Source organism: Leucoraja erinacea, chromosome 32 (genome assembly GCF_028641065.1).
Source record: "Leucoraja erinacea ecotype New England chromosome 32, Leri_hhj_1, whole genome shotgun sequence".
Lineage (NCBI taxonomy): Eukaryota > Metazoa > Chordata > Chondrichthyes > Rajiformes > Rajidae > Leucoraja > Leucoraja erinaceus.
The window spans coordinates 6984484-7106379 of NC_073408.1; the positions used below are offsets into that span (position 1 = coordinate 6984484).

The 121896-nt window shown below is 40.8% G+C and overlaps 1 protein-coding gene across 1 annotated transcript; it reads right to left on the reverse strand.

Annotated features, from left to right (window-relative positions):
• Positions 1-32937: 32937 nt before the first annotated feature.
• Positions 32938-121263, reverse strand: snx19b (sorting nexin 19b). Its single transcript, XM_055660654.1, has 12 exons — positions 119519-121263; positions 116984-117122; positions 115820-115920; positions 114595-114711; positions 113223-113353; positions 112120-112213; positions 107843-108026; positions 104923-105055; positions 52487-52671; positions 45446-45533; positions 37385-37509; positions 32938-36851 (listed from the first exon to the last, which is right to left on the reverse strand). The coding sequence occupies exons 1-11, from the start codon at positions 121187-121189 to the stop codon at positions 37386-37388; spliced, it is 2967 nt and encodes a 988-aa protein (XP_055516629.1). The 5' UTR covers positions 121190-121263; the 3' UTR covers positions 32938-36851; position 37385.
• Positions 121264-121896: the final 633 nt, after the last annotated feature.

Genomic DNA, 121896 nt, shown 5'->3' on the forward strand with positions numbered 1-121896 from the left:
GTGACCACATTGAGGTGTACGATAATATGGGGGACATGGATAAAGTGAACCCTCACAATCTTTTTCCCAGGGAAGAGGATTCCAAAACTAGAGGGTGTGAGGGGAGATATTTAGGACAGACCTCACAGGCAATTTTTTCACGCAGAGGGTCATACATATCTTAAATTAGCTGCCAGACCAAGCTATAGAAGCAGATAAAATTACAACTTTTAAAAGACATTTGGAGAGATTGTTTGCACAGAAACAGGCCCTTCGACCCACCGAGTCCACGCCGACCAGCGATCCCCGCACTAACTATCCTACACACACTAGGAACAATTTTACATTTATACCAAGCCAATCAACCTACAAATCTGTACATCTTTGGAGTGTGGGAGGAAACCGGAGGTCCCGGAGAAAACCCACACAGGTCACTGGGAAAACGTACAAATTCCGTACACACAGTCACCCCTTGTCAAGATCAAACCTGGGTCTCTGGCACTGTAAGGCAATAACTCTACCGCTACGTCACTGCGCTGCCCATGTATGGATTGGAAGGGTTTGGGGGCTTCAGGCCGAATGCAGGCAAATTGGTCCAGCCCAATATGCCACTCGGTCAGCACCAACAAGGTGGGCCTTTACAGATCTATGACTGAATCAATTGGAGTCTGCTTCTAACCTCAGACATGACCCAACATGAGGAAGCTGAGCCAACCTGAAGTAAACCTGCACACAGGCTGGACTCAACATTGCATCCGCAGCTAATCTGTGGCCAGAGGAAGGTAAATGAATGCTGTCCAACTCATTCAGTCAGAAGCCTTGGCAATGTTGTCCCGCTAAATTAAAGATGACATAATAGAATCCAAACAATTGAACCCTTTCAATCGCGCTTGAGTTCTCAACTCACAAATTAATCCCACGTGAACATTTTAGTGTCGATTATTTTAATCAGATCCTGGCAATCGACACACAGCTTATGATCATTTGCGAGTGGCTAATTTACTATGGAAATAAATCCGGATCAGACCTGCAGTGGACATGGGGTCGACGTTTTATGGCTTTTGTTTGAGCAATGTGCCGGTTTTCCAGCGCAGCTGTGCTGACAGGAAGTGGTCCGATGTCCCTGCAGACATGGCACGTACGTTTCTCAGCATCTGTGCATGGGAAGAGAAGGCTAGTGACCTCAGGCATGGATGGGAAGGACATTATTCCACTGAAATAAGCACAGACTGCCATGTCTCCGGCTGACCTTAACGTGATCCATCAAGGGCAGAATTTTCTAAGCAGGCAGAGGAACTCGTATTTGTATACTGTCTTTTGGGCAAATTGCAGGCAAAAGGGACTAGCACAGTATGCAAACTTGGATGATATGGACAAGGTAGGACGAAGGGCCTGTTTCTATGCTGTCTAGCTCTATGACTCTCCGACTCTAACTCTAAATCACACATTTTTGCAAAGCTACCTGTATTTCCACTTTCCAAACAACCAGCTACTAACCCAACATTAGATAATCTTTGTGGTTCTCAGTGAATCCTCAGTCTAATATACAAGAGAGAAACGACATTTGGTGTCAGGGGCAGGTGATAATAGTGTCATTATTTCTGTTCAGCATAATAAGTAAGGAATATTTCCCGAAGTGCCGCGTCCGTGGAACTGGGATCCCGTTGAATGGTGCGACCCGAAGGCTTGGCGGGCCGTGGAACCAAAGATACTAGAGTGGACTAGTATCTTTGGTGGAACCAGGAGGGAGCCACCGGAGAGACGCACGCAAGGAGCAAGGTCCGATAAGAGAGTGAACCGGGATAATGCCTCCAGCGCTTTCAAGGTCAGCTGCAGGAGGCCCCAACCCCGGGACACAAAGATGGCCGGGCGAGGAGAAGGATGGCAGTTCGCAGACCGATCTGGTTGAAGGCTACGGAAGAGGCCCGACATACCATTCACTGCGTAGTTCCTACCCTCATTAGGCTTCCAAAAATGCAAAACTTCCACTTTTTTCTGCATTAAATCCCATCAACCATTCCTCAACCCACCTGGCCAATCGAACAAAATCCTGCCACAATTTTTCACAACCATCTTCACTATTTGCAAAATCACCCACTTTGTATCAGCTGCAAACTTGTTAATCGTGCCGTGTAGTCAAAGTCAAATTTATTCGTCACATGCACCAACTAAAGCAGAGTGAAATGAATTTGCCATGCAGCGACACAATTGATGTTCTCATCCAAACCATTGATATAGTTGACAAACTATAATGGGCCCAGCACTGAACCCTGAGGCACACCACTAGTCGCAGGCCTCCAGTCCAAGAAGCAACCTTCCGCCATCACCCTCTGCTTCCTTCCATGAAGCAATTTTTCTAATCCATTCAGCTATCTCTCCTTTGATCCCATACGATCTAACCTTCCAGAGCAGCCTACCATGATCTTCGGTTTTATCCCACACTCCAAAGGCGAACAGGTTTGTAGGTTAATTGATATAAATGTTAAATTGGTGTAAATGTAAAATTTGTCCATAGTGTGTGTAGGATAGTGTTAATGTGCTGGGATCGCTGGTCGGTGGGGACTCGTTGGCTCTAAGGGCTTGTTTCCGTGCTATATCTCTAAACTAAACCGGTACATGCCTTCTGTCAGGGCCTGTTTGCACTTGCAGACAACTCTTTAATGCAGGATCCGGCACAAAAATTAGTTTCTCAGAATCTGTCAAAGCACTGGACTAATCTCTAATTCTTTCTTCTGGCTATGAAACAGTCTCATTATCCTCAACTTCCCATCAAATCCTGACAATAACAAACACAATGATTAGTACATGAAAATTGCTCTGCTCAGGGTATTTTTTTTATTATTCATTTAGCCAAACATAATATGCCTGTTCCAGCTTTGAATTTTTTTCTCATTTGAAAATTGACAATGTGAAGGGGACCAGATCGCTAACTTTCCTGAGGACTCAAACTTAGGCAGGAAGGTTCGTTCATACAAGATCGAGGTTGATAAAGTGGGTTGACAAATATCTGGCAAATGAAATATATTGTAAAGAAAAGAATGGTGAAATTGTTCTTTTTGACAGAAAAGGGAAAAAAGAAGCATTTCTAAATGGTGGGAGATTTGACTTTTTTTTGAAAACTTCAGCTGAAATTAAAATCTGGTATAACACTTGGCATTGGAATCAATCTTATAAATCCAGAACAAATGGAACAGATTGTGTTAGATTGTAGATGCTGGTTTACACCATAGATAGATACAAAATGCTGGAGTTACTCAGCGTGCCAGGCAGCATCCCTGGAGAAAAGGACCAGGTGACATTTCGGGTTGAGACCCTTCATCAGGCATCAGTCTGTTGAAGGGTTCAAGAAGGAACTGCAGATGCTGGAAGATCGAAGGTACACAAAATTGCTGGAGAAACTCAGCGGGTGCAGTCTGTTGAAGGGTCCTGACCTGAAACATCACCTATTCCTTTTCTCCAGAGATGCTGCCTGACCCGCTGAGTTACTCCAGCATTTTGTGTCTAAATCTTTCCAGTGGGTGCTAGTTTCTCCAATTTGAGAGCCATGAATTTCCAAACAGCAACTCAAAAGACAAACATAACGTTTCAATAGGTGGCAATTTGACTGGCCGTTAATATAATCAGTAGCCATGAATGAATTGCAAAAGGCTGCTTGTTTTAGACAAGGGGTTAACTTTTTCCCACAGTTGGTCACTTGCGATACATTGCTGTTCATCTCGTGATCTCCCTAAGCCTTGGTAAACCTTCCATTCTCCGCAGTTAGCAGATTCTACTCCGAACCTCTGTCCCAAACCGGCCACCTGGCCGCATTCCCCGTCACAGACTCCAGCTGTGGGAGAGATCAAATATGGTTATCAAACGATGACACAAAGTCTTTGCTGTTTCACCAATAATTTGTTCCGAGTCATGGAGTGCGCTCTTTCTTCCTGCTGCCAAGTTTACAATTATTCTTGCACCGACTTCAATGCTCAATCTTTTTGGGAACCATTTGGAATGTAGCCAATCATCACAAATCATCCCATTGCAGTGAATGGTGCTTGAGTTTTTTTTGGTCAAAGTGCATGTTTTAAAGAGCATCTTAGAGAAGGGGGGAGAGCCAGGGAAGGAATTCCAGAGCATAGAACCGTGCCAACTGAAGGTACAGTCGCCAATGTAAAAGCAATTAAAATCAGAGAAGCTAAAGAGAATTGGAAAAGAATAGTTAACTCTGAAGGTAGACACAAAATGCTGGAGTAACTCAGCAGGTCAGACAGCAATTTTATATAAAGATGTTTTGGGTGATGTTTCGGGACAAGAACCCTCGTTAGAAAGGTTGAAACATCGCCTATTGCTTTTTTCCACAGATTCTGCCTGACCTACTGAGTGACGTCAGCATTTTGTGTCTATCTTTGGTAGAAACCAGCATCTGGAGTTACCTTCCTACACGTTTTGTCTGCTAACTCTGAAGAACTGGAGAAAGCGAAAGATTTGCAAATAGGATGAGAATATAAAAACCAAAGTGTTGCCAAACTGAGAGATGGTTAAGGTCACTGATCAGAATGTAGTGATCCTGCACACCATTCTCATGATCTGGGCTGTCATCAGTGCTCATAGACCACTGACCTTCCAACAGACCATTCTTCTTTGCTATTTGGAATTCAGCAGAACATCAAATGAGTTTAGACATAAGGAATTGCTGGGATCATGCATTGAACACACAGTGGTGGAGTAACTCAGCAGGTCAGTCAGCATCTCTGGAGGATATGGATAGGTGACATTTCAAGTCAGCAGCCTTCTCAGATGAGTCACAGTGTGTGAAGGACCTTTTTCTGAGATCTTTATACTGGTTATTTATGTTTAAAAGTTAGTGTGAGGAAATATGCGGGAGGAAACTGGAGCACCCGGTGGAAACCCATGTAGTCACAGGGAGAATGTTCAAACCCCACGCAAAGAGCACCTAAAGTCAGGATCGAACCCGGATCTTTGCCGTTCCGAGGCAGCCACTCTATCAGCTGTGCCATTGTGCCATCAGTTGAGACGTCATGTTACAACTGCACAAGACATTGGTGAGACAACATTTGCAAGTTCTGATCGCCACCTATGCAAAAGTGCAAATAGCAGATAATGGGCCACCAATAATCAGAGTTTTATCTGCTCTTTGCACTTTATCAGTGTATTTGTTTATGTGTGTATACATTTATATTGTGGTATATGGACACACTGATCAGTTTTGTAGTAAATGCCTACTATGTTCTGTGCGTTAAGCAAAGCAAGAATTTCATTGTCCTATCAGGGACACATGACAATAAACTCACTTGAACTTGAACTAGGAAGGGTGTGATTCAGTTGGAAAGGGTGCAGAAAAGACTCATAAGAATATTATTGCCTGAGGTAGGTGGTAGAGGCATGCACAAATAAAATAATTTAAAAACATTTGGATAGAAATGATTTTGAGGGAAATGGGCCAAATGGGAATAGATTAGATAGGAACAGTCGGCATGGTCCAATTGGTCTGAAAGGCCTGTTTCTGTGCTGCATAACCTAATGATTCCGTGACTCTTTATGCTGATTAAGGAATAAGTATCAGCCAAGGCCTCAGAGGCTAATCTCCTTGTCAAAATCTCATTGTGATATTTTTAATATCCACCTGGGATAAAAGACAGGGGCTTGGCACGGAAAGAAAATCCCAAAACAGGAACAGATGACTGATAAAATACACAATTTACAGAAATCAAGAACTAAAAGGCATAGGTTTGTAAGAGCATATGACTATACTGTAATCATATGTTGTCTTTCCTCTAACCAGCTAGCACACAACGAAAGCTTTTCACAGTATCTCGGTATCAATGACAATAAACTAAACTAAGTTTAAGGTGACAGGGAGAAATATATATTTGCTAGGAACCTGAAGGGCAGCATTTACACACAGAGGGTGGTGGGTATATGGAATGAGCTGCTAGAGGAATTAGTTACAGTAAGTGCGATGTCAACATTTAAAATACATTTAGGCAAATACATGGATTGGAAAGGTATGAGGAATATGGGCCAAATACAGACAAATTGGATTAGCTTAGACATGTGTAAGTTGGGCCAAGGGGCTTGTTTTCACAGTATGTCTCCATGACTCCAATTAGATGGATCCAATGAATTATCTTCATTGTCTTCAGGATATATTTATTGAATTTTGTGTTGTTTTATTTCATTGACAATTAATATCAATGACACAGCGGTAGAGTTGCTGCCTTCCAGCGCCAGAGACCCAGGTTCGATTCTGACTACGGGAGCAGTCTGTATGGAGTTTGTACGTTCTTCCTGTGATCACGTGCCTTTTCTCCGGGTGCTTTGGATTCCTTCCACATTCCAAGGACAGGCAGGTTTGTAGATTAATTGGCTTCTGTAAATTGTCCCTAGAGCGTAGGATAGAACTAGTGTTCAGGTGGTCGAAGGCCATCGTTGACTGGATGGGCCGAAGGGCCTGTTTCCACAGTGTATCTCTAAACTAAACTCATCAAATGCAAGATTTAAGATAATATTATAAGAGAGTGAGACAATATATAATTGTTGTGTTACACCACCAGAATATGGCACATTATTACGAGGAAGAAAGGTCCCGACCGAAACATCATCTGTCCGTTCCCTCCACAGATGTTGCCTGGCCTGTTGAGTTCTCCTTGCACATTTTGTTTTACTCAAGATTTCAGCATCTGCAATTCCTTAGTTCTTGAGGCTTCTATATGTTTACCCAATGTAACTGACAGCCAATGGACATTGTGTACAATCTATGCTAACTAATGGAAGTTCTCATTTGTGATTTGGACCCAAGGAAACCTTGCAAAGCTCAGAGTTAAAAGAAACACCAATTTATGTTAATTCAGCACTTTTAATTTAGTAAAAATGTCCAAAGAAGTTCAAGTTCAAGTTTATTGTCATGTGTCCCTGATGGGACAATGAAACTCTTGCTTTGCTTCAGCACACAGAACATAATAGGCATTGACTACAAAACACATGAATAAATAAACTAATAAAGTGCAAAATGACAGATAATCGGTTATTAATGTTCAGAGTTTTGTCCGAGCCAGGTTTAATAGCCTGATGGCTGTGGGGAAGTAGCTATTCCTGAACCTGGTCGTTGCAGTCTTCAGGCTCCTGTACCTTCTACCTGAAGGTAGCAGGGAGATGAGTGTGTGGCCAGGATGGTGTGGGTCTTTGATGATACTGCCAGCCTTTTTGAAGCAGCAACTTCGATAAATCCCCTCGATGGAAGGAAGGAAGGTCAGAGCCGATGATGGACTGGGCAGTGTTTACTACTTTTTGTAGTCTCTTCCTCTCCAGGGCACAATCTTCAAAGATGTTTCATTGCAGCAACTATGTAACATCTTACAATGAGACGCATCAGGAAAACTGGCCAAAATCTTAATCAAAGTGAATTCTAAAGTACTTCTTAAAAAAAAGTAGAGAGGGTTAGAGGGGCAGTGTGTTTGGGAAAGAATTCGAGAGCTTCAGAGCCCAGCAATGAAGAGCAATCATTAAGCGATGAGAATCAGGGATGTGCAAGTGAAGGGGCCAGAATTGGGGAGGAGGACAGAAAGAGATCTGAAAGTCAGCTCATACCATCTCTAATCACATTCTGAAAGAGAAAGTGATTTATTTTATTCCTATCCTAAATACATTTTTTAATGTGCTAAAATGTTGCTTTTATATTACAAAATGCCAGCATTAATAATGTATCTCGGGCAAAGAACCTAGCGTGAAATATGTTCCATCGCACGGCTGGATAGCTGCTGAATTTTAGACCAGGACTGACCACAGTCCGCTTTAAATGAAGACACAAAGATAGGAATTGCAGAGAGTGGATTCTTCAGCAAAATGCAGCATGCTGGAGTAATTCAGAAGGTCAAGCAGCATCTGTGGAGGGAATGGACAGACAAAGTTTTGGGATGGGGACCCTTCTTCAGACCAATAGCAGTAGGGGAGAGAAAGCTGGAAATAGAGAGGTTGGGATGGGACAAAACCTGGCAAGTGGTAGGTAGATATGTGAGTGGAGGATGGCTGGAATAAGTGACAAAGGCTTGATAAAAAGGAAACATAAATGGTATCTGGTAAGGAAAGATAAGGAAAAGTGAAATGTATAGTCGGAGCTGGAAGGCACTGGGGGAGGGGAAATATAGGTGGCTTAAAAGGGACTCAAGGATAGGAGATGAATGTGCAGAGGAGGGGAACAGAGCAGGGTGACTAGAAGAGTGGGAGATAGGTTGGGACACTTGGAGTAGAGGGGAGGGGAGGAAGTGGGTAGAGAGAGGTAGGGGTCCGCTAAAGACTAGCAAGCTCATCAATCTGTAGAAGAGTCTCAACCCAAAACATTGCTTGTCCATTCCCTCCACATTTGTTGCCTGACCCCTCTGGAACTCTCTGCCACAGAGGGTAGTTGAGGCCAGTTCATTGGCTATATTTAAGAGGGAGTTAGATGTGGCCCTTGTGGCCAAGGGGATCAGAGGGTATGGAGAGAAGGCAGGTACGGGATACTGAGTTGGATGATCAGCCATGATCATATTAAATGGCGGTGCAGGCTCGAAGGGCCGAATGGCCTACTCTTGCACCTAATTTCTATGTTTCTATGTTTCTATGACCCGCTGAGGTTCCTTGAGCAGTTTGTGTTTTGCCCACATTATATTTGTTACATCTAAAAGGAGAAATGATCACATTCAATAGCACTGGAAATTACTCTGAGGAGAAGATTGTGAAAATAATAGGATTATCAAGGTTGCTCCCACCAATCTGCAGTCACGCTCCATGTATTTATCAATGTACTAAAATCTATTGTTTAAGAAGGAACTGCAGATGCTGGAGAATCGAAGGTACACAAAAAAGCTGGAGAAACTCAGCGGGTGCAGCAGCATCTATGGAGCGAAGGAAATAGGCAACGATTCGGGCAAATTAATTAGAACAAATTAATGAGATTAACAGTCTGAAGAAGGGTTTCGGCCCGAAACGTTGCCTATTTCCTTCGCTCCATAGATGCTGCTGCACCCGCTGAGTTTCTCCAGATTTTTTGTGTACTAAAATCTATTATTTTATTTCAAAAATACATCTGCTTATTCCTGGCCAACATCATTCCCAACAGGTCACTACTGTTTATTCTGTCCTGAAAATCTTCCACATTTGTCTCTAATCCACACTCCTTGCATTCAATGGTTTTGATATTTACATCAAGTTGTTTACATCATGTGAAACGAGATCTTTGGCACTTAGGCTAAGAAACATTTTAAATTCAATTCTGCTCCAGACTCTGAGAAGGGAGGAAGGTGATAGAGGCAAGGATGATGCCTGTCCCACTGAGTTACTCCAGCATTTTGTGTCTATCTGGGCAAGGATGATGCCTGATCCTTAAAAGTGAAAAAGCAGCAAGTGACTTCCTCACTGTGTGAGAAAGATGACCATTGGCTATGGAAGAAAGGCAATCTGGCACATATCAAAATTAGTAAGATATTCTCAGTTGCATGCACTAAGATATTCTTGAACATAGGACACAGAACAGTGCAAAATATGTGGGAAAGAACTGCAGATGCTGGTTTAAATCAAAGATAGACACAAAATGCTGGAGTAACTCAGCGGGACAGGCAGCATCTCTGGAGAGAAGAATGGGTGACGTTTCGGGTCGAGACCCTTCTTCAGACAGAACAGTACATCACAGGAACATGCCCTTCAGCCCACAAAATCTGTGCCAAATATGATGCAAAGTAAATTGGCAAATTAATATATATCAGCGATCTTCATCATCTCTATTTTACCTCCATCGATCATTGTAATGTATTTATCAATGAGATTAACAATTTATTTTTAATAGTTTACCTATTTATGACCCCAGTGCTACAGTGCATTTATAAGTCACTGTTGCAGACACACTAGACCTTCAGTCAATGGACAGTTTAAAAGGAGGAGGGGGCGATCTTGTTGAAACCTACCAACTAATAAAAGGCCTGGATAGAATGGGTGAGAGATGTTACTCTGCCATTCAGTCATGTTTGACCCACCTTTCCCTCTCAACTCCATTCTCCTGCCTTCTCCCCATCACCCTTGACACTCTTACTAATCAAGAATCGGTCGATCTCTTGCCTTAAAAATACCCTCAGAATTGGCTCCGAACCTTCCTCTGAAATGACCCACCTCAGTTCAAGAGTAACTGGAAATGGGTGAACACTGTTGCTCTTTGCCAGCAAGACACAAACCCTTTGAACAAATAAATAAACTAATGTCACTGGGGCTGGCTCACAGTGCTGACTGTTTAAAAAATCTGACAACGCGTGTCAAATAAAACTGAATGCTCCAATTCCAACTGGTAAACAAGGTATGGATTGCAAATTTATAAAGCGTTACACACAATTTAGTCAAAGCTGGGAGTGATTACAACTCAGTAAACTCATCTCAGGGTTCAGAAGGAATTAGAGAGCAATAGGCAAAAACCTGGACAGTCCACAACTGCTATGTGGATCAGGATGAGCCCACTAAACCTTTTATCTCTCTCACATAAACTATGGAATTTCACAACCCTTTTATTCATTTTTTTGGGGGGGGGAATGTTACATGTTCTTTTTGGCCTTATCTGCCTGCATCATATGAGGTGTCTGATAATAACATTCCACCCCATATAATTCCAGCAGTATATATATGATGCAGTTGCCTTGTGTCTAACCCAAGCAATAAGAGTTAATTTCGGGAAGTAACACATTTGATTTTTATTATTGTGAATAATGGCTTAATTGCAGTTACTCCGAAAAAGAATGTAGAACTGAGTAGCTCTTTCCTGCCACGTTTTAACTGAACACACTGCTCCAAGATACGTAGGGTTTGTATTTTCATGGGATTCCATGCATTTCATGCATTCACTCACGGAAACTAGAATAAAATTCCTTTTTTTGCCCCCAAAAGAATGTATGAAATGTTTATTTGGTAACAAAGTTTGGGATTCTTATATTTCATGAAATATCAAACCATTAGCAATAAAGCATGTTCACGTTTGAACATTTGCAGATTGAGGGGAATGAATTAAGTTGCAGTCTGGCACAGCAAATGCTACTTAAGCAAAGCACACATAAGGAAATGCTTAAATCGTAATTTAATTTAAATGCAGAAATTTACTGTAATCATGGGTCACTAAGTAGACCCACTATTTTGCTTAGTTTGTTTTAGTTTGGAGATACAGCATGGAAAATGTCCCTTCGGCCCACCGAGCATGCCAACCATTGATCACACTAGTTCTGGATTATCCCACTATCTCATCCACTCCCTACACACTAGAGCCAATTTTTACAGAGGCCAATTAACCTACATACCCGCCCGTCTCTGGGATGTGGGAGGAAAATAGAGAATGGCAGTGTTGTAGGGCACAGGAATCTCGGAGTGCAGGTACATAGTTTCTTGAAAGTGGCGTCACAGGTAGATAGGGTGGTCAAGAAGGCTTTCTGCACATTGGCCTTCATCAATCAGAGTATCGAGCATAGAAGTTTGGAGGTTATGTTACCGTTGTACAAGATATTGGTGAGGCCAAGTTTGGAGTATTGTTTTAAAGAAGGAACTGCAGATGCTGGAAAATCGAAGATACACAAAAGTGCTGGAGAAACACAGCGGTTGCAGCAGAATCAATGGAGCGAAGGAGATAGGCAACGTTTCGGCCCTAAACGTTGCCTATCTCCTTCGCTCCATAGATGCTGCTGCACCCGCTGAGTTTCTCCAGCATTTTTGTGTACCTTGTAGTATTGTTTTCAGCTTTGGTATAAGAAAGATGTTGTTTAGCTGAAAAGTGTGTCGAGAAGATTTACATAGAAACATAGAAACATAGAACATTTAATCCATATCCTTCCATTACCTGCTTATCCATTTGCCTATCTAAAAACCTCTTGAACACCACTGTCATATTTGCCTCCACCATGACCCCCAGCAGTGTGTTCCTGGCATCCACGCGCATCTCCTTTAATCTTTGCATCTTTCACCTGAAAACTACGCCCTCTAATATTTGATATTTTCATCCTAATCAAAAGGTTCGGACTGCCTATCCTATCCATGCCTCTTAAGATTTTACATACTTCTATCAGGTTTCCCCTCAACCTCCAGCAATCCTGAGAAAATAAATCCACATTCGTCCAACCTTTCCTGTAATGGGTCGACCAGAACTGTATGCAAAATTGAATGATTGCAGAGAATATTTCCGAGACGATAGAGATCAATTAAATTGGCCTGAGTCTGCAGTTACAGAATGGTCCAGAGCAGTGAGGTTGGCAGATGTCCTTTGCTAAAGAACATTTTTGAAGAAAAATAACTTGTATAACAGTTTGGCATGACTAGTCCATTTATTTTTCATTCCAGATTATTCAATTAATTCAAGTTAAAATTTCCAACTGCAGATCAGTCCAGAAATAAGACAGTTTGATCATCGCAATGTTTAGAAAAAGCAGAAACCTCTTGGCAAATCTACTTTCTTTTTAAGATATAATGGAATTAATTGATAAGGAGAGTTCAAGTTTTTTTTATTTATTATTACTGGCCACACCTAATCAAGCACTGTCAATTTAGTTGAAGCTCAATAAATAAACTGCAGGTTTAATCAGCCTTCAAAGGTAACGGGGAGAAGGTAGGAGAATGGGGTTGAGAGGGAAAGATACTGTGGATCAGTCATGATTGAATGGTGGTGTAGACTCGATGGCCCGAATGGCCTTATGACCCTGTCCCACTTAGGAAACCTGAACGGAAACCTCTGTAGACTTTGCGCCCCACCCAAGGTTTCCGTGCGGTTCCCGGAGGTTTTTGTCAGTCTCCCTACCTGCTTCCACTACCTGCAACCTCCGGCAACCACCTGCAACCTCCGGGAACCGCACGGAAACCATGGGTGGGGCGCAAATTCTCCAGAGGTTTCCATTCAGGTTTCATAAGTGGGGCAGGGGCATTAACTCTGCTCTTGTGACATGAGGGTCTCAAACTTGTTACTATTAAAAGTCTAGTTTATTCAGAAGAGTGGGAAATTCAGAACAGATTTCAGACTGAGATCAATCCTGCATCTCCTGGGTGATCTTTTACATGTAAGCCCATGCTTTCAAGATTCTCGTTCAAATCACAAAGTGCTGGAGGAACTCAGTGGGCCAGGCAGAATCAGTAGAGGGAATGGACAGTCAATGTTTTGGGTCAAGACCCTTCATCAGACTTCTTCATGGTCTAAATGTGAGCATTGCCCACATTTATTCTCATTCAATTCTCACATTACATGGTTACAGTACCAAGTGATTCCTATCCAAATCTTTATCTCCCAGTTTGGGACAATGTAGTTCTGAAAACTATATACATTTTCCAATCCATCCATTCCCTCCACAGATGCTGCCTAAACCACTGAGTTACTCCAGCACTTTGTGTTTTGCTCAAGATTCCAGCATTCCGTGTCTCCTTTCAAGATTCTCTTCCGTTTAACCAATATGACCGCAGAGATGAAGTAGGCAGCTTCAGTGTGAACAGAAATAGACACAAGGTGCTCGAATAACCCAGTGGGTCAGGCACCATCTCTGGAGAAAATGGATAGGTGACTCTTTGGGTCGGGATCGTACTTCAGATTTGACCCGAAACGTCACCAAATTCATTTTCTACAGAGATGCTTCCTGACCCGCTGAGTTGCTCCAGTACTTTGTGCCTATCTTTGGTATAAACCAGCATCTGCAGTTCCCTTTTATCACACACAGGGTGAACAGGCCAGAAGAGATAAAAAATAAATTGGACCTGCTTGTACATTTCATCAAGCATTAGATTAGATCACCTGGATTAGATCCCTTACAGGTAAAATCGCGCACATTAGGAATCAGGCCCATCTTTACTGTACATGATTCATTTTATCATGATGGTGCTCTCCTGACGTTGGTTGGGCACTGAATGAGATCATGGCTCACACTGCAGGTAGTTCCTGCAACATCAGCAGAAATCTAACAGAAGCAGGTTTCCACAAGAGCCTCGTGGTTTCTTGGCTGATGATTAAATAGTTTGTTTCTTAAGGTATTGACTATCCAATTATTATTGTTGGGGAATATAGGTTGGACTAATGACATTGGAGCTACGGCCAAGAAAGCTCACCAATGCCTCTTCTTCCTCAGAAGACTGCGGATGTCCGGCATGTCTCCAACAACTCTTACCATCTTCTACAGATGCAACGTAGTAAGCTTCCTATTGAGATGCATTGGTTTGGCAACAACTCTGCCCAAGACCACAAGAAATTGCAGAGAGTCATGGATGGAGCCCAGACCATAACACAGATCAGACTTCTCACTATTGATTCCATTAACATTTTACAGTGCGCAAGTACCCTGGTCATTCCCTCAAGTACCCTGGTCATTCCCTCTTCTCCCCGCTCCCTTTGAGCAGTAGGTACAAAAGCTTGAAAGCACATACCACCTGATTGAGGAATAACCCTCTGTTATCAGACTACTGCACGGTCCTCCCAGAAGCTAGGGTGTACCAATCTTCCAACCTACCTCATTGTGGATCTGTGACTTTTTCTCTGTAACTGTAACTCTCTAAAACTATATTCTGTACACTGATATTTTTCTCTTCACACTGGATAGCATGCAAACAAAGCTTTTCACTATATTTTGGTACACGTGACAAAAGTAAACCAACAGTAGGACCGTTATATTTCTGGACATGCCTATATCCTTTCACCCCTGTGTCATTCAACCACTTGCTTCCAACTTCAACCTCTACAAACCACCATTCAACCATAAATTACCTTAGTGGATGAGAAAGTGGGATAACATAGCACTCGTGTGAATGTGTGATCCATTGTCAGCATGGACTTGGTGTTCCTGTTTTCATGCAGTATCTCAAAAAATAATACTAAAACTGACTGGAAAAAACTTCAAGGGCTTCATCTGAGATCTCAGCACCTCCATCAGAAAAAAAATAGTGCGGACATCTGCTTTCCTCCTGCAAAAAGTAAAAAACAAATGAGGCAAAGAAACCAAACCTGGAGGCACAAGAAAACCAGTTGCCTAGCAAAACACTGTGGAGGCACAAGGCAATCTGTGAACGAAAGATGCCGGAATGTTACGGATCAGGAAACACTGTGGGGTCTCGATCAGGCACATCGTCTTGGCATCTCCAAGGAAACTGCCTGGACAAATTGAGATGATCCAGAACTGGGGTTTTTTGACCAGTTGTTGGTGGATTTCTGTAATGAATGTGCCATTTGAAAATCAGTCTTTCAGGCTGGGGGGAACGGACCAGGTTGGTGGATTTCTGTTGGAAAACAGTCTTTCAGGGAACGGATGGTGGAATCATCAAGTCATGAAGCCAATGGATAGAGACAGACTGCTGGCTCCACAGACGAGGAAGAGTCAATGTCTCTAACCAAGGTTTGGCCTGACCCTACCTCTCTTTTCCAGCTCTCTCCCCTCTACTCCATCAGTTTGCAGAAGGATGGCCAACCTGCAACATCATCTGTCCATTCCCTCCACAGGTGCTGCCTGATCCGCTCAGTTCCTCCAGCACCTTGTGTTTTGCTCAAGATTCCAGCTTCTGCAGTTCCTTGTATCTCCCTCCAGGTGCTGGACTGCCAGTGGATGAAACATCGGGAGCTACCAATCCTTTTATATTTTCTTCTAAATAGCGTATATCCAGAATTTGGGGGCAGATACAAAACTAGTCTCTTCCCACCTGAACTGTCAGGTAGTGTGATACACATTTAACCTCCCCAGCCTAGGTTTTGTTTAGATTTGTTATTGTCATGAGTCCTGACGTACAGTGAAAATCATCATTTTGCATGCTATCCAATCGGATCAGATAATACTATACATGTCAAAGTCAAAGTCCAATTTATTTGTCACACGCACCAACTAAGGTACAGTGAAATTAATTTGTCAGCAGTGATACAGTTGAAAAAAGAACACACAATACACAATATAATTTAACATAAACATCCACCACAGCATTCTTCACTGTGGTGGAAGGCAACAAAGTTCAGTCAGTCCTCCTCCTTTTAATACAATTAATCCAAACTCAAATACAATAGATAGAGCAAAGGGGAAGGTATGGAGTGCAGAATATAGTTCTCAGTATTGTAGTGCAACAGTGCCAGAGACATGTCCAATGTCTGCAATGGGGTAGAGGTGAATTGGACAGTACCCTGGCTTATGAAAGGAGCATTCAGATGCCTGACAACTGAAGGGAAGAAGCTGTTCCTAAGTCTGGTGGTGTACATTTTCAAGCTTCTGTACGGCTGCCCAACAAGGAGCAGAGAGAAGAAGGAATGACCGGGATGTGACAAATCTTTGATTATGTTGGCTGTTTTTCCGAGGCAGCGTGGTGTGGATGGAGTCAATGGTGGGTAGTCTGGTCTGCGTGATGGAATTGACAGAATTTCTGGAATAAGTTTTTAAAAGGATCTTTCAATTCAGGAAATCAATTTGCTGAATTCAACTTGGCTTCACTAAACCCTCAGGAAGTGCAAACGGAAATGTTTATTGATCCACTGGACCCAGTCAGAGCGTATTATGTTCACGTCCCCACATTAAAACACGCATATTTTTTACAAGTAGAACTTTCAGCAAGGTTTATGAATTCAACACAAGCTTCGGATTCTCCTGCAAACTGAGGCAACAACAAGATTACTGAAGGCTGCAGCAGGTTTGCTGATGTGGTCTTTCACACAGGCCTCTGCATCCAATCATTAGAACACAACGAAAATGTAACATTTTTCATTCCCAAGGCATGACTTTTTATGGACAACAGCCTTAAAAGGAGATTCAAAACCAAGCAAGACAGTGCCAAATAAGATTTCAGCGTTCTCTGATCAACAGTGAATCTCTGTCATTCCACGGAACATTATTTAAAGTTGCTTCACTGCAACCCAATAAACTTTACCCAATTAACCTCCCTCTAAATGCAGTCATAGAGAGCTCGCAGCATTGTGCAGAAAGTGCAGGAATGTGATGGAGCAATCAACGAGCTGAGATCCTCCAGCTGGATGACAGCACAACTTGTGGGTGACAATTTAAGGCGAGAGGGGAAGATTGAGAGGGGGACCTGAGGGGCAGCTTTTGCATTCAGAGGGTGGTGGGTATATGGAACGAGCTGCCAGCGGAGGTAGTTGAGGGAGGTGTAATAACAACATTTAAGCCATTCGGACAGGTACATAGATAAGAAAGATGGATACCTCTAGAGGGATATGGGGACCAAAAACAGACAAAGCTTGGATGGGGCATTCTGGTCGGCATGGATGAGTGGGGCTAAAGGGCCTGTTTCCATGGGTATGAATACACGTCAAGAGTTAAGAGTGTTAACCTTTCTTCGTTCATTTATGTCATTGGTCTAAGTGTGAGAAGCAAGTCAGCAGTAGCATTGCATGGCTACTTTTTTCTCTCAGCCAAAACATCTTACAGCCTTGACATAAAAAACCTTCTCCACACCTAAATTATTAGTTAATATAAGAGCACAGTGAATATTATCAGTGGGACCATGGAGGGAGCTCCAATGTGTAGTTTGTCAAGGCCTTAGTTCAAAGTCATGACATAATCCAGTAATCTTCCATAAATCTGCTGAACATGAGTTAACATGATCTCTCCTCTAGGACCACAGCCTTAAATTAAGTGGTGAGAGGGTGAATGAGGTGTCTGGGGTTGATTTCCTTCTAGCTGTTGGCTGATCCAAGATAACGACCCTGGATGGCTACGAGTTAAGACGAGGTGTCTGCTTGGACAACTTCCTTGCCACATTACTGTTACAGGATTGTTACAGAGATCGCTTAATGCAACTACTTTACACTCATTCATCAGTCACTCGTTGATATGAATGAATGGCTTAGATCATAAGAGTTATCCTTCATCCAAAGATACTCTGTGTTCAACTGAATGTAATGGGAATCTGATGCAATTTATTCAAAGAACGTTCCTTACAGCCCTTCGAGAGACATCGCTCATTGACCAAGTAAAGCAAACACACTGGCTACGGCTAAGACGGCAGGGTAAAATGAAAGGTAATCAGTATTGAGTTACACCAAATATTAATCACTTTAAAACCATCCACACCACTCCACATCAGGAAATAATTTTGTTCTGAGGAGTATAGGATCTTGCCACTCAAAACAATCACATTGGCAGGAGAACCAAGCATCAATTTTCTGGTCATTTTTCACTTCTTGACTGACCCTACTAATCTGTTTTTTAAAAACCCCCTCCTTTTCCAACTGTTTTTCATTTGCGGCTGATGAATTTGATCAGTTTTGAGTAGCTGTCAACTGAGATTTTGAAAATTTGACTTTCTGTAGGCTGAGCAGCAAACTCGGGCTGAATGCTGAAACACGGGCCCTTTCAAATGTTGACAAATTGATCACAGAAAGCCTGGGTCAGCATTAAAGAAAGGATTAATTTAGACTAGAAATGCATTATCCGTGTTTATAAAAGGCCTGCTCTGGATAATATACATCCACAGTCTAAATGCCCAGAAACATCGCTGTGATTATCTGCAGCTAGCATTTGAAGATAATTGAAATGCAGGAGATGAGTTGAGTCAAATAAGATTAATTCATTAGTTACACTATTTTTCAGACCCCCAAGTTCACCCAGTTAGAACATAGAACGGTACCGGGCCCTTTGGCCCACAATGTCTGTGCCAAACATGATGCCAAATTAAATGGATCTCATTTGCCTCCCATGATCCATATCCCTCCATTCCTTGCACATCCATGTGCCTATCTGAAAGCTTCTTAAACATCACTATGGTACCTGCCTCTACCACCATCCCCAGCAATGCATTCCAGGCCCCCAGATACAGCGTGGAAACAGGCCCTTCGGCCCACCGAGCCCCGGCCGACCATAGATCAGCCATACACTAGTTCTATCATAGATACTAGGGACAATTTACAGAAACCAATGAATCTACAAACCTGCATGTCTTTGGAAAACCAGGCCACCCAGAGAAACCCACGCAGTTATAGGAAGAACGTACAAACTCTGTAGAGACAGCACCCATAGTTAGATCAAATCCAGGTCTCTGGCGCTGGAAGGCAACAACTATACTGATGCGGTACTGTGCTGACGTTTTGTTCAAAACGTGCCCATTAAAGTTTCCCCCTCTCACCATGTAGCTATTGTACCCTCTAGTCTTGGACATTCCCACCTAAAGAGACTGTCTACACTATCTGTGCTGTCATAATTTTATGAACACTTTTACGAGAGGAATAGGAGATACGCTGTCTAACAGGAAACACATGAGCACTAGATGTGACGAGTGGTGAGCCAAACTCAACTTTTAACAATTTACATCAATGACTTGGATAGTCACCAATGGTGTGGCTGCTAAATATGCTGATGGCACAACATTAGGTGGGGAAGTAAAATGTGAAGAGAACCTAAGGAGGTTACAACAGATACAGTTAGTGAGTGGACAGGGATTTGGCTAATGGAGAACAACACGTGAATTTATCCATTTTGGTATGAAAAGTGAAGTAGGAAAGGACAGTGGGTATATGGAACGTACTGCCAGAGGAGGTAGTTGAGGTAGAAACCATTAAAATACATTTGGACAGGTACACGGATAAGAAAGGTTTAGAAAGATTTCAATGGTTCAATAATGCTTTAATGTCATGTGCACACTGCACAATGAAATTCTTTTGCATAGAACACACATGTACGTGTCCCATATTTTGGCGTAATTTACAAAAAAGTCCAAAGTCTGGCCCATGCGCCCAATGTACTGGAGCGGCTCCTGATCCAGGTAGGCCTCAGGCTGCTGCTGGTCCTCCTCCATCTCCCTCAACAGGCTTGGCCCGCCAACTGACATCCTTCTCCTCGCCCGACCGCTTTTGTGTCCCGGGGATGCCTCCTGCAGCTGGCCTTGAAGGTGCAGGAGGTAATAGCCCGGTCCCTCTCTTACTCCTCGCATCCATCGTCGCCAGCGGCTCCCTCATCCTCGGCTCTCTAGTCTTCAGTGCCCAGCTCGGCTTCCCCCCTGCAGGTTGGGGCCTGCTGGATCTTTCCACCTTCATGGCGGTGAGCCTTGCCTGCTGCCGCATGTGGCCGCGGAGGGCTCAGTGGCACCCCCTACTGGTCACGGCCCGCTGGGTTTTCCTTCGTCCAGCCACCGGGTTCCAGGAGCCTTTTGCCATCGCGGGGCTTCCCAGGAGCTCTGTGATTCTATGACTCTACCAAGTCAAAATCAGTTGTCTTAGAAACTAGAAACATAGAAATTAGTCAGTGCCCAGCTCGGCTTCCCCCCTGCAAGTTGGGGCCTGCTGGATCTTTCCTCCTTCATGGCGGCGAGCCTTGCCTGTTGCCGCATGTGGCCGCGGAGGGCTCAGCGGCACCCCCTACTGGTCACGGCCGCTGGGTTTTCCTTCGTCCGGCCACCGGGTTCCAGGAGCCTTTTGCCATCGCGGGGCATCCCAGGAGCTCTGTGATTCTATGACTCTACCAAGTCAAAAACAGTTGATAGTGTCCTAAGTCAGGATGTCACCCAGGAGAAGAAGCATTTAGACAGACACATGAACCGGCAGGGAATGGCGGAATATAGACTTATATGTATGACTGCAGGCACAAAATTTCGTTCAGACCGTAAAGTCTGAATAACAATAAAAGAAATTCTAATTCTAGTGTGCAGGCAGACCTACAGTTTAACTTATCTACATGATCAAGCGTCAAGCGTGCTGTTTGTGTGCTGTTCCATCCTACGATCTATCAATCTTCAGACCAAGAAATAAGCCACATCAAAGACCCAAACATAGTTAATAAGATCCAGGCATCTGAAAGCATGCTAACAGACCGAAACTCGAATTCCTCTGGATATGTGTCGAGTGTAGCAAATATTTATGTAAGAATATAAGTAAGCCATATGATTATGTATCACAGCGATATCATCCTACACATGACACAAGCACGTGTGTTATTTTTCATTAGCCCGCAAAACTGTTCTCTATCTCTTGGCGTCTCCTGGACATTATTATCGTTGGAACTTTCCAGAAATGACATGCTGGATTGCAGAACACCTCCAAGCTTCTTTTCATTTATTATATTGTTTACAGAATACTATGTATACATATTCTGTTGTGCTGCTGCAAGTAAGAATTTCATTGTTCTGTTCGGGACACATGACAATAAAACACTGTTGACATGAAAATACCTTCCATCCGCCCAGTGTCCAAACCCTTCGCTGCACTGGGTTCCTGTGGAGAGATGTTGTCTCAGTGAACTGTTGAAATATCCGTTTCAGTAAAAGTTCCCCAATCACGATAAACAGCACCTCATCACATCAGGAGTTCCTTGCAGAACTGTTGTAAGCTATTTTTGGTCCTTGTGTTCCTATGAGCCAATGTGGGAATTGAGTATGTTGATAACAGATATCTGTTATTTATGTTCTGTGAGAGGACATTCGTGAACTGCCTGAACAGCAATCTTTAATTCTGGACAGGCCCATGGTTGGAATTGATCCAACAATTCAAAGTATTCTCTCTGAAATGTGGCAATCCAATTGCACTTCAACTTACATAAAACAAGAAACTGCAGATTTCACCAGCCACCCGCCCCCTTCCTGAACAGTTCAAATAGGCATCATGGTAGACACAAACATTGTGGCTTGAAGAGCCTGTTCTTGGGCGCTACTCTTCTATGTTCGATCTTCAATTCAGACTGATGTTAGCTCCTGAACATAAATAGTTTTCTGCACCCTGCATCAACTGCTCCTTGCATCCAGAGCAGTCGTAGCTTCATTAGGGAATTTCAGTAAGGTATTCAAACATGTTTTCCATTTCACGAAGCTATATTGAAATTGTGTTAGTTAGTTTACAGCTGTACAAAATGTTGGCGAGACTGCACTTGGGAGTGTTGTGTTCAGATTTGATCACCTTGCTGAGGGAAAGATACCATTCAGATGGAAAGAGTGCAGGGAAGATTTACGAGGATTTGCAAGGACTTGCTAGCTATACTTAAAGAGCGTTTGTCAGCACTGGGCCTGTACTCGCTGGAGTTTAGAAGAATGAGGGGGGACCTATTTGAAATGTACAGAATAGTGAAAGGCTTGGATAGAGTGGATGTGGAGAGGATGTTTCCACTAGTGGGAGAGTCTAGGACCTGAGGTCATAACCTCAGAATTATTGGACACTCTTTCAGGAAGGAGATGAAGAAGAATTTCTTTAGTCAGAGGTTGGTGAATCTGTGGAATTCTTTGCCACAGAAGGTTGTAGAGGCCAACTCAGTAGATATATTTAAGGCAGAGATAGATAGATTCTTGATTAGTACAGGTGTCAGAGGTTATGGGGATAAGGCAGGAGAATGGGGTTAACAGGGAGAGATAGATCAGCCGTGATTGAATGGCGGAGTAGACTTGATGGGCCGAATGGTCAAATTCTATTCCTGTCACTTATGATCTTAAAGGGAGAGCTTGGAGTACAGGTGGCTGAAGGGTGATGTCACAGAGGTACATAAAATTATGTGAATGTATAGGATGAATGCATGGAGTGGCAAGTGTCCCAGACTCTGAATCATGAACCAGAGGACATAGGTTTAAGGTGAGGGGGTAATGATTTAATACAAACCTGAGGGGCAACTTTTTTCACACAGATGGTGGTGGATATATGGAATGAGCTACCAGAGAAGGGAGTTGAGACAGGTACAACAACAATATTCAAAGGTCTCTTGGCCAGGTACATGGATAGGAAAGGTTTGGAGAGATATGGACCAAGTGGGGGCAAAAGGGACTAGCTTAGATGGAGCATCTTGGTCGACATGGACGAATTGGACCAAAGGGCCTGTTTCTGTGCTGTATGACTCGATGATTCTGTGACTTGAGGGAATTAAACTTGAAGGGTTACAGACATAAAGGGGGGAAAGGGACTATTGGAATATATGAATAATGATAGGGTGAATACAAAGAGTCTTTTACCCAGGATAGGGAAATCAAGAACTAGAGCACATAGGTTTAAAGTGAGAGGGGGCAACCTTTTCACACAGAGGGTGGTGGGCATATAGAACATGTTGCCTGAGGGAATGGTTGAGGCAGGAATGATAATAACATTTAAAAGACATTTGGGCAGGTACATGGATAGGGAAGGTTTAGAGAGATGGGACAAGCGCGGGCAAATGGGGCTGCCTTGGATGAGGCATATTGGTCAGCATGGATGAATTGAGCTGAAGGACATGTTTCCATTATTGTATGGTCCTATGCATTTGCCTGGTTACCCTGACTATGCTTGAGTGTCCCGCTATAACATATTCCGTAATAGATTCTCACGATTCCCACGGAGAGATGTTTTTCTCAGTCAACTAATTTTGATATTCAAACTCTCCTCGTGGCACCACAAGTGTCTACACCAAAATTACATCAGCAGGGTTATACTGACTCTGTAGTTCTGAAATCTACTTTGTTACTTACCGGATGGTCAATTGACACGATTTCATGGCTGCCTGCTGGTTAGTCTCTGTGCTTTCCATCTTCCTGCTATTCTCTACACAAGCTACAATACCAACATCAAACAGAAAAGTAACATGAATCTTTGAAATTCACCAATAACAAACTGCATCACAATATACATTTAAAAGTGGCATACTAAGACCAGAAAAGCCTCCTTTCTGAAAATCACCTGGTTAAGAGATAAATTTATTATCAGCTTCGAGAAAAATGATTGGATAGGTTTAGAGGGAAATGGGTCAAACACAGGCAGGTGGGACAAGTGTAGATGGGCATGTTGGTCGGCATGGACGGGTTGGGCCAAAGAGCCGGTTTCCACACTGTATGATTCTATGACTTTAATGTCAATGTATCCAGATGGTTAATTGCTCGAAGGAAACTTTGGAGTAACTCAACGGGTCAGGCAGACCAGTGGAGGGAACAGCTAGATGAAGTTTGGGTCAGAACCCTTCTTAAGAAGAGTTCTGACCTAAAAAAATGTGTTTGCCCATTCCTTCCACAGATACTGTATTGCCTTTTTGCTCGAGATTCCAGCATCTGCAGTATCTTGTGTCTCAACAAGTAACCTTTGACAGTTTGGCTGAATTTGAGACTAGACACTTGAGTTCAGCTGGTTTGAAATGGTGGACAAAGCGCTAAGTGCAAAGTGTTGCTCTTCTGTGGCCACGGATCTCAACTGACCTTTCTCCATTGCATGTGTTTGGTTTGTTCCATCGTCTCCTTGGACTGCTGTTGCTTTAGTAAACGTGCAGATGTTAACAGCTGGGAAGAGGGCTGCAGCTGTTGCTGCTGATATCTCCCACCCATTGCTGGACCTTCCTGTGACCGTCAACAGCACTCAGCTGGCTCCAAGCAAAGAATCATCACAACAACTCACTGGAAAGATCTTGTCATCTTGCCACAGACTAATGTGTTCTTGGTGAACAGCCAATAAATTGATTTCTTCTTGCACTATATTCCAGTCATTGGAAACAGAAACTGCCAAACCGGAATCTCATTCTAGCTCCATGGATTTTCTCATCTATCACAATTAACCTTTCTATTTAATCCACACCTCTCATCACCTAAGTCTGAAGAAGGATCCTGAACCGAAACATCATCTGTCCATTCCTTCCATTGTTGTTGCCTGATCTGCTGAGTTCCTCCAGCACTTCGCTTGAGGTTCCACCATCTGTGTCCCTATTTTACTGCTCCACTGTGATAATCCTTCAAAGCAGGGAGGGAGAAGTTTGAAGAAGTTCACCCTCCTCTCTGCTCCCCCTTGGTGATTGCTGTCATAGTTTCACCTTTGCTCCCATGAAACTGAACCATTTCTTGAACTGGTTGAATTGGAGTGCCAGTCCTCCATTCCAGGAATTTACCCGAGATATTTGTCAATCACACCTGTTTTTTTATGTAGTTAATTGAGCCTTTATTGATGAACCCTAATTGATGTAATAGGTCAAGAGGACTGCTCCTCTCCGAACCATGTTCTGCCCTAGACTCATAGTCTAAAGAAATGTCACCTGTCCATTCCCTCCCCCAGATGCTAGACACAACAAGCTGGAGTAACTCAGCGGGACAGGAAGCATCTCTGGGAAGAAGGAATCGTTGACTTTGCCACCTGACCCGGTGAGTTCTTCCAGTACTCTGTGCTTTGCTTAAGATTCCAGCATCTGTAGATTCTTATGCCTCCCTTCCTTTTGTCTTTCTATAAACTAAATTTCCAAATATTTTATTATTTCCTTTTGACCTGTTGCATCAATAAGGACATGCATTGGAAACCATGCAACAGACAAACTTTTCACTGTACCTCAGTACATATGACAATAATAAACTTAACTAGACATTGACTTTGCTGTACATCATCACTAAAAAAGAAGAAATTGCACCTCCGGTCAGTGGTGCTGAAGAGGTGGATAGTGTTTGTGATCAATGAAGTCCGTTTTCAGCTTATTGATGTTGTTGTGCTGTAATGTGGACAGGTACGTCTGGCACCTGATGAGCTGGAGGCCCCTGTGATACCTCTAAATGTTCTGTGCATGGCTACACAGTTGAATTTGAGCTGCCTGCCTGATTCACAAACATCCAACAACACATTCCCCTTGCTCGATAGTAGCAACGTCAATCATCCAAAGAATCCGCGTGAGCCCACTCTGTAGCGCCACCAATAACGTCATGAGGTGCAGGTCTGCATTTGATGCTGCTGTGATATCTGGTCTGTGATCACCAGCCCACTTCATTGATAACGGTATCTCCGTCAGTGAGCTCCACTCCTTACGCAACAAAGCCAAAGAACAATCTTGTTTTACAGGGTCTGAGCTGAAAGATGAGATTTACGTGGCAGCTGTTGTTCTAAAGGGGGCTTGCTGTTAGAATAGATGCATCAGCTGTAATAGTTGGCACTTAGGTTTCAAGAGTGTTTAATTGTCATACGTGCCGACAATGGAACAATACTATTCTTACTTGCTGCAGATCCACAGGCCTGTAAATACAGCAACACAGATAATATATACAAATCAAAAGTACATCAAATTAATAACAGTAATACTAGGTAATGGTAATAGTGTAAACAATTATGTCCATGGTGTGACTAAAGACAAAATCCGTAGAAGATCTATGTTCTCCAGAGAAGCTGCAAGACCTGCTGAGTTACTCCAGCACTTTGTGTCTTTTTTTGTAAACCAGCATCTGCAGTTCCTTGTATCCATGAAAATCATAGTTGCTACACAAGGACACGACCGATACACGGTCAAAGTGAAATTCTTTTCCAGTCGGAGAAGGTGGGAACTGGGTAAGCTGGGTTGTATAAGGTAACTGTGCTGGCTGGATCAAATCTTGGTGTTTGGATTGTGTAGTACAGAACAAGATGAAGCTACTTGACCCTCCGAGTCCATGCCGACATTCCAATAGTCTCTTTCCACCCCCTCCATGTCTTAAACTTTAATTCCCTCATGTCACAGAATTATAGAATTAATCAGCATGGAAACAGGCCCTTCAGCCTAACTCATCCATGTCGATCAAGATGTTCCACCTAAGCTCATCCCATTTGCCCGCATTTGGTCCATATCCTTCTACACCTTTCCTATCCATGTAGCTGTCCAAGAGTTTTTCAAACACTATTGTACCTGAACTCTGAGTGAAAATCATGCCCCTTAGATTCTTATTAGATCTATTCTACCCTGAGTAAAAGACTCTGTCCATTCACCCAAAGAATTACCCTCATGATTTGATACACCTTTTTAAGAGGAATGAATATTATCTTAAGACATACAAAAGGAAAAATATATAAATCAAAATACAAATAATGTCCAGTTGGATTATACAATTAAATTGGCGTGAACAAATTAGGTTGAAGGACTTGTTTCCAAGCTGTACAACTCCATGACTAGGTAGACAAAAGTGCTGGAGAAACTCAGCGGGTGCAGCAGCATCTATGGATCAAAGGAAATAGGCAACGTTTTGGGCAAAAAAACCTTCTTCAGACCATAGATTTTTCCATCGATGCTGCTGCACCCACTGAGTTTCTCCAGCACTTTTGTCTACCTTTGATTTTCAGCATCTGCAGTTCCTTCTTAAACAACTCCATGGCTAGATTATCTTAGATTATTTTAAAGAACTCATTGCAAAGTAATCTTTCTAATTGTGTCCAATTATACTCTAATAGAAATCTAGAAGAAGAACCATGGGTTAATGGATTAATACTGTGGTTGTGGCTCAAGGCCCCACTATTTAGCAAAAGATGTTCTCTTAATCTGAGCTAAAGCCAGATTCTGAGCAATGTGCTTCCACAGACATCCAGTTCAATAAGATACTTTTTATTTGGCAGTAGCAAAGAAAATGACAACATATTTAATTTCTAAAATGTCTGGGGAAGGATGATCGAAATGCAAGGTTGAGACCTGTCTGCAAGTTTAGTACATTTTGTATCAGATTATGTGCGTGCTTCCAAACCTTTGCGTAGCCAAGACACATGCAAGTCATCTGAAATGGGTCATAATTGACCCCAGCATCCCAGTGTGAGCCTGTTATACTCTGTTCGCTCTTCAAGATATGCATTTTCAGCCACCCAGCTATATATTCAGGATAATGAGAAGCAGAGGCAAGTGCAGTCTACTTGCGTAGTGAGATGCATAGATAAAGCACATTATTATGGTGTACCTGGAATAAGCTACTCCAAACTCTTTAGAAGAAGACGGGGGACCTCATTGAAACTTAGTGAATAGTGAGAAGCCTGGAATGAATATGGAGAGGTTGTTTCCACTGGTGGGAGAGTCTAGGACCAGAATCCATAGACTCAGAATAAAAGAACGTAACTTTGGAATGGAGATGAGGAATTTATTTAATCAGGGGGTGGTGATTCTGTGGAATTCATTGCCAAGTCAATGGTTATTTTTAGGGCAGAGATTGACAAATTCTTGATTAGTAAGGATGTCAGGGGTTATGGGGAAAAGGCAGGGGAATGGGGTTGTGAGGGAAAGATAAATTAGCCATGATTAAATGACGGAGTAAACTTGATGTCCGAATGGCCAAACTCTTCTCCTATAACGTATGAAGATCAGGAAGTTAGAGCTCATTTAAATGCTATTTATCAGGAGACACAATAGGCTGCAGATGCTGGAATCTGGAGGAACTCAGTGGGTCAGTCAGTATCTGTAGAAGGAAAGTAATGGTCGTGACCCTGCATCAGAAACCAAAATATCGACTATCTCTGTATACTATCTCTCGAAGTATTGTTTGTGTAGGTTTTTGCACCACCTGAATTCAGAACTCTAGCCAAATCAAGATGATGTCCTAGACGACCAAGTGGATTAAAAAGCAAAATAATGCAGATGCTAGATATCTGAAATAAAGCTGAAAATGCTGGAAATATTCAGACAGTATCTGTTAGCATTATTCAGGTCATTGAAAGTAGCCTCTGTTTCTTTCTCTGTGGACACTTCCTGCAATCCTGATTTACAAATACTATATAGCCACAATTTATGGAATAATTTTACAAGAGTCCAAGATAATCTGCACAATATGTAGCAGCAAGGCCACTGGGTGTGACCCATGTGGGTTAGTTTGGTTTGAGAGAAGTTTTATTCCATCTTTGACACCGATGGATAAAAGGGATGGAAGGTCTTCATTTCTCTTTCTCAGATCTTTATCCACATTAAATATCTTAAATCTCAAAATATTTTTAGCTTGTTTTTCATTTCTCTTTTTCAACTTAGATCTTTAGCCATGTAAAACATCCTGAAGCTAAAAATATTTTCAGATATTATTAGCTTGTTTCCACAGTGAGAAAATAATCTGAAAATACGTCAAATATCCAGGATAAATTTGTATCAATTATTAAATTAAGATCCACACATACTCGTGTTATATTTTTATAGCAAACCAACTTTTATCAAGCAGGGATCTAAAAGAAAGTTGCAAGGTAATTTTGGTTGCAATGTGCTCATGAATGGAATCAGTGGAAAATTGGACTCCTTATCCAAGTAATCTATTCCTGAAGATCACTGTGAGGTGGTGCTTGGGAACTTTTGTTTGTCATTTCATTTTTCTTCCCTGCTTCAACCTCTCAGACCCAGAGGTCAAGAGGACCAAATTTGGGTATTGCAGGTTCTGGATTCAACAATTTTAGCATGATGTTCCCATTTACGCCTCCTCTGGACCCATTTTCTGTTTCTTCACTTGTCCCTTTGCTCCTTTAACCTGCTCCATCACCCCTTTCTTCAATCGGACTCTTTGGCATTCCACCAAATGACAGAACTATTCATTCCTCCCATTCTTCCTTTTCCTGCAACTTATCTCTAACATTCCCCATTTTGGGTGAAAAGTCGTTGACTAGAAACATCACCTATGAATTTCATACTCCATTGTTATTACCCGACCTTTTGAAAATTATAGCTTTTGGTTTTATCATTGTGAAATGTCCCCATCAGGATTTTATAACAGTCATTTTTTGGGGGTCATTATACCAGTGGATAATTGAATTAATCCCTTGAATTAGAATCTTACTATGCTACCTATTGTCGAACAGGTCACATTGGTGGTAAATTGTTTCTGTAACACATGACATGCTTGAGAAACATTGGAATCCAAATGGCAAGGATTTTTAGTTTAGAAACACAGCAAGGAAACAAGCCCTTCAGTCCACCAAATCCATGCCAACCATCTTTACATTAGTTCGACATTATCCCAATTTCGTATCCATGTCACATAACAACACCTAATGTCAGGATCGAGCCTGGGTCTGCGGCAGCTCTACCCACTGCCCTTTTTAATGAGAAAAGTTATACTAGCAAATGCATTTAAACCACTCTCCATCTTACTGCATATCAGGCAGCATTAGCAAACCCGGAGTTTATGTGACCTTTTTCAACCTTTTGTTTACAGTTGAAAGCCTGGCATTTAGGACTTCCATCAATCCCAGTTCTCACATAGAGAGTTTTCAGCCCAGTCCAAAGACAGAACTCAAAAAAAGCTTTACAAGCCAAACCAGGATGAACTTCATTTTACTACAATGCAAAATAGCTAAGTGCACGTTTTTGAAAAATCCCAAATGGAATGTCACACAGTCCTTATTAAGTAAATCACTTCTGAATTGTTTCCTTGGCTCGAGCAGCTTGCTTATATCAGTGCCATTGTAGACGCAGAAAGCTGCAGACTAAAGAGTCCCCTGACAATCGTGAAATCCAACTGACACCTGTGGTCTGAATTAATTGAAGTAAAATGTCCGGTTTATAAGGAGAGGAAAAGACCCGATTTGAAGCATCTGCTAACATTCCTGCATTCCAACTCAGTCAATTTGAGTAAAAAATATGTTCCCTTGCTATTAAATGTCAAAAACTCTGCAAGGACTGGCCTATCTATTTAAATGCTAGCATATGGCAGTAAACACACATTCTTCGCTGGTCATATTTTATACTTGCACTATGTAAAACAAGATCCAATAGTCTAATTTAAAAAATCATGACCATTTTTCTCTCCTCAGACTGAGCTATGTAGAATTTATATGCTTTTTTTTGGTTCATTTTTGGAATGTCAACATCGCTAGAAAGACCATCGTTCATGGTCTATCCCTTATTGCTCCTGGACAGAAGTGGGCCACTGTCAAGGCAAGTCAGGTTCATTGTCAGAGACACAGGTATGGTGAGGGACAGGTATAATGAAAATTGTGCTTGCAGCAGCATCACATGAACACAGTCTTAGACAACACACAAAAACTGAAATTGTGTTTCCCAGAAGAATTTGGTATTAGTATTTAATGAAAAACACAATTAGAAACCCCCATGTAGGGGAAGACATCGTCTGTAGTGTTCCATTGTCATGGTAGGATTAGGGTTGTGCAGGTGAGTTCAACAACCTCATGATTGCAGGAGAATAGCTGTTCCTGAATCTGATGTGGTGGGACTTCAGGCTTCTGTACCTCCTGCCTGATGGTAGCGGTGAGAAGAGGACATGGTCCTGATGGTGGGGATCCCTGATGATAGAAGCTACCTTCTATATGAGGAAGTGCCTCATTTAGATGCGTTAGATGGTGGGGAGGGCTGTGCTCATGATGGGCCAGGCTGAGTCCACCACTGTCTCACAGGTCTGTGAGCTGAAATTTCCATACCAGGTCATGATGCAATCATTCCTGATACTTTCTACAAGTTCATTGGGAGTATCCAGTGACATATCGAATCACTGACAGGATTTCGAGTGTTCTAAATTTCTAGTACTCTTTGTATAAATGTTAACATTTACCCCACATGTCCCTGTGCTAGTTATGACCACTTTATCTGAACTCCCCCAACATTATTTTTATAAATGGCATGAATTAACTATGTCTTTCTTTTTTTTTAACAAGTTTGATAAACTTCATGACTAATATTTTACTAGTTCTGGTTTTATTTTATCTGCTGAATTTTAAATCAATTTCAAATTCACAAAATGCCATGCTGGGATATGAACACACATTCCCAGGTCTATTAGTGCTGGCCTCTGGATTATTCATTTAGTAACATTAGCACTGCACTCCCCTACACTAGTGTGCAGATTCAAACCGCAAGAGTGTTGGCTTTCTTAATGTTTGTAGAGCCAGTAGTCTCATATTTTTTTGTTTCCTTTGGGAGACATTAAAGAGTGTATAACATTACAGAAATATGCTTTTCACTTTTCCTGTGTGTATAAAATGCTTCCCTCTCATGTCCAGTTATAATACAATTGACGTATGTGAAATTAATGTGTACATATACGGTTGCACAAGAGAAAAGGCTAAACAGATTGCCAAACTTTCAAATTTGTGCTAAAACTTTTACTTTTCAATTGGTTATGGAAAGGACAGTATTGTGCGCTAATTTCTGGAGAGTTACAACAGTAAAAATTGTTCAGAGGGAAGAGATTTATATATTTACACGCTAATGGGGATGTATAGAATAACTTCATAGTAATGAAAAAAGCTTAACAATTTAGTTGGCAGCAATGAGTAACCTAAATTGATGTTTAAATATAATTTATCACACCAACGTAAACGATTCTTTTTCAGTGTTCTCTGAGAACGTTCTTTGACTGTCTCCATTGTCATTACATCCTGCAGGTGCTGTTGAGATATGACTTTGCAATATAATTTGCCTCAATCCAATACATCTACTTGGAGACACAAGAAACTATAGATGCTGGTTTACAAAAAAGAAATAACTCAACGGGTCAGGCAGCGTCTGTGGAGGGAATGGACAGACGATATTTCGGGTTGGGACCCTTCTTCAGATTCCCATAGCAACTGTCTCCTCACCCGATCACAGATATTCTCCCTGCCTTTTCACCACTCTCCTTGCCATTTAAATGTAAAACTAACCTATTATCTCTTTTTCTTCTACTTGAAACTTGTTTCAGTTTCTGAAGAGGCTGCCAATCTCCCAAATGTTTGCAGCATTTTCTGTTACCATTGGATTAGCACCGGCATGCATGAAGCTTTTGGTGGTGACCAAAGGAAGTGATTTTGAACAAATTTTAATTCCTCTGTCATTTGTAACTTTGCATTGCCCCTCTTTAGGTCCCGTGCATACATTGATCTGAAGATCTATCCTGGACCTACCACATTGATGCATCATGAAGAAAGCCCATCAACGCTACCACTTTCTTAGAAGATTGAGGAGATTCAGGCTGCCAACAGATATTGTCTTGAACTTAAAAGGTGTACAGTAGGGAGCATATTGACTGGTTGCTTCACGGTTCGGCAACTCGAATGCCCAGGAACGAAGGAGATTGCAAAAAGTGGTGAGTACTGCCGAGTCCATCATGGGTACTGGCATCTTACCACCATCAAAGCGATCTATAGGAGGTGCAGCCTAAAATGTAGCCAGCATCATCAAGGACCTACAGCACCCTGGCCATGCTCTCATTTCACTACTTGCATCGGGAAGAAGGTATAGGTTTCCATGGAGAACATGGATAGGTGATAATTCGGGTCAGGATCCTTCATTTCCTTGGAAGTTGTTTAGAAACATTTTTCAGAGATGGACCATCTCTTTTGTCCAGAAACTCGTTCTGGTGTTGAGTCAGTAAAGCTGTTGGACAACGGTTGTGAATAAAATTGATCAGAGTATCTGACACTCATCTTCAAAGCTTTATTTATAGAACTTTAATGCACAATATACACCATAAACTATAACTCTATTACAAAATCTGACCACATTGTTCTCCATACAGCAATGCATTTTCAGGGTAAGTCATGAAAGTACAGACACATCTCAGCTGATCCTAACTGTTGCCATCTGCATGGTTTTCATCAGCAGTCAGGTAATCACCTGTGTAGCATTCTGCTCCATTTTCCTTTCAATTAACTTCATTGGGTAGAGTGTAAAATGTGTGAGTAACTTACATTGGGGGAATGGTTAAAACTGGCTCCGTCACTCCAAGGCTAGTGGGAGACAATGTTTCATAGTTGACAAGTTCACAATTCTTAGAAGCGGCAGGCTTGAGTTTTACAACTGGGAACTCTGACTAGACACTTAACTTTTGAGACAATTAATAGCTATAATTGAACATGCTCTGCATATTTATGCAAACATACACGATACCCATGGTTACCCAATAATATCCTGATGCAACACAGTAGCATCTAACTGACGTGTCACTTTGGAAAAACAGAAATCTTAAAATAGCAGCTTGCGCATCTGTCAGTGTGGATGTCCATTATGTTCAACCTGCGTCATGCTAGTGGGTTCCACTGTAAAGCACTTCAGCTTCTCATCAACTGCGATGAACTTCAGCATTAGCATCATGCTTTTAAATTCTATTTAAAGCTACTTTGAAGCCTGGTCTATCTTCTTTTCAAGCACGAGTCAATTTCTTCTTTTTATTCCTTTACCCACAAAACTACAATAAGTCTAAGCCTAGTGCATGGATTTCAATGTTCCACAGATAAGATTCAATTGAGTATTCACTCTTCATTTTACAAACACAGCAACCCTTTGCTTCAAGATGGTGGCAGCGGTGAATGGAGGAAAGGGGTGCTGTCGACGAAAGGGCTTAGAGCTCACCTCCCCCGCCCTCAGAAGCGCTCTGGGTGTTCTGAGATCGGTTGCAGGAGACCCCTGAGACACAAAGGCTGGCTGAATGAGACAAGGGACGACGTGCTCGGATCGTTGCGTTGGTGAGGTGGGCCGTTGGAGACCCTGCAGCAGCCTGGGGCTTGATAAAATCGAGTGCTGCTCCAAATGGTCCAATGCATGAACTGGAAACGGCCTGCAAAGGCACGGAGTGGCGGTGGAGGACACCAGCAAAATCGCCGGGCCAGGTCAGGCCAGGTCGACCCTGCAGTGTCGCCACCAGGACATTGGGTCTTTATGGCCAGGTTAAGACTCTATCATTTGTAGCTACTTTGAACTTGAAGGGTGCAAGATGGCTCTGAAAATGTGGTGACTCTTGTGTACTGCCTCAACAAAATCTACTATTCTTACACTCTTGTACTTGAGCATAATTGTGCCTATGTATCATATTATTTTTACTGAATTGTATGCAAAAAAAGAATTTCACTGTACCCACGCACATGTAACAATAAAATACCATTGAACCATTGAATTGAGAATGGGAAAGAGAATGCAACAAGCAATACAGATTATTTGGGCCAAACCTGCCCTTAATCCAATTATGTCTGGCTCCTGCTGCTTTTCACATTAATCATATAAAGCTTATGATTAGCTGCACTGATATATGAAACTACTTCTTGTTGAGATCAACCTTAGGGACTACATATATAAGGAGTAACAACTCTTGTACCACCTTAATAGCTAGAACAGGTTGTTCCCTGAAAGAGGTTTAGACATTTAGTCTTTTATTAATAATTAATCCTCCAGCTCAGAAAATTTACGGCTGTATCTGACTATGCATGAGTGATGAAAAGGTCTGGAAAGGCTAGGAATTAGGAAATGGAGCAGGTGAGAATCTGGGGGAGACAGGGTCAACTTGAATTTCCTGAGTTTGGGTACGTGGATTTATTGTGCATGGGAGTCCCAGTTGTGTCTATTGGGGTATTATTGTGAAAGAGAACTAAATTTCCACAATTTGGAATGTGTGTTTCTTTACAAGCACGAAACCCCTGGATTTAGCACGTGCTTAAGATCCCAGAAGAAGCTTACAGGAATTGGTAGTCTAGCTCCATAACTGTTTGGTTATTCAACATAACACTTAAATTAAGCAAAACTCTCAAAGTCTGCTCTGTTTCTAAAGAAAATGGCAGGCACAGTTAGGTAGAGGAAAATGATGAACAGAGAATTTAATGGAAGGTGCAACTTTGTATTTGTGCTTTGATTCTGTTCCTTATTTCAGTCTATGTCCATAGAAGACAGACCTTCATACAAGCTAAAAAGACAATGTTTAATATCTAATGCAGAATGGGTTGAGGCATCTTTTCTATTTTCAAGATAATTCAGTTTGCATTCAGTAACACCCAACAATTCACCACCACAGCAGATGGACATAGCAGCAGATGGAAGAGAGGGACAAGATCAAATAGTTACAGCACTGTGTTTTATCCTGACAGGAAGCATATCTTGCTCTGTATTAGTTATTATTTACAAATGTGAATCTTGGAATGAGGAAACTACAGCACAGGTTGATAAATAATTAAACTGCATTAGAATAATAATTGAGACGGAAAATACAATTTTTCTTATACACTTTTAAAAGCCGCTAATTAAATATCAAATTCACAGAAACATTGCAAATGCTCAAAACGTATAATAAAAATGTTAACTGCTGTAGACACTCAGCAGTCAGACTGTGGAGAAAGGACACTGAATGGAAACATTAATGGTGCTGCTGAGTATTTCCAGCATTGCCATTTCACATCAGTTACACACCTGCAAGCAGTGGTTCTCATACTACAGCTTCTCTCAATGGCCAAACATGCGCGTTGCTCAAACGATTCAACAAATTAAAAAATATGACAATTAAATAGGTCGCCTCTGAACAACTATATCTGGATTAAAACAAAGCTAAGATTGGTGACTTCTGTTCTATCCGAGGCCAAACTGTGACAGACAACAAGGAATAGCTCTTAGTCACCATGTTGTACTAAGTATGGATTGCAGCTTCACATTTTTTTCTTTTTGCTTCAGTCATAATTTTTAAAATCCTTCAATGAGTTCCCCAGCTAAAGGTGCAGCGGAAACCCATTTAACATGAAAAGAGAATGTCTTCCACATTTGTGTAATCGAAATAAAATAATTCTGAAGAATTTCATGGACTTGGTACCCTAAAAAGTGCTAAACAGTAAGTGCACATTGTGCTAGTATTTCTGTTTTAGGCAGTGCTTTTTGTAGATAAAAAGTTGCCAGTACGCACGATTAACAAACATGTGTGTCACATGACTGGAAAACAAAAATAATGACGTTTGACTTCTTAAGAGATACTTTATACCAGCATGTACCATTGCAGAAAAAGCACTGGTTTTAGGAATGTTTGAATAAATATTTTAAATTAGTGCATTTATGGGGTCTGGTCTTGGCAGCACAACCATAATAAAGCAGCTTAGTCATTTACGTGGATGAAATGTGAGAACGAATGATTAAGAAGACTGCTGTGTACACCTACCTCCGAGGTGTTGGCATCTGATGAATGTAAATCCATTTAAAACTCACCTATTTGAGTCGTGTTAGTTTTAACAGTATTGCACGTTAAACGTTACAATGATCTTGATTTCTCTGTACACATTCTATCCACTGAAGAAGGCCAAATACAGTGTAAAATAACCCTTCCAGATCTTCTCTGATGAACAAAGCTGAGCGCAGTGCCAGATAATTTCTAACATGCATTACATTTTCAATAAATAGCTCATTATTTAGTGCATTCATTTTACTATGAAACTAATGTTGAAATGTAAAGAATTTAGACTCAGAATTGATCTTGCATCCACTTGTGCAAAACAACCTTTATCTGATCTCTTTTCACAACATCCCAGCAATATTCTTGAGATACACTTCCCTTGTATTCAGTTGATGGGTGGAGATGGTTCTTGGCTATATAAGAGAGAAAAAGCTATAAGTCAATCCAGAAAAAAACAACTTTATTCCGTTGTTGATAAATAAATACCACTTTACAATTCTGGACACATTTCACAGGTTTTAAACTTAAATAGCCTTTAAACTGGAGATGTTGGCCAAGAAATTTATTTCAATGATATGCAAGAAAATAATTATTTGATTACAAATTGGAATGTAACCATAACATAGCTTGCAGGTACAACTGTTTTTTCTACTAATGGATTCATGGCTGAAAAATTGTTGATGTGCCTCTTCCAAACTGCTAATGTGAAGTAAAATTAGAATAGACATTTGGAATTTATTATACAATAGGCCTGAAACGTCGTCTGTCCATTCCATCCACAGATGCTACCTAACCTGCTGAGTTCCCCCAGCTATTTTGTGTTTTGCTGAAGATTTCAGCATCTTCAGATTTAGTTTATTCATGATAGTCAAAATGACTGGCATTGACATTAGAACATCAGAGAAGCAAAATGCCAATGAGAATATTTGCTAGATCGGCCACTTACCTCATCCCAGCATTTTCTCTGAGCTTCCTGAAGCCGAGGTCAATAGAGACTTTTGGAACTCCTCGTTGGAAGCTTCTGGGATTAGGAAGTCAAGCAGGAGATCCCACATGCAGTAGACCAGATGTCTATTAATGGAGAATGTGCAATGATTGCAGAGTTACAACAAGAATTAGGCAACATGATCATAAAGGAATAGAGATATTCTCAAAACAGCTTTCTGGATAAGCATTGTGAAGTTGTGCTGCAAATACAGAGCTGCAGGTAACATGACCTTGGGTGTGAAGGCAAGAATGTGGGAAGAAACCGGAGTACCTGGGGTAACCCACATGGCCAGAGGACAAAAGTGCAAACTCTGAACATCTACTACCTGGTCAGAACTGACAGTCTGGTTTTCGCCCAAATTCCAAAGACATGCCATGTGGCAACAGCGCCAACCATTGTGCCACTGCGCTCCTCTGTGTTCCTTCACCTTAGATCTAGAGTCCAGGTTGTGGTTACACATGACATCTAGAAGATGCAAAACGCAATCTAACCCACTGTGGTACATTTTAGTTTCGCAGAATTTGAGATGTCCCTCAGGCACTGAGTTGAAATTTTAAAAATCCAGCAATACCCACAGAGAGTCTCGAAATGTGTTCGTCTTTGAGAACTCTCAAAAAAAAGAAACAATCATTATTTCTGAACGCTGTACACAATGCCCTCAAAGGCTTAGGAACAAAAGGCAGCTTTACACCATATGGTAGTTAGACTGAAGGCAGAGGTGTGTTTGAAATCTTGACAGTTCTTTGAATGTAGCTGAATTTCAATTTTAGTCCAAATAAAAGCTTTAGGTATTTTTGATTAAAATGCAATACGGTGACTGGAATCGTGTGCCAAATACTTGCTGTAAATGACGTCCAACTCCAATTTAATTGGCATTTGGATCGCCTTCCTGGAGGCAGTGGATGCAATCCAATAAAAATGTTAAATGACTTTAAGCATGAACGCAATCTATATACACATATACCATTTATTTATGTGGAAAAACCACTACATCTTCTACTGATTTATTTATACACTGATATCTACCCAGCAATGTGGAACATTGCCCAGGTACATCCTGTTCACAAACATCAAATCTGGTTAATGTCTACCCAATCAATTGACTTTCAGTCATGGGTAAAATGATGGATGATGTTTTCAACCTTCTTTCAGGTAGCACGTATTCACACCAGGCTTCCAAACCTTATGGCCTATTCCAAACCCTGTTATGGAATACCAGACAGACAAATGGAAAGATTCAAGGATGTGTTCAAAACCTCCTTGTGAAAATGACCTCTGTAATTCCCCTGTGCTTGACCACTCAACGTGAAGAAGGATCATGTGTGATAGCATTGAGAACCCTGACACCACAGCAGCCATACATAAATGACAGGAGTGCATCACCTCATAAACCACTCATCCTGCCCAAAGCACCTTCTTCATCATATGTACCAGCTCAGAGTCATTCAGGAATAGCTTCTTCCCCACAGCCATCAGGCTATTAAACTGAACTCAAACAAAGCTCTGATCGTTAAATAGCCCATTGCACTTTATCTGTTTATTTATGTGTGTATATATATATATTCAATGGTATATGGTCACACTGATCTGTTCTGTTCTGTATTTAGTTATGCCTACTATGTTCTGTTGTGCTGAAGCAAAGCAAGAATTTCATTGTCCTATCTGGGACACATGACAATAAACACTTTGAATCTTGAAACCAATGGTAGTGGGCACCTTAAAACACTACCATATGCAGTTCACAACCTCTCCAAGCAGCACACCAACCAGACCTGGAAATATATTGTTGTTCCTTCATCATCGCTGGAACTTCCTATCTGATAGCATTATTAAAATATAGTCACTAGAAGACAACTGACTACTCATCTTCACAAGACAATGAATGATAACCACATCTACTATATTAATTCTTTAAAACGGACCTTCTACCCAGCAGAATATCCTGAAGCACGTCACAGGACCATTATAAATGAATTTGAAACAAACCACAAAGTTTGATCGTGAGGTTTTCATAATAAGTGACGGAGGGAATACCAGAATGTAAGACCTGGTAACTGAAGACATAATTATCAATGGTAATCACATATGGAAATGACAACAGAATAAAGGACTGACAAATATTACAAAATGAGTGAGAGGTAAGAATATATAAAGAGACTTTAAAACAAACATGCAAATTTTAACATTAACATGTTGTTTAACATTGAGTCAAATAAGGTCAGCAAGCACATGGATGGTGATTGAATTGGAGTAGGGCAGAGGCAGCAGTGTCTTAGATTATCTGAAATTTACAGAAAGTGGAACAGGGCATTGGAACAGTCAAACCTTGGCAGGAAAAGCATGGATCAGTCGCAGCTGACCTTTGGTTGAGGCAAAGTCAGGCAGTATTATATTAGTGTCTTTGTGATGGCAAAGATAAATTGATGGCAAAGATAAATAGTTGAGGCTCAAACTAGGGTCAAATATGACCGAGGATTCAATCGATCTGGTTCAATGAAAGGGAGAGAATCAGCGAGGGAGCAGAGCTTGAAAATATGAAATTAATTAGAAGTAAGTAAGCTAGTGTGTCAACATCAGTTATAGTGAAGGCATAACAATCAAAGACTATTTATCTTGCAGTAGATTATCTTTTAAAAAGAAGCATCTTTGACCCTTGGCATCAATATTTATGGAATAACACAATTTGGCTTCATTCTCAATGTCAACCAGGCTGTGGTGGATGAGAAATCAATGGACCCTTACACATTTTGCTTATGGTCTCTGATAGATCAAAACTTCCCTGTCAGAAATCAGGCATTAGCTTTAAAAATAAAAGGTATATTTTATGTTCTTTATGCTCAATAGTATTTTATCCATTACTTACTCTGTAATACAAGTTGAATAAGTGATAAAAACATGCACCACAGGAGAATACTCAAAATTATTTCCATTCACTAGTTGTGGCCAGTGCACTATTATAGCTTTCGGAAACCAACTTTACAACTTCCCATCAAGAAACACTAAAACAACTAATATTTCTATTATTAACACTATAGAACAGCAGAGGAATAGACCTTTCAGTCCACCAGTCATGTTTATTTCAACCATAATGCTAAACTAAACTAATCAAATCCACCTGCACATAATCAGTATCCCTCCTTCCCATGCCTGTTCATGCGCCTGTCCAAATGTCTCATAAATGTCACTTTCGTATCTGCTTTCACTACCCCACCCCCCCCCGGCAGCTTGTTCCAGCGCCTACTGTTTGTGTAAATAAAAATTTACCACGCACAGTCATAAAGCTGTACTGGTCCATTACAGGAAGGATATAGAGGCTTTGGTGAGGGTGCAGAACGGTACCAGAATAGTGTCTGGATTAGAGAGTATTAGCTATAAGGAGAGGTTGGACTAACTTTGATTGTTTTCTCTGGAGCGTTGGAGCCTATGGGGAAATCTGATAGAAGTACATAAAATTATGAGATATAAATAGGGGAGACAGTCAGATCCTTTTTGCCCAGCATGGAAATGTCAAAGACTAGAGGCATAGATTTAAGATGAGAGGTTTTTCCTTTCTTCTCCCCGCCCCCACCCCACCCCACCCCACCCTACGTCAGTCTGAAAAAGGGTTTCGGCTCAAAACATTGCCTATTTCCTTCGCTCCATAGATGCTGCTGCACCCGCCGAGTTTCTCCAGCACTTTTGAACAATGTAGTTCAGAACAAAACAACGTCCGATGTCCCTCGTGCAACCAGAACAGTTCGTAGTTCAGCATTCAATTGAAGTATGTATCGTTCAATAGCCTGGTGGTTGCAGGGAAGCTGCTCCATTTTTCGTAAGCTATGGACCTGAACCACAAAATCTCTCTGTACTTAAGGGGTCCAGCCGTTGACTATATATTTGCCTTCTTAAAGTGCAACACCTCACATTTGTCTGGTTTAAACTCCATCTGCCAATTTTCTTGTCATATCCAAATGATCAATATCCTGCTAAACTCTTTGGCAACCTTCTTCTCTATCCACCATTTTAATATGTCTTACTAATCAGCCCATCTACATTTTTATCCAAGTTTCCATAAATATCGCAAACAGTAGAAGTCCCAGCACTGATCTTTGTGGAACACCAACTCCAATCCTCCAGTCAAAGAAACACTCCTCCACCACCAACCTTGGCCATTATGGCCAAGGAAACTTTGAATATTAATAAAGAGAAACATGGTTTTCAACACTTTTAGTGAAAACATGTGGAAACTGGCTCGCATTGTCTGGAAGTATGAGTCAAACATCAAAAGTTGAGACTGAACAATCATTGTACTGTTACTGATTAGTTATATATGTATACTTTTGAAATCAACATTGGTATAAATCAATGTTGAACATCTTAAAATGTATTATGGTAGCTAAGTCCCCGAGACCCGATCAAGTGTGTCCAAGTACATTGCGAGAAGTTAGGGAAGTAATTGCGGGCACAATTAGAGATAGGCACAGGCAAGATGCCAGAAGATTGAAGGGTGGCGAATGTTGTGCCTTTATTTAGAAAGGCTGTAAGGAAAATCCTGGGCAATGACCCTTATAACTGGTGGGTGAGTTACTGGAGGGGATTCTCAGACACAGGAACTACATGCATTTGATTACATGCAACTACTGATTAGGGATAGTCAGCATCTCATTGTGAGTGGGAAATTGTCTCATCTATTTGAGTTTTTTGAGGAGGCGACAAAAATAAGATTGTCTACATGGACTTTAGCAAGACCTCCAACAAGGTACCTGATGGTAGGCTGGTCTGGAAGGTTAGATTGCATTGGATCCAGGACAAACCACCAACTGGATAGAAAATTGGTTTGAAGGCAGGACACAGCAGATGGTGGGAGAGGATTGTTTTTAAGGCAGGAAACCTGTAACAAATGGTGTGCCGCAAAGAGCAGCACTGGGTCCACTGTTGTCTGTTAGTTATATTAACAATTTGGATATTATGGTAGCATGGTTAGTAAGTTTATGGATGACACAAAAATTGTAAAATCATAAGGTATGGTGAAAACATAATACCTGGAACATGCTCCCATGGGTTGGTGGTGGAGGCAGATACAATAGTGGTGTTTAAGAGGCTTTTAGATAGGCATATGGAATATGCAGGATATGGATTATGTGCTGGCAAAGGAGTTTAGATAAATTGGCCTGTTCCTGTCCTGTGCTGTTCTGTTTTCTATGGTAGGTACTGGTGGGAGACATGTAGTCAGAGGAAGGTAAAGGGAGATAAAAGGTCGGGAGAAGTGCTAGAATTCAAGGTTGTTGGAATCCGCAACCTTTGAGGTCCGAAAGGAAAAGAAAATATAGTCAAGACTAAAGTGCAACTGCAAACCACACTAGATTTATGATAGACTGAGTCAGGATTTATCCTGGGACCTAGTTACCAACAAAGACCAAATTCCTAGACTTAATACTTGTTAATGCTGTTGGGTATGCATAAAGTGGGGAACTTGGGATTTCGATCCAAAATATTAGATCAAATTTGGCAATGAAAGTGTACATTTGGTATGCATTTCCTACCAATTTTTTGACGAAACCCTAAAAATCTGTTGCCTGCAGCCAGAGTCTCCCCAAGAAATGCACTATTTAAAGCAACATAAAATCATTCATGGTTTAGTTGGCTTGCTTAAATGCAATCCAGCATGTGGAAAATGTGTCAACTATACCTAAAGCGATTTCTAATCATTTTTTATAACATAATATATACAAAGGTTTTCCAATAAAAAGGTGACAAGTAAATGGCTCCAGATCTTTTCATTTGTATGAGATTTAAAAAAAGATGTTTTATGAGCTATGGGTCACTTGAAAAATATATCCTGCATTGCTTTCCAAGACTGAGCTACAAAGCAAGGCTTTTTTCCCTCATTTTCTAATCCCGTGAGATGCCACCATTGTGCTGATAGTACCTACTGGGAGCCAAAAAGGCTACAAAAAAATTAAATGCAGATTTCATTTGGTCTCATAAAGATTGGCAAAGTAGACAACATTGCTACCAAACATTTGGTTCAAGTTACGTACAGTAATTTTCAATCAATTTGATATTGACTGAATTCTAATTGCAGCTGAGACTGGGTTTTCTCAAGACTTCTGTACTGAGAGATTCTGCAGTCAATTTTCACCTTAAGCTTTCAGTATAGGAAGCAATATGAACATCCTCCCAATATCGCCAGTGGACATGTAAAGCATTTGATCTGTTACGCCTCAGTACATTCTATTAGAAAGGGATTGTGCATTTCCAAAGCTGTTGGGCAGCTTTGTTGCCTTAGAAAGGTGGAAAATCTGACACTTGCTCAGTTCATATGCTTGAAATCAACTGAGCAAATCTGAAGAAGTCAAGAGCACTTGTTAAAATATGAGGATTACGAGGAAGTAGTAAAAAGTTGATAATCAAACATATAAAACCATAAAACAACAAACACAGTTTTAAATCTTTGATTAATTGATTGATTCTCGCCATAGCGGGAGTACAGAGAAGGTTCACTAGATTGATTCCTGGGATGTCAGGACTTTCATATGAAGAAAGACTGGATAGACTCGGCTTGTACTCACTAGAATTTAGAAGATTGAGGGGGGATCTTATAGAAACTTACAAAATTCTTAAGGGGTTGGACAGGCTAGTTGCAGGATTGTTGGGGAAGTCCAGAACAAGGGGTCACAGTTTAAGGATAAGGGGGAAATCTTTTAGGACCGAGATGATGAAAACATTTTTCACACAGAGTGGTGAATCTGTGGAATTCTCTGCCACAGAAGGTAGTTGAGGCCAGTTCATTGGCTATATTTAAGAGGGAGTTAGATGTGGCCCTTGGGGCTAAAGGGATCAGGGGGTATGGAGAGAAGGCAGATACAGGATACTGAGTTGGATGATCAGCCATGATCATATTGAATGGCGGTGCAGGCTCGAAAGGCCGAATGGCCTACTCCGGCACCTAATTTCTATGTTTCTATGATTGGAAGATACAGCGTGGAAACAGGTCGAACGAACCCCAGGACCAAACCCACATGACCACAAGAACGTGCAAACTCTACATGGCCAGCACCTGATATCAAATTTTTGTCATTGTTAATAATTAATTTGTGCTTCGGGTGGCTGCTGCTTCAGTGAGTAAACAAAGTCACTACTCAATTTGCCCAGCTTACAGCCCAGTGGTACGAATATTGATTTATTTCACTTTAGGTAGCCACGGCATTCCCTCTCTCTCTATCCCTACCCTGCCCGTCGCACTAGCTTCTCGTTTTCACCCTACAAACAGCTAACAATTACCTGTTTTCTTTATCATCGTTACTTTTTTGCATATCTTTCATACATTGTTCCTTATCTCTCCACATCATCATCTATATCTCTCGTTTCACTCCCCATAACCAGTCTGAAGAACTGTCTCGTCCCGAAACGTCACCTATTCCTTTTCTCTAGAGGTGCTGCCTGTCCCGCTGAGTTATTCCAGCTTTTTGTGTCTATCTTCTGTGAGTAATAACCAATTCTGTTTCTTCAAAAGAGCAATGGACAGATTTTAGATGGAACACGAGGAGTTGAATCAGCTTTTAAAATGTTTGCATCACTACCGTTTCCACACTGATAACCTGGGCGATAGAGAAATTGAGAAGCTTCTATTATGTCATACGTTATTAAATGGATGATAAATTATGTGTGTTTACTGGTCATCACATCTGTAATGCACTTTAAATCCCAGTAAGATTGGAGCATACAGTAAGTGAAAAACATTATTTTCTCATTACTAATTATTCAAACATAAAAATACAGTAAAAGTGATCTACAAGGACATTGCCAAGAACAAATCTTGACTATTTCTGATAGATAAGTATTAGAGCAGGATTTGAGTTGTTGAGTGCATTTTTCTTGTTCAGCAATAGTTTTCATTAAACATACTAATCTAAGAATTTTCTTCTTACGAAGGTGAGCTCAACAAGGCATTTCAATTCAGAGTGGATTCTCAGTCTGGCAACTCAACCGAAGTACAAAACTGAACTTAGCAAATCTAAAGGTCTGTCGTGGACCAACCTGTTTATCACAGGATCCTGCAGAGATTCCAGAACTAGTTGCCAACTTTTCTCATAACCTTCTTCACCAAGAACCTCAGGAATCAGAGCTGTCAAAATAGAAGAAAACATGTTTAATCAAAAGGTATAGAACTAGTCATTAGTTAAGGTAACTTGGCTTCAAAAAATGTTCCCAGATACTGTATCTACCTTTCCTCCAATCTGTAAGACTTGGAGATCATTCGCGATGGGCTGTCCCTCAAGTAACATGCGATATCAAGTCCAATCACAGAACTATCCAGTGAAAATCAAGTTGCCTGCTCGACCATTCAACACAGCCCAGAAACGGGCCCTTTAGTCCATCATATTCATGCCAACCACTGCATGTATCTGTACAAATCCCATTTTCCCTTATTAGGTTGGTAGTTTTCCATACCTTGACTATTCTTACCACTCAAATTCCCCACCATCGCATTGATATTTTATTACAATAGAAGAGGCCGTTCTTTGCCCATTGATGACAGCTCTCAAAGTAATCCCATCAATCCTATTTATTCACTTATCTCACATGCCCATTAATTTCCCACACACTTGTGTTGAAAACCAGCAGTACCACTTGCTGCAGTAGAATCATAGAGTCATACAGCATTGAAACAGGCCCTTTGGCCCAATTTGCCCACACCAACCAACACGCCCCATCTACACTCATCCTTCATTTGGCGCATGTTAGTACACCTACCAGGTATCATCCTTTGGGTCACATTAAATAGCCTAGTCGTTTAATCGTATTATCACCAAAAATATGTGAAGCTGGGTACTCTGTGGCACAAAATACATCTCCTGCCTTCCAAAATTCTTCTGACATGTCAAGAATACAATGGAATACCCTCCATTGCCAGGATGAGTGCAGTTCCAACAACACTCAATGTGTTCATATCCAAGACTGCGGTCACTTGGTTGGGATCCAAAGACTACCATTTTCCAAATCCACTGCAACAGCTCAGCAAGGCATTGTTGACAATTTCAAAACCATGACCTCAGATACCCAGAAGGTGAAGGGAGCACTGCAGAGGAAAGCAACCACTTGCAAGCTCTCCATCAAGTTACACATTGTGACCTGCAAATTTATCACTTCTGGGTCAAGATCCTGGGAAGTCCATCCAACAGCATTGTGAGGGCACCTCACTGACCCTCTGCAGTAATTTGAAGGGGCACCACCTCAGTTTATCTGATGATTGGTAATAAACACTGACCTCACCGCTGGGGTGACCCCACCGCCCAAATTGTATAAAAAGTAAATCGCACAAACTACATCAATGTAAAATTCAAGTCTATGCATCAATAATTCAAGGATCATGACTGGAGTAAGGGAATACATTTCTTCATCTTCCCAGCCATCAATCCCAATCCTCAGTGCATAAATGAGTATCCTTCTCTTTCCAAGGTGGAGCAGAAACATTTTATTATTATAAAATCATAGTCATACAGTACAGAAGGAGGCCCTGCAACCTAACTCGTCCACGTAAATCAAAACTGGTATTTAAACTACAGGATTCAATAAAATAAATCAAGGTAGGCACAAAATGCTGGAGTAACTCAGCGAGACAGGCATCATCTCTGGCGAGAAGGAATGGGTGAAGTTTCAGGTCGAGACCCTTCTTCAGACTGATCTCAGGGAAGTGGGCGGGACAGGGATAGAATGTGGTCGGAGACAGTAAGACTGGTGAGAGAACTGGGACGAGGGAGGGGATGGAGAGAGAGGGAAAGCAAGGGCTATTTGAAGTTAGAGAAGTCAATGTTCATACCGCTGGGATGTAAGCTACCCAAGAAAAATATGAGGTGCAGTTCCTCCAATTTGCACTGGGACTCAGATTCAGATTCAATTTTAATTGTCATTATCAGTGTACAGTACAGAGAAAACGAAATGCATTTAGCATCTCCCTGGAAGAGCGACATAGCAAATGATTTGAATAAATAATAATAAGTGTCCGGGGGGGGTGGTGATTGGCAGTCACCGAGGTACGTTGTTGAGTAGAGTGACAGCCGCCGGGAAGAAGCTGTTCCTCGACCTGCTGGTTCGGCAACGGGGAGACCTGTAGCGCCTCCCGGATGGTAGGAGGGTAAACAGTCCATAGTTGGGGTGAGAGCAGTCCTTGGCGATGCTGAGCGCCCTCCGCAGACAACGCTTGCTTTGGACAGACTCAATGGGCAATTTTCACCACCCTCTGCAATGCCTTGAGGTCGGAGACAGAGCAGTTGCCATACCATACTGTGATGCAGTTGGTAAGGATGCTCTCGATGGTGCAGCGGTAGAAGTTCACCAGGATCTGAGGAGCTGAGGACTCACTTTGACAATGGAGGAGGCCCAGGACTGAAAGGCCAGATTGGGAATGGGAGGGGGAGTTAAAGTGCTGAGTAACCAGGAGATCAGGTAAGCTAAATCAGACTGAGCGGAGGTATGCAGCGAAACGATTGCCGAACCTGCACTTGCTCTTGCCGATATACAAAACAAATAAATCAAGGAGCAGCTGTAATAATTAAAATTATATTCCTTTGAGAAAAAGGAAATAATAGCTGTCAGCATTTGTTACTCATTTGATAAGCCACACTAATCAACAATGAGAATTTCCTTGAGAAGCCAATGTCATTCTAATCAGCAAGGTTCTGCCGAACATCGGGATTAAGAGTCGTAGAGTGATATAGTGTGGAAACAAGTCCTTCGGCCCAACTTGCCCACACCGGCCAACATGTCCCAGCTACACTAGTCACACCTGCCTGCGTTTGGTTCATATCCCTCCAAACCTGTCCTATGCATGTACCTATCTAACTGTTTCTTAAATGTTGGGATAGTCTGTGTCTCAATTACCTCCTCTGTCAGCTTGTTCCATATACCCACCACCCTTTTTGTGAAAATGTTACCCCTGAGATTACCATTACATTTTTTCCCCTTCACCTTAAACCTGTGTCCTCTGGTCCTCAATTCACCTGGTCTGGGCAAGAGACTCTGTGCATCTACTTGATCTATTCCTCTCATGATTTCTGACATAGATTCTAAAACGTGGCAGAGCCAGAACCAACACTAACCACAAAAAGGCCACAGAACAGTAAGTCTCTGTTATAGAAAGTGGCTTCATGCTGTGATATACAAAATCTCATTTTTCCCCTTCAGATATAAAAGACATATCTTAAACTGACATTTTTAAAAGGACGCTGAAGATTTTATTTTATTTAAGAAGTTAAAAAAAATTACACAGAATGCCATTGCATACAATTATGCCCCAATGCTAATATTCCCGATCGTCAGTGAAATTGATTACGTCTTGTAGAAATGAATTTGGAGGATTAACCTTTAGAATATGTGTTGCACAAAACAACCAACCCCTCTATTATTTAAGCAAATATTTTCAATTGGTTAGCAAATGTGTGAGACCCAATCAGTTATATAATATAGTAATAGAAAAGGAGGGCAAAGGAAGCTTCTAAATGCAATTATGAAATTTTGTTTTAGTTCAGTTTTAGAGATGTTTATTGCAATTTTTTGTTAGTTTGCCTAAATTCTTTCAAAATATTTTGACTAGAATAACTCCAATTGCAGAAAATAACTGCTGTTCAGAAGGATATGGAATCTATTTTGCAACCATTGTCACAGATGCAAGTCAATGATATTGCTTCATCTGTCACTTAGTCACTTCAGATTGAGCGAGAACCCTGACCTCCCTCGAAGTCCCCTGAATTATTCTCTAAAAGCTATGAATGTAATTCTTACTTGTAGGCACAAGTGCGCAAATTAATGCTACATTTATCAATGCAACAACTTTGATGGGACTTCAAAATAACAATTGCTCTGACACTCCATGAGACATGAAGGAGTGGGACATCAAAATAGCAAAACACAAAGAAGGAGAATGGAGTGAAGGAAAAGGAAAATGAATAATGTGCACTTCCATGTTGTCTTACAACCAAACAATACCTAGCAGTCATTATAGCTGAAAAACATGAACACTAATCAGCACACAGAGTTCCCGAAATGAACAGTAAAAAAAGCAGCCAAGTAACGTTCTAGAGTTATTGGTGAGATTAAAGTTGGGAAAATCACAAGGAAATTACTCTCACTCTTCTTCAAATTGCAGGAGGATCATTATTTTCATGTGAAACAGGACTTTTTTTTAAACATCACTGGGTTTGGTGCTCAGATCTCTGGAGTGCAACATGGACCCATAATTCAGACCCTGAGACTTTACAATTGAGCCAAGACTGCCACCTAAAGGCACTAAGCATGTACACATTTACTGTCTATTGCTTTAGCAAACAAAAATGCATAATTTAAAAGCCAAATTACATTGATAAGTTTGGATAATGGGGCATTGTTGGATAACAAAGAGTGAGCTTTATTATTAACAAGTGAATGCTGGAAGGCTAATACTTACAAGTTCAATCATTTAAGCCCTTCAAATCTTGAAAAAACAAAATAATATCTTAAAAGTGTTACAAAAAGCAGGCACTTTATAAAGTGATTTATAATGTGATTTATTGTATAAGATTAAGAAAAGCAGGCCTTCCAAAACAAATGATAAGCAGTGCTTGGAACTCAAGATATGTTTTGTCTAATTGTAAAAGTCTCTCCACAGCTAAATGAGGCAAATCATATTGCTGATGCTAAAGTATAAATGGTTTACATAACTGGAAACCAGCAGAGAGATATGAACTTAACCATAAAAGTGCATCTTGGCAGTTGTTTTAATAGATGGGATGCAGAATTGATGAAGCAGCCAAAAGTGGAACACTGGGTCAAATATTAATAGAATCTATAACCAAACGACATTTTGAAGATCACAGTACAACTTCTTTACACTGCCTCAACAAGGCAGAATTAATATATTTATTTGACCTGATTTATATTGTGCACAACATGCTAATGTTCTTTAGAAAGGAAGTCTAACAACTAAGCCAATGTCAGCTTAGACAGTTTTATGTACGTGGGGAGATGGTTGCAATGTTCTATTAACAGTGGCAATTGCATTTGAAGCAACATCTTTAATGCCATTCTTAAATAGATTTCCTTTTTTTATTTTTAAAAAGTGCTAATTGCATTGTTTTCTCCATACTTTTGCAAATATTTTGTTTATGATGATGAAAGTATGCCGTAATGAAAAGCTCAAATGTATTAAGGAATTAAGTGAGGGAATATCATTAATTAGCTCCAACCCCATAATTGACCCAAAAGTCTCCCATGCCAATTATGAAGATAAAGTTGTCAATCTGAACATGTATTCAAACATACCCAAGTTATAAAAGCAACGGATAATAAAAACAAAGGAAAGGATAAGCAGAAATGCATCACAGTTAATCCTACACTCTATTACCAAATTCAAAGTTGAGCTCCAGAGTAAAAAGGTTTACAATTGAAAAATAATTTCAAGGTTCATAAATCCCTGGAGTTATACAGCACAGAAACAGGCATTTCAACCCAACTCGTCCATACACTGCCCCATTTGCCTGCGTTTGGCCCATATCCCTTGAAACCTTTCCTATCCATGTACCTGTCTAACTGTTTATCAGATGTTGTCCTTGTATCCTTCTCTACCACTTCATCTGGCAGCTCTCTCCACGTCTGTGAAAACTATCCCTTCAGGTCTCTTAAAGCCATGTCCTCTAGATTTAAACGCCTCTACCATGGGAAAAAGTCTATGAATATTTACCATACCTACAATCCTCATGACTGCTTCTACCTCCATAAGGTACTTTTATGTACTTTTAGAATAATAAACTCACAAACTTCAGTGGCAGCACTGAACAGGTGGTGTGGGGTGACTTTGGGCTTCTGTACCACCTGCTTGACAGTAGCAGCAAGAAGGGAGCAGGGCCCGTATGTGGGGATCCTTTTATGTTAGATGTCGCCTTCTTGAGATAACGCCTCATAGGAATAGAATGATGTCTGAAAATTAATTTTAGTTTCTAATTCTGTTTTTGCTGCCTCATTCGTAAGAAGTTTGAGGCACAACTGTATATTGACAGATTGGTTGTTATTTAAGTTTTAATTTCAATATGGTTATTCAAGGAAAAAAAAACCCTTTCTCGTTGCCACTCATTAGGAAGCTCAAGTGGTTTTAAACGTGGAAGATGTTGAAAATGTAAATACTGCAGATGTTAGAAACATGAAATAAGACAGTTATCTGATCTGATTGGAGAACATGCAAAATAAAGGTTTTCACTTTACCTCGGTAAACATGCCAATGATAAGCCTAAACCTAAACGTTGCCTGACCTGCTTTTCTGCAAAAATCTTTCTTTGAGAGATCTTTTTACAATCCATGTTCTCGGGATCTCTAAATCCAAATTTTATTAGTTATTTATGTTATGACATTGGTTGGGAGCTGCATACCAAATCCGTTGCGCTTATGTGCAATGACAATAAACAGATATTATTATTATATTATAATTATTATGTTGAGATCATTGACAAGGTGAGAAGGAACAACAGAGGTCTGGTGAATGGGGCAGCGGAGGGAGCTGCAAGATGGTAGTGGGGATTCAGTGAAGGGGCACTGAGGAAGCAGCAGGTAGCTACAGAGTGGTTGTGAGTGGAATAGTAAGCACATAATGCGTGGAACAGTGAGGAGACCGTGAGTGGAGTAATGAGAACCAAAGCACTTGAGTGATCAAACATGTCTAAAGATACCAGTGTCTGGCTATGTGCAATTAAAACCTGTTCCTCTTGAATGGTCTCTGGATCGGTTTGCAAATCTGGTCGTCATGAAAAAGATAAGCATCATTGATCTCGAATAGACTACATCTTTGTCCTGTTATTTGGTATGGGAGAGTGGAGTCACATGTTTGTGGCTCTTAAGATAAAGCATTTTTTACAAAATTTAATACACACCTCGTTATTTGGGCTGCTGACTCCTGTAGTAAGCGTTTCATTCACAATGAACATATTCAATTTGTCTTCAATTTGCACATTTATTCTCTTTTATAAGCCACATAGCAAGTATAGAAAAACCATTCTTTAGCACAAGGCAAATCTGGTTATCTCTTGCATTTATTAAAAATAAAAATATATTAACCTGGTAGCATCTTCATGAGACATTGTAAGGCCAGCTCCTGGGTCTGCATTTTCTGCTCTTGAGTTCGAGCAGGTTTTGGATATTTAGGTAAAGCTCCTCCAGGCCAGATAGCCTCTTGTAAAAGCTTGAGGTATACAACCCAGTATTGAGTGCTCGTCAGGTTAATAATCTGAACTTCAAGCCACCTGTAATGAGGAAATATATAATCACATTGCAAAATCATCACAAATAATATTTGAACAATCATACCAATCATAAATACAACTAAACAAGAAGTTGTTTTGGCTAATACAGAAATATTACGAACTGTAGGGTATACAACTCAATACTACATAATGAAGCAAATTCTATCAGTGTGAAGTGCATCCTTTTCTTCGCTAGGTTAGCAAGGTAATATGTCGATCTTCAAAGAGAACGTATATTAGGCATATAGCAGAGAGTCTGCACCATAAGAATAGCCAAGAGTATCTTCGATGGGTTGCTGATGACCATACAACAAGTGCACAAGACTGGAATACAATTTGTTGGAATGAAGGCAACAAGTTTTGCTCATGAAAATATCTGGTAATAAAATAGTTGACTCAGGGGAACCCTACAACCTTCAAGGATCTAAAAGCTGTATCCTCTGTTTATTAGTTATCTCCAAGGAAGGTGATGAAGGTTTTTTAGGAAAATATGACGTTATCAATTAACTAAAGTAATTGAAAAACAACAAAAAAGTGAAATTGGTAGAAATCTAAAACAAATACAGAATATTCTGGCAACACATAGCAGGTCAAGCAGGATCTATGAAGAGAGTAATAAAGAGTTATTTTAGATCAAATGATTTAGGTCAAAAACTTTTATCAGAAATGGTGGAGCTGGTTTACTGGAGAAGGAAGGCAAGGGAAACGCTATTGAACTCAAGAGGGGAATGATGGGTGAGATGAGAACAGCAGTGCATAAAAAGGAACAGATACGGCTGAGAGTCCTATCAATGCTGTTGGTGAGGAAACCATTGTTAAGAAAATAAGGAATACATCTCGAAAATAGTGTATAGAAAACCACATCAGAGGTGTAGTCAACCTGTAGGTATCTAATGGAATTTTGTCTCTGACCAAAGATGGAGATAAAGGGAAGGAAAGAGTCAGAGATCGGTTGAGAAAGTGAGAACAGGCTTTGACAAAACACAGTAACAGAACAGCATATCTGGGACTATCATATATTTTTTAATGTAATTTTAACATGTCTAGGGATTCGGATTAAAGGCCAACCTGATTTTGAAAGGTTACAGCAAGGTATTTCAGACAATCCCACACGTGATAACTATTACTCATGCAGAATGTTTTCCAATTAATTTTAATTGACAAAATCTATATCTCGGTATTCAATATTTTTCTTTACACAGTAGTATTCTGTAACTAAGTGGTGCATATTTAAATTCATGGCATGAATGAATGTTGAAGCTTGCTATTTACCCTAAATATTTCAAATAATCTTTAACATAACTACAAATTTAATTTTGTGACAAAAGTGTAGAAAACCCCTATGAACTGTATAGTGAAACGTAGATTCTATGGCAATAGTTGTAGACAATTGCCTTGCAATATGCTCAGTTTTCAGGAAAAAAAGTAACCCAATACCACTACAACAATATATATTTTTTAAAACATGCTGCTCCTAAAGCATCGGCACCAAATATCATTAGATTTGGTCAGCGTGGACAAGTTGGGCCTGTTCCGTGCTGTATAAGACTATGGATCTAGATTATTTAGATCTGTAAGCATGTTACTAAAGAGAACAAAATGACAGTAAAGGGACAAGGAAATCAGCATCATCTTTTTCTAAAGGTGCTACATCCACAGCAGAGTTGCAGTGATTTCCAGTCATATTTGCACATTTGGAAAAATTCCTTCACCTTCATCTGATGTCTTTGCATGCCATCTGATAGCAAATGTTCATAATTAGTAATCAGGAACGTAAACTGACCAACTTTTCAATGAACAGCGGGGTAACGACTAGATCGATTTTCATAATTTGTATTGAATATCTATTGTAGTCTCACTAGGTTATCAGCAAGTCCAGGACATGGCCTATTATTTGACTGCCTGCATACAACATGAGAACACCCGTTGTTCTTGTCTGTTTTCATTACACTTGAGAGACCTAATAAGTTGTTATATCAATGCCAAGTTCTGCCTTTCTTTTCTGCAAATGGATTTCTCACATTGTTATCACACCCATGCGCTATAATTTTACTTTGAAGGCGGCTAGACGGAAAATGATTACCAAACCTCTGCCATGTAATGGCATTATCATTATGAATGTGGCATTGGATAAGGCTTTTGTTATTTCAATAAACTATTCATTCTGGAAACAAAAGCATTTACTAAGAAAGAAAACAAGAATTGAAAATGTGATCTAAAGTTCAGATATCAATGTTCACACAAAAACCCGATCTCATGTAATTTATATTGAACTAGCACCTGAATGATCAAAGGAGCTTTTGGAAAATAATGTATTCTTTTTACAACATGGTCTAGAATGGCTCTCAAAAGCAACTGCATAAATTTTGTTTAATTCAAAATTATCTTAAAGTTTAACAATATCAGGATTAAAATCCAAACTAATTTTATTTCAATGATGGGAAAATTCCGATGGTGGCCTGCACTGACCCACAAAAATTATCCAAATAAACTGATTAAAAAGTCAATATATACCCAATGACTTCGTGTAGAGATATCAACGTTCATTAATTGAGTCTTCGTGTTTAAATTCTGACAGCAAAATTAACTTATTACGTACTATTTTTGATTGAAGGCTTCCTCTTTAAACTGGTAAGTGAACAACGCCAAAAGGTCTAACTGTTCTCACCACAAATATTTTTGTAGCCGGATGAAAACGCTTCAGCACTTGGCGCTTACTACAACTTCAACTATTGACACGAGCAATCCATGTAACTATGGATTTCTAATGTACCTGCATTGCAAACTCATTTAACTTGTGTGCACTCTACATTAATATAATTGTATTAACAGCAGAGTTCAGATATGTATTGTAATACTAAAAACCCTTCATATTATGGAATTGAATGGCTTTACACGAGGAGGATGCTGGCTGGATTTAAGAAAAAGGTCACTGAATGCAATGTTGCATAACAAAAATAAAATAGTTGAAAGAATTATTCAAATAAAAAATGAAGCTTTAGAAATTCATTGTCATTCAGTGAATGGTATTTTTACTCCCTTTCTGAATTTGTCCAGTCGCCTGAAATGTCTGCAAAAAGCCAGCAGAACCATCAGCTTTTATCTCTGTAACAGTAAAGAAGACTTTTCTATACATGTAGGAAGGAAGATGTTCAGAATAACTTGAAGACATAAGTTGGTGCTGGAAACGTGGCGACTCTTTGTGTATTGCCTCAGTGAAGTCTACCATTCTTACACTATAATATTTGCTCGTTTGTACTTATTTATGATTGTGCTTACATATAGTATGATTTTACTGAATTTTATGCAGAACAACCTTTTCATTATATCTGGGTGCGCATGACAATAATATACCATTGAACAATTGAATTTCTAAAATGCTGACTACCAATACCCACTGGGTTCCAATGCTAAAGACCACTCATTGATTTCAGTGTCATATAAGAAACCTCTGCTATTTCCTGGTTCCAAGCTTCTCAGCCCCACAATCCACTACTGGAGGGGGAGAAGAAAAGTCCTTGCGTATACAAGGCTGCTTCGGTAGCACTCCCACACCTTGAACATTCTGCACCTATGAATTTCTCAGGAAGATATTCTTTCATATGGCAAAAACTAAGAGCTGAAGCTGTCTTAACAGACACAATCAACACCAGTATGCTATTTCATTACTGTAATCTATTTAGAGCTTAAAACAAATTTACAAGATGAGAGAATTGCCATGTTAAATTATACTTTAGCACTAATTAAAATCAATGATAAGCCCAAATATTTCAAAAACCTGTTTGTCAAATATACAGTTATGCGACAGTGTAGAGGCCTCTAGCATTTCTGAAATGACATGAATTCTGCAAGTATTCGTTAAATGATGCTTCCATTCTGAAAACAGAAATCTCCATTATTTATCACGACTTTCTCTGAGACAGTATTAAAATCCATGTTCACCATCATTCACCCTGGTGTTCTAGTGGTTACGATTCAGCGCAAAACAAAGGGCAGGTGGTGCAGTGGTGGAGTGCAAGAGCGGTAGGGTGCTGTCTGTACGGAGTTTGTTCCTTCTCCGTGTGACCGCGTGGGTTTTCTCCGAGATCATCGGTTTCCTCCCACACTCCAAAGATGTACAGGTTTGTAAGTTAATTGGCTTAGTATAAATGTAAATTGTCCATAGTGTGTGTGTAGGATAGTGTTAATATGCGGGGATCGCTGGTCGTCGCACACTCGTTGGGCCGAAGGGCCTGCTGTATCTCCAAAATAAACTAAACTAAACTAAATCATACAAAGGTTTCACCTGTTCTGAAAGTTGTATTCGGTATGAAATTTATGGAGGTCACATTCCTTCCCTTTCCCTTCCTCTCTACTGCATTGTTTTCAGACATGTCATCAATTAGATTAAGTGCATGTGGCAGAGAAACACAACCACACAATGCCTGCTGATAACTGTAGTAATGCCTTATTGTACTCATGCAACCATGATAATAAACAACATTAATCTGCACTGCACCCAATCAGCTTTACCGGATCTTCCCCTGAATAGCTTTTCCAACTAAAACTTCAGTGTGATGTTATTAAAAAAATGAAAAACGTACATTGATAAGCCATCTATATGGTCTGGTACGGCAATTCCAACACAGAGGACGCATGAGGCTGCAGAGTGGTGTACTCCGCCCAGTCCATCATGGGCATAGACAGACTTTCTATCAAAAGCACTTACATGAGCCGATGCCACAAGAAGGCGGCCTCTATCATGGATCCCCACCATCTGGGTCATGCCCTCTTCACACAACCAGGCAGGAGGTGCAGAAGATTGAAGTCCCACACCATCAGATTCAGGAACAGTTGATTACTATCAGATTATTGAACCAACCTGCACATCCCAAATCTTACCTCGACAACGGAACACTATGGATCACCTTTCACTATAATGGACTTTTTTTCTAATTATATTTCTGCACTAATGCTTTTATCGGTGCTCCATTGAGAGCATACTAACATACTGTGTATGCGTGTGGTACACCAGCTGCACAGTGGCTCAGAGGAAAGCGCTCCAGAGGGCCATTGACAACGCCCAGAGGATTGTCGGCTGCCCTCTCCTTACCTTGGAGGACCTACACAGTTCCCGCTGCACCAAAAAAACCCAGAATATAATAAAGGACATCTCCCACCCTGGACACTCCCTGTTTGAACTGTTGCCGTCAGGCAGACGGTACAGATCCACAAGGACAAGGACAAATAGACTACAAAACAGTTTTTACCCCACTGCTATAAAAACACTAAATGTGGCCGCCAAGGAACGCAGGGGCGATACAGACTAAGGGACTGTGGTAACGGTGAAATCGACAGAAGGATGGAGGGTTGGGTGTGTATGCGTGCTTTGTCTGTGTTTTTTATTTATTTGCTTATCTTTATTATTTTACCGTGGGTGTTTCGTTAGCTTTAGAAATGTTTGAATGCTGCACTGACTGGCTGACATTTTAAATTTCGTTGTACATGGCCCATGTTACAATGACAATAAAGAAACTATTCTATTCTAATGTCTTATTTTTTTTAATGGTCTTGTTTGTTTTTTGACATTTATGTATAATTTGGATTTTTTTGTGCCTGTGATGCTGCTGCAAGCAAGATTTTTCTTTGTACCTGCACCTCACTGTACTCGTGCACATGACAATAAACTTGAATTTAAACCTGAACTTGTAAGTAACATCACAAAGCACTTAGGTTTTTGGAAAACTTCAACAGATGTTAATGATGTTCTGCATGGGGAAAAAGCAAAGACCTGTCACAAAGGTGCTGGAGGCAATGGAATGGATCAATGAAGCTGACTGATAACCAAGGGTGAACATGAGGATGTGAACTGGAAGGGATAAAGAATAATCAGACTGGAAGGTTCTGAGGGAGGAGATGGGTTTGGGGATTGTAGGTTTTGAGGTATCCATCAATGTGACGGAGGTTGGGTCAACCAGCACATTGACAACGGTATTCAGTACAGGGGTAGTTAGAAGATCAGGAAGGTAGGGTGCTGGCAGATCAACAGTCAAAGGACTGAAAATCTGGTGTTCAGTAGTCACTGGGCAGGGAGAACACCAACATAGAGCTGGATGCAAGGAAACTCACCTGATCTTGACTCGGTGAACCTAGTTTACCTTGGCCAGATGCCCTTTAAGTAAACATGACATGCCCTCTGTCGAGTGGACAGAGATCACAACCACATTTCTTCTATTTCCCCCATATCTGTTCTCACTCCTCTCCTCCATGACAGAACAAGAGTTATCGGGTAATCACCTTCCACCCAGCAAGCTTATGCACACAACATATCATCTTTTGAAATTTACACCAGCTGCAGCATAATCCCACCACCAGTCACATCTTCTTTTCTCCTCCCCATCTGCATTTTGCAGAAACCACTCACATGGTGACTCCCATGACCACTGTTCCATCCCCACCAACTTGTGAAAACTACAAGGCAATTTTGTGGGAGCTGCTTTCATTAATGTTGAACAGTTCAAATATTTTCCATCAACAAACATACCAAATTCCACCAAGTGTTGTAAACTTAAAATACATCAGATGTATAGCATTAGGTTTTTACTTCTGTGCTCTGTGGTCGAGGTATGATTAAGGTATGAATGTCCACTGTGCTTGTTGTCTGTAAGAATCCTAAAGGAAATTTGCTTTGCACGTTTAAATTAATTTCTTGTACTCAATTGGACTCAAGCACCAGACTACAAATATTGTTGGCTTGCTACCACTTGATGATTGGAACGGAAATGGATAATAAGTAGGCGGATGGAGAAACACTTTTTCAGACAGATGTGGAGAGACGTTTGATGTTATCACAGCTGCCCAACATAAAAAATGTCTCGATCTTCAATGCAATCATCTCTCCTAACATGCACAAGACAAATGAGTAAAGTTAAAAATGTGCATGCTAGCGGTCATTCAAATTTCTGTGTTGCATGACTTAATGTTGAGAGTTTTTTTTGGATAGTTCAAGTTAATTTTCCTCGCAAGCTAAGTGTGGCTAACATGCACATTTGTTCCTTGATCACCTACTAACAATGTATGATCTCATTAAAAATGCATTAGTTTGGATGTTACATTGTCCAAAGAGGACATTACAATTGTGAGTAATAGCACACTTGTTAATTTTTGTTATTCTTCCATTTTGCTGTAAGACATTAGTACTGAATTGAACTCTTCTGGTCAAACTCAAGGTTCTGTGACTGAAGAAGAATGAATGCACTTAACTAAAATCTCAACCCCAAAGCAAGGAGCAACAACCTCTTCACATGGATGACTCTCACGTTTCTCCCACACAGACTGAATACTCTCAGCAACACCTTGCGAGCAAGTAAGAATGTGGTGTAACTTATGTTGATACCAAAACAGTAGATTTCACCATTGCAGTTTATCGTCAGCGATTGCAATACCTTATATCAATGTTGATTTATTACTTTATATTTATGATCTTGCTCTGATGCTTTTTTGACATACAATATATCTTTTTCAATATGTCTATTTGTCACTGCCACGAACAGAAATAATCAACAGATAGAAAGCACTATCATAACATTTAAGAGACATTTGGACAGGTACATGGATAGGGTAGGTTTAGAGGGTAGGTATGACTCGTGTAAATGGGGCATGTTGGTTGGTGTAGGCCCCCTGTTTACACACTGTATGATTATGAGATGTGTAGGAAAGAACTGCAGATGCTGGTTTAAATCGAAGGTCGACACAAAATGCTGGAGTAACTCAGCGGGACAGGCATCTCTTGAGAGAAGGGAGGGGTGACGTTTCTGGTCAAGACCCTTCTTCATACTAAAGATAGGACTTCCTATCAGTCTGAAGAAGGGTCTCGACCTGAAATGGCATCCATTCCTTCTCTCCAGAGATGCTGCCTGTCACGCTGAGTTACTCCAGCATTTTGTGTCTGACTCCATAAAATATTTGTTTATCATGATGTACTGTTTTTATTAATCAGTCATTCCCAAAGAAAAGCAGAATTTAAAGTACAAGAAACTGTGCATCTACACACCAGAACCATGTGCTGGCTAATGTTATACTTATTTCCAAAAGCAGAAATAAAAATTGTAGTAACAGGAACTGCAGATGCTGGTTCACCAAAGGAAGACACAAAACACTGGAGAAACTCAGCGGGTCAGACAGCATATCTGGAAAGCAAGGACGTTTTGGTTTGGGACCCTTCTTCAGAAATATATTTGGTTTTGTTCATCTCAGTCGCAACATACAACTGCTGCCTGTTCAATAGCCACTGCCTACTTTTAAATATGTTCACGTATGATGAACTTCATTCTCATCTTGAAATGTTTTCAAACCAGGTCCAATAAAGGATACAGCAAATAATGGTGTATAATACATCTGTGCAATTAGGTTCGCCAATTAAAATGTATTTTTCTATTTTTTTAAATTCATTATTTACATTTTGCAATACTTCCAAAGAGAGAACTCTTCCCCTCTTTCATCTGGTCCCATTTGCCTATCATATCTGGTTCCATTTATATACTTCCAGCCTGTCTCTACCTTCTCCCTCCTCTCATCCATCGGCCCATTATTCCACATGTCAACTGTTTCCACCTGTCACCCATCACACCCTATCTCACCCCTCCTTCTCAACTCTCTACTGCTTATTTTCCATTTATACTGTCAGTCCTTATGCAGGGTCTTAGTCTGAAACACCGACCATCCACTTCTCTCCACAGATGCTGCTTGGCCCGCTAAGTTCCTCCAAAAGTTGACTTTGCTCCAGATGCTAGCATCTGCAGTCTCTGGCATCTCCTAAACCAAAGCATACTTTCTAAAACATAAACATACTTAAGATATACAGCAGCTCCACAGTGAAGTCATCAACTATTATTCCAAGCCTCTCCAATAAAATAATGTGCTTTAATAGCTTAAATGGCTGTATTTACTCTACAAACACATTTATTGCTTGCGTAGAAACAAACTGTTCTGCAGCCAAGACTTTTATTAAACACACAAAACACGTTTATTACTTTGAAAGTTTGGCAGGATCACGATTCCTTGCTTAATCATTTGAAAAGTCCAACATGAGACATGGATAGAAATTAAAAGGCAAGTAGAATAGTTTTTAAATGAGTTAAAGCATACTACTTTCAAACATTTTACCTGGTTAATCACATGTTTAGGAGTTTAACTTGTAGCTTCTGGGGACCTATCACTTCATGTTATTTTCAGTTGATTTACTCTAAAAGTAGACATTTAACAATGCTGTAAATTGAAACATATTGGTTTTACGGGACTTTATTGGGAATTTGACGATGATATAAATGAACACCACATTTAGAAATGAATTCCAGCAGTGAGATGACAGTGATTGGCCTTTGTATCAAGGCAACAGTAGCAATGGAGAAGGCTAAGGACTGACAGGTCAGTGTGGGAGTGACGTGTCACTGGAAACTGAAGATGGCCATTGCGGACAGAGCCTACATGCTATGCAAAATAGCGCAACTTTCTACAAGGTTGTGTTAGGGTGGCACAGTGGCAGAGTTGCTACCTAACAACGTCAGAGACTCAGGTTCGATCCTGACCACTGATATGGTGTTTGTATGTCCTGTGACGATGCAGAATTTCTCCAGGTGCTCCAGGTTCCTCGCAAATTCCAAAGATGTCTGCAGGTTAATTGCGGGTTTGTATGGTGATTGGATTCTGTAAATTGTCCCTGATGTGTAGGATAGAAATAGTGTATGGATGATGGTTGGTCCTCCTAGACCCATCGGGCTGATGGGCCTGTTCCCACGCTGTATCTCTAAATTCTAAACCCTTTACGTGTTGGTCTCAGAAGAGGATCTACTATCATCCAGTACAATTGCTCCAATCTTAAATCTCTATTCCATTTGGAAATCTATCAGCATTTTCTATCCGTACTCTGATAAATAATTCTGCACACTGAATTTTCCTCTTTACTCTAACTGTTGTATTTGTGTATGTATTGATTGCATTCATTTATCATATTATCTGACATATTGATTGGATAGCAATCAAACAAACATTTTTTCCTGTATCTTGGTACACGTGAAAATAATAAATCAATACCAATTCCATTGGGAAGGAGATCCCAAACGCAAATTGGAAGAATGACATCTCACATTCCAATTGGGTACTAACAGCACAATGGTATGAAAATTGCATTTTCCACTATCAGGTAATCCACACCCCTTGTATTCTCCTCCCCCACACACACACTCTTGTTCACCTCACCTCCTTCTGCCTTTCTTCGTCTTTCCCATCCCCAACATCCACCTGGTTCCATTTGCCCATCATCACCCAATATCTAATGCATCTATCAGCTACCCGCCTCCATTTCGCTTGCCCCCCACAGCAGCCATCCTCCTCCCCTCCAAATCCCAAACCGCTGCATACAGAGTATACTAGAAGCCTTTCCTTATCATTCTCAGTCCTCATGCTAGATCTAAACCCAAAACATTGACCCACACCTTTTGCTCCACCCTCCATTGCATTCTAAATTTCAACGCCCTCTGGTTAAAATAATTCTTCCTCATGTCCTCTCTAAATTTCCATCCCTTACTTAAAATCTTTGTCCTGTGGTCACGGGCATTCCTACTAAAGGGAAGAGTTATTCATTATCTTGTCTATGTTCATCAACATTTTGTATACCTCAAGCAAAACTCAAAGGTCTGAAGAAGGGTCCTGACCCAAAACATTGCCTATCTATTCCCTCCACAGATGTGCCAGATTTATGCCAAACACCAGCACTTTTGTGTTTTTCTCAAGGTTCCAGCATCTGTAGTTCCTTTAACTCCATTTTGTTTACCTCAATCACGTTGCCCCCCAGCCTTCTGCCAAGAAAACAATCCTAGCCTGTCAAGCCTCTCCTCTTGATGTCAGACAAGAGCCATCTGCAAGAAACACTGCACAACTTGTCAATGACTGACCACAAAAGAATCTCAAAACACCTATCTTTGGGTGGAAAGTTTGCTCTGCTGTTCTTTCACACTCACTGCTACATTACCTTTCCAAACAGGCTCTCATGTGACCATGGCTCCTTATCACTTTCATTTGATTATCCTTTCACTCTTGGAGTATCTGCTGGAGTATCCTGGAATGGGATGCATGCATGGCCTGTATATGAATTGTGATGGGCTAATCAATTGCAAGCTCACCTCAATCAGATTTGATATCACCACTATTCACAACTCACATACAGGCCACCGTGAGTAAGCATAAAGTATGGGAACTGTGCTTTTTCCCCACTTCTCCAACCAAAAATGCTGAGACTGCTTATTGTATTCCCGTTGCCATCACAACCTGCACTTACAAACTCAGCAGAAGACAGCAATCAATAAAGTAACCTTCAAATCTAAATGTACGTCACATCATCACACCATGCAGTGCATTTAATTACATCAAAGAATTAATAAGGTCCTCTCTGCCAACTTGTCTTCCTTGCCAAAAGAAATCAATTTAATAGCATTTGATTGTATACTAATAAAGCACTCTTTAATTAGAACAGTCAATGCCCAAGAGGGTAAGGTGTGAAATGCTGATTTCATTGCTGCAGACTATATTACCATACAAAAAAAACAGAAAATGCTGGAAGCACACAATAGGTCAGACAGCATCTATGGAAAGCAAAGCAAAGTTGACATTTCATGTTAAACTCCCTGTGTCAGAACTGTGAGAGGGAAAAATCAAGTTTGTTATGAACTGCTTTCCCTTCTTTTTTACAACCAAACCTACTGGGTATTTTCAACGTTTTCTGTTTATATTCCAGACTTCCAGCATTTGCATTTTTTTTTACTTTTGTTATACAAATAGGGTACAATGAAAGTAATAATGCAGTACTTGGTTCTGGCTGGGAACTCCCAAGACAATGAAGATAAGGTATGTACAAGCCACAAGTGTGTCGAAAATAAGGCAAAGGAAGTTCAACATAATATGCTCAGCATGTTTGACATGGCTCGTAGTGCTGGAAATTAGTTCACAAGCTAAAGATCTGCAAAATGTTTTGGTCAAGAAGAGTCTAAAACCAAGACATGGTCAAATGGGCAAAACCACAATCTTGTGTCGAAACTGAAAGGAAGTATAAGAGTAATGAGTCAAGAGTGTTTAATTCTCATATGTATCAGCAACGGAACAATGATTTGCTGCTGTTTAACAGCTGCAGCTTGCTTTTTGATGAAACACGCAGATAAATACATAATAGCTAAGAATACAATAAAACAGTCACCATAATATTAGGTTACCATAATAGTGCAAAACTGACGCAAGAAAACATAGTACAGGAATGGGCTCTTTGACTACAATGTTTGTGTTGAACATGTTGCCAAGTTAGACTGATCTCATCTGCCTGAACACGATCCATATCTCTCTATTTCCTGCACTTTCATGGTCCTACACAAAAGCCTCTTACACATCACTATCTTATCTGCCTCCACCACCATCCCTGGCTATGCATTACAGTCCCCCATCACTTTATATGTAAAAAAAATTGCCCCACACATAGTCATTAACCATTATAGCTCTGCCCTCTAGTGTTGGAGATTTCCACCCTCAGAAAAATGCTCTGACTGTCTGCCTTATTTATGCCAAGAAAAGGATGAAGGCTCTTAGATTATTGAGGAATATCATCTCGAGATGGGTCACAGAGCAACAGTAGTTGGGGCATTTTCATGCATTTTCATTCATGAAGAAGAATGAATGAGTACCCCAAAGTATTCTAAAAGTCAATGTAGGCAATGGGAGATACATTTTCTGTTCATCGCTAACACTATACCCACATAAGCATTGAACTCTGGATGTACACACCTCAATAGAAGAATTGTAGTTTAAGATATTATGCTGCAAATATTGTGCATGGGTCGATAGATACATAGCAGTGTCCTGTATTGGTATTGGTTTATTATTGTCACTTGCACAAAAATACAGTAAGAAACTCGATGCTATGTGCTGTCTAGGCAAATTATACCTTACTTGAGCAGATCAGGTAGTGTAATAAGGTAAATTGACAAGAGTGCAGAATATAGTGTTACAGCAACAGAGAATGTGCAGATTTATAAAAAAAGTGCAAGGGCCGCGACGAGGTAGATTGCAAAATCGGGAATTTATCCATGGCATAGATCATTCAATAAACTGAATACAACATTTGTAAATGCTGGTAGTATATGCTTTCAAGCTTTTGTATTATCTGCCCAACGGCAGAGTAGAGAAGAGATAATGACCAGGGTGTGAATGGTCCTTGATTATGTTGGCTGCTGCTTTCCCCAAGCCTGTATGTGTAGTGTAGTGTAGATGGAGTTGATGGTTGGGGCAGAGGGGGGGGGGGGGGGGGGGGGGGGGGGGGGGGGGGGGGGGATGGGAGGATGGGAGGAAGGCTTGTTTGCGGATGGACTGGGCTAGTTTCACAACTCTCTGCTGCAAATTCTTGCAGTCTTGGGAAGACTAGTTGCTATACCAAACTGTAACTGATCCAAATGTTATGCTTTCTATGAAGCATCCTATGGCGTTACATTAGTGCAGTGGCAGAATCGCCATCGTCAGAGGCCTGGGTTCGAACCTGACTACGGGTATCTTCTGTACGGAGTTTGTATGATCTCCATGTGACCACTTGGGTTTTCACCGGGTGCTCCGGTTTCCTCCCACATTCCAAAGACGGGTTTGTAGGTTAATTGGCTTTTGTAAATTGTTCCTTGTAAATAGGATAGAACTAGTGTTCGTTGGTCAGGGTGGATTCAGTGGGCTGAAGGGCCTGTTTCCATGCTGTATCTCTAAAACTAAACTGGTTATAATAATAGTGCTGATTTTCCATTGTCTTCATAGGTGTTGATGAGCTTTTTTAGCCGTACATAAATATGGTTGGATCAGGACAAATAGTTGGTGATATTTACATTATTTCCACTTTAGTACCAATGATACAGACTGAGATACTGGAGTCACTGACCAGATCCTTGGTTTGATGCAAGCTTAATTTTTCAATCTACGTAGTAATATCATGAGAGAGCATTTATAATTGTTACAGGTCTCTAAAAGCAGTCTCCTCGAGGGGTAATTCTAGCTTTAGTTGCCTGGAATTGTCTACATTTGCATGCTTTAGCTTGCTTACTGCATACAGAGATTATTACGTAGAGATTGGCATGTTTTTGCTTACCAACAGTTGATTCTTGCTTGTAGTCACAACCTGTTATCATTTCCATGTAAAAGGATTAATGATTCTAGTAACTGCTCTACTTCAGTGACATTTTTTCTGCAGTTGATTACCAGGATACATTTTTTATAAAATTGACAAGATTTAGCTTGCTTCAAACTTGTTATTGTGAAGATTATACTGATGTTCAAATAGTACACAAAGCTGACAAAGATGAAGTAAATTCAGCAATATCGGTATTCCAACTGTGCAATGGTTCACTCCTCTTCACCACATTCTTAGTGCAAAATTTTATTTGACATACATTCCACTTTGGATTTAATAGCACTTCAGGAAATAGTACTACTGGAGAACAGAGAACAATTTGAATAGGAAACACAAGAAACTGCAGATGCCAGAATCTTGGACAAAAAAAAGCTACTGGAGGAACTCAGTGGGTCAGGCAGCATCTGTGGAATGGATAGGCACACTGAAGAAGGGTCTTAACCCAAAACGTCTTCCGTTCATTTCCTCCAGAGATTCCTAACCACAGCTTTGAATTTGAAATGAAACTTTCTGTCTATAGAATTTATTCAATCATTATTGCACAAAACACCACCTTATCACTAGATCTAGTTCAGCTGGATTTAATTTCAAATTGCAATGTGAATCATGAGAAATAGAATGCATTGGTCTTAATATCACTTGCAGTGATTGGAGAGGTCCCTGACTTGCCCAAGGACATCCAGTAAAGAGTCTTCAATAATCATAATTCTCATAACCCTCTTTACATTTTGGTTTAAGTCTCAATACAATTATCAACCGTATCACAAAACAGCTCAGACAAGTTAAGAAGACCAGAGTCCAGGCATTGCTGAATGATTTGCTCATTCATTAGAACAAGATTATCAGCACAACATATGAAGATGAGACATTATGCACAAACTCATCCTACACCACACTTGAACATTTCTCAGTACTAAAGTAGGTCTGATTAAGGTCTGCGAGTGTGCCAGGAAAAATATTTGTAAGTGCTTTACTGGCATTGTTAAAAAAAACTATACACTCATAACAAAACCCAATGGGATAGGTACTCCAACAATATTCCTGCAAAATGTCAAGAAACTTGGGATATCTCACATTTTCAATAGAAGATGATTCAGGAATTGGCCCCAAAGAATTAGTGGGGTTAGTTTTGGGCAGCAATGAGCTTCTCCTGTATTTCCCTTTCCCAAGAAAAATAGGAAGATAAACCATAATTTTCACTGAATCCGTCAGTTTTATCAGATAAACATTTACAGTTCCTTTAAGCCAATATCTTTTATTTATACTACATACATAATTTATTGTGTTCTTCTATTTTCTGATTTTTTTTTTCTCCTGCAAAAACTTCAAATGACTGCAGTTTATCACAAACCAAGGCTGTATTTACACAGGCAGCAACAATCTGTCTCTTTCACCTTTGCCTTTTTCTTCTGGAATTCTGGCTGTAACACCCATGAGGAATAACATGATTACTGCCAGTTACTACTGTTGCTATGTTATTACTTAAGACAAGCAACAATGCAACATTACGGCATGTTAACGTTATTGATGCAAATGAAGAGGGCACTTTTGACACTTTCTGGTCTTTACTAAGAATGTAAAGGAAGAGCTTACTTTGTTCTGGGAACAGAAAGGATTCTAGTCATGTTGAGTGGGTGCTGCTGCCACCTTATTCAAGTTATGTTTCCCCCTCAACCCAAATGAGCTCCATTTCCCATGATACTATTCCCTGATCCTATGCTTCCTTAAGGTATATTCTGTTCAGATGGATGTGTGTTGCACATTTCCCCATGTCAGTTATTGGTAAGGCTCCTTCAAATCTGAAAACAGATCTTCTTGCAGCACACAAAGTCTTTATCCACAAACACTTCAGTGCTCAAGCTATGAACACGGGGGTTAACAGTGAAATCTGATACAGAATACTTAACTAGACATGAGTGTTGGCAATCAGACTTGTAACTGTAGGAGGATAAAGTAAGCATTCAAACAGACATGGGCTACCAGTGGTGGAATCTGTAACTGTAGGAGTGTGAAGTAAGAATGTAAGCTGTTACACTGTCTATTCCTTTTCCATTTTCATGAGAAATGACTTGAACGACTTTCTGGTCAAAAGCGATGGCAACCAAAGTGAACATAGGTGTACATGAACTTGACCTCAGCTGAAATCTACTCCCTCAGGTAATTGGGATAACTGCAGTGGCTGTATTGTGATACAGTGAAACCATTGTAAGACAGGCGTGGTGTAAAATATCCAAATCTGCGAGATAAGAAGCTCATTAAATCCATTAACAATTAGTCATTTTTATGAACCACAGCCAGACGCAGCCCTTTCTACACCCAATATGCTTCTGCTAAAAGAAAGGATTTTTGAGTTCAGTTCCTTTTGCTTCTCAACATGTTATGCACGAACAATCTGTGCTATTATATGTGGTTATGTAATTTCTGTGCTTGATTTTATTTATTACAGCTTAATTTATAATGATATTTTGGCAACCAAAACAATTTCTGTTACTCAATAGGGGCTTGAGATTCCTTTTACCCAGTTAACAGAATTATTTCCTAATACTTGAAAAGTCAAAATCTTCAAGTGCTGAGATGAACATCAGCAAGATGGTAGCGATTTGAAAACATCTAAAATTGTCACGGTAATGAAAATATTAAAGATAAAAACATTAATGAGAAGAATTTTGAGCAAGCATTCTATATAACAATAATGAAACAATTTAAAAAACAATTATTTCTCAAACTATCGCCACGCTGAACATGGAGGTGATGCAATCAATGCTTCCGATTAATTCTAAGGATTAAAGGATTAAATTACGAGGACAGGCAGCATACATTTAGTTTGTAGTGAGTTGAGAAGAATGCTGACTGATCTATTTGATTTAGTTTAGTTTGGAGATACTGCATGGAAACTGGTCCTTTGGTTCATGCCAACCATTGATCAACTGCTTACATTAGTTCTGTTTCTCCACTTTTTCCTCCATTCCCTACGCACTAGGAGAAATTTAAACAGGCCAATTAACCCACAAACCCACATGTCTGAGAAAACTGGAGCATCGGAGGAAATATACGCCATGAAAATTCCACACAGGCAGCACCCGAGGTCAATGATGATTGACATTTCATAATTGGAGAAATTACATTTTATTGTCCCATGTACCTAGGTACGGTGAAATGTTTTGTTTTGCATACAACTTAGGCAGTACACAAGTGTTGTCAGGTGTTGGCACTGACAAAGTTACAGAAGTACCGAACAATCCTATCTGAAGAAGGGTCTCGGCCTGAAACGTCGCCTATTTCGAGTCTGAAGAAGGGTCTCGTCTTGAAACGTCGCCTATTTCCTTCGCTCCATAAATGATGCCTCAACCGCTGAGTTTCTCCAGCATTTTTGTCTATCTTCTATTTTCCAGCACCTGCAGTTCCTTCTTAAACAAACAATTCTATCATATCTCCCCCCCCCCACCCTCTCCCAGTTCCCCCTTCCTTCTCGGCGGCCCATATTATTCTCAGCGGTCCATCTCAGTCTCGACATCTACCTCGTTCTCAGTCCTTCCTTGCTCTCGGTGTTGTGATTCCCGTTGATACCCGTAGCTTGGGCCAGAATCAGAGTCTGTGGGGGGCAAACCAGGCCTAGCAGTGGGTCCTCCATCGTCAATCTGAGGCTGGCGAGTCTCAGTCTGCGGCGAGTGGGTCCCCTGTCGTTGGTCCACAGCGAGCGAGTCCTCCATTGCCGGTGCCGGGACACCTCATTACACCAAGGTGTTTCATAGACACCAGCGTGCAATATTCACATGAAGCTCATAGAGTAATATTCTAATAATAAATAATATTTCATAGAGTAGCATGCAATATTCACATGAAGCTCATAGATGAAGTACAACAATAAGCACAATGTGATGCGAAGATTGTACTAGTAGTGCAACATCTACAGTGCATTAACAGAATAACAATAAGGTAATGAGCAAGATCATGTGACAGCACCTCCGACAAAGGGGTGTGATAGAGACAAACGGTTCAGGAATTTGTTATCACGAGGGAGCAAAGCTGTTCGTGTTTGGATGTACAAAATTTCAAGCTCCTGCATCTTCCCTTGAAAAGGGAATGGCCAGGGTGGCAGGCATCCTTGACAATACTTGCAGTTTTCCTGATGCACCAAGATGAAGGACTGGATGAAAGGAAGTGATAAGCCTGTGATGGTCTGGGCTGTGTTTTCCACTCTCGACATGTTCAGGTGGTCAAGAGCACAGCAGTTGCCATACCAGGCTGAGATGCATCCTGTCAGAATGCTTTTCATATGCTTTCCATGTCCTCGTGGACATCTCAATTTTTTTCAGATGCTGAAGAAAGTAAATATACCTCAGCAGTGTAAAGGGGCCAGATTAGCTTGCTGGTGAATATGGATGCTCAGGAACTTGAAACTTTCCACCTTCTCTACAGTAAATCTGTAATGAAAACTGGGTTGTGTTCACCACCCCCATTCCATGCTTCTTTCAGTTAACAATCAACTCTTTCATACTGATGGCGTTAAGGGCTAGATTTTTTTCCTGACACCATTAAATAAAACCAGAAGATGATGGAAATCCTCAGCTAGTCAGGTGGTAACAGTGAACAGAGAAAAACAGAATTTACAGAGTTAATGCTTCAGGTTGACGGCCTCCCATCAGGACAGTGTTCCGTTATTGTGTTTTCTTTACCTATCCACTCATTGGATGTTTCGGCATTTATTGTCCATCCCTAACTTCTCCTGACTTTCTGAACCACTGCAGGAGGCAGTTATGAGTCAACCAGCGTGCTAGAAGTCTGGAGACTGAGACTCGCCCGCCGCAAGTTGGCAAAGACGGCAAATTTCCTTCCCCGAGGAAGAGTAGTGAATCAGTCGGGTTTTTAATGACACTGTTCCATGGCCTCTATTCCTGGTTCTTTCTTTTTACTCTTCATTTATTCAATTACTTGAATTCCACAGCTGCCGTGGTGGAATTTAAATTTATGTGTTGACTCAACAGGTCTTAATTCATTCTACCATATTCTCAGATTAGCAAAGATAATAATCATTGTATTTTTATCTCAATTCCCTCAAAATAAGAAATAAACAGACTTTGAAGAAATATGTGAAACATCACTGAAATATCTGCATGTCTCACTGTGGAATTAATTGGGTCACTCATAACGCACACATATATGCATTAACGTTTTAAAGCTTAAAGAAATTTGAAGGTTATATTCTGTAATAATCCTTCTCAAGTAGCGACTCAAAGCATTTTAATTATTCTGGCTTCTATTAATAATGCAACTGTCCCAATTAGTAGCCAAGTCCATTAAATATACTGTTTGGAAACTGACACTAATGCTTGGACACAGAGTTGAAGTCTTTAGTGGAAAAAATTATGGCTTGTCATTTTGGGGTATTTGGAAATACGCTGGAATAGTTGATCTATGTGCTGTGCTTTTGTACTTTATCGTCCTTTTGTACTTTATTATGGTAAGAGGCTGCAGAATAATTGGGGAAAATTTGAAGCTGAATAGCTCGAGAGTGGATCTCAGCAATATTCCATTTCACCCTGCACACAGCAGGAAGTAAATCATGTGTGGCTTACTCCTTGCAATTGACAATGTTGACAATGGTTCCCTGGACACCTGACAGGCATTAAATTGTTAAATGGTGTGAGGTCCTTCTTAACTTGTTTTTTAATATTAATTTTTGACTGGAGTTACAGAGCTTTGGATTATGACCGGCCAGGAACTAACCATGTTAAAGCAGAGAAAGCAAGGAGAATAGATTGCTGAATGTGATACAGCATTTTAATCTTTTTACAGAGCTCTGTAAAGGGCTACAGTCCACCAAGTTCTTCAATGAAGAATGAAGAGTCAAGTCAAGAGTGTTTAATTGTCATATGTACCGACAACGGAACAATGAAACTCTTTCAAGGAAATATTATTTTAATGTATTTTTGAAAAGTGCAAACTTACCCGGTTTTAATTTATGGAATCCGTGCTAGTCAAGCAGCATTTATATAAAAATCTTCATGTTTTACCCTCATGTTTTGAAAGAGCTGGCAGTTAATGACACATGCACTCATTATTAGTTATTAGTTTACTGATCTTTATTGTGTGTTATTAATAGGTATTGTGTGCAGAGGCCTGGTAAGCTGCTGCAAGTATGAATTTCATTGTTCCGTCATGGATTCATGACCATTAAACACTCTTGGACTATATTGGAAGTTTTTCAGTACCTGATCTGAGCAGTCTGTTCTCATAGTGATCAAGCAGTGTAATCAAGAACAGGAATAACTGCTAGTTCTCTCTTCCTCATCTAGCTGAGCATCACATTGAACCTAAAGGGCCTGTCCCACTTTGCCGTCATTCGCGTGCCATTTACACGACCTGCTAGCGTGTGGGTAGCGCGTGACGGGCGCATGGAGTGGTGTGGAGGAGTGTGGACTTCGTCCTGCACAAAATATTCGCGCGCCACCGGCCTGTCGCGTAACTGACGGCCAAAGTGGGACAGGCCCAAGACCCTGGCGCGGCGCAACGTCTCACCTCCAACAGCAGCAGAAGCAGGCAAACGATCGCCGAGCTCGGCCTGGGGCTCACGGCCGTTGCGGATCCGGATCCACCCCCACTCCTACTCCCAGAGCGGGCCCAAGACGATTAGAGATAGACATAAAATGCTGGAGTAACTCAGCGGGATCAGCAGCATCTCTGGAGAGAAGCAATGGGTGACGTTTCGGGTCGAGACCCTTCTTCAGAGTGAAGAAGAGTCTCGACACGAAACATCATCCATTCCTTCTCTCCAGAGATGCTGCCGGTCCCGCTGAGTTACTCCAGCATTTTATGTGTATCTTCAAATGACGTCACGCGCTCCAAACGGCTGTGCATGATGACGCTCGCCACCGTCGCGCATCAGTCACTACCGGTCTGTCGCGTAAATGACGGCCAAGTGGGACAGGCCCTTAACACAACTGTTCATTCTTACTCTCACTATACAGCTACTGCACAGCAAAAGAAACACAACCTAAATTTACATTGAAACGGTAAAGCACAATTGCGATGATCTACTGCCACCTAATGTATACTATCATTAAATACAAGTCATAAGTTAAATCATGTGTTCAGTCTTCCCAAAACATTGGAGTTATATCCAGCAACACTCCTTCACATTAATGATGCTCAAATGTTTAAACACTTAGCAAATGATCCACTGCTTACTCAGTTTATCCTATCACTTTCAATAATTGTAACATTGTGAAATCCAATTAGAGAAACATATTTAATGTTCTTATGTGTAATATACGTGTTCTCATGAATTCTAACGCCGACAACCGTCTCACTGATATGTGTGTACATGTTGAATTAAACAGAATATCAATGATCATGTCTTTGGAACACCTCATGCACGAGAGTCATGATGATTAATGCAAATGGTACCCTGGGGACTGAAGCAAAAGAGATCTAAATCAGAGGAGCCCAGCCTGCCAATGGGAGAGTTAAATACTTTATTAGAAAGTCTAGGACCCACAATGGAGCACTGCCTCAGCCAGGGTTCTGCATGTAAAACATCAGTGATAAGTAATTTACCACATAAATGTCATGTTTATTGTTAGCATTGGGAAAAGTATCTGTTTTTGAAAATGATTTTATTTGCTTTAGCCAAAATTTCACAAAAACAAATCAGTGGTTTTAATGCATTACAAGCAATGAAGTTCCTTTAGGCCAAAGCATGACAAGTATCAGTTTGTTTGAAAGACAATGGGAAAATAATCACAGCTAATCAAATGTACTTGACATAAAGATGTGCTATCATGCTGCAACCAGTCCACAGATCCGCATCAAAATGCTTTTGCCTTCCAAATACATTATTTTTGTCCTATAGAATATCTGTAGAATAGCACATGAATATGTTCATCAGACCGTCATGTCTGTGCCGAGCATGATGCCTCAATAAACTAATCTCCCCTGCCTGCATGTGATCCATATCCTTCCATTTCCTGCATCTCCAAGTGCCTATCGACAAGCTTCTTAAAGGCCACTATCGCATCTACTTCCACCACCACCCATGGCAATGCTTCCTCGCATTCACTATTTGCTATGTAATAAAATTGCCTTGCTGATCTCATTAAACTTTTCTCCTCGGACCTTAAAGCTATGATCTCTAGCCTTTCACATTTCCATCCTGGAATGAATCATTAGAAAAAAAGGCTACCCAAGTTATACAGAATTGGGTATCAATGGGTATGTCAGTCTCACACTACGGTTTCTTTGTCTAACTGACCTCTCATATTATAACATTCACAATCCATTGATGCAAATCAGTGGCCTGGAGGATTCTACTTTCTATGTATCTGCCTCCACCACCAGGAATTACAAAGGATGAAGAGAAAAGACAAACAAAAGTGTCCTTCATGACCAAAGAATTTTACAGCCGGGGAAGTAACTGAAACAGTGCAAAGCTACTGTATTAAAGAGAAAATGTACATTTCAGTATGATTCCGCAATGATCAATGATCTACATTCTAATCTTGTGACTGAAGTATTTGTGATTTTGAGTATTCACTATATGGAGTCATCTGCATTGTTTGAGCAAACTTAATGTTAGATTGTAGAAACAAAGAACTGCAGATGATGGTTTACAACAAAAGACACATGTGCTGCAGTAACTTAAGAGGGTTAGGCAACTTCTCTGGATGACATGGATAGGCGATGTTTCATGTTGGGGCCTTTCTTCAAACAGGATTTATGTCGGATTGCTGGGATTACCAATTATCTAATCATTTCCCAAGAATTCTTTTCCCGGCCGTTTCAAGATTATGAACAAACACTAAAGAATTGAGCAAATATACGTCATCCACGATAATAAGTCTTAAAGAAAACACATTATAATAATCCACTAAAATTAAACAAGAATGACCTTTAATAAATGTTTATACTTGCAACATGAACAGAATAGTATCTGCAAGAACTGTAAAATCATTGATTGTGCTGTCTTCAACATACCAAAATTAAAATGAAGCATTCTTCAGTTATCCAGCATAAAATATCTATTTTTTCCCTTGTGGGGGTTATTCTTTACTAAGAAATAAAATAAATTATCAGCATTCTTAAATGATGTTGTAGTTTGGTGAAATTTTGATGTAATCTCATGACGGACAAGACAAAATGTAAAACTCTGCAAATTTAAGGTTAAGGGGGAAAGATTTAAAATTAAACTGTGGGGCAACTTTTCTTACACAAAAGGTGGTAGGTATGTGGAACAAGCTGCAGGAAGAGGTAGCCGAGGCAGGTACTATCACAACGTTGAAAAGACATTTGGACAGGTATATGGATAGGAAAGGTTTAGAAGAATACGAGCCAAATGCAGGCAGGTTGGACAATTGTAGATGGGGCTCGTTGGCCGGCATGGACAAGTTGGGCTGAAGGTCCTGTTTAAGTGTGAGTCTAATCCGCTATCCGGCCATTTGGAAGTCCGGATGGTTTTGCTCACAGGTAAATGTTTGCTATTTCTACTTACCTGGGCTCCGGCACTCTCTTCTGCTCACCAAATCCCCGGTTCCCCTGCTCCTTGTGCACTCACCAAGGTACAGGTTTCTCACTACAATCTCTCACTGGGGCTCGGGTTCCTATGCAACCCACACTTACCAGGACACTGGTTTCTGCACTTTCCGACCACTCTAGGGAGCCTAGTTTCCACACTCCCTTTAAATTCAAGTTTTGCGGCCCTTGATGGTTCTGTTTTTAGCATTTCCTTCAGATGGCCAGTGGCAAATCCAAAACCTTGACTGTTTCTCTTGCTACAGATACTGCCTGAACTGCTGAGTGTTTCCAGCATTTTCTGTTTTTGTTTCAAATGAATGCTGCTGCCTCCTGCACCAGATGTGGATGGCACAGAGTTGTGGAACTGAAGACAAGGTGCATACTGTCCCACCACTCAGTGCATCACAGAACATCCTCTTTACTCTATAGGAAGCTCAGATGCACCATCGCCTGACTTTTAGCACGTGCCGTGTTTCTGCACTGCAATGTGCAAGTGCGGAGGGCAAGTATGACCAGTCGCATGCGCCAGTCATCGGTGTAATCTGTGCTTTTGTAACAAGGCATTTTTGGATTTATACAAGTCCCTACTAAGATATGCTGCAAATAAACTGCATCAATTTTTTTGTTTTACACCTATCTATTTTATTTTTTTTATTTTTTTTTTTTTATTGTTTTTATTGAAAAAAGATGAGAATAAGAAAAAGAGGTTAGATAGTAAAGGATAGAAAAATGTGAAATATATAGTGTGTGAAGAAAGAAAACGAGTAAATGAAGAAAGTTGAGAGAGAAAATAGTGAAAAGAAAAGGAGATCATTATTTATAGTCTTGACCAACCCTCGTCCAGTCCTGAAACAGTTATTTTTTACAATTGTGTTGCACCATATGATTCCAAAAAAACGACGAATGGAGACCAACTCGTTATGAATTGGTCTGATTTATCCATTAGGAGGAATCGCATTTCCTCAAGATGAGCGGTGTCCAACATACTTGCAATCCACATTTTAAGCGTTGGTATTGATGTACCCTTCCAAAATTTAAGTATTAATTTTTTTTGCTATTATTAAACCATAATTAAGGAATAGATTTTGAGATGTGTTCAATTTATTCCCATCTTCCATTACACCAAATATAATCATTTCAGTATTAGGTTCCATTCTTGTCTTGAATAATTTTGTAAGTATTTCAAAAATATCATTCCAAAATCTATAAAGTTTTATGCAGGAAACTAAGGAGTGTGTTATAGTTGCCTTTTGGGCTAGACATTTATCACAAGTGGCGGATATATTTGGATAAAATTTGTTCAATCTTGTTTTTGAATAATATAATCTATGTACAATTTTAAATTGTATTAGATTATGTCTTACATTAATTGAACATTTGTGAATATATATCAGGTATTTTTCCCATTTAACCTTCGTAATTTTTATCATTAATTCCCGTTCCCACTCTTCTCTAAGTACCTCTGTCGATGGTAGGTCTATATTTAGAATACTATTATATAAATAGGATATTAATTTTTGTGAGTCAGCTTCAATATTCATTGCTTCTTCCAATAAGTCAGGAGTTACTATTTTATATAGTGTCAATGCACATAATCTCAAAGTGGAACTTCCACGAGGAAAAATGTGCAGGACTTCTGTCGGGAAACAAAACCATGCACATCACTTTCTTTCAATTTGCCTTCTAAACATAGTGAGACTAAAAATGGAAATAATGCTCCAGACGAATTGATGCCAGTACACTCTAAAGATTATAGGACTAGCAATAATTTTCTATAAAAGTAAAGTCATGCGACAAATCTGATTACCTCATGAAGAAGAACTGAAATTCCAGTATACCAAAGAGAAACATTTCTGGGCATTACAATCTGTGTTGCAATTACACCACGAGAGATTTATAATTTCCCAATCGTTCTATCATACGCTACTATTAAGTCAGCTCTGAATACTGTTGATCTCAAACTGATATTATTGTACCTGTAATATTTAACCAGTTGCATAATGTTAGATATCTATCTAACAGAAATGCCAATATCTCAAATATACTAATTTTAGTTGTCTAGAAAAAGTTACAATTAAAGATTAAATTACTCAGATATTTTCTGATTTTTAATGATTCCATGTTACTCATTGGGGATGGACACCAGAAGTTGCAAACACATACAGTGGCAATTTTGTGGCAGAAAAGACTACTTTGCATATACAGCTCTGGTGCAAAGTAAAGTTATGGTACTCGGCATCAATTATTTGTCTGAGAATTGAAGACACTGGACATGCCAAGAGAGTTTTATAGATTTTAAACCTTACTGTGTTGGAGATCCAAACTCATCAGTGTTCAATATGCAAGACTTGACCAGTACTGGAACAGTGTAATATAGTAAATCGCTCAGCATGAGTGGAGAATAGATCAGGACTGTTTCACACCACAGTCCCACTGCCTACCTAGTTGATCCTATCACAACATTCACAATTCGCTGAATTAAATCAGTGGCCTGGAGGGTTCTACTTTACTGAAGGAATCTAGGAAAATAAACTGGACCTTACTTGGCAAGATGGCGGCGCCTCGCGGCAGCGGCCTCTGCAGTCTGTCCGTATTTTTTTTCTTTTGTCCTGTTAAGTGTATGTTTTGGTTTTGGTTTTTATATTATTTTTTGTAGTGCATATGCGGGGAGGGGGGGAACTCTTCCCTGTAGAGGACCTGACTTTTTACTTGTCGAATCTCCATTGGTGTTGGGGCCTAACACCGTGGAGCCGGTGGCCTCCAACCGGAATCGACCTGGGGCTCCAGTCGCAGAGCCTGCGGAATCACCATCGCGGAGCTGGCCGACTTCGGAAGTGCGGAGCGCAGTGTTGGCGCGCGGCTGCGACCCGTCTTCGGAGCTTCGGAGGTTTCGGCTGCAGGCCCTGTGGACGGTAACATCGGGAGCTCGCGGGTCCCTGGTGGGAGACCGCTTTTCGGAGCTCCCGCAACGGCATCGCCCGGCGCAGCTTAAAATGGCCGCGGGACTTACCATCGTCCGCCGGGGGGCTCTAATATCAAGTGCCTCGATCGGCTGCTTGACTGCGGGGAGAAGAATAAGAATGGAGAGCAGGGAAGAGATAAGAGATTAAACCTTTCATCACAGTGAGGAGGTGTTTAGAATTTCACTGTGATGGATGTTTGTGTGGAATTGTGTTTGTGTGTTTGATTGTATGTTTTGTTTTTTTTGTTAGTTGGACTACAGGAACATAATTTTGTTTGAACATAATTTTGTTTGAACCTATGTTTGAATGACAATAAACCTGCTTCTGATTCTGATTCTATTTAGTCAAAGTCAGGCATTCCAAATGGGAAAAGAAGTGGGAAATTCAGATTGAAATTATTTTTCATACATTAGGCCACCAGATGAATTCCTTTCCTGTTTTCTATCATATACTTCAGTTTAGAGAGAAAAATTCCATGCGGGACATGAAACACAAATGAACTCCAAACAGAAAGTAGTGAGTGCATGAATATAGACAGAGTAATGAAAGATACGTCCACACAACAGGAAATTGCATCCATTGTGGAAGCTCACTTTCCGATTCAAGATTGCACTGCAATATCAGTACTAATGCCAAGTAAAGGCATTGGTATTGATGTAACCAATCTAATCTACTTTCAACTGCCATAAACAACATTGCTTGGTCACAGAAAATCAATGAATAGCAACTAATTAAACCAATGGAAATAAATGCTGGAACAATGTACAACATGTGTACACAATTATATGCTGCTGTACAATTAGTAGCATCGATAGTCGAAAAAATTCTCAGTATTAATACTTTGGAATAATGTACTTCCCTAGAAATCCTCTGCTTGTCAAAAGTGCTAATAGCTTTATGTGTGTATTTCACTCATCCTTCACATGAAATTATGTGAGGAATGAACAAAATACATACATAAATATTTTTTAAGCCAGAGACATTGCCAGTCAGTAATTATAGTGTTTTTGGACACTATTCGTTATATATTGGCCCCATAGCAGAAGCATCCACATCGCGGGGCTGGAAACTGGAAGTATCCTCAGCTAACTCTGCTACCACCATCATCTATTGCAACAAGTGATGGCTTCCACTGATTGTCGTCGGAAGCTTGCATCCTTTTCAGGACAGACGATGACAGCGATGTCAACATTTGAAACATGGAAGATGGACAGGAAAGAAGAAGTTAAATATTTGATTGGTTGGAGAAAGTCGTAAGCAGCAAAGCCTGCAACAATCTCAGAACTTACGTTAGCAATTTTGGGCTTTCAGTATCAAATATAAACGTGGAAATTGCAAAATTGTGAGCAGTTTCTCGGGATAACAATACCAAACACTGGTAGTTTCACTGCCTTAGGGGAGAAGAGGGAGTGACCAAGGGTGAGACTGGTTAGAATAGAATAGAATAGAATAGTTTCTTTATTGTCATTGTAACATGGGCCATGTACAACGAAATTTAAAATGTCAGCCAGTCAGTGCAGCATTCAAACATTTCTAAAGCTAACGAAACATCCACGGTAAAATAATAAAGATAAGCAAATAAATAAATATCACAGACAAAGCACGCATACACACCCAACCCTCCATCCTTCTGTCGATTTCACCGTTACCACAGTCCCTTAGTCTGTATCGCCCCTGCGTTCCTTGGCGGCTACATTTAGTGCTTTTATAGCAGTGGGGTAAAAACTGTTTTTTAGTCTATTTGTCCTTGTCCTTGTGGATCTGTACCGTCTGCCTGACGGCAACAGTTCAAACAGGGAGTGTCCGGGGTGGGAGATGTCCTTTATTATATTCTGGGTTTTTTTGGTGCAGCGGGAACTGTGTAGGTCCTCCAAGGTAAGGAGAGGGCAGCCGACAATCCTCTGGGCGTTGTCAATGGCCCTCTGGAGCGCTTTCCTCTGAGCCGCTGTGCAGCTGGTGTACCACACGCATACACAGTATGTTAGTATGCTCTCAATGGAGCACCGATAAAAGGACAGCAGCAGCCTCTGAGTGATGTTGTTCTTCCTGCTGGTGGCCTTGCTGAAGAAACGTGAAGTGCGGATCAAGTCGATGGATGGGGGATGGCTTATGTGATGGTCTGGGCTGCGTGCACAACTCTCTACAATTTCTTGCAGTCTTGGATGGAGCTGTTCACAAACCAGACACGATAAGATGCTTACTCCAGTGCATCTGTAGATGTTGGTGAGAGTTAGAGACATGCCAAACTTCCTAAGCCTTCTAAATAGATGCGTTGGCGTTGGTGTGCTTTCTTGCCCATAGCTTTGATATGGCTGGTCCAGGAAAAATTGCTGATGATATTTATTCAGCTTTGAATTGAAGCGTTCAACTATCTCCACTTCAGCACCATCAATGTAGAATCTGTGGTGTGAGTACTGTTTCGCTTTGTGTAATCAATCACTATCTCCTTTGTCTTGCTCACATTAAGGGAGAGGTTGTTGTCTTGGCACCGTTACAAGGTTCTCAATCTCCTTTTGTACTCAGTCTTGCCATTATTCGCTATGCGCTCCACTACGGTGGTGTCATCTGCATACCTGTGTCTCCAAAGTTTTCAATACAGTTCACATGTTGCATTTTGTTTGTGGAAAGTAAGTGGGACTTTACAAAATGAACTAACATTATTTCCATAGTTTCTGAATACTGTTGCTTTTCTTCCAGTTTATTTGACGACTTTTGAAGTATTTTGAAGATTATAGAAGACAAAACATCTGACATATAGACACATAGATGAGTCTGATATTTTCATAAGCATGTTTTGTCAAACTATTCAGGTTATTTGTGCTTGTAAATCAGTCTGCGGAGTTCACTGCCACTGCTCAGCAGGAGATGGGATTCATCTCAAACTTCAGGTGAATTAACGTGGCATCAATTTCAGATGAACTTCACTTTAAGAGTATCACGTTGCTATGAACTCTTAACGACCTTATAAAAATAACAAGGCTCTTGTCAAAACTAAAACACAGTATAATGCTACTTAGGAAGCACGTCATCCAAATCTAAATGCTTCTTTTGTGCCAGTCAAATGGATATAAGGGAGGCTAACGTAACTTCATCTGCCTAAAATTGGATTGGAGGTAAGAATTTTCTTTAACTACCATCCTCGCCAAATGTCAAATAAAAATTATAATCGTGAAATAAACTATTTTCCATTCCTTAAGAGGCTAGCAATGCCGAAATGCTGCTTCGTAACCATGACGTTTAGTTGCAGACTGGGTTGACCTTGCAGTGGTCAAGGAACATGCAAACTAAAGCAAAACAGTGCACTTCCAGTAAGTAAGAAGTCAGGTTTTAGGAGGAGAAAGTAAATCACAGCTGAATAAAAACCCTTGGCATTGAACCAAAAACGCTTTTTTTATGCTGCAAGAAATGCGAAGTATTCAAACGTTGAATGTTGCTTATATTGCCCCGCTGGCCAGGGTGCTTCCACCGTACAACAAGTGACATCAAGTGCCTCTTTCACAGAACAATACCATTTTCGGTCAACAGATTACTTGAGCAGCATCGAGACTAAAAATACACACAAGATTAATAGAAACGGCCTCATGGCAGAAATGTTCCCGCAGTAACTCTCCCTGGGAAATAACCGACAGCGGTGCGAATTATCTGTTGAAAAAAGCATGCCCGATATGAAGGAACATGACTGTGCTGTATTAACTGATGACTTCATGTCAGCTAAAACCTGAGGCCAGTATATATTCAGTTGACTGAGCTAATATTATACATGCCAGATCATGTTGCCAATTGCAGACTCCAGATTGCAATAATATCCAATCTCAGAGTTCATCATGCCTCACAACTATAAATCAAAACAGCCTTACTTTTCAATTAAATAGATTTGACTAACACCACGACCGATATGTGTTGTTCTCGGTGAAACATGCCTTAATATACTAGGTTTTTTTTTTTCAGTCTTGCATGTAAAACCATAAACTTTGCAACACTACTATCTAACCATAAGCAAGAGATTTATTTCAGGATGACGACTTGATTTAGGCATGTAATAAGTAAATATCCTGAGGTGAAGTTCATCCTAGATTCTATGCACCAAATTCCTGCACATGATGTTCTGAAGTTCAGTTCTTGAATTTCAGAAGTACATGCATTACCACATCACATGCTTGTACAGACAACAGAGCAGACTTCGACCCTGCATTGTGAAGATCTTGTAAGTTTACATCCTTTCTAGATCTAGATCTAATCATTTGACGCTCTAGATCTAGATAAAACATTTTCAATATCATGAGAGCAAATTTTGTTCATATTTATCTGCAAGTTATCTGTAGCTGTAACACTCTGTTCTGTATTCTGTTTATTTCCCCTTTTGCACCACCTGTTGTGCCCATGTACGGTATTATCTGCCTGGGAAGTATGCAAAACAAAGTTTTTCTCCGTATCTCAATATACATGACAATATTAAACCAATACTGATACTAATAATAAAATTGCCTGTTTATGATACATAGATACATAGTCAATAGGTGCAGGAGTAGGCCATTCGGCCTGTCAAGCCAGCGCCGCCATTCAATGTGATCATTCAATGTGATCATCCACAATCGGTGCCCTGTTCCTGCCTTCTCCCCATATCCCATGATTCCGCTAGCCCTAAGAGCTCTATCTAACTCTCTTTTGAATGCATCCAGTGAATCGGCTGGCTGCCTTCTTTGACAGAGAATTCCACAAGTTCACAATCTGTGTGAAAAAGTGTTTCCTTATCTCAGTTCCTAAATAGCCTACCCCTTATTCCGAAACTGTGGCCCCTGGTTCTGGGCCCCCCCAACATCGGAAAATTGTATCTAGCATTTCCAATGCCTTAATAATTTTATATGTTTCTATTTGATCCCTTCTCATCCTTCTAAATTCCAGTGAATACAAGCCCAGTCGCTCCATTCTTTCATTATATGACAGTCCCGCCATCCCGGAAATTAATCTCATGAAGCCACACTGCACTCCCTCAATAGCAAGAATGTCCTTCCTCAAATTTTGATGATACCTGTAATTAATTTAACTAGTGAAAAATGAGAAGAGCACCATACGTTATCCATTCATTAGAATTCAGGAAAAATTGCATTAACTATTAAAACTGCCCTTTTTACAGGTAGCTTATTAACAGACATAAAATGGTGCAATATAGCTGTATATTACATTACCCGTAAATCCTATGTAAAATTCAAATTGTTTTTAATTTTAATCTTCAATAAAATTACAAGAATTATGAAGCAAACTAATGTCTTATCGTGGATGGTATGTTTAATCTCACAGTTTGCATGGCTGAAAAGTTTAGAGAGATTAAGATCTTGTGTTTCTCCAGTGGTGTGACTGCGCCATCTGCTGGTGTCAGAATGAGAGAAAATCTTTCCTCCATTTCAGATAATTTAATCATTTTCTGGCCATGCAAAACTGAACTTCCTCATATTAACATTTGATTTTTTTTAAAAGCATACTCAACACAGCAAGGTGGGAACATAGTGCAGAAAAATCAACAAGACCAATGATTGAATTCACAATTTATGAATTCAAACTGCATAACACTGTTGTTATTAGTACTTAGAGCTGTGTTTGCTTGGCCTCCCGCGTTGCCTCAGCAATATCGGCTTGTATGGACACAGCGGTCTGGAACTGCCTGTCTCTAGTCTCACAGAAGAATACAAATGCACCAATTTGGGGCTGGACATGACCCTGACCGAGTCTCAAGATGAGCGGCTGCTCCCAGACTGACAACTGGGAGGAAGTGGACTCCATCGGAGGCTGTACAGCAAACAAAATCTGCTCTCAAGCATGGAGACATTGTTGGACAGATGCAGCAGAGAAGAGGTGTGATTGGACTCGGGACAAGTCGACCCACAAGGCACAAGGCAACATCCACCCAGAGAAGAAATCTGGTAGTTGCTGAGGTCTGTCAACAAGAGGAGGCAGAGAGATGTGCAAAGGTCGTCTCACAGTCCAAACAGGGCCGCTGGACTACCTGGGAAAACATGGAGCATCGTAAGCATACCTGGAAGGATCTTGGGAGATGGAAGGAAGCCGTCTTAGCTTCATCATCAGAGCCACCTAAGATGTTCTTCCCGCTACACCTGGAGACACAATCAGGTCCTGCGACAAATGGCCTTGGAAGAAAGGAGAACTACCACCAATGCCCTCCCTCCCCCAACGCCTGGTTTCTCGAGCACCAACTCTTTTGTAAAGGCAGGACAACCTCCAGAGAAGCCACTTGCAAAAAAGGAACCGACTCTCCTGGACACTGCCCGGGACTGGAAAATGCAGGCTGATCTAGACCAGAAGCTCATCTTTCCACCAGAGATCATCACAACTAATCTCTGGCCAGACCTGATCTTGTGGCAACCTCACAGAAGTCCCTGTACATCGTGGAGTTAACTGTGCCTTGGGAGGCTGCAGTTGGTGAAGCACATGAATGCAAATGTCTGAAGTATTCAGACTTAGCAGCCGAGGCAGAACCTGAGGCTGGCGTACTCAGGTGCTCCCTGTAGAGGTTGGTTGTAGAGGGTTTGTAGCCATGTCAACAACCAGACTCCTGAAAGGAATGGGAGTTCGAGGACAGGCCTTCCGGCAAGCCGTCAGGTCGCTGTCAGAGGCTGCCGAGTGAAGCAGCAACTGGCTGTGGCATAAGAGGAAAGACTCCAACTGGGCTGCAAAATGACCAGCAAGAGGGGTAAAGGAGGGGAGCGCACCTGGGACGTCAGGTGTTGCTGTTGAGCCCTCTGGAGGTGTCGTGGGCCTATTAACAAAACACCAAGGAAGGAGGGTCCCACCTGATGACCCAATGAAGTTTTTACCCCTACCCCCACTCAAGATAGTAAGAAGGTGCCAATTATAGTAGGGATTGTAATATCAAGTCCTATAAGCCCAACTGATAAGCTGGAGAAATCCAGTGACTACTGTGAAAGTGCAGCTGACAACCAGGGAAAGACCATGTGACGGCGTGGAAAGACAGCTGACAGGAGGAAAAGACCCCAACGGGGTTGTCATGAACTAGCTATCCATGACGGCAGGCTCCGTCACTGTGAATTGTGAAAAGGAGTCACCCCTTACAAGCTGTAAGGAAGGCAACGGCAGCTTCAGCTCCAGGACCAAACGGAGTTCCATACCAGCTGTACAAAAATGCTCCAAATGTTCTACGGTTCTTATGGAGGCAAATGAAGGTAGCATGGAAAAAGTAAAGCATCCCAAAAGCATGTCGAAGAGCAGGGGGAGTGGTGATCCCCAAGGAAAAAGATACCTCAAACATCGACCAATTACAGCAAATCAATCTCTTGCATGTTGACGGGAAGATCTTCTTTAGCATTGTTGCTCAAAGGATGATAATCTACCTGAAACAGAACAACCTGATTGATACGTCGGTACAGAAATTTGGTATGCCAGACTTCTCTGGATGCTTAGAGCGCACAAGCATGATATGGCATCAAATCCAGTCTGCAAAAAGGGAATGAAGAGATCTGCACGTCTTATTCCTGGACCTAGCCAATGCTTTTGGATCTGTTCCCCATTCTCTCCTCTGGACAGCCTTCGAGTTCTTCCATGTGCCAAAGACCATTACAAACCTGGTCAGAAATTACTTCCAAGACTTGCAATTCTGTATTACAACAACAGAATACACAACATCATGGCAATCACTGGTAGTGGCAATAATGGCAGGTTGCACCATCTCCTCGCTAGCCTTTACCATGGCGATGGAAGTGGTCATCCGAGCTTCCAAGTGGGTCGTAGGAGGAGCGGTTGCAGTCTGGGCAGCGGCTACCTCCCATTCGCGCCTACATGGATGACATGACCACCTTGACTTCAACCATTGCATGTACCAAGCGCCTGCTGGAAAAGCTTCATGCGAACATAACATGGGCACGGATGAAGATGAAACCCAGCAAATCTAGGAGCATATCCATCATCAGAGAAGCGATTCCACATTGATGAAACACCCATTCCGATGGTGTCAGAGCTGCCAGTCCAGAGTTTAGGACGGTGGTACAATGCAAGCCTCAAAGACTCAGACCAGTGTGATCAACTGAGGGGAAAAAACATCAAAGGCCTTGCTGGCATAGACAGACCTCGCTTTAATCACGCCGAAGCAAATAATGTACTTACAAGAAGTGAAAGAAAAAGAGAGAGAAAATGCTGCAGGAATCTCCCCCCTAAACCAATGTCAGTAAAAAATGTCCCCGGTTGTCAGTACTTGTCTTTCCTCTCGTAAAAAAATTGTGCTGGGAAGCAGGTTTCTGTAGAACAAGGGTATTTCAGCTTTATAACACTACGGGGCAATCAAAGAGGAAGCAGTGCATTGTGAGGCAGCAGAACGCTATGCCAGTGATAGCAAATAGAGCTGCAACCAACAGCATTTCTCTTCACGTATTCATAATTACAGTTGACTAGCATCTGGTTCAGTAAAGAAGTCGCCTAAAATAATTAAAAACACATCTTCACCTTCAGCTCCATCAAAAACATCTCTCTCTCACCCCCTTCCTTCTCCAGGCACCACAGCCTGCTTGCGTGCCACTGAATCTTTCTGGACAGAGAAAAGTGATTGGCACGGATACCACCCTGAATGTTTAATGAGGCAGACCAGAGGTACCGCAGGGTTGTTTTGTGATTGTTTTCCTTGTTCATGTTACAAGCAATACTGCAATTTTTTCACTGCTGTTGAACATTTTGGTGTCCTTGATTATAAATACTGGTATATTTTAATACACCTATGACATACTAACTAAATTGGCATATGTGCAGTGCTATGTGGCTGAATTTTCGGGTGCACCCTTGTCAGCCTCGGGTGCGCCTGTACCCACGGTTACTGTAGCAGATGTAATAGTGGTAAGTGGCCTTCCTGAAAATTAATCCACGGATAGCAACTGGAGTCCATGGCCACATTCGCCGCATCTGTGCAGATCAGCTGGCAGGCATATTCACAAACATCTTTACCCACTCACTGCTCCATTCTGAGGTCCTCACCTGCTTTAAGAAGACCAGCATCAAAGAAAAGCAAGGCAGCCTCCTAAATGATATGCACCATCATGAAGTGCTTCCAAGACTGGTGATGACGCACAGCCTCCCAGGCAGCCTTGATCTACTACAGTTTGCTTACTGTTGCAACAGGTCCACAGCAATCGCCATCTTGCTGGACCTACACTCATTTCTGGAACACCTGGACAACAAGGGCTCCTACGTTAGACTCCTATTTATTGACGGTAGCTCCATCTTTTGTACAGCCCACAAATGGAGTTGCCATATTTTGACGCCGTTTACAATACAAAAAAAAGTCCAAGTTCAGTCCACATGTTGGAAATACTGGAGCGCCCCCGGTCCAAGCAAGCCTAGGCTGCTGCAGGCCCACGACCTTATGTTCCTCGTCCTGCCGAACCGCCTGTGTCCCGAGGGGTACCTGCAGCCGACCTTGACGGCGCTGGAGACAATACCCCGGCCCACTCCACGCATCCGTCATCGCCAACTGCTCCCTCCTCGACTCTCCTGTCTTCAGGGTATCCGAGCTTCCCCCTGTAGGCAATGACCCACTGAGTCTTTGTTCACTGTGGCCATCGGGCCAATCCTCGTTCTCGGAAGCTGCTGGTCTTTGTTCTTGGTGGTCGGCGAGCCCGTCCGCTCTCTCAGCCGTCCGCCAGTTGTTCGTGCTGGCCACCAGGTCTGCTCTTGCATGGCTCTGAGGTGCCTCGCAGGAGTTTCCCTTCTGCACCGCCTCCAAACTCATCTCCAAACTTCGGGACCCAGTAGTCAGCAACCCCCTTTGCCACTGGATCCTCAACTTTCTGATACGTAGACCACTATCAGTGAGGATAGGCGACAATATATCCACCAGAATAATACTCATATAGCCTGTGCCCCACGAGGAAACGTTCTCAGCTCCACACTACATTCCCTATACACTCATGACTGTGCAGCCAGATTCTGTTCTAACTCTATTTAAGTTTGCAGATGACACCAATGTAGTGGGCCTGATCTTGAACAATGATGAGTCAAGAGTATAGGAAGAAGATAAGAGTGTTTAGTAACATTGTGTCAAGGCAACAACCTTTCCCTCGATGTCAGCAAGACAAAGGAGCTAGTTAATGACTTCAGGAAGCACGATGGAATACGTCCCAAACAACATCGATGTTGCCGAAGAGGAAATCACTGAGAGCATCAAGTTGCTTGGCATAAATATCACCAACAATCTGTCCTGAATCAGCCACATTGAAGCTACAACCAGAAAAACACATCAACACCTCTACTTCCTCAGAAGACAAAGGGGATTGGCGGGTGAGGGTCAGTTTCCTTCAGCTGGAAAATAAAACTTTGGGACTTGGTAGATAAGTGATTGTTAAATCAAGCAATTTGACAGCTAAATGTTTCTTTAATCAGTTGTCCAATCTGAGCCAAGTGCATTTTTAAAGAAATTGGATTGTCCACTCTCACAGATTCAGATCAATTGAATAGAAGCCGCTCCCACAGTTAATTGAAACAAATGAAACCAACCGAATCTGTAAATACATTTTCCCAAATTATCTACACAATATTCATGATGAGATTACAATAGAAGTTATCTCAGACATTTGCAAGCACAGTTAAAAGTCTAAATGGGATCCGTCTAAGATGTAACTGAGCAGAGAAGCCTCCTTATCTCATGCAATAGTTTTTTTCCATGTTGCCACACTGTTACCTCCAAGAGTCCTCCAAGTTCTTGGAAACATATTGTTCCACCTACAAAATCTCCCTCAGCAGCATCATCCAAAAACCCAGCATCAGCTCTGTCAGTACACTGGCAACATCCAGCTATATTTCAAGCCATCTCCCATCCAACGCCTATGTTGTCAGACATCCAGTACAGCTCATTACAGGCAAAATATTTGTCTAGACAAGTTTGAAAATAAAAAGTATTACAAGATGAAAATCATCAATATGGTGTGTTTTGCCGAATTGCAGTGTTTAGCAATTTGGTAAACAACTATATATCCACTTTTATGTTTATTGTTCTATCGATTTTTTTTCTGGCATCAGACATTTAGGTTTATTATTGTCACATGTGCCAAGATACAACAAAAAGCTTTGTTTTGCATGCTATCCAAACAGATCAGATGCATGAATACAATCAAGTCAAACCCAAATACAATTGATAGAGCAAAGGGGAAGATACAGAGTGCAGAACATAGTTCTCAGCATTGTTGCGTTTCAGTTCCATAGCTAAAATCCAATGTCCGAGTGATTCGGAATGTATCCTAGCTTATGGAAGGACTGTTCAAAAGCCTGGTAACAAGAGGGGAAGGAGCTATTCCTGAGTCCAGTAGTGTGTGCTCTCACGCTTCTTTACCATCTGGTGGATGGGAGAAGACGTCTTTGATCATGTTGGCTGCTTTTTCCGAGACAGCATAAAGTGTAGATGGAGTCAAGGGCGGGAAATCTGGTCTGTGTGATGGACTGGGCTACGTTTACAAACCTTGAATTTCTAGCGGTCTTGGGCTGTGCTGTTCCAAAACCAGGCTGTGATACAACCCGACAGTGTGCTTTCTGTGGCGCATCTGGCGAACGTTCTAAGGGTGATTAGAAACAGGTCAAATTTCATTAGTCTCCTCAGGAAGCAGAGGTGTTAGTGTGCCTTCTTAACTGTCACGTCAATGCGGTTGGTCCACAACAGTTTATCTTGGGAATGTGTTCCACTATACTTCCTGAAGTTGATAACTGGCTCCTTCATCATGCTTACATTGAAGGAGAGATTTCTGAAGGAATGGTTCTCTATTCCTTCCTATACTCCATCTCATAATTGTTCGTGATTCCGTCCATCACAGTGGTCATCAGCAACCTTCAGAAGGGTCCCGACCTGAAATATCACCTATCCTTTTTCTCCAGAGATGCTGCCTGACCCGCTGAGTTACTCCAGCATTTTGTATCCAGCATCTGAGTGCAGAATCAGGTACAATGAAAACTGCCTGATGTGTTTGAACTGCATCATTAGTGATCCTAGCGTGTACGCTGCACCCTCCCTACCTTTGAAGAGAGGTCAACCCTCCTGTGCAGGACAAAATCCACCAGCCTCTCACGATCTATTAGGAAGCTTAGGAGCATGTTCCATGTTCTCAGCAATCAATAATAAATAATCGTCTCCACTGGTCGGATGAATGTTACTGGGGTTACACAGAAGCAGACAAAAAAGAGAGCACACAACGCTACCCTCTACCTCAACACTATATTCTTGCTCTCCCTCCCCCCAAAATACTTGATGGCTTTTATATCTGAATATATTCAGCAATTTGACCCTTATCATTCTCTGTGAGAGACCATTCTGCAGAATGACCACCTTCTATTGAAGACGTTTCTCTGCATCTAAGTCTGTTATCCCGTCTCCTCTTTCTAGGTCTCCTCAGCCAGGGCAAACATACTCCCTGCATGTAATTCATCCTCCCTACATCTAGCCTTGCCAAAGTTTTGTGTTACAATCAGATTCCCTTCCACTTAAACAAACTCCAGTGCACACAGTGCTTGCTGCCCGAATCTGCAGACCATTTTTCAAAAAATATAAGAATAACTCATTTGAAATGAAGCCTGAAATTGTATTCATGAACAGTTTAAAAATGCCACTGTCCTCAATCTGATCTTCCGGCCTCTGATTGTGGTCAATTAAAGTAAATCAGGAAAGATGCAAGAAAATGCTTTAATCTAATTATGCCATTTCTCATTATACTGAGCTTTCATACTACAATTCACAAAAAAATAGATTGAACTTTACATGATTAGTTTTCTGATAAATACATTGTACACCTAATTCTTCAAAACTGTGCCAGTTAAAGCAATTACAAGTACAGATACATATAGTTGCCCGAGCATAATTTCTTACAAATTTTAAATATCAACCTTAAGAACAAAACTACAAAAGACGTGTGGAGAAGGCACCTTCTCATCATTCTGCTGAAACACCAACCCATTTCAAGACTCTTGTGAAGGGAATTTGGAATGATTGCAATAAAATAATCCAGGTCCGTATCCATATTAAGAACAGCATTAACATTTGAAAATGAGGGACTTGCGGATCTAGACTTGTCTTTCAGCAAGATATCTCTTTCACAATGTAACAAAAGCAATAATCTTTCTAAGAAATACAGACATTTTATAATTAATGACCACGTTGAGTTCCAATAAAATGTCCAATGCTGCAAGCACTATATCCCCATTTGTTTAATAGCATGCAATTGAATTTAAAAAAAAAATATTCAATGATGTAGTCAATGCCCAAATTTCACCCTGTAGTCCTGCCCTCAGGGATAGTTTGTCTCGCCAATGTGAAAACCAAAGCCTTAAGAAATCTATGTAAATGCTGGAATAATGTAACTGTTGAATCGTATAAGCAATTAAATACCTTCAGCATTAGTTAAGCAATTTCCACTCATTTGCAACTTCAACAAGAGCGGCCAATTTGTCTGGGACTCACAGTGAAAGCTAGTTATCACTCAACTATTCAGACTGGATTACATTTGTTAGACTTTTTATGGCTGCATAATTCAATAAAGGGATGCAGATGATCAAAAGAGTTGAAATTACATCAGTGATTTCATAAGATTAGCATTTATCACAATCATGTACCATTCTGGTATTTTAACAAGTGAAAATCTGTTAATTCAAAATTGGTTGGGACCGTTGATAAAATAGTACAGCAAGTTACAGATGGCAGCTTAAATTCCTGATAACATATACAATTTAGGCGTGCCAGTGAATATGAGATGAATAAATAACTGTGAGGGTCCACTATGCCCGACTTTCAGAGCAGAATCACTAAAGCAAGATACTACATGCATAACCTAAAAAAAAACTGTATTTACTCAACAGGTCGACAGGATTTCTTTTACCTACATTTGACACCTTTTGTAACTCTGTCAAATGGATTTCAAAGCACTAAAGATGCCTGCCCAGTCATCCCTCAGGCCTTGAGGAGGTTGAAAGGCTGTCTACATCTGCACTGGGTAGGTGAAGTAATCCTGGCAGGCATTACCTGGCACAATGTTTGCTGTTTATAAGTAAGTCAGCCAAGGTTTGTCTAAGATACAGATAATAGCACTGTTTGTGTTATTGAAAACAAGACAGTCAAAGACAGATGGGTCTGGTATGCTTGAGGTCAAAGTTAACAGCACAAGCTCGATCTACTAGGGCATTAAATCCAAGCAGTTTAATTTTGAATCAACTTTATAAGCCCATTAGTTTTAAAGGACTGTTTTTCAATTTTGTTAAAAGCAGGCATAATTTTGAGAAAATACTATTTGTCATGTCTGATAATTCACAGAGTTAATGATTTATTTTAATTCACTCGTGAGCATTGCATCAAGCTCAGCATTTAATGTCCACTGCTTTTGAGAAGGTGCTGGTGAATCACCTCTTGGAATCATTCCAGTCTGTGAGACACAAGTAGTCTTCAGTTGAAGTAAGCTCCAGGATTGACTCAACAATAATGAAAGAACAATCTCAAGAAGGGTCTCAATGCGAAACATCACCCATTCCTTCTATCCAGAGAAGCCTGTCCCGCTGAGTTATTCCAGCATTTTCGGTCTATCTTCAATGAAAGAACAGTGATACATTTCCAAGTCAAAATGGCATATGACTATTTTTTAATTCTTCCGGTCTCAAGGATCGTGAGGATAGACAAGGAAGGCAATCCCAGTAAAACTTGCACCTTATCCTGAGTTTAAAAGTAAAATGTGAAGATGACACATATTGATATTGGAACTGTGCCTTCTCAAAAACATAACAGGCACATTTGTGTAACCGTATCAGGACAATAACCTCTCCCTCAATGTCAGCAAGACTAGGAGCTAGTTATTGACATCAGGAAGAGAGGTGGGAGTATATGCCCTAATCAGCATCAATGGTGCCAAAGTGGAGATGGTTGCGAGGTTCATATTTCTTGGCATATTACCAATGACCTGTCATAGACCAGCCACACTGACGCAACGGTCAAGAAGGCACACCTTGCCTCTACTTCCTGATGAGACTGAGGAAGTTTGACATGTCTCCAATGACGCTTACAAACTTCTATAGATGCACTATAGAAATTATACTGTTGGGTTACGTCACAGCTTGGTTTGGGAAAAGCTTTACCTTAGACCGCAAGAAATTGCAGAGTTGTAGATGTAGCCCAGTCCATCACACAAACCGGACTTCACACAACAGATTCCATCTAAACTTCACGCTTCCTCAGAAAAGTAGCCAACATAATCAAAGGCCTGCTGAACCCTGGTCATTCCATCTTTTTTCTGCTCCCCTTCAACAGAAGACACAGAAGCATGCACTGCAAGGGCTTCTTCCCCTCTGTTATCAGGTTTCTGAACAGTCTTTCCATAAGCCAAGGTAATGTCTAATTCACCTCTACCTCATTGCAGACATTGCCTTTGTCTATAGAACTGATACTTTGCAATGTTGAGAATGCTTGTTTTGGGGGCTAGTCGTTTTCCGTTTTCTTTATATGGCATGCTCAACTGGATTCCGATCAGGTGATTGACTTGGCTACTCAAGAATTTACCATTCTTTACCTTTGAAAAATTCCTTTGTTGTTTCAGCAGTATGTTTGGGATCATGGTCTTGCTGTCGAATGAACCGCTGGTCAATGAATTTTGCGGCATTTGTTTGAACTTGAGCAGATAGGATGTGTCTATACACTTCAGAATTCATTATGCTACCACCATCAGCAGTTGTATCATCGATGAAAATAATTGAGCCAGTACCCTCAGCAGCCAAACATGCCCATGTTTCCCATACTACAAAGATAAATATGCTGTTCAAGAAAGTCAAAAGACACACAGTGAAGACCTGCCAGGAGACCTGAAGAAGTGCTGCAAAGTGACCAGACTTAGAAGCTGACCAAATGCTTTAAGGTTCCAGCAGGATTAACCTTGCTAAATACTGTAATTGGTGAGTTTGTTCCTCCAGATAAAGATAGAAGCTTGTCTTAAAGAAAGAAACAAGTAGACCATTTCTTGAGCAGGGAATATCTGCAGGTGGAGAGCCTTGTGGAGATCTTTGCTGATGAATTGGTGTTGACGCATGAGAGGAAGTAAAATCAATTCAAACAAAGATCTCAATAAGTGGAGATCAACCTCATCTACTGTATCCGTTGTTCTCGGTGTGGACTCCCATATATTGGAGAGACTTAGCGCAGACTGGGCAATCGTTTCACTGAACACCTATGCTCACTCTGCCTTGGCGTATACGATTTCCCGGTTGCCAAATATATTAACTCCCCTTCCCATTCCCATGCTGATCTTTCTGTCCTGGGCCTCCTCCACTCTCAGAGTGAGGCCACACACAAATCGGAGGAACAGCACCTCATATTTCACTATGGTAGCTTACATCCCAGTGGTATGAATATTGATTCCTCCAAATTCACGTAATTATTGCATTCCCTCTATCACTGTCCCTCCCCCACCCTAGACGTACTGCTACTTTCACTATTTGCATCCCTTAGTTATCACTTCTTCCACAGCCAACTATGGACCATTGTGGGCTCCACCTTTCCTTAGTCATTGGTGCCGTGTCTGATTTGTTCGGTACCTTTCATACCTCTAGTTTCCCTATCCCGACTTTCAATCTGAAGAAGGATTTCGACCCAAAACGTCACCCATTCCTTTTCTCCAGAGATGCTGCCTGACCCACTGAGTTACTCCAGCATTTTGTGTCTATCTTTGTGGAAAACCAGCATCTTCAGTTCCTTCCTTAACAAAATGACAATGTATTTAAAAATATACATGGCAATTCCATCTATGGCATGACCTGTTTGTGAACAATGAGGGAGCTGAAATGATAAACCAATCGCGCAGGAGAGAAAAGTCCCATGAATAGAACGGTTACTCCAGTATAAGAAGTGACTGAACAGAAGAAAATCTCTCCGAAATATTTTCAATAGTTTAATTGTGGGTGTGTGAGAAAATAGTTCAAGAAGCTGGATCATGAAGCTTCGGTGTAACATGAAATGTGCAGTCAATGCATCAGTAATGGTTACAAGAGCTGCAAACAGCACATAACCTTGCCCTCTGGCGCAAGCCATCCATCCTGACCGTGATACCTATCTACACAAATCTTGCAATATTAATGACAATATTTATATATTTTTATAAAGGAGCAACAGTAATATGCAACGTTTTTGCAGAAGGTATTTGTTCTGTTATGATTGACAATACATACAAACTTTTGCTCCCCACATTCCCTTTAAAGTTGAGTTTAAATGGACCAGGCAATTCCAAGAATTATACAGCAAGTTATAATACTGGAAAACATTGCCTGTAACACTTGCATTAATCAACACCACATGTAACCTCATGCGGCTAAATATAACAAGCAATAATCAACAAATGCAGTGGTCAAATGGAGCCACCAATCAAGGCCAGAGGTGATTTCAAACATTCTTTCCAGACTTAACATAAGCTGAGCTGTATTACTGGCTTCACAGAACCATGTTGTGAGAAGGAGTACTTACTCCTATTTCGTATCTTATACTCTAACAGCAGTACACATCTAAATTCAAGTGCAAGATTACAACAAATGGTGGACACTGTCCGGTCCATCACGGTTACTGAACTCCCTATTATCGAAGGGATCTAAAGGAGGCACTGCCTCAAAAAGGCAGCCACCAACATCATTATGGACCCACACCATCCTGGCCACACTCTCACTTTACTCCTGCCACTTGGGAGAAGACATAGGAGTCTGAAAACTGCCCTCCAGGTTCAGAAGCAGTTTATTCCCAACAACCATCAGGCTATTGAATGCTTTGTAAGCATTTCATTGTTCCGTTTCAGTACAGATGACAATTAACTCTTTTGACTCTTGAAATCAATTTCTGGGGTTCATTATTTTAACATAGTAAACAAATCTAGCTAAATTCTGAATTAATCAGCTTCTTAAAACCTGTAGGCAAATTGTAGTTCCAAATATTTAAATTGCTGTGCATTAAACAGCACGATACCCAAATCCAAGCTCAATGGAACATACTCTTCCCGTCTTAACATAATGACAGGAAGAAATTTACCTTCAACTCACAACATTTCCTCATTAAAAAACATGCAAAAAAAGAGTGACCATATATTATTTAAAGATTACAAATATTCTCAGAATTTTCCTTGGTTTTACACAGTATTACCTTTAACTACATGGAAGTTCAGGATAAATCCTATCTGGCTAAAATTAAATTCCAATCAACAACAAACTAATAAAAGGTATAATTGACAGTAATCAAGCAAAATTGATTCACCTACTCATCGATGCCTAGATTGGGCTAAAGACCCAGCTCATGGCTCGGATCTAATCAGTCTTTATGGACCAAAGAACTGAATTCTAGAAGTGAAACGAGAGTAAATGTCTTTAACAATAAGGCAACAATTGATCAACCATAGCTAAGGAACCTTGGTAAAATTGGCATTGCAGTAAACACACTCTGAGGATAAAATTATTACCTCACAGAAAGGAAAATGGCAGTGGTTGGTGAAAGTTATTCATCCTCATCACTGCAGGAGTTCAATGACACTTATTGGTAAGCATGAACATAGTGCTGGAGGAACTCAAAGCATCTGACACTCTGGGAGGAAATGAGCAGGTATTTCAAGTCAGGACCCTTCAACGGATCAAAAAATGGTTCTGACCCGAAACGGCATCTGTCCATTCTCTCCACTGCCTGACCCACTGGGTTCCTCCAGTACTTTGCGTTTTGCTCAGGATTCCAACATCTGTGGTTTCTGGTGTCATCATCTTCAATGATCTTCATTTCAACAAAAGATGGGAAGTGGAGATGTTCATTGATGATTTCACCAATTCAGTTCCACTTACAACTTCTCAAAAATTGAAAGGCCGTGCCTCCATGCAGAAAACTCATGCAGACCAATTATTAAACATGTGGTGATAAGTGGCACATTTGTGCCATCAAATCGGGCAGAGACCATCTCCATCAAGGGAGAGTGACATTCAATAGCATTACCAGCAGAAAGACTTAAATTATCAATATCTTGGAAATCACCATTGACCAGAAACGCAACCACAGCAGGCACATAGAGACTGGCTGCAAGAGATGTCAGAGGCTGCATATCCAGAGGTGAGTGATTCATCTCCTGACACCCCAAAGCCTTGCGATCATCTACAAGCAGGTCAGGAATGTGATGGAGTACTCTTAGCTTGTGGAGGAGGGCAGGAGGGGAATTTTGAGACAGAGGCTGGTAGGTGATAGGTTGAGACATAAGATATAAAAATTAGCTGGCGCCAGGAGGTGGGGGAGTGAAAGGCTAGAGACGGAGGATGACCGGTGATAGGTAGAACCTGAAAAGGGAAGGAAGATGTGCAGATAGAAGCTGGTGGGGAAGGAGATAAAAAAAGGTGATCGAAAGAAAAGGAAACCTAAGTAGATAGGTATATGGATGATAGGCAGAGAGAACCAGGCGTGGGTGGTCATGAATTTAGGTAATGAGGAAGAGTACAAAGGGTAGAAACCCTGATGGACTGGTGGGAGTGGGAAAGGAGCACAGGGGGAGTGAGTTACCTGAAAATGGAAACTTCTACATTCACATTATTCCAAGCAGAATAAAAGGTACTGCTCTTCTGAGTTTGTCTTTGGCCTCATCAAGACAGAGTAATCAGGTACGGGGAATTCAAATGACATGCAACAAGAAGCTCTATTTGGCCATAGCAGACAAAGCACAGGTGCTCTACAAAGTGATTGCCAAGTCTATATAGTCTATCTCACCAATGTATCGAAGGCACATTAAAGTGCAGATAATAGAGGAAAAATTGATCATGTACAGGCAGATGAGATCAGTTTAACTATGCATCATGTTCGACACAAACAAGGGCCCATTCCTGTACTATACTATGCTATGATCTAACGCCACAATTTCAGCACCAAGTGCAAGAGACTAAGTTGGAGGAGGTGCAGGTAAATCTCCATCTCAACTACAAGGGTCCCCGGTTGGTGGCAAGGAAGGAGATATAGGGATAAATGTTCCACCTCCTACCATCGCGGGGAAAAGTGCCAGGGAGCGAGGAGGGATGGGTTGGAAGGGTGAGTGGACTGGGAAGTCACGGAGAGAGCGATCCCTATGGAAAGCAGGGCGGTGGAGAGGAGAAAAGGGACAATGTGGCTGGTGGTGGAATCCTGTTGGAACTGGTCGAAGTGACGAAGGATGATACATTGGATGTGGAGTAGGGTAAAACGTGTGGGAACTCGATCTCTGTTCCACCTGGACAGAGGATGTAGGAAGAGAGAGGAATCAAACAAGATGTTGTTGGCATGTTGTTGAGGAAACATAACTTCCCCTCTGATGTGCTCACCAGAGCCCACACTTGCACAAATGTTCCCAACATCCCCCACTCCACTGTTCCCCTTTGCTTCCATGCTGCTGATTGACCTGCTGAGTTCTTCCAGCAATTTATTTTCTGCTCCAGATTCAAACATTTGCGGAATCTTGTGTCTTCATTTTACAGCATATTTGTCACTGGTGAGTTTATTTAGGTCATTAAACTTTTCAACTGTACATGATCCTTTGGATTATGAAACTCTTATACCAAGCTACATAAGAGGGTGATTAAATCGACATGCAAATGTATATCAATAAAATCTTTGTTGATATTTTCTTCCTTCAAATCAGTCTCTAGCTGGGGACTTGGAAGAGCACTGAGTTCTCTGTATTGGCCAACAGCTATTGCTCAAATAACACTTCCAAAAGAGATTAACTAGCCATTTCTTATTTCATGCTGATGTTGTGTTTGCTCATTTTTTCACATGGTAAATAACCGTGTCTAGACTCTTGAAGTCAGACACTAGCTATGAAGTGTTTTAGGAAGTCCCAAGTACATGTACAGAAAGTCAAGCTTTTTCTTCCTTTACATCTGGGCTTCCAGTTGCAATGGAGCCAGGTTCCAGCTTGTGTGCAACACACAAAGGAAGATGGAGCAACTTCAAACGCTATCCTCGTTAAAATGTTCACCAAACTAATAGTGGTGAACCCAGGACAGATCTTCAGAGATATGCACAGTGAGGACATTGAAGCTATTGACTCTCTCCAACGCCGTCCCGTAGATGAAGACAGGCTCACAAATCCTCAGTTTAACCCCCACCCCCATCCACCCTAAAGTCAACAATAAGCTCCTTGTTAAGATTGAGAGTTAAGTTTTTGTTCTGACACCATTCAATGAGATTATTAATCTCCCCCCTGTACCCTGACCTGTTTCTCGTTCAACAATGGTGGTATCATCTGGGAATTAAAAGGTTTAATTGGAATTGGCTACTGTTCCTTGAACTTACATTAGGCTTTGTTGGAAGTGTATAAGTGCAAACCTCCTTAGTTTGTTATACTGTGTCTGGAAATCCATTTACTGAAATCATGACACTTTTTAACTCCTCGTTCTGGGGTAGAATAAGGCTCAGGTCTTAGTGAAGCCAATCAATTCTATCAAGCAGTAGTTGGTGAAAAAGTATTGATTAATGCTTTTGGTCCTATTTAGACCAATGTGAACCCTGTTTATATCACATTGTACCAGTGGAGCACTTTAAATTGGAATTGTCTCGGGAAGAGACTTGTGAGCTGGCAAGCCAACTTGTCTAGGAACATGTATGGATAAATTAACACCTCTAACCAGATTTAATGGACAGGGGATACTTAAAAACATCTGGATTTTCTAAAGAAGTGCTGTACATTTTATCTAAGGTAAAGTTTGTATCAAAAAATTAAAATATAAAAATGTTTGGTTCTAATTTACTAAAGTTTTCAATTTGAATAGTAAACACAATACTAATACTTCCAGGGTTTTACATACACAAAGTGGAACTGTCTGGTGTATTATAAATTCTTACTGAACTTGACAAAGAGTTACACACCAACATCTGCAAATATTGCCAAAACTACTGAGCCAGCATCATTTATCGAAAAACTGATTATCCACGTAAAACCATAAAACTGCTCAACCAAAATCATGGAACTCCAGTTTTCCAATGCTTCTCATCAGAAGTAGTCTCTTCTGCAGAAAGATGAAACCAGGGCACAATAGGCATTTTGTATACCATGGCACTGGTTTAATGTTCAAGTGAGAACAGCATGCACCAGGTTTTAGACATTTTTCTCCTTGGTATCTGACTAATCACCAGGCTTATTCCTGGGATTAGAGGGTTGCCTTACCAAGAGACTTTAGACAACTTGGGTTAGTATTCCTCAGAGTTTATAAGGATGATGGCTGACCTTATTCAACCATATAAGATCCTAAGCGGGCTTGACAGGTAGATGTTAAGATGTTTCCACTGAACAAGAGAATAAAATACAAGACCACTCTTTTAAACTGAGGTATATAGAAACTCTTTCTCCCAGAGGGGAGGGAATCTCTGGAATTCTCTGTCGCATGGGGTGATGGAGGCTGGATCATTAGAAATATTTACGGTGGAGATAAATAAATATTAGAAAAATCAAGAAATTAAGGTATATGGGGAACTGGCACAAAAATTGAGTTGAGGCCAGAGGTCAGCTATGTTCATACTGAATGGTGGAACAGTCTTGATGGGTCAGTTGCCCACTTCTTCTCTTATTTCATTGTGTTTTTGTGTTCTTGTAATCTATCCAATACAACATTTTAATTACAAAGAACTGTAACCTCTCATTTTGATATGGATCTATTAACTATAATGCCACATGCCAAATGATGAGACATAACATAAATATGCAATCTACAGCTTCTTTATATTGAGCATTATTTTGTTAGGAACAGAATCCCCATAACACACAGTTTTTCCATCGCCATGTGAACCACAGACACTGTAGGCTTGTGCTTTAAGAATAACTTCCACGGTCTCAAAACACCCTAAAAGTGCACTGCAACAAATTACAAGGCAACAGAGAAAGAGCAGGAGAATAACTTATTAATTGTTTGCGATTTCGGCATCATTGGCACAGCCAGCATTTATTACCTAAGGGAGGCAATGGAAAACTATCACTAACTGGCAGATGGTATTTAAAGTCCAACGCATGGAGTGTGTCTGAAGTATGTACAGGTCAGATGGTGTAGATTATCCCCCCTGAAGGACAGCGGTGAACCAGATGTTGTGTCAAACTAATGGTTATTTTGTTGGTCATTACTAGTGACTAGTTGTTGTTCTTTTTCCAAATTTCAAACCATTAGCTGAATTTAAGGTACGCAACTGCCGTAGCAGGATTTGAATTTGGGGTTCTGGATTTTTGAGGGCCAGACATGTGGATTCCGAATCCATTCATTTGAGCGACAACCTACGTCATCCTGGCGACAACCTACGTCATCTTGGTGACATAGAAACATAGAAATTAGGTGCAGGAGTAGGCCATTCGGCCCTTCGAGCCTGCACCGCCATTCAATATGATCATGGCTGATCATCCAACTCAGGATCCCGTACCTGCCTTCTCTCCATACCCCCTGATTCCCTTAGCCACAAGGGCCACATCTAACTCCCTCTTAAATATAGCGACAACCTACATCATCCTGGCAGCAGCACCTACGTCAGGCTACGATCGTTGGCGTCAAGCCCACAGGCACCGAATGTCGCCGAAAAGTTTTGAACATTTCAAAATCCAGCGGCGACCAGAAGAAAAGGTACGACTCTTTGGGTGACTGAGGGGACCATACAGGCAACACCCTGGCGACAATGTGGTGACAGCCTAGTCGCCTAAAAAATCGCCTAAGTGGGACAGGGGCATTAGTAGTGTGGTTATGACCCAGAAAACAACCATAATCCAGCGCAACACTGGAGAGACCATGCTTCTGCAAGATTGCTCAAAGACTGGCTTCCCAACAGAATGTGGTCCAGGTTTTTCAGTAATGTTACATAAGAATTGTTGTGGCCCGAATATGGAAACAATGCTTGGGGTGGGAGGGTGACTGACACCAGGAAGCACCTGTCAAATTTCCAATGTGGTACAAAATGATTCAGAAATGTTCTTTATTACATTTCACTCTGAGAAAAAAGAGATCAGTTTCAGTTGAATAAGAAATAAGGCATTATACTATTGAATTTCCAATCAACAATTTCCTAACTGTAAACAATCTGTCACAAGAGAAAAGGAAAATTAAACATGGAAACTAAATCCCAAGGTTTAAGTATAGAATCTAGAGCTTATTAAAGCTTTTATTAAATTAAATGGACTTATAGCAGATGTTGAAAATGGCTCTTCCCTCAAAGCATTTATTATATATATGGAACCAATATTAAGACATTTATTTTTGCATGTCACTGTAATAATCTTCAGTTAATATTTGCTTTTAACATTTCTGTATCACAATGAGGAATACAAATGCTGGATCCATACTCCATCCGTGACTGCAGGTTTCACCCACACAATAAGCCAGCGTCCCCAAACACTGTCCTTCATGTAAAGTGTCAGGGCTTACAAACATTTTCTATACTTTTTTTGTCCAATTTCACATTGATCATCCAACCTTGCAGTGCTTACACTTTCACAGAGGGCTTTGTGGAGGGATGAGGCACTATAACATTTATTTAGCAGTAGGTCCATCCAGAAGTACTGGAATGTACAGGTACATGAAACTAAGAAAACATTCTCTGCATTACTTCAGTGAATGTTCTCAAATACTCTCCATACCTCATAAACCACGTGTAACTGAGGCCCACAAATTCTTACATTCGGTTCTAGTATGTGTGCACAATACATGACAAAGGTTTTTTACAATGAACATGAATATTTGTGGTGTACTTGTTATAAACAAAGCACTTTATTTATCTACAATTTCTAAAGACCAAATTAGTTTGTTAAAAGACACTCTGGTTAGGCTTTAAAGATTTTTTTTTGTCTGTTATTGAATTAAAACCAGAAAAAGTCTGTTAAAATTAGATCTGGAACGGGTTTCTACAATAAACGCACACATTTTTAAAACAAGCATTGTTTCTGCTAACTTGACCGCATTTTTAGCTTCATTCTTGGAGGAAAGTATACTCACCTCTGCCTCAATCTCTTTTCTCTCCACCTCTTAATTGAATCTGTATCTTATTTAGAATGCAATTGAAAATATCATATAACCTAATTTTTCCCTCAATTTTTATTGGAGTTTTGAATAATTGTGGCACGATTTGCTTGGACCAAATATCAATTCCTGCAAACTTTGTAGAAGTTGTATTTATCATAAATAATTTATGAAATAATTTATGCGCTAATTACAAAATAATTTTTGAAATTATCTTCAGCAAAATACATAATTTTCAAATTCAATACACTTATACTCGCTAGTAGCACATTGAGAGAACATCCAGGTACGAGGGGATTACATGAGATTTATGTTGTCGCCCCTCTATTTTGCATTCACTATCATTTCAGCTCTAGATTTCTTTTCAAAATTCAATGTTTGCTTTAATATATTTAATCACAAGCATTTTGGGGTGGATGGATGAAAGCATCTTACCTGTGAGCTTGGGCCAACATCTTTGATTAATGTCAGGTCATCATGTTTTGGTGTGTAACCTCTGATGTAGGTGCAACATAAATCACAAAGCAAACCTGATAATAATGCACATTTCTGTGGTCATAAATAACTATCGTATGTACACAAACTAATTATGAGCAACAATCCACTAACCTTTCAATCAGGGTCCCGCACATCAATCGGATAAACTTTTGCATGTTCTCACTACACACCCAGCTCCAGTGGTCTTTCATCAATAAGCACAGAAGATCCAGTGCTATATCCGCCAAGACTGTTTCAGAATCCTCTGTCCAAAATGGAAATGAAAATAAATGCACTTGACAAGATCACAATAAATAAACAAGATCACAATAAACGTAATTTAGTTTGAACTTAGGTTCAAATGACAATAAATGTTATTTTATTCTATTCTATAAAAACATCTTTAATTATTTTTTTTTAATCATAATGTGAGTGTTAATAAACTTTTCAGAGCTTACTTCTAATAAACACATTTAATAAATTTGTAGTCTGCTTACAAGTATTGAATTTATTTGCTAAGATTTTAACATAAAATGACTGACAGTCAAGACCACAGATAACGTGTTAATACGTTCTAGGAAGTGTAATAAATTCAGTCCTCTGACCAGAGATACACAAATTGCATTTGTTTGCATATAGTATACTATGTATAAACGCAGCTATAATTTCTACAATGTGAAACCAAAAAGTATTAAAAATATTCTTTAATAAAATCTGACAATGTGCACTTTAACCACATGTGATTTTTAAAAAATTACAAATCTCAAATTGTGGAGTACAGAGGCAAATAAATAAACAATGGGTCCTTGTCCCAAACATTATGGAGGGCACTGTACTTACCTTCCAATAAATGTTAAAAGCAGCCCTGTAGGGGGTTCATAACCCCAGGAAATAAATCACCGAAAATTGAAAATGGGAAATAATTTCAAAATTATTTTGTCAAGCAAGCTCCTTGTTCTGAATGCTGTTGCAGGGAATAACATTCTAAGGATAAATAGAATCTAATTTATCATTTTTGAGGGAGAGACAAAGATGTGTTAAAATAATCCAAAATTGTAAAAATTCAATGAGAAATATTTAATCTTTTTCTATGTGTGAAAAAATATGTATTTATTAAACTTCCTGAATAATAAATAACATTTGGACAAAATAGGAGGAACTATTTGAGGACATGGTTTGTGTCGTTCATTATGTTGAATGCCTAGCTTGGTAAGAATAGTCTTATACTTCCACCTAATGGTATTTGGGAGATTCAAACAAAAAAACTTACAAAGGTGTTTGTTATGTGCAGGAAAGAACTGCAGATGCTGGTTTAAATCGAAGGTATACACAAAATGTTGGAGTAACTCAGCGGGCAGGCAGCATCTCTGGCGTGAAGGATTGGGTGACGTTTCGGGTCGAGACCCATCTTCAGACGGATGTCAGGGGAGTGGACGGGACAGACATAGAATGCAGTCGGAGACAGTAAGACTGGTGGGAGAACTGGGAAGGGGGAGGGGATAGAGAGAGAGGGAAAGAAAGGGCTACTTGAAATTAGGGAAGTCAATGTTCATACAGCTGGGGTGTAAGCTACCCAAGCAAAATATGAGGTCCTGTTCCTCCAATTTGCACTGGGCCTCACTCATTAGACAATGGAAGAGGCCCATGACAGAAGGGTCAGATTGGGAATGGGAGGGGAGTTAAAGTTTTTTTTTCAATTTGCAAAGCCAATGAATTAGTTTTGAAGCCTACTCTCTATTCAAATCTAGAAGTCACAGCCCCTTCTAATATCTAATCTAATATCCAAATCTAGAAGTGACATGGCTACCGACAAATAGCAATGTGGCAATTGGCATATACATTCATTACAATAGAGAGGTTAATAAAACAGCAAAAGCACTTGCTCTTCTTTGACATGTTGCCAGAAGTTCAACATTCATCTACTGCAACTTTAAACCAAGTTTCATTTGAAAGTTCACACCTCAACCAGCACATTCCTCACTTCCACACAAGAGCAGTTCCTTAACACATTACCAGAATGTTAGTCTAAATGTTGATGCTTAATCCAGAGCCTAACCCAGAGGCAAGAATGCTACGCCCAGAATCACTGGTCACAGTATTAATCAGTGTCATCATTTCTGATCTTTCGTGTCCCCAAAATGTATCAGGCCAGTACAAATTGTGAGTTAACTAAAATAAAATGTCATTAAAGGCTTTGCTACAGTTCAAAACAATATGGAAGGACAATATCAGAGCTAGTTCGCACACACAAGACTCAAGAAATTGCATGTTGGAACTATTACTTGCAGAACAGAGCAGCTGCTGAAAATCGAAACTAAAGAGATTCATGAAAATACCAAGCAGATCAGGTAATATCTGTAAAGTGAAAAAATATTGAGTTGTTTCAGGTGGTAAACGAAGTCAGAACTTTTCAGTTCTGATACCAACAGGAAAGAATGTCTTTTTGAAAATGTTGTATTCAACAGTGCATCCCAAGGCAACAACATTCGTAAATCGAAGATGAGGAATTATCTTTGAACTCATGTTGATATTTGTTGGAACAGTGTAGGAAACCAGACCAGACAGGCCATAAGATCAAATTCCCTACGTAAAACTCTCCACCTCTACACCTCTTATTACAGTCACTATACTTCTTAAAGCCCATCTCTTTGTCTAACTTTTGACCAGCACAAAGTTGACTTTTGACTTACACTATAACACAAAGTGCTGGGCTAAATCAGCGGGGCAGGCAGCATATGTAGAGAGAATGGACCTGTCGACATTTCGGGTCGGAACCCAACCAGACCTGCAGAAGGGTCCCAACCCAAAACGCCACGTGGCCATTCCCTTCACAGATGTTACCTGACCCCCCGCTAAAATGCTTCAGCACATTGTGTTTTGTTCAAGATTTCAGCATCTGCAGTTCTTTGTGTCTCATTTATTTATGTAGGTGTCACAATGCTTCTGCAAATGACCTTTGAATGCCGTGCTACATTAAAGGTCCTATTTAACAGCTGCTATTGTTGAGCCAATGCAAAACAATACCAGCGAGTAGTTATGGTCAAATGCTTACCACAATTATATAGCTGGTTGGAAGATGGCTCACTGCTTTTCGGCTTCTTGTCTGAGTAATTATGTTCTTTGAATGCATCTCCTTTGGACACTTTCCCCTTCACATTCAGGTGCGTTCTTCCCAGTTGCTTTCCCTGTTCCAGGATGAAGTCCTCCATACCTGCTGCGCAAAGACCTTCGGATAACTGAGTAAAACCACAGTTACATAATAACAAGATCATATTCTGGCAAAATTATTCAACAACATAGTTCTCCCAAAAGTTAATTTAATATATATCATTTAAAAATATGTAATGTAACCAATAATGCTAGCAATATGCGAGCATGTCTATGTGTACAATAAGAGGGAAATACTAGATAAAGGGCAATATAAATTTACGGAATGGCAATACAAATTCAGTTTTTCGAAAGCTAATTATACTCTGCTCATTCAAAAATCTTATGCAACCATTTGAGTACATGTTAGAATAAGAGTCATGAAAACTACTTAACAGCTGAATATTCCCTTCCAGAAATAATTTTGTTGCCACTGAAAAATATTTGGTACTTTCCTTACTAAATTACAGATTTTAATTCCTTGCATTTCCACGTGCCTATCTAAAAGCCTCTTAAGTGCCACTATTGTGTGTGAAGTTCATCTGTCTCCACATGTTCCATTTCCTTCATTCCCTGCATATCCATGTGCCTGTCTAAAAACATCTTATATGCTACTGTTGCCTCTACCTCCACCTCTATCCCTGGCAGCACGATTCAGGCACCCACCATGCCATAATCAGTCAAATGCTACCATGGAGTAAACGACAATCACTTTGACTCAAGGATTCAGTTATAATCCAAGCACACATATCAAACCTAGTTGTAACATTATATTCAAAAGAAGGCACACCAGACCACACATCCTAAAGTACTGTATTATCACAAAATCTATGTACAAGTTCTGAAACGGAACATGATTTCCGTGCCTTCTAATTCAGCGATAAAGGTGTTATTCTGAATTAACCTATATTAACCTATACAATTCCAATCAATTTGCAGCCACATTCAATTCTCAGCATAAAGCATTGGAATGCAGCAGCAATTTAATTTAATAGTCTGAGTTTATCCATGAAAAATACATGTACACTTGCAGCCCATTTACTTCTTTAAAAAAAGCTCAGTTGACAAGGACGGGGTTGATTTCATTGCCCTTTCTCCCTGCTAACTGAGGTGGGAACAATGAAATAAATCAGAATGGTCTACAAAGGCTGAAGGTTCACAGACAGATTTTCAAATGGATGAACTTTCCCTGACTGTATCCAGCGGTCATTGTGACGTCAGTGTTGACGCCAACAAGCTGGATTCCTCTCCTCCAGTTTATAGTTGCCTTTTGATCTTTATTGAGTGTTAAAATGATTTATTTCTCTTGTATTCCAAATGCCTTATTACACATGGCAATGCTCAATGCCTTTCAGACTGTGCTTGGATGCTGAAATAATCATGAAACAATTTTGTTAATTCCCCACATTATCTTGAAACCATCACTTTTAAATTGGGACCAGAGAGGACAACAACTATGCAATGCTTGGACATAATATCCTAGGTGTTTAATCAGTGCAGTAACCAAGCAAAATTGACACTGAGCCTGAAGGAGCTACCAGACTCATGGCTAGTTTTGCTCTAAGTTCTGTTCAGAACGTAGTTTTTGAGCTCCAATACAGCTGGCATAACATATATGGCTGAATGGCGTAATACGCTACAGGCAAAAATTAGAGAGATGGAGTACTATATTAAAGGTATGTTTTGACCAATTGGGGCAACAATATCATCCAAAAATCGCATGGTGCTCAGCCCTACTAAATTTCTCAAATGTTTCCTAATGGTTGGAGATGAGCTCAGGGCAAAAATGATTTCCAATCTAATCAACTGAATGTTTTGCCCACCATGTATTATTTGTATCACTTTAGATGTAATTTTTGAGTTGTAAATTTGCCAGGCAACCATTTTTTACTGGGTCCAAGACTCTTTCACTGTGCACTTTTCTTCCATCTCAAGCCAATCTTAATATTTAAATTTTAAGCCAAAAGATCCATTCCTCTTTCTAACATTTTTACGGACATAATGAACAATAAGGAACAGAGGGGTCACAAACTTTACCCACGTGTTGGTTAATAAATCTTTTTCATTGTGGACTAAATTATATAAACACACACTTCCATGCTAAATATTTACTACTGAACAAGCAACAAATAGTTCTTTGTAATGTTCCCTATCAACTAGGGTGCCTGCCGTTTTGCTATGAAATGCCACAAACAGATCAATCTGACCAACTGGTTTTGTAGTCTCTTTGTTGCACTGTCTAATTGATCATGTTTCCAATAACAATGAATTTGAGTTAAAAATCTATAACTCATTGTTATTAAGCACAGCAGCATGAAAACTTATTTCCATTTTGTGCAACAAACAAATTTTTGAAAGACCTGAGCTTAACCTCAGCTGCAGCAAAATTGACCATACCTTGCAATGCACTGCTGCTGGTATTGCGTAAGTAATTGAATATCCACCTTCATTACCCAATGAGTATCCACCTTCATTACCCAATGTATGAGCACGTTATAAGGCACTAGTCAAGTATAACATGCGTTTCAGATCAAAAATCACTCAAAACAAACAAGCCCAACCAGTAATTTATATCACCAAAGGTTCAATACGAGTGGCATATGGAATATACATTAGGCATGTTGTAGATAAATACGCTGTATTAATAGCATCACCGGTACAGGCAATAAACACGGGAAGGCTTTTCCAGTACCAAATAAAACTTTATTTGTTCTGAATGCAAACCAAACAGATTTTGCCACTTGAGCCAGCTCGTGAAAACAAGATACTTAATACCACAAGAAATGAAAGCAAAATAAATTGTTGGAATACAGATGGAGTAAAATATCCAAAGTCAGAGTCACCTGCAACCCAGACGGCCCAATGATCCATTCAGGAAACATTGGATTATTCAAAATAGTGCTGCAATATCTAAAAAAATGCACCAAACTATTTTTCCTCAGCAATATAACCTCTACAGTTCTTTCTGATTGTTTTATTTTTGCATTTTGCAAATACAATGTTATAGAACATTGGATTTATGCCTGAATTTTTACTGTATAATGTATGTATAATATCTATTCATACATCACAAAATCCTATAAGGCTATGGAGTGAGAGCTGGGAGTGGAAGGAATCTAAACCACACCACTTTGGCTGACATGGCACATTGGGCTGAAGTCTCATATTGTGTCATAAATTTGTACGATACTATTACACTTATAAATTTGTTACAAACACACAGCCAATTTTTTAAATTATCCTCATCTCATTGAAATATGGAGCATAACACCTACTTTGGCATTCATAACAAACTAAAAAAGCTAACTCAGTAGAACACCATGTGTGTAAGTAATAGTCTTGAAGAACAGTTTATATATGAAGAGGAGTCCTGTCCCGAAACATCATCTGTCCATTCCCTCCACAGATATTGCCTGACCTCCTGAGTTCCTCCAGCACTTTGTGTTTTGCAAAAGTGTATATTTACTGCCCTTTGGTAACGTGCCTGTTTATTAAGAGGTGCATTTTTCACCCTCTGTAACTCCATACATAAAATACTTTCTGGAAATGTGGTATTTAATTTATAGTTCATTTTCTGCAAATGTCATTAGATGAAAATGTCTCTTTTAAGTTAACTCATCAAAGCCTGAAGCTAAGTGTACCATTGATACCCTCAGAGCAGACACTTCTCCCAGGGCAAAGGCAATGTCATTTTACCAGTGGAGAGGAGTGAAAGGAGAATGCACATTTCCTCAACTAAAAATGTTGCCTCCTCTTTTTTAAGGAAAGCTGAGTTGATCAATTTTAGGGATTTAATATTGGGTTTGATTGTATTTGTTATCTGATTTCAAAACTCCCAATGTTTTGGCATCTGGTTCAATAGAAGATGGTAACCTTTCAGGGTTAGTTCTGACTACACAATGGACAACACAAGTCTCTCAAGCTATAATAAGTCTGGTATATTTTTCACTAAACTACCTGGCCAGCGTTCAAGCCAAAGGGTAATCTAAACAAAAATATATATCATGTGTTTTAAGTATATTCGGAATCCAAGTGAGCAACATTATCTGGAAATGAAATAAATACCAGAAACGAATGATAATATTATTTTTGGTCAGATCTTACATGGACTACATGGAAATAATGAATAACTTTCAATGTTCAGTTTTATTGCAGAAATAAAAAAGAAAACCAGAGACTTACAGCATTTTCTTTGTAGCAGTATGTGATTTTTGCTTGAATGTCTCCAACACTTAGTACCGGAGCAATCTTACTGGAGGCAAACCTTAGACGGGATCTGAAATAAATAAGTTTAACAGTTGTTCAATCGGAATAAAAGTATCAATTTCTGTAGGGACAGGAAAAATCTGCAGATGCTGGAATATTGAGCAAAAAAACAAAGTGCCGGGGGAACTCAGCAGGGTAGGCAACATCTATGGAAGGAAAAGACAGATAACATTTGTCTGAAGAAAGGTCCCGACTAGAAATATTAATTTCTATAACATCCTATTACTATATTTCTATAATTTCTATATTTTCCTTTCCGAAGAGACACAAATGCTGGAGTAACTCAGCGGGATAGGCAACATCTCTGGATAGAAGGAATGGCTGACATTTTAGATTGAGACCCTTTGGGTCGAGACCTTTCTTTAGACTGGTCTCGAGCCAAAACGTCACCCATTCCTTCTTTGCAGAGATGCTGCCTCTCCCGCTAAGTTACTCCAGTATTTTGTGTCTATCTTCGGTGTAATCCAGCATCTGCAGTTCCTTCATACACATTTCTCTTTACGATGTCTGTTGACAGCAGCCTCAAATTGGACGGGAAGCGAATCTCACTGCTAAAAACTTACAACTAACCAGAAAGTAACATGCACGATTTGTAATTTAAAAAAATATATATTTTACGGCACAAAATAAAGTCTGGAATATGCACACATGATTAACACAGAAACCTATATGGCTTGAAATATTTAATGAGAGATTACAATCAGGTAAAATATTTTGTTTGGTGCATCGAGGTTGTTAAGTGACAAATGAAAATATACTTTTGCCTCTTGCAATAAAGCAGAACATTTTTCTGTTTGTTTTTGTAGAAACAATGAGGAAAACGAACAATCACTTGAGAGATGCAAAAATCTGCAAATATGAAAAGTTCTTTATAGAAACAAGGAAAAGCAGATGCTGGTTTACAAAAGACGACATAAAGTGCTGGAGTAAAGCAGCGGGTCAGGCAGCATCTCTGGAGAACATGGACCCTTCTTCAGTCTCCAGATTAAGGATCTTTAATGTATTTTACAGATACCCACTTGTTGGCTTTCTTTCCATCTCCTTGGAACTTGCTATCTGCTTCGCACTCTCCCAATTCCTCAGTAGGACTCTGAGGGTCTGTTCGGGGGAATGCTGTCTTCAATGTATCCACAATTGCACTAACGACAATCTGCAAGAAAGACAGACCATGCTAATACATTGCCCTGGCAAATGGTCTCATCAACTCAATTAAAATTCATCACTAACAGGAACCCCTAATGCTGAGAATGGCCCAATCAGACAATCAGCAACTATTTTGGATTTCTCCATAGCCACATTTACTTTTCATTGCTCTGCAATAAAGCTGGATGTTGGCTGCAGCAGCCCACACTTGTGATGCAGTTATACCCATTAACAATTAACTTAATGCGTCAGATCCTGAGGCAGCATCTCTGGATTGCCTCGATGGCCTTTGACAGTCTGTCAATGGCCTTTGGACCTTTGTACTGTTCTTGGTTATCTGATAATGGGAAATGTTCGCAGACATATCAAATAGATTTTTTTAAATTAAACAATAAACTTACATAAAAACATCTGTAAACAGCGACAACTTAAGTGATAAAATAAAATTATGATACAACAAAGAAGACCATACAAACCAGTCAAGGTCAGTGACTGCATTCAAATGCAGTTGTCACACATTTGTCTGCCATCCTCAGTGCAAATCCAAACTGCTGGACCTCAGGTCTGGTCTGCTACTCAGATAGGTACATGGATAGGAAAGGTTTAGAGGGATATGGGCTAAACATGGGTAAATAGGACTATCTTAGATGTGGCGTCATGATTGGCATGTTGGGCTGAAGGGCCTGTTTCCTTGCTGGAGGACTCTATGACTTAGGTATGGAGTGCTCTATCCCCAGACTTGGTGATAAATCCACTGGCGGAGCTGCATCTGACTTCCAATATTCTTGGTATTTCCATCTATGCTGGCTCTAACAGCAATCCCATTGCCTGTCTTATTTCCCTGTAACCTATTCTTATTCACCTCTGCTTCTCTAACCATCTGCCGATAATGGGAGTATTGGAATACAAACCAGCACATCTTTGGGATGTGGGAGGAAACAGGAGCATCGTTGGAAACCAACATAATCACAGGGAAAACATATAAAATTGCTACCGAACACCAAAGATTTGGATCAAACCTAGGTTCACTGCAGCTGTGCCACCTTCAATCTTGTTTCTGAACTCTATGCCACAACATTTACGAAGAACTGACCTGCTGGAAGGACATCAGCAGTTCGATTTGGACCCAGCAAAAAAATAAACAAGTACATGTTGACCTCTAACTTACAGCTTTCCGTTAAAAGCATATAAATAAAAGGGCTCTCGAAGAGAGGATGATCAATAAAAATGTTCCCAAATAGTAATAACCTTGTCAATCCTGGACACAAAGGACTTCTTCACAAAAGCAATCCTGGCATCAGTGTTGAGGGCCAGGAATTCCTGCATCTCCTCAGAGTACGCACTTTCCGGAATGGCACAAAGTTGCTGCATTGGAAGATGAAAACCTTATTTTCTTGCATACTCCATACATAATACAAAAAAGTTATGACACAAGTTAGCGACCGCAATTAGAAAATATAACCTTTCCTTAAGTTTCAGTTCCAAAAAATAGTTCACAAAGGTAAACTATGATAAGCAATTTGATACATAAGGAAGCTGTAATTAAATACAAAAATGGAAGTAAAAATTCCCCCTCTGTCTGCTCTGCTATTCAATATAATAGTTCAATATTAACCAAGCCCTATATAATTGCAGAAAGGTTTTATTTATACTTCAAGTCCCCTGTTGGCTCCAGGGAGACTATCTTTCTATGGATGGACTCCCAACATAAAAATTCCAAGAGAAACCATCTCTCACTATTACTCTTTGTGCAATGCAATGATGCAGGCCAGATTACAGTAATATTGCTGAGTATGCTGAGAGAATGGAGCAGCTGGGCTTGTACACTCTGGAGTTTAGAAGGATGAGAGGGAATAGCATTGAAACATATAAGATTGTTATCGACTTAGACACACTAGAGGCAAGAAACATGTTCCCGATGTTGGGGGAGTCCAGAACCAGGGGCCACAGTTTAAGAATAAGGAGTAAGCCATTTAGAACGGAGACGAGGAAACACTTTTTCTCACAGAGAGTGGTGAGTTTGTGGAATTCTCTGCCTCAGATGGCGGTGGAGGCGGACTCAGGGGATATGGGGGAGAAGGCAGGAATGGGGTACTGATTGGGAATGATCAGCCATGATCACATTGAATGGCGGTGCTGGCTCGAAGGGCCGAATGGCCTACTCCTGCACCTATTGTCTATTTTTGTAAGCCACAGTTTGCACAGCCAAATTGTTAACAAGCTGATTAAAATGGCCATTCTAAAGTGTTCTGTGATCCGAATTTAGATGCTCTATGCAATTTCTACGACACCATTAAACACAGTCTGCATGAGAAATTCCTGTGGGAGAGTGGGTATAAGTCAGAAGAAGGATCTCGACCTGAAACTTCACCCACAGCATTTTGTGTCTATCTTCTGGGTGTAAACCTTGATGGGTGACCAGATGGAAACACCTCCCTCATCGAGGATGATACATGCATTAGTTTGTTCCTACCTTCAGAAATGACTCAAGGAGACTTTTTCGAGCCTCAACTTTATCAGTGTCCATATTTCCAAATGGCAAATCTGGAAATAGTTTCTTTGGTCCTTTGATATCTGGAAACCAACAAAAATCTATTACTGGGAAAAACATAATTAATCCCCATTGAAAAGAATTTTAATAATTTTGCCAATAGTAATTGATGACATTTAAATCTATTACACTTGTGTTAAAATCAGAAAGCATCAAAATTTTGTTGCTTAAAAGTATAAGCAACCACACAGACAACATTAGAGAAAAGAAAGTCAGATTTGCATTGGTTTCTTGGGATGTCCCAATTTAAAGGCATTAAAATATTTCTGCCACAAATTTAGTTTTATATTTAGAGATACGGCGCAAAAACAGGCCCTTCGGCCCATCGAGTCCACACCGACCAGCGATCCCAACACATTAACACTACCCTACACACATTCGGAACAATTTACATTTCTACTAAGCCAATTAACCTACAAACCTGTACGTCTTTGGAGTATGAGAGGAAACCGAAGATCTTGGAGAAAACCCACACGGTCACGGGGAGAAAGTACAAAATCCATACACACAGCACCCGTAGTCAGGATCAAACCCGAGTCCCTGGCGCTACAAGTGCTGTAAGGCAGTAAGTCTACTGCTGCACCACCGTGCCGCCCTTTTGGTAAAATGTAAGATCAGAAGTCAAATAGAACAGTGGTGCAGCTGGTAGAGATGCTGCCTCATAGCACCAGATCAATCCTGACCACAAACACTGTCTGTGTAGAGTTTGCACATTCTCTGTGACCGTGTGCTCTGCTTTCTTTCCACATACCAAAGATGTATAGGTTTGTAGGTCAATTGGCCTCTAAAAAATATAGCGAGTGGATGAGAAAATAGGATAACATATGCATAACATAGACCTTGTGTGAATGGGTAACTGATGGTCAGTGTGGACTCAGTGGGCCAAAAAGCTTTAAACAAAGGTGTGTGGGTGTGTATGTATGTGTGTTCCATTTAACAAGTTAATTAAGACCTGTAAATTGCCCTGGTGTAGATGGGTGGTCGAAACTAGCCTCCTTCTATGTTATAAGGAAATATGAAATATGGAAAATTATCTGTTCCTCCACCAGCTCATTCAGACATCCTGTTTCATTGCTGTGCTCTTACTTTTGATGATCTTACGAAGTTCTGTCTTTTCCTCCATTCTGGTTTGCAAATTCAGGAACTCGCTGTAGCGTCGATTAACTGTGTGATATGCCACCTGCTGGAGGGTTCCAGGATTGTCAGTGTCCAGTGCCGTCTCATACTGTGAACCGACAGCAATGTATCCGTCAGTGCAAACCAAGTGACACACCAGCCAAGCACACTCACACACAAATGCAATTTATTCTCTGTAAATGCCACACTTAAGAAAACCAAGAACAAATATATATTTTTCATATTCTTAAACTATAATGAAACTTTAATACAGGGTACTGCATATTAATAAATCGGCTAGTTTCAAAAACATATTATTTTCTACATATTCCCCTCTTCCATTATGGATGAGGCTCTCACTAGGGTCTCTTTGAAATCCCGCAGCTCCGCTCTTGCTCCACCTCCCCCCCCCCCAATAGTAACAAGGACAGAGTCTCCCTTGTCCTCACCTTCCACCCCATCAGCCGTCCCATACAGCACATAATTCTCATTCAACATTTTCGCCACCTCCAACGGGATCCCATTACTGGCCACATCTTCCCATCTCCACGCCATTCTGCTTTCCGCAGAGACCGTTCTCTCCGTAACTACCTGGTCAACTCATCCTTTCCCACCCCCTCCCCAGGTACCTTCCCCTTCAAACACAGGAGATGTCCCTTTACCTCCCCCCTCAACTCCATCCAAGGTCCCCAACAGTCTTTTCAGGTGACTCAGAGGTTTACTTGATCCTCCTCCAACCTCACCTACTGTATCGGCTGTTCCAAGTGTCAACTCCTGTATACTAGCAAGACCAAGTGCAGGCTCAGCGAACACCTCCGCTCAGTCCGTTTAAACCTACCTGATCTCCCGGTTGCTCAGCACTTTAACTCCCCCTCCCATTCTCAATCTGACCTTTCCATCCTGGGCCTCCTCCATTGTCAGAGTGAGACCCAGCGCAAATTGGAGGACCAGCACATATTTTGCTTGGGTAGCTTACGCCCCACCAGTATGAACATTGACTTTTCTAACTTCAAGTAACATAGAAACATAGAAAATAGGTGCAGGAGTAGGCCATTCAGCCCTTCGAGCCTGCACCGCCATTCAATGATCATGGCTGATCACCCAACTCAGTATCCTGTACCTGCTTTCTCTCCATACCCCCTGATCCCTTTAGCCACAAGGTCCCATCTAACTCCCTCTAAATATCCCTGCCCTCAAATCCATCTGTGCCAAGAGAATTCTGACCTCACCACTCTTTGTGTAAAACATTCTGTCTCAGAGAATTCCCCATTATCCTTAAAGAGACCCCTTGTTCACCACTCTTTCTGTGTCTCCGAAAAATTTTATCTTTTTTCTCATCAGTCAGGGTCTCGACCTAAAATAAAATTCCTTCTCTGGATGTAACTCAGTGGTTATCAGCATTTACAGCATACCTTTGTAGACTACATTGATGTGGGGTTTAGTGATAGTCTCTTAAAATCATCTCTTTACTTAAAGTGCTGGAGTAACTCAGTGGATCAGACAGCATTTGTAGACAATGGGAGACTTTCTCTACAGATGCTGCGTGATCTGTTGAGTTACTCTAGCACTTTGTGTTTTTCTCAAGATTCCAGCATCCACAATTCATTGTGTTTCCAATCTCTATCTAGTTTGGTCTGCTTATTTAATTCTGTCACTGTTACCCTAACATCACTCAAGTCCTTCCAACATGATTTTCAAAAAAATATTTTTTGCTAGATATTTGAATGCCTCTAATCTTCCATACTTTGCAAAATAACTTGTATTTTTCTAAAGATATATAATTTAATATTTCACACATCATAACTTAGCTCTTGATTAAATCTCCTAAATGTCTTTTCTCGACCCAAAACTTCACCTATTCCTTTCTCCAGAGATGCTGGAGTTACTCCAGCTTTTCGTGTCTATCTTTATGGTTTTTTACCAAACTAATTTGGATTTCCTAATTTTCGGGGAGGCAGGGGCTGGGAACCAAAGTTGTATGTCAGAAATTATAAGTGGTGATGGGAAGGTAGAGGTTTGGACCAGTTAGTTCAAAGGGAGCACAGACAGGGAGGTGAAGAAAAATGGTGATGCTGATGGGCTGAAGTGTGTTTATTTCAATGCCAGGAGCATTGTGGAGAAAGCAGATCAACTTGGAGCCTGGATCAGTGCTTGGGACTACAATGAGTTGGCCCTTGCAGAAACATGGCTGCAAGGGGAACATAATTGGCAAGTCAAGTCAATAAGCATGGTTAAGAAGGCATATGGTATGCTTGTTTGCAATGTCAGAGCATTGAGTATAACAGTCAAGAAGTCATGATGTGACTTTATAGAACTTTGGCTAGGCCACATTTGGAGCATTGCGGCAGTTATGAATAAGTGGAAATTACAGTATAGTAACAGAACTACTTTGTGACCAATTAAGCACAGAGATGTATCGCGGGAATCACAAACTCTCAACACAGAATTTGTTGACAGAATAACAACACAGTATCGTGATTCGTTTCATCATCCAAAGGGACTTGCCTTGATAGTATATAATGTGTAAGGATGAAATCCCCCTCCTCTGTGTTCTTTTGCTGTGATTGTTCCACTGATCCGTAGATTGTGAATTACCACGGGTGTATCCGGACTGCAAATTGGTTCAAAGCTGTAACTGGGCAGACTCACTGATGTAGGAGATGATGTCTGTGTAAGCGCCGTAGACACAACCTCTAAGAAGTTGCAGGTTGAACCATCTGCTGGAACAGGTTCCTTTTCCTGAAATGAATGTCGTCTGGAAAGAATCCGGATAGTCTCATGAGCCAGAGCGGATGTGGAATTCTCTAATTTAGCTAAAGTCTCTTCTTTCATATCACTGTCATTGACAACATGCTCAAGCCCCGGAGAAATTGGATTTTGGTCAAACGCGGGCAAGATAGCATCTGCATCCAAAAATGTGGATTCTCCGATGACCAGTTCGTCACTGCTTGCATCTTCTGCTGCATCTGAAGCATTAGTTAATTCTGTTGGAGACAATCTGTCCCCAGCCAGTTCATCAGTCATCAACAATATTAAAGATTCAGCAGAATCTTTTCTCATAACAGAAAGGGGAGATTCCGGTTCAAATTCCTCACATGAATAGAAAAGGTTTAATTTATCCGGTCTTTGGTAATCAGAGCGACAGCTTATATTTTCCGAAGATTTATCAACTTTATCATTTGATTTAATCACAATCCCATCTTCGGATGCAATAGTCTCCTCCATATTAGGTTCCAAACTATCAACAACATCATTACTGAGAGAATCGGTAACTTTCGGAGATGGTAACCTTTCATCAACTGTCTCTTTTGGGGGTTTCAAGAGTAGGGAAGTTGGTACCTCCAAAGGCAGAGGCTCCTCCATCACATCAACAGTCTTTTTGCTGGACTTTGTGAATATTTCTATTATTATACCATTTATCCAATCTGGGTCTGACATTTTTCTTATAAGGGGCAGAAGCACATTGCACATGATCAGCTCCCTCACGACAAACCTCCCAGTCCGTGTTTCTAGGTTGGGAAAGGGCACCAGTACATGCAGCAACAAATCAACAATGCCCCGTGCGTAATTCGCTTCAGTTGCCGGGCTCTGCAAGGCAATGTGAGGCTGGCACAGTTTGCAATACGTCTTCCACGTGGATTGAGCATCTTGGCGGGCGGTCCTCTCACAGGTTGCCCTCTTTGCCCTCATGTACACCTCCAGGTGGCAGCCGGAGAGCAGGAGCACATTCTGTGCCAGCGCTTTCCTGTCCACCCCCTCCATCCTCTTCTGCAGTTCCAGTGCCATGGCACGCATGGCAGCCTGCACCTCCTCTACAAACTCTGGCTCCTGACTCACTGTCTGGTACCAGCAGCTGACAAAGTCCCTGATGATCTTGCTGATGGTGCCCTCCACCTCCAGGGCTAGACGCTGCCGGGAGTTGGGCTGGATGGGCCAGGGCTCCAGGCTGAGGAACCTCTCCAGATGCACCAGGCTGGAGGGACTGAGCACCAGCTGCGACCCTAGCCACCCCCCTAGCAACAGCAGCAGCACCCAGGCGCATAGCAACCAGATGTTGAGCAGCAGTTGGAGCAAGAGGCAGGCCAGCAGTAGCAGCCCGAGGCCCAGCCACTTCCTCTGCAGCACCAGCGGAGCCTGGCTCTGCCGCCGGGCCTGGTCCGGCCCCAGCCCCGGCATCGCGCCTTCGCCGCCCGACGTTGGGAAAACACGGCCCCTCACGCCGAGCGTCGGCCGCCGACTGAAGCCGGGCCGGGCAACCCGCGCCGCAGCGCCACCCGCTGGCCCGGAGGACCAGAACACGGTGCAGGACCGCACACGGTGCAGGACCAGGACACGGTGCGCATCCACAGCGCCGCACACTGGCCTGGAGGACCTGGGAGGACCAGCGCCGCACACTGGCCCGGAGGACCTGGACACGGTGCAGGAGGACCGCATCCGCAGCGCCGCACACTGGCCTGGAGGACCAGGACACGGTGCAGGAGGACCGCATCCACAGCGCCGCACACTGGCCTGGAGGACCTCGTGCAGGACGACCGCATCCACAGCGCCGCACACTGGCCCGGTGGAACAAGAGCACACTGGTCTGAAGAAGGGTCTCGACCTGAAACGTCACCCATTTCTTCTCTCCAGAGATGCTGCCTGTCCCGCTGAGTTACTCCAGCATTTTGTGTCTACCAAAATATTCCAAATGGAATTTAAACTGGAGGTGGTGAAGGGAGGACTTAAGCCAGAAAGGGTTATTGGGAAGAAAGAGATACTTTAAATTTAGTTGCATCTGGTTGGGTAACTATAGTTGGGTGGAGATTATTCCATGCTTTAATTGTGCAGGGGAAGAACGAATTGCTGTATAGGGGGGATGCACGAAAGGTCACTGGGTCATAGGG

What these genes read in the sequence shown, in the direction of transcription:
- snx19b (XM_055660654.1), bottom strand. Translation starts at nt 121,189, where the DNA reads ATGCCGGGGCTGGGGCCGGACCAGGCCCGGCGGCAGAGCCAGGCTCCG. An exon ending in TTGTGTCCAGGATTGACAAG is followed by an intron (nt 113,354 to 114,594) that starts GTTATTACTATT and finishes TCTTTCTTGCAG; the next exon opens with ATTGTCGTTAGTGCAATTGT. An exon ending in TGCGGGACCCTGATTGAAAG is followed by an intron (nt 52,672 to 104,922) that starts GTTAGTGGATTG and finishes TCCTCATTACAG; the next exon opens with GTGGCTTGAAGTTCAGATTA.